Here is a 132216-nt window from a genome sequence, read left to right as displayed (position 1 = left end):
GCGGGAGGAGAACAGCCGGCGGCCTGGCCGAGCAGCGGCAGCAGCCAGCGCGGGGCACCTGCTTCCTTCCAAGGGGGCGGCGCGCGAGGGAAGTGGGGCGCGGCGGGAGGGCTGCGCTCCTGCGCCGCGCTGGACAGGCCACGGGGAGGACGGAGCTCGCCCCAGCAAGGCGAGGAGGAGGACACTTGCCGCCGCCGCCGCCGCGGAAGCAGACGGCTCCCTCCCGAGTCACTCCTGCTCAGCGGCGGCAGCCAAAGGCGGCAAGCGCCGTCGGGGCCGCCTGCTGCGCAGCGGGAGCGAGCGGGGCACTCCTGGAGCATCTGGCCGGGGCGGAGGGAGGGAGCAGAGCAGAGAGCCCCCCAGGACGGCCGCCGAGCTCCTGCCCTCCCTCCAAGGCAGCCGGCAGCAGGAGAGGGCGCGCGCGGGGCGGGGTCCATTTGGCAAGCAGCGCCTTCCAGTGGGCCGGGCAGGGGGTCAGCTCCCAGGGAGTAGGGCCCCCCCTGCTGTGCCAGCTGAGCCGGCCAGCCCTGGCCCAGGACCCCTTGCTGCCCAAGCTGAGCAGGAGTCACAGACAGTGCTCTGAAAGCGCCTGGGCTCCTCCTCCTTGGCTCCTGCCCTGGCCTGGCCCTCCTCCCTGGACCGACCCCTTTGGCTGTCGGAACCAGCTGACTCTCCGCCTGCCGGGCTCTCCCGAGGCTGCTTCGGCCTCCAGCACCCGCACAACTTCTGCTGCTGGGACCAGGTGCCGCAGGAGGCAGCCATTCCCCTCCTCGCCGCCTTCAGTGCCTCCTCTGTCTCCTGCCTCTAGCCTTGAAACCAGCCAGTGTCGGAGGCTTTGACATGTAAAGCCCTAAACTGTTTGGGACCACCTGAATATCTTCCAGGCCATCTTCTTCTGGATGTGCCCCCAGGGGCATAGCTATAACTGAGTGAAAGGGTTCAAAGAACACTGGCCCCCAGCTCCTGAGGGCCCTGCAGCTCCATCCCTCCCTATTTTCTTCATTGTCTCCCTCACTCTGGGGGGCCGCCTGAGAGAGGGATGAACATGGGCCCCCTCTCCCCTAGCTACACCCCTGTGTGCCCCCCTATGCTTCGATTGTCCTCAGAGTCCCTGCCCTTGCCCTCTGAGGCGCCACAGGCATCTCTCGGGAGCAGGGCCTTCTCAGTAGTGGCCCTGGCAAGGTGGAAAGCCCTTCTGCTAGTGGCAGATGCTTGGCCTCCACCATGGGGGTCCTTCAGGCAGCAGCTTCAGAGGCAGCTTTTTCCGCTGGCTAGGAAGGTGGTGCTGGTGGGAGGCGGCTCTGAGCAGTGTCCTCTGTGAAGTTGTTGACTACGACTCCCAGCATCCCCAGCTGCAGTGGCCTGTGGGATTCTGGGCATTGTAGATTATGGGAGCTGTAGTCAACAACATCGGGGAATCCCGCTCACAGGGAACACACTGCTCTTGACTGCCTCGTCCTTTGTTCCGATGACCTTCTCTTGGTTTGATGGTTGTCTGTAAAGACATTGTCACAGCAGAGTTCTAGTGCTGTTTTTATTCTTGCTTTTTGCCCTGCAGGCCTCCCCTCACTTCTGTCTTTACTGTAGATTTCTGCTGCCTGGGATGAGTGAGGAGATGCCAAGCAGTGGAGCAGAATCAGCCCAGCTGGGGCAGAGTCCTCCAGGCCTTGCAGGGGGAGGTGCTGCCGGGAGCCCTTTCTCCAGCCTGGCAGTGGGCCTGGACCCAGGGCCTGCTCAGTGGGCAGCGAGCAAGGGGTCGCCCTCGTTCGCCTCTTCCTTGCTCTGCGTTGCCTCCTGCTGCCCACTGAGGTGGTTACCCCAGGCACCCGCCAGGGAGCAAGAGCCCCCCCCCCCGCTACAGACTTTTACAAGGGGGAGGGGGCCCCTGCAAGGAGGCAGCCTTTGGCACCCGGCTTGGGGGGCAGAGTGGTCTTGAGCCAAGCCTGGGCCAGAGGAGCCTGGGAGGGGGCTCAGGGCTCCTCAGGCAGCAGAGGAGGGGTCACAGGGCCTCCTCGGTGAAGGGGCTTGCCCAGCCTGCCTGCAGTGGCGGGTGGCTCCTCTCCTCCTCCACATTCTCTCCCAGTTGCACGTTGGGACGAGGCCTGGGAGGCTCCAGTTTCCCTGAGTGGCATTTCCAGTCCCACCTCCCACATGCTGGTTGGCAGGCTCCCCTGTGCAACGCCACCACTTAAACAAGCAGGACCCCTTTTCCTCCCGGTGAAAGTGCTTCTGCCCACCGGCTCCCACGTATCCTCTCGACGGGGCTCCTCCTGAGTCCTGAGCCTTTCACAACTCAGTGAAATGCAGGAACTCTGCGCGTGGAGGAGCTCTCCCCGACATGGTATCATTTGCGTGCCAGGAAGAGTGAAGCCACTAGCCTGGGTGGCTTGAAGAGGGGTTTAGACACATTCATGGAGGAGAGGTCTAGCCAGGGCTACTAGTCCGATGCCAAGAGGCTGCCTCCGGCCTCAGAGGCAAGAGGCCTCTTCAAAAAAACCAGAAAGATGTATGAACAATGAAGAGCAAAGTAAGTGCTAGAGGACAAGCACTATTCAACAAGCCTGGGAGCTAGAGGGGGGGGTGGGAAGCAGGGGGAATGGGAGGGGGTGCGCATCGATACAAGCATCCAACAGTTGCAGGGGAGCAGCAGCAGGAGGAGAGAGAGAGAGGACTGCCCTCACCTCTTGCCTGGGGGCTTCCCAGAGGCATCTGGTTGGCCACAGTAGGAAAGAGGATGCTGGACTCGAGAGGCCTCCTTGGGCCTGATCCAGTGGGGCTGTTCTTATCTTCTTATGTTCCCTATTGAAATGTTGGCTGCCAAATAAAAGCGCAGGACCACCTTTGGAAGGAAGCCAATGGTGTCAGCTCTGCCACTCAACTCATTGCAGGAACAAGTGCCTTGACATTTGCAGTTGACTCCAGTTGCCTTTTTCCCATTCTGCCCCATCCAAATGGGAGGAGAGCTGGGCTTGTGCTAGCAAGCATGACTTGTCCCCTTTGCTAAGCAGGGTCCAGCCTGGTTTGCATTTGGATGGGAGACTTGATGTTTGAGTGGCCCCTTAGGAGATGTGGCCACTCTGGGAAGAGCACCTGCGTGCTTACATGCAGAAGACTCCACGTTCCCTCCCTGGCATCTCCAGATAGGGCTGAGAGAGGCTCCTGCCTGAAACTCTGTAGAAGCCACTGCCAGTCTGTGTAGACAGTACTGAACTAGATGGACCAAGGGTCTGACTCAGTATATGGCAGCTTCCTATGTTCCAAATGGGAAGACCTGCACATCTCATCCTTCTCCACTTCCTCATTGCAAACCACCACTTCTGAAGGACGCCCATGATTCCCCCTGCCCTGGACACATGTGATTCCTCCCACACATGGCACAGCACGTACCCATGGCCTCTGGCTCTGCTTCCCTGCCCACCCTGGTCCAGCCCAGCTGCTGCCTCTACTCACTTTGGGGTGGTGCAGCCAACAGCTCAGTCCAGAGAAGAAAAGACCCCAGGATGAGCAGGAGGCCTCCTCCTGGCTTCATGATGGTGCTGAAAGACAGCTCCAAGTGGCCGGGATTGAGGCTCTCCAGGATATAAACCCTCACCAGGGTGGAGCCATTGTAGGAGTGGAGGAAATAGCTGCTAAGCTGACTTGACTGAGAAGTACCTCTCATTAGACAGCCTCATTCCATTCCCCAAGACACCTCCTTGGACTGCCTCTGCTAACCATCGTGCATCTAGAGTGCAATCCTATTAGCCAATATCCTTCTTGAATGTAAACTTACATATCTATACATACATACATACAAACCCACACACCCCATATTTATACACTATGGTTAAAAGTGTGTGTGTGTGTGTGTGTGTGTGTGTGTGTGTGTGTTGTGTGTACACACACTCACACACACACCATATTTACCTGAATCCAAGACTAGGTTTTTTCCAAGTACTTTGATGTTAGAAATTGGTGGGTCATCTTAAATTCAGAGTCTTCTTCCTTTCAGGTAATTACAGGTACAGCCAGTATTAAACCTGTTTGTTTTATTTTAAGGGGGTTGTCTTAAATTCAGAGTCATCTTCTATTTGGGTAAACGTGGTATTAGCCAAAAAGGCTGGATTTAGTTATGGGTAAAGTTATACACAGAGACCAAAACAGATTTCTCAGTGGTTGCCTAATACCTCCTCAGTGAGAATATTAGGAAAGTAGCCCATATAATTAATTTTGACAGGATAGTAAGACAGAAACTCTAATAATTTGTAGAGGTGGAGAAGACATTTGATTGGATAGAATGGCCATTAATGAAGTAAATTTTTAAAGGCTTCCATCTGAGATCAAGCCTGCGATCAAGTGTTTTAATTTGGGAAAAAAATTGTTATATAGATCAATTCCTACTTACAAGGTTTGTACTAAAGAGATAGCTTTCAAGAGGTGTTGTATATAAGAAAGGAAAAGGACAAGGGATTTCTCTTGAAATATTAACCATTATAGTAAGGTTGGACGTGATCGTGTACAGCATATTCATAGCAGACAATAAGGTTATTCCCACGACCAGCTCTACCAGGTAGAACCAGTTATGAGAAGCACTGGGATCGACCCCAATCCCAGCACTCCTTGACCAGGTAGCCTGGGATTTGTACCCGGGCTAAAAGTGAAGTAGGGGGGCACATGTGGTCCTCTTCCGTGGTCATATGGATGACTGGACTACTAGCAGCTTCTCCTGGGCTGCTGGTAGCCATTTTGTTCCTAGAGGCCATGGGAAGGAGCGCCCCAGCCTCAGGGTTTTCTACATGGCATGGTCGAATTCCTGGAGGCTGGGCATCCTTCCCCGGTGCCTCTGCTGCTGTGCTGCTTGCCACAGTGGCAATCATCTGGGCGTGGGACATGGCAAGCAAGGCGGCAGCAGCACTTATGTAGGGGAAGGGAGGGCTGATCCTGCCTTATTGATTGATTGATTGATTGATCGATCGATCGTTAAATTTATATACCGCCTTTCATTAAAACAATCCCAAGGTGGTTTGCAGCAAAATTTAAAAACAAGGTGGTAAAAAAGACACAATTAAAATATTAAACTAAAAATATAAAACAAATCTGATTAAAAATTTTAAAAGCATAAAAGTAATACAGAGTTTAAAGAGGAGCAGAAGAGACAATCAAATAAAAGCCTGGGTAAAAAGCCACAATTTAACATGCTTTCTAAAAGCTGTGATGGAGACCGAGGAGCAAATAGCCACCGGGAGAGCATTCCAGAGTCTGGGGGCAGCAACAGAGAAGGCCCTGTCCTGCGTGCACGACAGCCAAGCCTCCCTCATTGTCAGCACCCAGAGCAGAGCCTCCTCAGATGACTTCGTCAAGGTGATGATGTCCTTCCCCCGGCCCTCCCTGGCCCCAGGAAATGAGGTCAAGGGAACGACCTCAATGAATATGTCATACTATATGCAGACACTGGCCACATATTTCTCCTAAGCAACCTGAAATCATTTTTTCTATTAGGATCTCAGAAGATTCCACTTAATTATCATGATTAGTAAGTCAATCTTTTTTAAAACAAATTTTAACAGCGCTCACCATCCTCAAACCAGGCCAGAACTGGACTAAGAGTTTCAGTCGAACCTCAGTTGAGCCCTCGAACTGAACCGGTTCGAGTTCAAACCAGCTCGATTTCAAGCTGGTTTGCACATCCTTACAGACTGGCAGCAGCTTCTCTAGAGTTTCAGGCAGAAGCTCCATCTCCTCACTTCCAGTGTTCACACGTAGTCTCCCATTCAAATTCAAACCAGAGTGGTCCCTGCTTTGCACAGGGGACAATTCATGCTTGCTGCCACAAGGCTTAAGTCCCCATATACAATTGATAGATTGATTTAGTGCCATCAAGTCGGTGTCAACTCTTAGTGACCACACAGATAGCTTCTCTCCAGGATCACATGTCTTTCACAAGCCGTGAACAATACATAGCTCCATTTCCGCTTAAGTCACGTGAGACTGAACAGCAGCTGAAGTGTTGGCAAGATATTGGACTTAAAGTGACTGTGCAGGTTGTATGCACCAAAAAGGAAACAAGCATTATTATGAACTGAGCTTTATTGTATTAACCCACATTTCCTCCATAATGCATGAATTGAAAGTCATGTTCTTTTACAGAGATGGATGGATTACCTCAGAAGTATCATTCATTAGGGTTCTGTGTTTCTGTGCTTTCATATAATCTGCAAATTGCTCTTAGAAATTCTGTGTTGAGAAACAGTTAATCTTTTCTGCTTTCATTTCATGGATGCAATAATCATGCAATAAATCTTCCATGGTTGAGTAAGGTCATTGAACAGGTGGTGGCCTCTCAGCTCCAAGCAGTTTTGGATGATGCAGATTATCTAGACCCATTTCAAACTGGATTTTGTGTGGGCTATGGGGTTGAGACTGCCTTGATCAGCCTGATGGATGATCTCCAATCGGCTATCAACAGAGGGAGTGTGACTCTACTGATCCTTTTGGATCTCTCTGTGGCTTTCTATAACACTGACCATGGTATCCTTCTGGACCGCCTGAGGGAGGTGGGATTGGGTGGCACTGTTTTACAGTGGTTCTGCTTCTACCTCTCTGGCAGATTCCAGATGGTCTTGCTTGGAGACTGTTGTTCCGCTAAGTGAGAACTGAAGTGTGGAGTTCCACAAGGATCCATACTGTCTCCAATGCTCTTTAACATCTACGTGAAACCGCTGGGAGAGATCATGCTGATGACACCCAGATCTATTTCTCCATGTCGACCACATCAGGAAATGGCATTTCTTCCCTTAATGCCTGCTTGGAGGTGGTGATGGGCTGGATGAGGGATAACAGACTGAAGTTGAATTCAAATAAGACGGACATACTGATAGTGGGGGGACAGAACCTGAGAGATGGTTTAGATCTGCCCGTTCTGGATGGGGTTGCACTCCCCCTGAAAGAGCAGGTACATAGCTTGGGAGTGATCCTGGCAGGGGCGTAACTACTATTGGGCAAGGGGAGACATTTGTCTCCGGGCCTGCTGCCTCGAGGGCGCCCCCAGAGGCAAGTCGTATGATCATCATCCCGGCTACCCAGCACCCGCACTTCCTTCGGTGTTCCAGCCGAGGGTATTCCTTTGCTCTCTGTCTCTCTCAAGTCCCCTCCCTCCTTTCCCCATCTCCCTTTGGCTCCTCCTTCCTGGCCCCGTCCGGCCTGCCTTCTCTGGCAGTGGACAGGGCTCTCATTGGCTGGTGAGTGGATGCGTGATGCGTCGAAGCCCTCCACACATGGATGCAGAAAAGCGCAGCTTTATCAGCTGGCCGGCGGGTGAGCAACAAGAGAGATTGCTGTGTGTGAGGGATGCCCACGCCCCATTTATCGAGGCCGCTGTTCCCGGCTTCCCAGCTTGCTGCTGGTTTAAACATCTGGCTGGCCGCTGCTTCATTCATAGGCAGGCAGGGCAGCTGCTGTGTGTTTGTGTGCTGAGGAGGAGGAGGAGGAGGAGGAGGAGGAGGAAAGACATGGAGCCTGACTCCTCAGGTGAGCGCTGGCTCTGACGGGCTCCTTCCTCCTTTTTCTCGGGGCAGAGGGAGAGTTAAGGGGGCTTGTGCCACTGCCTCAGCCAAAAGAGACACCCGGAACTGTGCTTTAACAAATGCCATGACTGCATTCAAGAGAGCCTCCAGTTTATTTGCATTTCGCCCTAATAAGGAAGCAGATAATTTGTAGGGAGGTGGGCGGGGAGAGGCAACAACATGGTCTGTGTACAGCTGTTCTCGGCGTTTTTACAGAGTAGGCGGCGCATGGACTTTTAAAGGTAATAGAGGGCATATTCTTTTGTCTCCTGACAGAACTTCTGGCTTATTTTTGATGTTACATTTCCCCCTCCCACCGCCCTCGAGTTAGGTTAGTAAAAAGTAATGGCCTTTCATGCAAAACAGTTAGGAAAACCAGGATATTATAGCTGTTACTGGGGCATTAGCAACTTCCTCCCTGCCCTCGCCAAGGTAGAAGTGAAGACTTCATTACATTTCTAACTCAGGTCAATGGTTTAGTTGGCATTTATTGTATCTTCCCGTTCCCTTTTCTCCCACCTTAATGAGTACGTATTTAATTTCCAATAATATTTATAACTAGCTGAACCTGCACAGAGCATCTGTGCGGTAGTTCACTTCCTTTTGGGGGTTATTTGGGAGAATTTGTTTGGCTGGTCCTCCCACAGCTCTCTCTCGCTCTGTCCCCCCCCCCCCAACAGCTCTCTTGCTCACTCTGCCCCCCAGACCGCCTCTCTCGCTCGCTCTGTCTCTCCCCCCACCGGGCCTCTCTCGCTCTGTCTCTCGCTCCTGCCTCTCTCACTCTGTCTCTCCCCCGCACGCCTCTCTCGCTCGCTCTGTCTCTCCCCCCACCGGGCCTCTCTCGCTCTGTCTCTCGCTCCTGCCTCTCTCACTTTGTCTCTCCCCCGCACGCCTCTCTCACTCGCTCTGTCTCTCCCCCGCGTGCCTCTCTCGCTCGCTCTGTCTCTCCCCACGCGCCTCTCTCACTCACTCTGTCTCTTCTCCCCGCGCCTCTCTCACTCGCGCTGTCTCTATCCCCCCCACGCCTCTCTTGCTCGCTCTGACTCCCCTCCCCGCGCGCCTCTCTTGCTCGATCTGTCTCTCTCCCCCCTGCGCCTCTCTCGCTCTATCTCTCTCTCTCCCCCTGCGCCTCTCTTGCTCGCTCACTCTGTCTCCCCCTCCCCGTGTGCCTCTCTCGCTTGCTCTGTCTCTCCCCCCCTGCGCACCTCTATCGCTCACTCTGTCTCTCCCCCCCTGCGCACCTCTATCGCTCGCTCTGTCTCCCCCTCCCCGCGCGCCTCTCTCGCTTGCTCTGTCTCTCCCCCCACGCCTCTCTCACTCGCTCTGTCTCTCCCCCCCCGCGCGCCTCTCTTGCTCACTCTGTCTCCCCCCCCCCCACCTGCCTCTCTCACTCGCTAGAGCCTGCGGCCACCACCGGTAACCAGGCCAGGCTCGCCAGCGTGGGCCGGCCAATTCTCTTCCTCCTGGGTGTGCCAGTCAATCAGGTGCCTCCGCAGCCCAGCCAGCTCCAAATTGCCATTTATGGAGCATCTGTGCGCTCTTTGGAGCTGGCTTCCCCCCTCCCTCCTGCCCCACTCTCTCTTGCCCTCCCCCTCCCCGCACTGAGTTCTTTACCTCTGTTGCCACAGGCCTTACCGGGTGGCAGTTGGCCGCAAAGGGCCCCGCTGCCGCTGCTCCTCCTTCCAGGCGGCAAACAGGGAAGTTTCGCTGCCCAGTTCCCTCCTGCCCTGGCCTCCCACAGGCGCCTTGCCTCCATGGGCAAGCTGGGCCCGCCCCCGCCTTGCCTCTGTGGCCCACCGCCTGACCTCCGTGGCCCACCGCCCAGCCTCCGTTGCCCGCCGCCTGACCTCTGTGGCCCACCGCCCGGCCTCCGTGGCCCACCGCCCGGCCTCCGTGGCCCGCCGCCTGGCTTCCACAGGCAAGCCGGGCCCACTGCCGCCTGGCCTCCGCGGGCAGGCCAGGCCAGGCCGGGCCCGCCACCTGGCAGGCCCGCCGCTGGGCCAAGTACCGGCTCCGCAGCCCACCGCTTTTCTCCGCAGTACACTCCCCCCTGCCTTCTGCCCCAGTCCGTTCTTCCCCCCAGCCTTCTGCCCCAGTCCCCTCCCCCCCAGCCTTCTGCCCCAGTCCCCTCCCCCCCCAGCCTTCTGCCCCAGCTTGCTCCCTCCTCCATTTCCCCCTCTTTCTCTCTCATTTTCTCTCTCTCATTCGTGCTTCTGCCCCACCCCTCCGCTTTCTAGGCTGCTTGTGTTTTCCCCCCTGGCTGTTGCCGCCACCTCCTTGGGCAGCCAAGCGTTCAGCCGGCTCCTTCCTGCATGGCCCTCCCTCTAGTGAGCGTCTTCCAAAGCAGCCAGCCAGCCGTTTCGGTGTCTCTGCCCAGCCAGGCCCCATAGCCTTCTCTCCCCATAGCTTCCCCCCTCCCCCACCCCAGTCCGTTCAGTTCCTTTCCTTCTTTTCCTTTCCTCCCTAAGTGGCCACCCGTTGCCCAGACAATCCGCACATCCCCACAGAGGCACATCTAGGAGAATTAATCTAATAGATTCTAAAAGGGACAGGCTTTATCTGAAATATTACAGAGGGCTAACATGTTTCTTTTTCTGTGGGAATCTCTGCTTTCTATACATTTATGGAATACGTATACTGTACTGACTATAGAAATCATCCTTTTAAAGAATACTTCATTTACACAAAATGCCAATTCAAATCTAACAGGGATAAATACTTTCTCTTAATGTCATAAAGTGGGACTCTCTTGCTCAAATATCAGTTCAGAAGTACTGATACACAATATTTTTTTAATACCAGAACAGCTTGTCTTTCTATAGTAGTTTCTCAAGTTGGGATATGTGCAGTGATTAAAGTTCTTCATTGATTCTGTTGTATTAGTTGGTTCTGCTGTTATTTACACCTTGTAACTAGTTGGGATAGTTAGCAGAGACATTGGGCCAGGAGAAGGAGAGGAAAGCAGTGAGGTGGGGGCATTTTAAAATCTCGTCTCTGGGTCCACTCCAACCTTGCTACGCCTCTGGCTCCTGGACCCAAAGCTCTCCCTGGTTTCTCAGCTTGAGGCGGTGGCCAGGAGTGCTTTGTATCCGCTTCGGCTGATACGTTGGCTACTTCCATTTCTGGAGGTAAGTGACCTTGAAACAGTGGTACATATGCTGGTAACCTCCAGACTTGACTACTGTAATGCACTCTACATAGGGCTGCTTGTGTACATAGTCCGGAAACTACCATTGGTACAGAGTGTGGCAGCCTCTGAGTCAACACAAAGGGACTACATGAGACCAATTTTAAAAGAACTGCACTGGCTGCCACCATGTTTCTGGGCAAAATGCAAAGTGTGGCTCCTTACCTATAAAGCCCTTAATGGCTTGGGCCCAGGGTGATTAAGAGCGAGCCTCCTTTGCCATGAACCCTGCTGCCTGTTACGATCTTCTGGAAGGTTTGGGGGCGACCCAGGACTGGGCTGTCTCTGTGGCTGCCCCGGGGCTTTGGCATATGCTCCCCACTGAAATAAAAGCATCCCCTCCTCTGTTTGTTTTCAGGAAGACCCTCAAGACTACCGGTTCTCACAGGCTTTCCATTAGAATTAATTTTAATAATTTGTTGTAATTACTGTTTTATGCTATTGTTTTTATTGTGTTTTGTGGATTTTAATCTATGACCTTTATATTTTTAAAAATGTTGTACATCACCTAGAAATGTATATATCAGGCAGTATAAAAATATGATAAATAAACAAATTAATAAATAATAGAAATTAGGAAGCCTAATGAAGATTATGTTAATTAAGAATCAATTATATACACTTTTAAAGAATCCCTATACCGTGTCCTCGAGGGGCTCTCCGTCTTGGGCCCGCAGCTGCCGTTGGCCAGCAACACCCCCCCCCGCCCCAACGGCCCCAGGTCTGACGCGCTCAGCAAGGACGGACGCCTCGGACCAGTGTGGAGGGCCCGGCCCAGCTGCCCCCAGTCTGGCCGGGCCAAACAGACCCGCTCTCTCTTCCCAAGCCCTCACCCCCACCCCCAGGCCCAACTAGCTTTTCCCTTTAGAGACTCCAGGCTGTGCGGATTCACGGCTGCGCCTGCCTGGGATTCACATCTGGCGAACGGCTGCCAAGGAGGAAGTTGAGAGCCATGCAGATGGGAGAACTCTGGCCCAGGTGGGATGATCCTGTCCAAGGGGGGCCCTGGAGCCTCTCTGGCCATCCCTGCTTCTCGCACGCACGGGAGGAACCTCCCAGGCCTGGAAAGCAGATCCGATCAACTGTTGTAGGCAGCTACTGGCCTGGACCCGGAGTGGGAGGGGCAGCTGGGACCAGAGCAGCGTGTGCACACACACACAAACACACACACACTTCCCCCTTCCAGACGGTGGGTACAGGAGGCTGCCGCCTCTCCATCCTTGCAGCTCCCCCTCAGCTAGGGCGGGACTCGAGGCCTCCTTCCTGATAGGGATGAGCTCAGGGAGAGGCCATGATCCGCTGGAACCGAGACTGACTCACTGACTCACTTCCTCTTGGAGGACAAAGAGCAGCAGCCTCCAGGCTTCTTACGTGCCCAACTCTCGTGGCAACCCTGAGAAACCAGCCTCCTGATCAGGTGGCAGGCCAGAATGCATCCGGCTTTTTCAGACTAATCCCCCACCCCATTTTCACACTGAAGCCCCATTGCCTGCAATCTTTGTTCCTTTTCTGCAAACGGGCATTTTATGAGGAGCTAGATGATGGTGGGTTTTACGCTTCTCAGCAGCTTTGGCCACACCCTGCTTAAAGAGTCCTTTCTTTTGGAGTCTTCCTTTGGCGCCAGGAGATTTCCATCCAAGTGGCTGGATGGCCCATATCTCCTTTGGAGGTTCTGGCAGTGTCTGTCTTTAATGGCAGCTGGTGGCAGCAACAATGGCTTTAAGGAGGCCTTAGATCAGACCTGGTGGTGTGTGAGACCTGGGTCCAGGTTAGGCACTCACTCACAGCAGTGTAAGCAGAGGTGGCTCCACGGAGCAGCAAAGAGTGTCAGGTGCTCCTCCCAATAATATTGACCTCTCCCGCTTTTGCTCCCACATGCACCAGGCTGGAACTTGACAGCAAACTGTCAGACAATACAGTCATAGTATATCATGACCCTATAGCTTGAATTAACTACTTTTAAAGGCCTCCCGTGCTTAAGAAGCTGGCACGAGGATGCTAGGATTCTGTCAGGAGCTTCCTCAAAGGTGGCGGCTAAAGCCAGGGCCCTGTGGAAGACATCCCAGGCATGCCGCATGGTCCTGGGTTATTCCAGTGGCTCTCAAAGTGGAAGCCCTCCAGACAGTAAGTGAAAGGCAGCACAAGGAGGACGCTTGCAGCATCCCTCAGGCAGCAGGCTTTCAGGTGAAGAAAGGTGTGGGGCTGTCCTGCCTGGCTGTGGCTCTTCTCAGAAACCACTGGCAGCTGAGATATCCCGTCCAGGGGAAAGCACTGGAGCAGGAGGTCACCCAAGGATCCTTTCCATGATGCCACAAGCTCCAGCCGCCTCCACTGCAGCCTCTCCTGCCTTTCATCCTTAGAGTTGTTTTCCTTGTTGTGCCATTTCTATGCTGTGGTTAATCCCCAGTCCCATTACCATAATTGCCCCCACAGTCAGCCAAGTGCTGCACATTGTTCCTTGACTGCTTCACACCCAGCAACGGTTACATCACGTCTGAATCCCTGCCCAGAAATCCCAATGGCATCTGGAAAATGGCCACATCCCACGGCAAAGAATTCCATTGACTAATTATGTACTGTGTGAAAAAGGACTTCCGCTTGTCGGTCCTACATTTCCCAACCTTCAGTTTCGTAGGGTGACCCCTGGTTCTAGTGGGGTGTGTGTGTGTGTGTGTGTGTGTGTGTGTGTGAGAGAGAGAGAGAGAGAGAGAGAGAACAAATGAACAATTTCTTTCTGTCTACCCTCTTCTGTGAGTCCGTGGGGTGGGGGGTTGCCCCTCCCCACAATCAACTTCACAATGCCTGGACCAATATGAACCTAATTTGGTACAGTTGTAGGGAGTGACACATAGAAACACCTCAGTGGTGTAGTTTGTGATATTATCCACCCTAATTCGAGATGGCGGATGCTGGAAAGTTTAAGGCACAAGTGGGCTAACTTGTGAACCTCATAACTCAGGAGATGATTTTGATCTGCCAGTTCTGGATGGGGTCACACACTTCCCCAGAAGGAACAGGTACGCAGTCTGGAGGTATTTCTGGACACAAAACTCTCCCTGGTGTCCCAGGTTGAGGCAGTGGCCAGAGGTGCCTTTTATCTGTTAGAAATTCTCTGTGGTGAGAGAATCCCTTTCTCATTCTAGCAGAGTGCACAGAGGCACAACACAGCGGATTTAGTTAGGCATGCGTGTATGCTGAGAGTAAAGTGACTTGGGGCCAGTTCATAGTTTCAAGTCAATATAAAAGGCATTTATTAAGGAACTCCATTCTAGATAGGAAAGTGAGGAGTTGGGATCTCTAATCTATCTAGCTCAGGCCTGCACAACATGCGGCCCAGGGGCTGGATGCGGCCCACGAGGCCTTTTTTCCTGGCCCCCGGGGCTATTTCCCCTTCCTCCCCCTGCTGCTTAACACCCCCCCCCAAATTCCAGCTGCTGTGCGGCCGAGGAGATGGCTGCGGGGGCGCAGGTGTTCTTCCTTACCCTCCCTCATGGCAGCAGCGGCGCGCAGCAGCAGAAACCAGAGCGACACTCGGGCCTGCCATTTGGCCCGGCGTTGCTTCCCAACGGCAAGGTGTGCCTGCAGTGTTAAATCTCTTAAGTCTCTCTCTCTCCTCTCCAAGACTGCTCCATTCTCTCTCTCTCTCTCTCTCTCTCTCTCTCTCTCTCTCTCTCTCTCTCAAGCCAAGCCTCCTGCTGCATCCTTTCCATCTTTCTTTCCCCTTCTCCCTTCTTTTCCAAAATTATGAGAAGTTCTCTTCCATGTTTTGTGTGATGATTTGGCAGAGGTGGAAAGGAAGAACAATGCATTTTATTATGTATTTTGTACAGATTGTATAATATTTATATTTATTAGAATGAATTTTAATTCAACTTATTTCATATTAATTTAAATCAATCTTGGTCTGCCAGAACATCAAAAGTTAAATATTGATTAAATTCATTTTTAATTCATTTTTAATTCATTTCTCTTTAATTTGGTTGATTGGTTGATATTAAGTGTTACTCTAATAATCAGCACCCTAGGAATTGACCTCGGCCCCCATGAACCAAGTCACGGTTGGTTTCGGCCCGCCAGGTCATTTGAGTTGTGCAGGCCTGATCTAGCTGGATGCAGATGCATTCTGCATCTTCTCTGCACACATGGTGCAGGGAGAGAGGCTTGCCATGTTGCAAGGTAGAAGGACAGGTAGGGGAGAGAGAGAGAGAGAGAGAGAGAGAGAGAGAGAGAGAGAGAGAGAGAGAGGAAGTTAGTCCCTGAGATTAGCAATCTACATATCAAAGGGATAGCATCAGAGCAGTGGAGAAGTGATGACCAATGTCTTGACCCTCTAGCCCTCTGATTTACTAGTCTGTCCTCCACCGTCTGACACAAAGAGACAGCGCAAAGTCCTTTACCTTCCAACATTATCAGCCTCGGCTGATATGTCAATATCTTTTCTTGAGATAAATGACCTCAGAACAGTAGGACATCTGCTGGTCACCTCCAGACTTGATTACTACAATGCGCTCTATGTGGAGCTGCCTTTGTACATAGTCCGGAAACTGCAGTTGGTCCAGAATGCAGCAGCCAGGTTGGTCTCTGGGTCATCTTGGAGAGACTATATCACTCCTATCTTAAAAGATCTACACTGGTTGCCGATAAGTTTCCGGGCAAAATACAAGGTCTTGGTTATAACTTATAAAGCCCTAAACAGCTTGGGCCCTGGGTATTTAAGAGAACGCCTTCATCGCTATGAACCACACCACCCATTGAGATCTTCTTCAGAGGTTCGTCTGCAGTTGCCACAGGTTTGTCTGGTGGCTTACTCAGGGATGGGCCATCTCCATTGCTGCCCCAAGGCTTGGGACACACTTCCAGGTGAAATAAGAGCCTCCCCATCTCTTACAACTTCTAAAAAGGCAGTCAAGACACATTTGTTCACCCAGGCTTTTAATTAGATATTGTTTTGTGTTTTAAATAGTTTTAACATTTTAAATTTTAATTGTAATGTTTTAACCTTTTTATTTTTTGTTGGTATTGTTTTGTTGTAAACCGCCCAGAGACTTGTGTTTTGTGGGGTATACAAATATGTTAAATGAATGAATGAATGAATGAATGAATGAATGAATGAATAGGTATAGCTGTAGGGACTTTTAGGGACACCTCAGTGGCGAAAAACCCAAACTTCAAGTATATGCTGATGGGATCTGAGCTGCCGGTGACTGACTAGGAGAGGGATCTTGGGGTGGTGGTGGACAGCTCGTTGAAAGTGTCGACTCAATGTGCGGCAGCTGTGAAAAGGGCAAATTCCATGCTAGGGATCATTAGGAAGGGGATTGAAAATAAAACGGCTAATATTATAAGGCCCTTATACAAAACTACAGTGCGACCACACTTGGAGTACTGCGTACCATTCTGGTCACCACATCTAAAAAAGGACATTGTAGAACTGGAAAAGGTGCAGAAAATGGCAACCAAGATGATCAGGGGCCAGGAGCACCTTTCTTATGAGGCAAGACTACAACACTTGGGGCTTTTTAGCTTAGAAAAAAGACAACTGCAGGGAGACATGATAGAGGTCTATAAAATCATGCATGGTGTGGAGAAAGTGGAGAGAGAGAAATTCTTCTCCCTCTCCCATCACACTAGAACCAAGGGTCATCCCATGAAATTGATTGCCGGGAAATCTAGGCCCAACAAACAGAAGTGCCTTTTCACACAATGCATAATCTACTTGTGGAATTCTCTGCCACAAGATGTGGTGACAGCCAACAACCTGGATGGCTTTAAGAGGGGTTTGGACAACTTCATGGAGGAGAGGTCTATCATCGGCTACTAGTTGGAGGGCCGTGGGCCACCTCCAGCCTCAAAGGCAGGATGCCTCTGAGTACCAGTTACAGGGGAGTAACAGCAGGAGAGAGAGCTTGCCCTCAACTCTTGCCTGTAGCTTCCAGCCACATCTGGTGGGCCACTGTGTGAAACAGGATGCTAGACTAGATGGGCCTTGGGCCTGATCCAGCAGGTCTATTCTTATGTGTAGTTTGTAATGATGTCATCCACCCTGATTCCAGATGGTGGACACGTGAACATTTGAGGTGCAAGTGGGCTAACTTGTGGACCGTCTAACCGATTTGAACCAAATTTGGTACAGTTGTAGTGAGTGGCACACAGTTTCATGGGATGTGGATGAATCATGTTCAGCATTTCACATGGACCAAACCAGCCACCAGGTACATCTAAATGGGAAAGCAAGACCAAGAGATGTTTTTCAAAAGTGTTTTATTAAATGGTAAGCAAACGCAGCAAGATACTGCCATGAACTTTAATCATTGTAATTGTTTAATTGTTGTTTTAAAATGTTTTTAAATTGTTAATTGTTGTTATATTGTTTTTAATTTGTTTTTAGCTCTTTATTGTTTTAGTGGTTTGTTTTAATTGTAAACTGCCCTGAGCCATTTTGGAAGGGTGGTATATAAATCAAACAGATAGACAGATAGATAGATAGATAGATAGATAGATAGATAGATAGATAGATAGATAACATGGCTCTGCCACTTGCTAAAACCAGCCCATGCCTACTGCCATGCTGGCTATATTCACATGCCAGAAAGGGAACCTGGGCAGAAGGAATGCGTGACTGAAGTCATCCAAAGAAGACAGTAGTTCATGAAGACTGTTGTCCACCTGCAGAGTAACAAGGTTGTTGATCAGTGGCGGCTGCACAAGGCAGCATTGGAAGATGCAGAAGCTGCTATCAGGACTAAGGCAAACTTTGGGAGGCAGGTGCTTGGTTATCAATGTTACATTGACCTTGGCTAGGTCTAATCTGGCATTCAGATGTGGCAAGGCACATGCAGACTCAAGGGGACACTAGGGCAATGTTCTCCACATTATCACACTACCATATTGCAGCAGTCGCTGAGTATTCCAGAAGGAAAACTAATGTGCCTCAGTTCTGATGTGCAGAATGAACTGCATAATATACTCTCAAAGATCGGGAGAGCCTAGCCCGATTTTTGCTAATCGAAAGAACCACGGAGCTCGCAGCCAAGCCCAGTGGTTCTTGTGCGGCTAACCCACTCAAGTAGCCCGCCCCTTAGTCTGGGTTTGTGGAGCGAGTGCTCCGCAAACCTGGGCTATTGCATCGTGAGTAGCCGCAGTGCGGCTCCGCACTGAGGCTCCTCACGAGGAGACTCCTGGAGGGGAGGCGAAAAGCTGCCTCCTGGCTCCGGGGGTCTCGCCAGCATGCCCTGCACGCTCGTCACGGAACTGGCAATTGTGTGGGCGGCCGATCCAGCTGCCCAGGGCTCCCTGCCCGATCGTCTGCGGGGAGACCAGGCTTAGCCCGCTCTTCCCACAGTTTTGGGGAAAGCGGGTCTCACAGATCGTGAGACCCGCCTCAAGGGGTGTGTGTGTGTGTGTGTGTGTGTGTGTGTTTCACTATGTACTTAAGAGTTCTTCTGCAGCAAAGTCGGGGTGGGGGGCAAGGGAAGGTGAGGGAGGGGATTCTCCTTTAGAATCAAGCACTCCAACTCTCCCATTTTGGCTCGAAGACTTCTGGCATTTGCTTTTAAGATGTATGTGGATTGTCTCTGTCCGTCTCTGGGATGTACTTTTTTTCTTTGCGGAGAGCAACAATGTGGTCTGTGTATGGCTGTTCTCGGCGTTTTTACAGAGTAGGCGGCGCATGGACTTTTAAAAGTAATAGAGGGCATATTCTTTTGTCTCCTGACAGAACTTCTGGCTTATTTTTGATGTTACATTTCCCCCTCCCACCGCCCTCGAGTTAGGTTAGTAAAAAGTAATGGCCTTTCATGCAAAACAGTTAGGAAAACCAGGATATTATAGCTGTTACTGGGGCATTAGCAACTTCCTCCCTGCCCTCGCCAAGGTAGAAGTGAAGACTTCATTACATTTCTAACTCAGGTCAATGGTTTAGTTGGCATTTATTTATTTATTTATTTTTATTTTATTTTATTTCATATCTCACTCTTCCTCCAAGGAGCCCGGAGCAGTGTACTACATACTTGAGTTTCTCCTCACAACAACCCTGTGAAGTAGGCTAGGCTGAGAGAGAAGTGAGTGGCCCAGTGTCACCCAGCAAGTATCATGGCTGAATGGGGATTTGAACTCGGGTCTCCCCGGTCCTAGTCCAGCACTCTAACCACTACACCATACTGGCTCTTCATTGTATCTTCCTGTTCTCTTCTCAATCCAAAGATTCTTCTTTAGCAAAGCTTGCACCTTGTATTGTCCAAAATGAGCCACCCAAATCTGTCCAGGATCTGTATTTGGGCAGGAAATGCCAAATGTGGGTATAAAGCACTTCACAAGGCAGAGAAGTGTGCTTGCACTAGCTAAGAGAACAAACACATGTCTGGAAAACTAGAGACGGAGCTGCCGGAGGGGATTTCAGAAGGGCTGATGCAAGCCAGCTGCTTCTTGCCCGTCTTGTCCCTCTCAGGCCTTGTGTCATTTGGATGCCAGATGTCAAATCAAATGCATTTAACATCCACCCTCTAGGACAGAAGGTCTTCCTGACTGCCTAAATGCTGAACACTGTCATCTAAGCGAGTCACATGAGATGCAGGGCAGAGATCGCCTGTAGCCCAATTACTAGCATTTCTGCAGTAATAGAAACATTCATCAATCTTCCATTTCTAATGAATTCTGTTCCAATACTAATAGATACTTTATTGGCATCCATCCTTTGTTTTGAAGGGGAAACATAAAAGTATATAGGAAGAGCTGATTCTAAGGACACAGATAAATGGAATCAGGTTCAGAGGAGAGGCACAAGGAGGGTGAGGGGTCTGCAAACCCACTCCAGTGAAGAACAGTTGAAGCAGTTAGCCGGGGGGGGGCATGAGAGCCACCTCCAGATATCTGAAGAGCTGCCGCCTACAAGAGGAAGCAGACTTGTTCTCTGTTGCTCCTGAGGGCAGCAAGACGAGGGCAAATGGGTGGAAGTTACAAAGGAAACAGACTAAGCGAGACACTGGGAGGCAATTCCGAACGATCAGAGCAGTGCGACCACGGAAGAGTCTCCCTCCCTCAAGTGATGAGCTCTTCTTCAAACAGGTTTCCAAACAACAGCTGAAGAGCCCTCTGTCAGGGATTCTGGCTGTTGTTTCCTGCACTGAACGGGGCCCAGGGGCTGGCCTAGAAGACCTCCCACGCTCCAGTTTTATTGTACATGCCAAGTAATCGGGGTAAGGATAGCAGCATCCTATCCAGAAGATTCTCTGGCACCAAGGTTGGGTCTCAATCTTGCATAAATCTTATTTGGTCCCCACTTACAGACATGGTCCCCATGCTCATTTAAACCATTTCATTTTACTGGGCTTCCAACAGATTGGAAGAGGTCAGTCTACATATCCATAACAAAGAAAGGAGACTTAACAGATTGCGCAAACCATCATGATATGGATGGGGCTCGTTCCTGGGTCCGCTTAGCCAATCAGTCAGACACAAGGATTGGGAATTATTAATTGAGGTTTATTGCTCTGCAGTCAGCAAGAGGTAATCAATAGGCTCACGCTCTCAAACCGACTACAGTTTGGATACAGGTGCATCTTGCATTTATAGAGACAATCGAAATGGCGCTGACACCCTAGACACAGTATACATGACAATAAAATGGTAGTCTAAGTGTCTAGTATGCATGCGAAGGATTCATTGTTCATCAAGTGATTACTCCTTATTTGGTCATATCCTGTTTTCTGGCAGTGGGAACCTTAGCTGTCCTAACAAGTTTCATAGATACAATTTAGCTGGAGAGAGATAATGACGTTGATCATGAGAAGCAGTGATGTCCCTGAGCTGGGCTGGGGTTACTACTTTAAGTTAGAATGAGGTCTTCTGGGCAAACATGGAGTTTCTTGGGTTTTCTAAACACATCAATCACACAATATCCTTAATTTCACATGCTAGCAAAATAATACTCAGGATCATCCAAAGCAGATTAGAGCCCTACGGTCACATCTAAAAAAGGACATTGTAGAACTGGAAAAGGTGCAGAAGAGGGCGAACAAGATGCCTAGAGCATCTTTCTTATGAGGCAAGGCTACAGCACATGGGGCTATTTAGTTTAGAAAAAAGAGGACTGCGGGGAGACATGAATCATGCATGTTGTGGAGAAAATGGATAGATAAATTCTTCTCCCTCTCACATAACATTAGAACCAGGGGCCATCCCATGATATTGATTATTATTTCTTGTTTACACAGTCAGACAGGAGTTATGGACTCCTACATGGCCTCCGGACCGGTTCCGTGCACATCCCTAGTTCCCACCAGTGAGTTTGGACTTTAGAATTTTTCTAACTCTCCTGATGTATTCACTCCCAATTTTTCTTTTAACTTCAGTGTGTGTAATGTTATCAGCCTGGAGAATGCCCAAGTATCTGTAATGTTCTTTCTCTTCCAGGTTCTCGATGTTGCTTCCATTGAGCAGTTCTATTACTTCTGTTTTTGTTCTTTTCCGTCCATTCATTATTAATGCAGCACACTTGTTTAGTCCAAACTCCATTGCTATATCGCTACTGAATATACAGACAGTGTTTAGCAGTGAGTCGATTTCTGATTAGGACTTTCCATACAACTTCAAATCATGCATGTGGAGCAGATGGTTTATTTTACTTGATGTTTTAGATGTTTGGTATCCGAGGCCTGTTTTATTTAGTATTTGTGAAAGTGGAATCATGGCGATTACAAACAACAGAGGGGATAGTGAGTCCCCTTGGAAAATACCTCTTCTAATGCTAACCTGTCCAAGTGTCTCGCCATTGATTGTTAACTGTGTACTCCACATGCCCATTGCTTTTTTTAATAAATATCTGAATGTTTTTGCTGACACCTGTTGTTTCTAAACATTTTAGTATCCATGTAGGAGGCAATGAGTCAAAGGCCTTCTTGTAGTCAATCCCTGCAACACTTAGATTTGTTTTTCTTCTCTTGCAATTTTCTAAAATCATTTTGTCAGTCAGCAGCTGGTCTTTTGAGGCTCTAGTGTTCGGGCAATTTCCGATGGCCCTTTTGTCGGTCCCCGATTTCCGAACTAGAAAAATCAGGGGTACTAGAACCCATGAAAGGGCCTTCTCGGTTGCCGCCCCATTTCTCTGGAATTCCCTTCCCCTGCAGATTCATTTAGCTCCTTCTTTTGTCGATTTTTAAATCCTTATTGAAGATTTTTCTTTTTCGCCAGGCTTTTTACCCTGTAGTTTATCTATCCCACACCCCCCACCCCGTTAGTTACTTTAGTTTTATTTAGAATGTAATTTTAATGCTGTCTTGTATTGCATGTTTTTGTACATCGCCCAGAGTCTTCGGAGTAGGCGGTAAATCAAATGTTTCAAATAAATAAATAAATAAATTTCCTTTTTGTTCAACTGGAAGCTGCTTATTAGTTAATAAGTGTTGCATTAATAATATGAACATGGTTGGCAGGCAGGTTATTGGTCCATAATTACTTGGAACTGCACCTTTTGCTGGGTCTTTCATTATGAGATGAGTTTTGCCAGTTGTTAACAGTTATTCAATATCACCTCCTTACATAATGTGATTGAACTCTTTTGATAGTTGTTTATGAAGGCTTATTAGGTGTTTAAGCCAAAAGCCATGCAGCTCATCATTGCCTGGTGCAGTCCATTGTTTAATTTTCTTTACTCTTTCACTTCTTCTTATTTCTTTACACTTTCACTGATGCATGCTGGATAATTGAGAAAGTCAAAGAATACCAAAAAGAAGTCAATATGTGCTTTATTGACTACAGAAAAGCCTTCGGTTGTGTCAACCATGTCAAGTTGTGGAATATCCTTAGGAAAATGGGCGTCCCAGAACATTTCATTGTTCTCATGCGAAACCTATACACAGGACAGGAAGTCACAGTCCAGACGGAACATGGTGAAACAGACTGGTTCCAGATCGGCAAAGGAATAAGACAAGGCTGTATACTTTCTCCTTCTTTATTCAACTTATATGCTGAACATATACTGAGAGAAGACAGATCGGGAAAAGATGAGGGTGGTTTTAAAGCTGGAGGAAGAAACATCAGTAATTTGCGCTACGCTGATGACACCACTCTGATAGCTGAGAATGAGGATGATCTGCAAGCTCTAGTAATGAAAGTCAAGGAGCACAGTGAAAAAATGGGACTACAATTAAATGTCAAGAAGACTAAACTAATGACAACGGGTACAGCCACCAGCCTCAGAATTGATAATGAAGACATGGAAGTGGTGGATAGCTTCTGCCTTTTAGGATCGACCATCAACAGTAAAGGATCCAGCAGTCAAGAAATATGCCACAGACTAGCACTTGGTAGGGTTGCAATGAAAGCCTTGGAAAGGATATTTAGATGCTACGACGTATCTATACCTACAAAGATTAGAATTGTTTGGACAATGGTTTTTCCCATGACACTCTATGAATGTGAAAGCTGGGCTTTGAAGAAGCAAGATAGAAAAAGCATTGACGCTTCTGAACTTTGGTGCCAGAGAAGACTTTTGGGGATACCATGGACAGCCAGGAAAACAAACCAATGGATCATAGAACAAATCAGTGTAGAATTCTCACCCGAGGCACAACTGACCAGGCTCAAACTATCCTACTTTGGACACATTATGCGAAGATCCAGCTCCCTTGAGAAGTCCATAATGCTGGGGAAAGTTGAAGGAAAGAGAAGAGGAGGACGACCAGCAGCAAGGTGGATGGACTCAATGACGACAGCAATGAATGCACCACGGAGAGACCTTAAAGGCCAAGTTGAAGACAGATCACCCTAGAGAGAATCTATCTATGTGGTTGCTAAGAGTTGACACCGACTTGACAGCACTTAATCAATCAATCAATCAATTCAATCTGGAATCATTCCCTTTCCAGGCCACCACCCGGTTTGCTATTTTGCTGCTGTTCTGGTTTTTGCAACTTTTTTCTTGTCAATTGATGGCTGTGTTTGGTTTTAATGTGCATAGGTATTATTTTATTGTGACACTTTTATTTTGCACCATTCTTGGTGGGAAATCATCAGCCAGGAGAGGGCCGGGGAGCCTTTCTCGCCCTCAAACCCCTGCTCCTCCAATGCTGCAGAGGCAAGGAGGGCGTGGGAGATGCCCAGGAGTCTGGAGGGCAGAGAAGGAGATTCTAGGAGCATCCAGCAGCGAGCCGGGGGAGGCACTCTGTCCATGCCCAGAGGCACTGCGGCACCAACGCACACCAGCCGCCCCGTCCCCTTCCGTCGCCAAGGCAACGCGGGAGGGGCTGCGGCTGGTTCCGGGTGGCCGCGCCTGGCGCACGCCGATGACGTCGAGGGGGCGTGGCAGGCGGCAGCGGCGGCTCAGTCTGGAGTGGCGGTGCTGCCGGCGGCGGCGAGGATGGGGGCGGCCCGGGAGGTCGAGCAGCAGCAGCAGCAGCAGGACGAGGAGGCCGGCGCCGAGCAGGAGGAGCTGGCGGGGGGCGCCGCTGGGGCCGCCGCCGCGGTGAGGAGGAAGGGGCCGCTGCGGGCCCAGGCTTGGCCCCGTCCGGGATGAGGAAGAACCTGCCTGGGGGGGGGGGCTGGGAGGCGCCAAGGGCTGCGCTCTACCTGACGAAGGGCCGGCCGGCTGCCCTCCGGGGCCCCCTTGGCTGCAGGGGGGAGGAGGCAGCCCTCCCCCCACTAAGCTCCCCCCCCCGGCCCGCTTCCCCCCGCAGAGCCCCTGGAACATCATGATCAAGCACCGGCTGGTGCAGCGGCGAGGGCGGCGCTCGCAGATGATGACCAGGTAGGTCGCCCCTCCAGGCCCCTCGCCAGCCCGGCCGCACAGAGCAAGCTCCTCCTCATGCGGGGGGGGGGGGCTGTGGAGGCCAGCCCTCCTCTGCCGGCCGGGGCTGGGGGGAGCTGCAACAAGGGCTGCAGAGGGGCTCCCAGCCTGGCGTCCCTCGAGGATGGTGGCCCCCAATCCCCGCCTTCCCCAAGGAGGACCTGCCGCTTCCCGGCCGCAGAGCCCTCCCTTGAGCCAGAAAGAGCGAGCCTGGCCTGAGCCTGACCGCCGCCACGGACCGTGCTGCACCTGCCTTCGCTCCGCACTGTGGGGCTGGTGCCTCTGTCGGAATCGGAGATTCTGCCGCACCGGCCTCATACAAAAGATGCCACCTCACCGAAAGCTTTGGCTTTCTTTATGTCTAACATGTCAACAACATCAAGGCTTCCTAGTGATTCCGCCTGCTCCCCACCCCATCAAAGATTTCAATTCAGCTACTTGGCCATTTGAAAAACTTTCCCGATACAGTGAGGGCAGTTAATACAGTGAGGGTTGTTCTTGTTTTTGTAGCGGAATGAATAGGTCAAATAACATGCCAGAACAGATCACAGTCTATTTAGGGCATCACAAAGATTTGCATAGTAACATTTTTTGAGGTGGGGGGGAATTAGTGCAAATTTTAAGCAAGCAAGAGCAAAATTTGCATGGGAAAACCTCCTGGGAAACCCACATCTCTGATCTCCAGTAGACTCTGTTCAGGCCAATCCTTTGCATGGCTACCTGGCTCTTCACTTATAGGCCCAGACCAGTATCTGACTGTGGCTCCTTCCACCACACTATGTCTTTTTTCCAGATACTCCCAGATCAGTGAAAACATCACTGTTGGGTGCAGGATTTTTAAAAAAATATGTTGAATAAAATGAGGTACAGTTCAGATCTGCAAACACCAAAGTATTTGCAGTTTCAGCCAATTTTGTGTCCTGCAGAATTCTTTACTCAGGGTTATTAATGACTGAAATAACATGAAGTCCTTTGAATGTCCCAAAGCACTAGAAAAACGCTAAGGTCAACAACAAGTGGCAAACAGCATCCATCTGAGACAGACCCTTGCAGAGTCCTGTGCAATAACCAGTTCACGTTCTCAAAGTAACATCTTCCTGGCCACTGCCAAACTCTTGTCAGAAGCCCCATTCACACATTGTGTTCAACACTCGTACTAATGCAGAGTGTACCTAGGTACAGATATTCACATGTGTTGAACACATATTTGGGTGGTGCATTTGAGGGAACATAGGAAACTGCCTTACACTGAATCAGACCTTTGGTCCATCTAGCTGAGAATTGTCTACACAGACTAGCAACAGCTTCTCCAAGGCTCTCAGCCCAGTGTTGGAGATGCTGCCAGGGAGGGACTTGGAACCTTCTGCATGCAAGTGTGTGGATGCTATTCCCAGAGTGGCCTCATCCTATAGGAACATGGGTAGCTGCTGTCTACCGAGTCAGACCCTTGGTCCATCTAGCTCAGTATTGTCTACCCAGACTGGCAGCGGCTTCTCCAAGGTTGCAGGCAGGAGTCTCTCTCAGCCTTGTTTTGGAGGTGCCAGGAAAGGAACTTGGAACCTTCTGCATGCAAACCCGAAGATGCTCTTCCCAGAGTAGCCCCATTGCCTAAGGGGAATATCTGACAATGCTGCTCACACATGTAGTATCTCATTCAAACACAAACCAAGGTGGACCCAGCTTAGCAAAGGGGATAGTTCATGCTTGCTACCACAAGACCAGCTCTCCTCTGTACCCAGTTTCATTTTTAACATGAATGTAGGTACAGTCATTCACACAAGCACATTTGTACAGCATAGTGTCTGAATCGGGCAGCAGTCAGAAGGCAACCAAGGGTGGGTGGCAGTGTTCCCCCCAAGGTGTGCGCATGTGCGGTCACTGATGTCCACTCAGTTAATTTTAGATCCCGCTCAGGAATCAGGAAGGCCCCACTCTGAATGCAGTTGCATATACACTGCCTTGATACTGCCACCCAGAATAAAACTCATTCCACACACAGATGAAAGAAATCAGAACACTGGTGGGTGGAGTTGAATTCATTCCAGGCTCCTGGTCTGTCAAAGAGGGCCAAGTTGGTTTTGGTACAAACTCTCTCTTGGCCATTGGCGATCCTTCCATTTCTTCCCCTGCTTTTACATAGCTTCGCTTCATCCTAGTGGGGCTTGCACAGGAGATCCTCCTTGGTCTTTCCAAGGGGATTGCTCTACAACTTCCTTCTCATTGTTTTGTAGTAACTGTACCTGCAGGTGAGGGGCTGTAGTCCAGGAGTGGAGAACATGCTTTGAGCGCAGAAGGCGTCCCAAGTTGTTGCTGGCAGCATCTCCAGACAGGGCCAGAAAAGGGCCCGGCCTGGAACTGCCCTGGAGAGCTGCTGCCAGTTCTCAGGGGCACAGAGACAGAGCCAAGTTAGAGGAACCACCACTCGGCAGAGGGCAGCTTCTGTGTCTGCTTCCAGAATATGTATTGTTGCTGCCTGAAAGAGGTTCAGACAGGCCAAACTACTTGATTGGCTCTGGAGGAGCTTCTTCCCTGAAGGGTCTTGACACTTCCGTTTGCAGCATAAGCCTCTTTTGAGCAAGGGTGACGTTGTCCTCAAGCCATTTGCCTGCGTCTTCTCTTCCATGACTACTGACTCTCAGGACTGAGCAGGTCCTCCGTCTCCAGTCTCTACACCTCTCCTCCTCCTCCCAACCTTCCTGGCTTATGGCTGCCACTTGGCTTCCGGCTGCTTCTGAGCTCCTCTGACCAATTCCATCCGTCTTTAAGAGCCAAGGTCTCTTGCAGAGCAGTCCTCAGAGGAGGAGGGAGTAGAGCAGTCTTCTGCATTGCAAGGCCCGGGGAGGGGGGTGGGAAGCAGTGGCAGCTCCCAGCAACCCTAAGTGCAGCTCCCTGACTGATTGATTGTGAGGCCTGCATGAAGCTTGGACCAAAGCTTAATGCTCTGCATGTTCCCTTTGGCACCAGCTCCAGGGGGTTCCCTGAAGGGAAACGGAGCCCTCGTGAGCCGAGTGCTGGGAAGTGCGGCTGTCCCCGGTGCTTTTGTCCTGGAGCTCTTAAGAGAGGGCTCCGTATCTCTTAAAGGGCCTTTCCAGTACCGAGAAAAGCGCAGTATTGAACGGAGGTCAGCACTGTGGGAAATGGCTCTCACATTGAAGGGTCTGGTGGTGGTGTTTTGCCAAAGTGCCCCCCTTGAAAAATAGTGAAGGTCACTGATTTAGTGGCTTCCCTCTGCAGACTCCCTCTTAGGGGAGTGACTTGGGGGAAGTGTCCGATCTCCCGACTTGTGCTTGGCTCCCATGAGGGAGATCCAGCATTCTGGTGACTCCTCTTCTGCCAGGAAAGTGGGCCGTAGGGCTGAGCAGCCTTGGATTAGATCAGGCTCCAGAGGGCCTGAGTGGGTGAGGCTGCAGGGCCTGGGAGGAACATGGGATGGGTAGTGCAGCTGGCGCGGGAGAGCAGGTGTCAGCACAGCTGGTGATATTCCATCTCCTCCTGGGTCCAGCTTCACAGACCCCGTGGTTTCGATGGACCTGCTACGAGCCGTTCTGCAGCCCAGCATCAACGAGGAGATCCAGACTGTCTTCAGCAAATACATGAAGGTATGAGCCGAAGCCAGAGAGGCCTCTGAAACTGGGGCCACCCAAGGCTGTGCCCTGACGCTGCTGGCATTCAGCCTGAGGCGGAGCACAGCAAGGCCTGCCTGCCTGCTGATGGAAGAGCTCTGTGGGCCTGGAGAGATGCCACTGCAGATGCTCATCCCTCTGACAAAGTGCTGCGTTAGGTAAAGGCCACTTGGGATGAGAGGGAGGCATCGGACTCTGTGTGGCATTCGGGGGGGGGGGGGAGGCTGCTACGGCCTCTTCTGTTCCTGCTTCAAGTGCATCGTTTCTGTCCCCCAAGTTTTTCCAGAAGGCCGCAGGAAATGTGCGGGAGAATGTCGGGGAGGATGTAGATACAGAGCAGCTCATCCAAGAGACGTGTCGCAGCTGCCTGGAGCAGGTGGGTGTGCGGAGGACGAGGCCCACCCCAAGGCAGAGAGCAGCACCCATGGATCTGGGGCTCTGCCATGGTGAAGCTGCCGCCTCCTAGCATAGCAGGGGACAGGGGAGTGCAGCTCCTGCAAAGGAAAGGCCTGAGCTAGAGGGAGAAGGCGCTTTGCAGACACACGGGCTCTGGACTAGTGCCTAGTGCGGGATTATCCCTAGCCTGTTGTTTCCTAGAGGGAGTGGGGAAAGAAGCCCACCTGCAGTTCTTGGGGACACTGAGGTGTGCAAGACCAACCAGCAGAGGGCAGTGCAGAGGTCACACCCTGAGCCACTTGCTGCTTTTCAGATGGCCCAAAGGGCTACAAGCACTGTAGCTGGGCAAGTCCTTCTCGGAACCTCCAGCCCGGAAGTGCAGGGATTCCCGAGGGTGCCAGGCAGGCATTGGGGTCCTGCAGCTGCCCCTTCGGCTGTGTTCCTGGCTTCCTTCTGATCCTTTCCTCTCCCTGCAGGCCAAACTCCTCTTCTGTGATGGCAAGAAGTCTGCTGTGAGGCTGCCCCATGAAGTGCCCGTGATGAAGGTAGAGCCCGGGCTCTCTCCTGGCGGGAGCTCGTGTCTGGGTGGGCTAGTGGTCTCCCCCTGCTTTTGCCGTGGTGGGGCTTGGGATTGGGAAGCCCTGAGCTTTGTCACGGGTGCTTGGCCAGTTCCTGCTCCGGAGGCAGCGCTGGGGTGTGGATAGCCCCCAGGGACCCCGCTTCCCAATGGCCACGGCTGGGCCGGGATGTCCTTGGGGTTTGGGATGCCAAGACGGAGCCATGCAGCTAGGCGAGCAGAGCGCTTCTGGTGGTCTAACGCTCTCTCCCCACCCGCCAACCAGCGTGCCCGGCCAATGGAGGAGGAGCTGAGCCAACAAGGGAGCCCCATCCCCAGAAAGGTAGGGAGCCCTTCGCAGAGCGACGGAGGAGGGCTGTGCTGCCTGCTGCAGAGCCTCCGAGCAGGGGAGCCTCTCCAAGGTGGCCCAACAGCCCTTCCCTTTGCCAGGAGGCCTGGGGGAGATCTGCTTCCAGGGGGGCTGTCCTGCACACCCCCTCCCGGGAGGAGGGGAGGCATTAACCAGAGCTCTCGCCCCTTTGCAGAGGAAGGGGCGGCCTCCAGGCCAGAGCCAGACGAATGAGCGAGGGGCTTTGGGTGCCAGTGCGTAAGTATGGGGGGGGGGTTGCCCTGGGGTGCGGGGGGAGAGAGACGTGGTCCCCATTGGCTCACCATCAGGGCTCCCTGGGAGAGTTGCTCCGAGCCAGGAAGGACCGGAGGGAGGGTGGCTGAAGAGGAGGCCTGAGATGAGGCGACCTCACAGGCTGGAGGGGCAGGGCCAAGCTCTGGAGGAGCGGCCAAGCCCGGTCGCTGGCCCGGATTGTGTGGGGCTCAGTTGGTGCCGGGAGCACCTGTGTGGGGTGGGCGGTTGGGGGGAGCAGCAGGGAGCAGACAGGCCTCTTGCCCAGCCCTTCTTCCCCCAGAGCGGGCCACCCTTGACTGCTCCCGGTCTGGGAGCCGCCACTTCGCTCAGGCACTTTCTCTCCTCTCAGGGGGAAGAGCAAGTCCTGTGAGCCCGTGCAGAGGGACGGTCCCAAGGTAGGCTGCCCAGTGCCTTGGGGGGGGGGTGGAGCAGCTGGAAGTCAGGCCTTGGGGGGGGGGGACCAGTGGTGTTGCAGGAAGCCTCAGCGCAGGTCCATCAGCCGGCCACTGGCTGCCCGTTGCCCAGCAGGTGGAGGGACAAACAGCAGGAAAGCCCTCTGGCCTCCGAGCTCTCCTTGGGGGCTTCCTGGAGGTGACCGGATGCTGGGCTAGACAGACCCATCTTGGTCTGATCCTGCAGCACCAGCACCACAGAGTTGGCTTATCTCAGTAAAAGTCAAGTCAGTTTTGACTCCTGGCACCCACAGAGCCCTGTGGTGGTCTTTAGTAGAATACAGGAGGGGTTGACCGTTGCTTCCTCCCTCATAGTATGAGATGAAGCCTTTCAGCATCTTCCTATATCACTGTTGCCCGATATAGTAGCAGCGGGGATTCGAACCAGCAACCTTCTGCTTGTTAGTCAAGCTGTTTCAGGTGGCTGTGATTTGGCTGGGGCGGGTGAAATCAGTCTGCTGCTGCAATGGGCAGAAAAGCAGCGTGCATGTTGTGGTGGGATGTCGTCTTCCTCACCCCTCTGCTCTTCCTTTGCCCTGCAGTGGGACCCTTTGCGGATCACGGAATCCAGTGCCTTTGTCCTTGGCTCCAGAGCAAACAAGTGAGTTCCTGCCAGGCCGGGGAGGGGGGGGCAGGATTGTTGCTCTCTGGGGCTAAGCAGGGTGCTGGTGCCCGCCCCTGGGGGCCCACAGCTCAGCAGAAGAGCCCCCGCTTGGCATAGCACAGGTTCCTCCCTGGCAGCCTCTCTGGCTCTGGGAGCTCATGCAGGCAGTGTTGGGCTGGATGGGCCCAAGGCCGCTTCCTGGGTTCCAGAGTGCAAGGAGTGGGTTCTCGAGCAATGGCTGCCAAGAGGAGGAAGTGAGGGAGGGAAACACCCGTTGCAAAAGTGTCATTTCTCTCTCGGTGCTCGTGATTCAGAGCCCTTGGGATGGGAGGAACCAGAGGCAGACTCTACATCAAGCACCCCCACCTCTTCAAGGTCAGTGAGTTCAGACTCTTCCGGGGTGGAAATGGGCCTTCCCCTCTCCCACCCACCCCTCGAGCCCACACAAACTGGCCGCACCTTGGCCTTGCTCTCTGGGCAGCCTTTGCTCACAAGGCGGCAGCAGCAGCAGCAGGCTTCCTCCCAGGGTGCATCACACTCTGCTGCCTGTGGAGGGAGTGTGCCCCTGCAGACCAGAGCTGGCCGGCTGCCTTCCGCTCCGGCTGGTGGGCCACTCTGGGAAACCAGCATGGCGGAGCACTGAGGCCTTGGCCGGATCCAGCTGAGCTCTTCTGGCTGCTGCTCTGGGCCCCAGAACCTCACGGGGGAATCCCAGCAGTCTTCTCTCCGTTCCCTCTGGGCTCATTGTCATTGCAGCTGCTGCCGCCTCCGTGGCTAGCCTGGGGGTGGGGGCCAGCCATCTAGGGCCATATGCACCCCCAGCTCCTCCCCCCCCCCGGAGGTGAAGAGCCTGGGGCCCAGGGAGGGGAGGGTGCAGCTCAGTGCTCCTTCTCTCAGGGATTCCCAGATGCTGTTGACTACCACTCCCAGAATCCCCAGCTGCAATGGTTTTTGCTTGGGGATTCTGGGAGTTGTAGTCACCCACATCTGGAACTCTCTGTCGGCGGGAACACCGGTGCAGCTGCCCTCTGTCCTTGCTCAGGCGGCCTGTTGCAGCCTTTCCGGGGCCAAAGGACCTGCCAGGCAAGCTGCTCTCCTCTGCTCCTCTCTTCCAGTATGCTGCTGATCCTCAAGACAAGCATTGGCTGGCTGAGCAGCAGCACATGAGGGCCACTGGGGGCAAGATGGTGAGTGGCAGAGCAGGGCCCCGCTGCTGGTTTCCAAGCAGGAGTCGTGGCAGCGGCTGGGGGTGCATGCAGAGGGTGGGCAGCCTGGCCTTGCTGGCGCCCCTGACCCCTTGTTCCTCCTGACCCTGCCCCCCCGCAGGCCTACCTCCTCCTGGAAGAGGATATCCAGGACCTGGCTGCCAGTGACGAGTACAGGTGAGGCCCGGCCCGGCCCAGGGGGTGGAGGGAGGCCAGTGTGGGAGCCCCTGGGGGGCTGCCTTGCACCCGCGGGGGCTGCTGCCTTCTCTGGCTCCCTCCTCGCCCACTCCCCTCCTTGCCTTCCAGGGGATCCCTGGACCTGAAGCTGGATGAGTTGAAGCCCTTTGTTCCTCCCCCCTGGATGACCAGCAAGATGCGGAAGTACATGGAGGTCCTCCGGGGGGAAAGGGAGCAGCCGCCGCCACCGCAGCCGCCAGAGGGGGCTCACGACACCTAGGGCCCTGCAGCCGGACCCTGGGCAGGGTGGGTGGCAGCACGCCGGTCGCGAGGGCAGCAGGAGAGAGAAACCCTGTGGCCGGGGGGCAGAGCCCCCTTCCCCGAGTGCCCCTGCTTGCAGCTTGCTCTTCCTTTCGGAAAAGGCTAGAAATAAATGCCTCTGCTTGAACCGGCTCGTGTCTCTTGAAGGGGGTGGGGGGACGATTGAGCTGCTGTTGCTTAGGGAGGGGGCCCGGCCCCTGCCCCACTGCAGCCTCCCCAGAAGTGCCCTCTTCCCCAGGATGGGCCTCTGCGCCTTCCCCAGCAGGAGTTTCCCAGGGCCCAGGAGGGGGCCTGTGCGCCGCCATTTCCCCCTTGCTGTGGTGGGCTTCTCCCACCTCTTCGCTCCTGCTGGCACCTCCCCACTGCCTGGAGAGCCTGGCAATTCTCTCCCCCCCCCTCCCCCCCCCTCCTCCTCCCTGGGGAGGCTGCCGGCGCCCAGAGTAGACAGGAGAGAAGCCGGCCCGCTGGCCTGGGACGGGCCCTAGAGAAGCCCACCTGCCGCCACTGGTGAATGGGGGGGGCGTTGCTTTGGCACTGGGGCGCGCGGGAAGCCCTCCCACCAACACGAGCGGTGGCAAAGGGGGCAGCCAGAGCGGGGCTGCGCCTGGAGGGGGGGGAGGGCAGACCGCGGCGGTGGGGCAAGGAGGGGGCTGCCAATGGGAAGCAGCAGGCGGCAGGGTTCTGCAGGCGTTGGGCTCGTCCTCCAGGCAGGCGGGAGAGGCGGGCTTGGCCCCTGCAGGCCTCCTCGCCCGCTTCTCCTGGTCTCGAGGAGGAAGTCGGTGGCGGCCTCTTCTCCTGCCAGCCCTGCCGCTCCCCCGCCCCGGGGCCGCCCACCAGCCTCTTCCCTCTTGGGCTGCTGCTGCTGCTGCGCCCAGGCGCGGGGGGCTGGGGGCATCCTTGGCCCCCCTTCCTCCCTCCCCCCCCCCCGGCTGCTGCTTGGAGAGCCCTTTGCTGCCAGCGGGAGGGGGGCGCCTATTGGCTGCCTGCCCTGCAGCGGGGTCTTCGGAGGCGACTCGTCCTGACCTGACGAGCGAGGGCTGCCTGGCCTGCAGCCTGGCCATTCGTCAGGCAGAGCTGCGCGGTGACCTGACAAACGGCCAGGCTGCGCGGCTCTGGGGCGGGGTGGTGGGGAGTGGAGCTGCCGCCGCCGCCGCCGCGAGGCAGAGGAAGCGCCCTCGTTGGGCGGCCCAGCCCCGGAGCTCTCGAGACACCCAAAGGAAAGACCAGCAGCGGGACGGAGGCCTCCGGGAGGCGAACTGGCGATTGCTTCCTTCCGTGAGCTTCACAACAGCCCCGCAGGGTCGGCCAAGGCCAACTGCGCCCCCGCATGGCCACGGCAGCTCGGCTCCCTTCTTCCGCCCGCGGCCGCCCCTTTGGGCCAGCGGGCGTTCCCGGCGCTGCCCTGGTGGCCAATGGCAGCGCGCCCCAGGTCCGTTTCCAGGACGCCGCGCCCCCTGCGCGCCCCCATTGGGCGGATCGAACGCGAGCGCGGCGCCGATTGGCTGAGCCGCCCTCGCTTTGCAACATTCAAACTTCGGCCGCTGCGGAGAAGGAGCCGGGCGAGCCGCCGCAGGAAGCAGCCGCCGCAGCCCCCGCCCCGCCCCCCGAGTGGCCCACCATGGCTTCGCAGAACACCGACCCCGCCGCCGGCGCCTCGGCGGCCACCGCCCCACGGAAGGCGGCCGAGCCTGGCAGCGGCCCCGCCCGCGGCTCGGTCCGCAGCAGGTAGGAGCGGGGCTGCTCTGAGCATGTGCAGAGTTTCAGCCTCCTTTCTTTTTCCTCGCTTGGCCCCCAGGGAGGCAGGCCCCTCTCCCGTCTCTTATTCGGCTCTTTCTCCTGTCTCTGGGCTAACTGCTCTCCTGGTCTCTGCCCCGCAGGCTGCAGCAGGAGCTGATGACCCTCATGGTGAGTGACTCTGGTCCAACTGCTCTCCCTTCTCGGGGACCCTGGGGGCCCTTCGCGGGGGGGGGGCGCTCTCGGTGCTGTGAGTGGCTCTGTGTGCACCCCTTTGCCTGCTATGATGCCCCCTTGTGGCAGGTGTGAAGGAAGGGGCTGCTGGGGCTACAGCCTAAACCTTCTCCCCGCCCGGGGAGGGAGCTACGGCTAGTCTTGGTGCTCTTCTCCCAAGCAACGCCTAAGAGAAGAAGGAGAGGAGAGCTGGTCTTGTGGCAGCAAGCATGACTTGTCCCCTTAAGCTAAGCAGGGTCTGCCCTGGTTGCATCTGAATGGAAGACTAGGAGTGTGAGCACTGTAAGATACTCCCGCATCAGGGGATGGAGCCGCTCTGGGAAGAGCATCTAGGTTCCAAGTCCCCTCCCTGGCAGCATCTCCAAGATAGGGCTGAGAGAGATTCCTTCCTGCCTGCAACCTTGGAGAAGCTGCTGCTGCCAGTCTGTGTAGACAATACTGAGCGGGATGGACCAAGGGTCTGACTCAGTCTATGGCAGCTTCCTAAGTTTCCTGAGAAGCCTGAGCCAGAGTCCAGCCAGCAGCCTACCACCTGCACTGGCTGGCAGCAGCTCTCCAGGGCCTTTTCCTGCCCTCCTAGAGAAACTCCCCCGTGGGCCTTTGGGCCCCGCCCTGTCCCAACAGAGTGCCCGTTGCCTTGGGGCTTGGTTTCTGGTTGGCCCCCCTTCTGGCTGCATCATGTGTGAGGCAGCAGGGCCTCTTGCTGAAGAGCCGGCCCAGCCTTGCGAAGGAAGGGGGACCCACACGGGACTGGAGCGCGTTGCCAAGGAGCTCCTCCTCCTCAGGCCCCACTTGGGCCTGCCTGGGCTTGGGGCTTGCAGCCACAGCCCTCCCCGCCCCCACCCTGACTCATGGCCTGCAACCCGGATGGTTGGCCTGTAAGGACTCTGGGCCAGCAAGCTGGCCGCCCGCCGGATGTCTGGAGCTGCTCCTTGCTCTCCTCTCCTCTGTGGCTGGGCGCACTCTGGGCTGTGGTGGTTGACACTGCCGGACTCTCAGCTGGCCGTCTTGCTGCCAGGAGTGGCTTGTCCTGATGAGCTGGAGGTTGCCAAAGGCCAAAGCTGCCCCCCCCACACACACACGCACACAGAGCTGCTCCTGCGCACTGCATCTGCCCCACCTCCCAACATGATCTTTCCTCCCCAAACTCGAATCCACACCACACCCACTCTAGTTTGCTTCTTCTGTTTAGATGTCTGGAGATAAAGGGATCTCTGCCTTTCCTGAGTCAGACAATCTGTTCAAGTGGATTGGGACCATTGATGGAGCAACTGGAACGGTGAGCTGTGCCAGAAGTGCTAAATTGGCCCTGAGGGTGTCGTGCAAAGTCTGCCAGTGAAGCCAGTGCAGGAAGGGCCCAGTGGGTGGGAGCCGTCCGGGGGGGGGAGGAGGAGGAGGAGGGACCCCCGCAGGGTACAGGGCCAGCTAAGGGATGCTCCTGAGAAGGACTGACTGGGATATGCAGAATGGCCTCTGCACACGTCCAGAGGCTGCTCTCTTCTGCTCAGAGAACGGCTCTCTCTCGCCCAGTCTCAGCCTCTGTCAAGTGGATCTTGCAGAGGGCTGGAAGTGGCTCAGAGAAGGCTGCAGCAGGGGTCAAAGCTGAAGAAACGGCAGGCCCAGGAGGGAGGCTTTGGAAAAACCAGTCCCCCTTGAAAGAAGAGGTACGTCAGAATATCTGGGAGCGTATCTGTAGAGCGGGAATTCTGCTAGCCCAACCACTGGGCCCCGGCTCGGTGAAGACTCTGCTCGGACAGATGCCTGTCCAGTCTCTGTTTGAAAACCTCCGAGGGAGGGAGGGAGAGCCCCCCCCCCCGCTGCAAGAGGCAGACCCTTCCGCTGCTGACCAGTTCGGAGAGGTTCAGCCTGGTCTCCTCCTGACGACAAAAGCCATTGCAGCAGCAGCAAGCCTGAATTAGACAAGTGGTGGTCCGCATATATGTTCCATGTCAGTGGGCCTCCTGGCAGTGAAGGTCGTTCCGCTCAGGACACACTGCCTGATAGGTTCCTGGGAGCTGGAGGGGCAGGATACGTTCTCTTGCCTCGGGGCAGGTGGCAAAAGGAATGCCAAGGTGCGCCTGCCTGACGCTTGTCTCCTTCCTCAGGTGTATGAGGACCTCAGGTACAAGTTGTCTTTGGAGTTTCCCAGTGGCTACCCCTACAATGCCCCCACTGTCAAATTCCTCACCCCCTGCTACCACCCCAACGTGGACCTGCAGGGGAACATCTGTCTAGATATCCTCAAGGACAAGTGGTCGGCCCTCTATGATGTCCGGACCATCCTGCTCTCCATCCAGAGCCTGTTGGGAGGTGAGTTGGACGCTCTCGGGAACTTCAGGGGGTGCTTTTTCGTTCCCAGCAGCTGCAGCCAGATCTCCCCACCCGCAGGAATGGTTGCTTCTGGGTGACATACCTGGGGGGTGGGGTGAATATGAAAGACCCCCAAGTGGGCCCATCTCGTCTGGCCTCCCAGAGCCCAAAAGCCAGACAGGTGAGCGGCCTTTTGCCAGCAGCTGGACTGCTGAGCCGAGATTCATGGCCGTGGGGCGTCCCTCCTCCCGCCCCATGGACTGCCGCTCTCTTCCGAAAGCCATCTAGGCTAGCGGCCGTCTTTGCACCTGAGTTCCACGAGTGAGTCTGGCGCGGTCTGAAGGGGATTCCGTCTGTCTGCCCTGAGCCTCCTGCCGATCAGACTCCAGGTCCGAGTATGCCGAGGGAGGGAGCGATTCTTCTCCATGCCACGCATGACGTTGCGAGCGGAGCCAGGCCACAGGCCGTCTGCGCCAGCACCCTCGACTCGCACTGGCAGCATCTTGCCCAGCCCTACCTGGAGATGCTGCAGGGGAAGCGGGGCCCTGCCCCTGAACTGGGTGGGGGCTCCTGAGAAGCCTGCTTCTGCTGTCCCTTCTGCCCCTTCTAATTCCGTGCGCAGCCCACACTCCCCCTGCTCTTAGAATCGTCAGAGTTGGAGGGGGCCTTGCAGGGCCAGCTGGCCTTGTGGTCGCAAGCATGACTTCTCCCCTTAGCTAAGCAGGGCCCACCCTGGTTTGATTTTGAATGGGAGACTAGAAGTGTGAGCACTGGAAGATCTTCCCCTCAGGGGATGGAGCCGCTCAGGGAAGAGCAGAAGGTTCCAGGTTCCCTCCCTGGCAGCATCTCTGAGAGAGGGCTGAGAGAGAGACTCCTGCTTGCAACCTTGGAGAAGACGCTGCCAGTCTGTGTAGAGACAATACTGAACTAGATGGACCAAGGGTCTGACTCAGTATGTGGCAGCTTCCTCGGTTCCGATGACTTCTCGCAATGGGGCCGGCACCCCCTCCTTTCTTGTGCTACAAGCCCCAAGTTAAGGCTGGGTGCAGGATCCTTCTCCTCTCCCTCACCTCCTGGTATCTCTTAGCACACCCCCAAGGGGGAAGAGGCTGAGAGAAGCCCATCCGTGCTGTCCTTGGAGGTCTCCTCAGTGCAGCAGCGGCAGCTTGGAGGTCTGGTGGGGACGTGGCTGAAGGAGGCCGTTGCCACGAAGGCCTGGGTGGGTTTTTTCCTCCAGCGGAGGGAGCTTCCTCTCTCACATTGTGAGGCCCGGACAGTCGCAGGGAGGAATCAAATGGCCTCATGGTAGCCTTTGGCCTCCTTTGAGCAAGAGGCCTGACCTGATGCCCCCCACCCTTCAACCCCCAGAGCCCAACATCGAGAGCCCCCTCAACATGGATGCTGCAGAGCTCTGGAAGAACCAGCCAGGTGAGTGCCCCGATGCAGATCTAGGAAGGGGGTGGCAAGACCGACACCGTCTGCAGGTGGTGGGGCAGAGAAACGCCGTGGGTTGCTCAGGGGGCCGTGGTGAGGCTGCCCGGCTCGGGACAGTCAGCTGGAAGCGCCCCCCTCCCATGGTGCTTCTCCCCGCAGCCTACAAGAAGCGCCTCCATGAGTGCTACGCAAAGCAAGTGAAGAGCCAGGACACCTGATCCCGCCTGCTGTGCCCACCCTGGGGGTGCGAGTTCTTCCCCTCCCTCTCCCGAGTCTTTGTCTGCTCTGTATATGAATGTCACGCTGTATTATAGGCCCCTTTTTAAATTTTATTTGGCATTTCGCCCTGCTGGTTAATGTATAAATAAACCGTGGATTTGTGTTTTTTCTAAAGCGCTGCCCAGTCAGTCTTCAGTTGCCTCAGGGCAGGGTCTGCCCCCTTCTGCTCTCGCGTGGGGGTCGCCCAGACATGTGGGGCAGGAACTCCCCAGGCCACGGGGCCTTTGCCCATCTAGTTCACGGATGGTTCTGTTCCCTCCAGGGACCCTCAGCCCACCCTGTCCAATCCCCCCCCCCCCGCATCCTTGAGAGACCCAGGTGGGGTCAGACTTTGGGGTCATTCCCACAACCCTCCTCGGGGCAGGCTGTGCTCCTCATGGTAGAACACCCAGGATGGCCAGCCAAGGTACCAGCGGGGGGGGGGGGCCATTCTTGTCTGCCAGCTGGGCTGGGAGGTGGGCAGCACCAGCAGTGAGCCCTCGAGGGAGGGTGGAGGGGAAGCCTGCCCTGTGCCCCCCCTCCCCATGGGCAAGCAGGCACTGCAGGGCCCCCCAGCCCAGCCGGAAAAGGGTCACAAGGACCACCAGCCCTCTGGACCTCTGGGCAACAGAAGAGCCCCGGGCGAGTGGGGCGAGTGGAGCAGGAGCCTCTCCGCCTGCTGGAGGCCTCAGCAAGGGCTGCCTTTGTGCTCAGCACAAGCTTGGCTGCGGAAGTGTGAGGGCGGGAAGCAAGAAACTGGCTGGGGAGGATTCTGCGGGTCTCACTCGGCGCCTTCACTCTGCCCTCCGGGCCCGCGGCTTGCTGCTGCTGCTGCTGCTGCAGGCTCCTCCTCTGAGTTCTGTGTCCTGCTCTGACGCACAAGCCCATCGTGGTTGCTGCAGCGGGGGGGGGGGGGGGCTGATGGCATCCATCAGGAGGGGCCTCTGGGGGCAAGGAGCCCCAGGCCATGGGGGAGGGGTGCGGTGGGGCTACATTGCTTGGCGGGACCCGCTGCTTCCCCGCTCTGGCCTTGAGTGGGATTCCTCCTGGGGGAGACTCGGTCCTGTTCCTAGGAGTGGGGCTGCCAGGGGGCTAGTTCCATGGCTGCTGCTGCTGCTGTGGTGGGCAGAGAATGAGGGAGGGAGGCAGGCCTAGTCTCGCGCCTGCAAATGCTTTGGGAGTTGTCCCGCGGTGGCTGTCTTCCATTGCCCCGCCCAGCCCCACTGCTCCCCATGGTGGGGTTCCTCAAATGACTTGGCTGTGGCCATGTCCGCCTCTGCTCAGCCCAGGCTGGAGAAGAGACGGGGAGGGAGGGCACCACCGGCCCCCCAGCCCAGTGCTCCTTCGGGATGGGAAGAGCAGAGGGGCCTTCCCTCTTGCTAGTCTGCTGGGGGGGGAGTGTCTAGATTGCAGGTCTGTGTTCCCTCCCACACACACACACACCCCTGACCCTGCGGCTGCAACTCTCCGGTCTGCTCCAGTCCTTGCTCTTTATTGAAGTGCCAGCGCTAAACAGGGTTTCACAGGCCGGTGGGGGGCAGGAGGAGGAGGAAGGAGGGTCCACGGAGTTGAGCTGGAACAAGAGTCTCTGAGCTGTGCAGAGCGAGCGGCAGCCAGGAAGCGCTTGGGCGGTGCAAGGCCCGGTGGCGGGAGCAGAGGCACGAGCGGGCGGGGGGCATGGCCCGGCCGCCTGGCAGGAATGTCCACTGGCTGCTTACTGCACGCCCTCCATCATCTTCAGGAACTCTGTGGGGAGACGAGCCGGGTCAGCCACAGGCCCTTGCCCAGGGACCCCCCACCCCCCCCCCCCGGCCCTGCAATCCCGGGCTGCTGCATCTCCACCAGGGCCCAGTCCAGAGCTGCGGGGGAAGCGGGTCCCTTGGGCTGGGCCCCGGCCTGCTCGGGCTGAGGAAGGGGAGCCCCGGCTAGCCTCGCCAAGGAGCAAGAGGGTCTCACCCACACCCCAACGCCGCCGTGTGACGTTTGTGAAGCATGGGGTGGGCTCCCGTGTGAACTGAGAGCCGAGGCTGCACGGCCAGAGGGCCCCACCCAAGAAGAGCCCCGGGGGCTGCCTGCTGAGTCTCGAGTGGGAGGTGGGGGAGTCGATGTTGGGGGTCTCGTTGCTTGAAGCTTCTTGATGCAAACCCCCCCCCCCCGGCAAGAAGATTGCACAGGGAAGGGCCTGGAGGAGCCCCCGGGGCTGAGCCTGGCTCCCTCTGCCCCCAGCGCAGGGGCTCTGCCCTTCCCTCTGGCCCATCCTGGCCAGGAGTGGTTCCTCCCCAGGGCCAGGGACCCCACCCCAGGTTGCTCCTCTCCCACACGGCCGGCCGGCCAGCTGGCCAATGCTCCTCTCTCCTGCCCCGCCTGAGAGCTGTGCTGCCTGCAGGCTGGCCATTGGCCAAGCAGACGAACTGTGCCACTACCTGCAGCCCCGCCTGACCACTCTGGGCTAGCCAGGACAACGTGTTCTCTCCAGGCAGCTCAGCCCTTGAGGAAGGCGGGGCTGGATCAGGCCCACACCCTGTTTTGCCTCTGAGAAGCCCCCCCCCCCGGGGTGAGAGGGCATGCCCCCCCCCTTGCGGATGCTCCCCTGCAGCTGGCATTTCAGGGCATCTTGCCTCCTCTGAGGCTGGAGAGAAGCAACCTTTGCTGCCCGCCACCACCCTGCTCCCGAGGAGGAGCGGCTCACCGTCAAAGTCAATCCGGCCGTCATTGTTTTTGTCGCCGTCCTTCATGAGCTCCTCGATCTCCTCTTCAGTGACGCTCTCGCCAGATGCCCGGAAGATCTCAACCAGCTCCTCGGCGTCCAGGTAGCCATCCGCGTTCCTGGGGCGGGAGGAGGAAGAACATGTGAGCAGGAAGAGTGTCTGGGCTAAGGGATGCAATCACCCTTCTTTCCTTTCTTTGGCTTGCTGTGACTTGGGCCTGGAAAAATAACCTGTTTAGCAATAACCTTTTCACCTGAACTTGGTTTGTGGGGAAAGTGGTATATAAATGTTCGTCGCTCATATTTGTGAATTTGAAACTGACTCTGAGAAAGAGCTGCTTTTCTTAGGCATTATGTCATTTTGGAACAATTGATTGAACACTTTGAGTGTTAGAAATATCTTGAGAACAACAACAGTTAAAATAGGGTGAGTAATTCAAAATTTCTCCTAAAAAGTACCACCAAAAAGTTTCATCAAGCATATTCCAGTGTAAGTTGTACTACATTCAGCTAATTTCAGTGGCAGGATTGTTCATGCAAAATCCGATGTCTATAGATAATGACTTTATTTCACACAAACATACAAACAATTCTTCAAAATGCAAAATACATTTCTGTGCAGTTTTCTATTACAGGAGGACTGTGGTGTTGACATATTTCCATGAGGATTTTCTGCTTGCTCGTGGGAAGTTTTAAGAGAGAAAGGAAATCTGGATGGAGATCAGGTTGCTTGCTTAGTCCCTCCCTGACTCTCTGAGCCAGAGGTAACTTTGCATTAAGAACTCTGCTCCGTGGTATCAGTTTCCATGTCAAGCTCTTTAATCAGTTATAATTTATTAATGTCTTATGCTTTGTCTATGTTTTATGGTCTCTCTGTACTGTACTAGACGCCATATAAGTAAATTACTATTTTTGTAGAAGCTTTTCTCTCGAGTTCCTTTCACACATTTGATATTAAGAGGATACCCTTGGGAGGAGGAACATGAGCCCGGGCTGGGCGTGCGCTTTCTCTCTCACGCGCTCGCTCTCCTGCAGGCTTGCACACTCATGTTTCCTGATCCAGCACAAGCCGAAACTAAATCCTGGGGTGTGAGCAGTCCTCTGACTAGAGGCAGTCGACCACAGGAGCTTATCCAGATGTCATCTGCTCAGCTCAGGATCTGGCCCTGGGCTTGTTGTGCCCCTCCCCCACCCCTTACACTGCAGGGCAACTGAGTCAGCGGCCAGGGCTACTGCTCCCCGATTCCAGGTGGGGGGGGGGCCTTGATCTCCAGGCTCTGAAGAGACAGCCTTCTGCATTGCTGCCAAGTTGACGGTGGTCCCCATGCCCGTCCCTTCCTGGTGGCGCAGTGGTAAAACTGCCGCCCTGTAACCAGAAGGTTGCAAGTTCAATCCTGACCAGGGGCTCAAGGTTGACTCAGCCTTCCATCCTTCCGAGGTCGGTCAAATGAGTACCCAGAATGTTGGGGGCAATATGCTAAAAAATCATTGTAAACCGCTTAGAGAGCTTCGGCTATAGAGCGGTATATAAATGTAAGTGCTATTGCTATTGCTATTGCTATTGCTTCCCCTCCCCCCACAGCCAGAGGGAGGAGCACAAGGAGGTGGGATCTGGCCAAGCAGGGGGGCCCCAGGGATTCCTTGAGCCTGTGTCCGAGGAGAATGGACCCCCCAGGCTGAAAGGCAGTGCACCTCCAGGTGTCAGGGGCCGGTGGGGAGGGGGCACTGCGTGGGCTTCCAGAGCCCCTTGGCCACAGCCCAGCTCTTCTGTCCTGGCCCCTGGGGAGGTGGGGGCAGGCAGGCAGAGCTGGGGGCAGGGTGAGGGGGCTGTGCAAACCTGACAGGCACTGTGGCTCTAAGGAGACCCTGCTGGGGGAAAGAGGCGCCTGGGGGGCCGGCGTGATAGAGGCCGATGAAATTATGCATGGTGGAGAGACAGAGAGAGAGAGAGAAAGACACACATTTCTCTCCCTCTCTCGTCACACTAGAACCAGGGGTCATCCCATGAAACTGGTTGCCAAGAAATTTAGGACCAACCAACGGAAGTACTTTTTCACACAACGCGTGAGCCACCTGTGGAATTCTCTGCCACAAGATGTGGTGACGGCCAACAACCTGGATGGCTTGAAGAGGGGTTTGGGTCACTTCATGGAGGAGCGGTCTATAGGCCACCTCCAGCCTCCAAGGCAGGATGCCTCTGGGTACCAGTTGCAGGGGAGTCACAGCAGGAGAGAGGGCCTGCCCACCCCTCTTGCCTGTGGGCTTCTCAGAGGGTTTGATCCAGCAGGGCGGCTGTTACGAGCACCACAGCATTCCTCGGAGGACACCTGCGACGCATCACGGTGGGCTGGACATGAAGAGCGCCCCCTTGGCCCCTGCCTGCTTTGCAAGGCTGCTGGTGAGTTCCCACAGGCCAGGGGTGGCCCTTACTGCCTCTTAGCAGGCTGTGTGCCCAGCCCCAGCCTTGCTCTTCTGTCTTCAAGCACGGGCTAGTCGCAGGGGAGAGCAGCAAGCCCAGGACGGGCAGGGCCGCCGAGCCGCAGCTCACCTGTCGAAGATGCGGAAGCACTCGGCCAGCTCCTCTTCGCTCTTGCCCTTGGCATCCTCTTTCATCTGGCGCACCATCATGACCAAGAACTCTTCGAAGTCGATGGTTCCGCTGCCTGCAGGGAGGGCCAGGCCAAGGGTCAGGCAGGGCCCCCTCCAGCCCCCCCGCCCCCGCCCCCCCGTTGCCACGGCCCCTCACCATCCTCGTCGACCTCCTCGATGATGGCGTCCAGCTCCTCCTTGGTGGGCGTCTGGCCCAGCATCCTCATGACGGTGCCCAACTCCTTGGTGCTGATGTCCCCACCTCCATCAGCATCAAACATGTCAAAGGCGGCTTTGAACTCTGCAGGAGAAGCAGCACCACAGAGTGAGAGGGGACCCAGGCCGGGGGGGGGGGGCTTCAGCCCCTGCCAGCGCTCAGGGCTTGCCTTTTCTGTGGGCACTCCCTGCACCCCGGGGGGGCATCTCCACTCCCCCCCTCGAGGTGCCTCTTAAAATCCCCAGTGGACTCGCTCGGAGGGAGGGGTGGAAAAGGCCAGCCCTGTTGTGACCCTGTGCTGCTGCTGGGCCTTCCCGGCTGCTAACCTGACCCCCACCCCCACCCCCCTCCCTGACTCTGCTCAGGCCCCCTTGAGCCAAACAAGGGGCGAAAGGCCTCTTAGGACGAGGGAGACGCTGCCCTGCACCAAGAGGGGCCTGGGAGGGAGCAAGGGGTCCACCCAGCAGCCGGGAGCAGAGGACACGCTCCACCACCTTCCCAGGGCTCTTTCGCACAGACCCACAGCGTGCCAGCAGGCCGGGGAGGGGGCACAGCTGAAAGGGGGGGCTGGTTGCACCATTTGGCTCCTTCGCAACCTTTTGGTGGCAAGCAGAAGAGCGGCCCCGGCCAGTTCCAAGTGGGGCTCCCCACAAGGATGTCCTTCCAACTCACCCGCAATCATTTCCTCGCTGAGGTAGGACCGGGCTTCCGCCTGCTGGTCCGTCGCCTGCAAGGCAAGCAAAGGAAGTTACCAGGGAGGGGCCCAGGGAGAGGCCCAGCTGGGGCCTTGTCCAGAAGCAGCCCCCCCCCCCCCGCTCCGGGGTCCCATTTGCCACCCCTCCTTGCTGGAGGCGCCTCAAGGGCCACCTTCTCCAGCCTAAACAAGGCCCTCCTTGGCCTCAGGCCGCCTCCTCCTCCTTCTCCAGGCTCTGGCCACAGCTGGAAGGGTGGCTGCTTGAGCCCCAACTCTCTGGAGCCCCTTTGGCCATCAGGCACCGAGGTCCAGCGAAAGCAGGCTTGCGGGTTCCTGGGTCTGGGAGGCCAGCTGGGCGCCAGGAGCCCATTTGCCTGGCTGGACTCCAAACTGGGAGGCTTCAGGGGCCACATAGCCGCCACCCCCCCCCCCCCCGGCAATGGGCTCCGGCTGCTCCCTGTTGGGGCCGGGCAGGTCTCTCCTGCAGGGTGCCCTGGCTTGCTTGCATTGCGGGGTCCACAGTTCCCTCGAAGGCATGCACATGTGCGCGCATTTGCAGGTGTGTGTTTGTCCGCTCCGTTCAATTTAGATCCCGCTCAGGTTGAATCAGGATGGCCCCACTCGGAATGCACATGGTGCACACACACTGCCTGGATACTCCCACCCAGAGCAAAAGTCATTTCGCACAGAGATGAAAAAAATTAGCAGGCCCACTGTGGGGGGGGGGGGGTCCTGTGTGGTGGCCCTCTGGATGCTTTGGCCGCCGGCCCAATGGAAGCAGCTCCTTGAGCCCCGGCTATTCTTAGCAGCGCCTGCCCGGGCCCTCCTTCTAGGGCGCATGATGGGCCATTGGCCAGCAGCAGCACCAGCAGCAGCACCTGTCGGCGGCGGTCGGATTGAGTTACGCCTTCAAGCCTGGTCTCGGAGCAGGGGGGGCGGCAGGCTGGCTGCCTTCCGGGCTGATCCTTGTGCCCAGCGGCTCAGCTTTCGCAGGCCAGCTCCTCCAGGTCTCTGGCCGGGCTCGCATCCTGCGCCAGAGGAACCTTCCTCCCTGGAGGCTGGCCCCAGCAGCCGGGTCCTGCTCGGTGACTTGCAACCCACCCACCCCAGGCAGATCCTCCACCAGGACAGGGGCTCCCCTCCTGCCCCCCTCCTGCCCCCCCAGGCTCCCAGCAACCCCGCCAAGCTCACCCTTGTCCCAGGGAGTCAGGAGGGGAGGGTGCCACCTCGACCGCCTCCAGCCCCAGCAGCCCCCTCCATCCCAGCCATCCGACCAGCAGCCTCGGCCAAGGGGTCAGCCTGCCCCTCGGCCCCACACCGAGCAGCTCCCCGGGAGCAGTGCGTGTCTCCTGGCAGCTCCCTCGCCACAGCTGTGCTGCTCCTGGGCCCCGGTGCCGGCCGAGCCCTTCAGACACTCAGCCAGCCCGCCCAGCTGGCCACCTGTGCACATCCCGTGGCCTGGTCCGGGCGGCATCCCAGGAGGAGGCCCGGCTCCAGCCTCCAAAACAGGCCTTCCCGCCCCCGTATCCGTACCATGCTTACCATGTTGGCAGGAAAGACCCCACAGCAACCCACAGAGAGAGAACCACCACCACGGCCCACTCCGCTCCCAGCAGACGGCAAGAGCTGCTCCTCCAGCCCTGGCCCCACTACTTGTACTCTGCCTGCTCAGCTGGTTCCCGCCCAGGCAGAGGCAGCTCTCCCGCGGGCCAATGGCCTTCCTCCTTGCCTGCTGATTGGCCGGTAGAGCGTTTTACCAAATTTAGCCCGGCCACTCCTGGCAGTGTCTTGCAGCCCCAGAGAGGAGGAGGAGGAGGAGGAGGAGGATCTGGGAGGCAAAGGGAGGATTCGGACCCCTCCAGAGGGGGTGGCAGCAGCCAGGAACGGCTGAGGGCAGGCTGCACAAAGACAGGTCCAGTCCAGAAGGCGGGAAACAGATCCTGTAGAGCCCCCCCCCCCCACGGTGCCCCCCCCATACACACACACATACGGGGAATGGACGGGGAGGGTGGCCAGGCCAGTCTTGGCTCATAACAGACCGTGAGAGGTTTATTTGTTTGTTTGTTTGTTGGATGGGGGTGGCGGCTGAAGGGTAAAGGACCTTCCCTGCCGGGCAAGAGGACCCAGGGGGCCCAATGGGGCCAGAGCTGCTCAGCCCCCAGCCCCCCTGGCAGGCTCAGTTCTGGCTAGGCTGGCGGGAGGCGGGCTTGGCTTTCTCTCGTGGTGGAGTCCCTCTCCTAGCCGACCCCTTGGCCCTCCTCCAAGCCAGTTCTGCGCTCACTTGTTGACCCGGGGATCCAGTTTCCTCTGCCTCTGGGACGTGGGAAGAGGAGGACAAGGGGGAGGCCAGAGTGCAGAGCAACCGCCCCCCCCCACCCCCCGAGGAGCCGGGCCAAAGCCATGGCGACTCGCCTCAGAGAGGCACGATGATGCCTCCCCGTCCCAGGGGCAGGGGGGCAGCAGCAGCAGCAGCAGAGAGGGCATGCCCCGCTCTTGCCTGTGGGCTCCTCCCCAGAGGCATCTGGTGGGCCACTGTGGGGCTGCTCTCAGGTTGGGATGCCCCGAAGGAAGGAAGGAAGGCAGTGTGGGGCCCAGAGCTCAGGGGACGGAGGGCAGCCGCACAAAGGCCGAGCCCCACTCCACCAAGCGGCTTGGGGGCCCAGACTGGTCTGAAAACGAGGGGCCCAGCAGGCAGAAGGGAGAGCTGGGGGGTGGGGGGAGTGGCGGCCCCCCCACTCTGGGCCGAAGAGGGCGGCAGGCGGGCCCTGAGTGAGGGGAGCAGGTGGGCCGCCTGGCCCTGCCCTCCCCCTATTAATAGACATTCCAAAGGGAAGCTGCTGAGGAGGCCGACAGGGCAGCAGCTTGCTAAATAAGGCAGAGACCTGGCTGGCTCGGGGGGGGCTGGCATTCCCCCCCCCCCGCTTGGAGCATCCCCAGATTGTGGGGTGCTAAAGCAGCCTCACGGGGGGGGGCTGCAGCCAGTGGTGGGAGGGCCCCTCCCTCGGGGCCTGGAGAGGAGAGCAGCAGGCCTGGCAGGTGGGCATCTGCTTCTCCTCTCGGGGCCCCCGTCTTCAGAGCTGTCGCAGGGCAAAGGCGCTCAGGAGCACCACCTCTCTGGCCAGAGGCTGTGGCACAGGAGAGGCAGAGGCTTCAGCAACGACACCGGAAAGGATGCCTCCCCACCCCCCTACGCTCAAGTTGTGTTGAGAGGAAGGCACTCTGTACGTGCCCAGAGGCCAGTGTTTCAATTTGGACTCCAGACACGCTAGGGCAAGCCCCGCCTTTCCAACCACCTGACTCCCAGGAAGTCGGTTCTTTGCCTGGAAGAAGCTCCCTGCGCCTCCCCACTCAGCTGCTCAGGGAGATGCTTCTCAGTGGGGTGGGGGCGTTATTGGCAAAGAGCTGCTCAGGGGGCCTGCCTGCCTCTGCCAGTCGGTCTGATGGTGGGGGGTGGGGGTGCCTGGGCAGCCGGCCCCTCCAGAGCTGTGGAGTGGAGGCGTCTTTGGGGACAGCAGCACTCTTCCGGAGGGGGGTGGGCTGGGTGCCCTCCCCCCCCCGAACTCCATCCGTAGGGTGACGTGCTCCCCCGGAGTGAAGAGAGGCCGATCCGGAAGGTCCTGTTTGCTTGGGTGCGCTGGAGGCTGACTGACACACAAGCAGAGCCTAAGTGGAGACAAAGGCCACCATCTCCATGGCTGCTGCTCCTCCTGCTCCTATGCCAGGTCCCCAAGCCACCCACTGCTGCTGCTGGGGTCCATTGGCAGCCCTCTTTCTCCTCTGCGTCTCTCCAGCTAGCTGCCTCTCAGAGTCTGGGTCCCAAGACAAGCCCTGCAGACAGATTACCAGCCGGGAGAAACATCCATGGAGCCCTTCTCCTCACTGTGCCAGCCCCGTGGGCAGCACCTGGACCCCTGCACAGTCACTGAGGCAGCCTGGGCCAGCAGAAGAGCCTCCCAGCCGGAGCAGTTGACCACCCTGTGATTGGTGCCACAGAGCTGGGCTTGGGGAGTTTTCTCTCCTCTCCTCCAGCTCAAACAAATTGCTTTCCAAAACAGGACTTGCTAAATCAAGGTTATAGCAAGGCCATCCTGGGGTGATTTCCACTTCCTCCTCCTCCTCCTCCTCCAGGATGGGGGGACCCCCTGAGGTTATGGCAAATGGCCATCTCTGCAATCTCCTCCTCCTCCTCCTCGGGCCCTGAGACCATCCACTCCTTATACGGAATCACAAATTCTATAGAGTCCATATATTAAGGCTCAGAAGTTGTGGGGCACAAATAAGATTCTCTAGGAGTCTTTAAGCAAACCGTATATTTCATTAAGAAAACAGGGCTTTTTTTTAAATGTGCAGCCACCCAGATTCAAACAGGCTATTCCATCCATACACACACATACACAGTGGTGCACTTCGAAAAGAGCCTGTGTGTATGTGTTCAAAAACTGAAGCCCTGCAAAAGTTGTGGAATGCTATGATGGCTCATGTGACTGATGACAATGAGAAAAGCCAAGTGAGCAGCCAGCCCCCCCCCCCGAGACCCCAGATCCTGATCAAGGGTGCCTTTCCATCCCGCAGACTCCACTGCTCCTCCTCCCACCCCCCCGGGAACACCGCACTCTCCTGCAACAGGGCCATCAAATCCCCAGTTCGGAGGACTTTCTCCCACGACGCCTCCGTGTCAGCTGCGCTTCTATGCATACAACAGCCAATATTTATAGACTGCTTTTCCACCAAAGTCCTCAAAGCGGTTGACACAGATATCCATCCATCAGATTTGACTTCTCAATGTCATGGAGCGTGACCCGAGAGAGCAGAGCACGAGTGCACAGACAAGAAAAAGGCACATGTGCGTGTGGCGGAAGTGCATGCGATGTGCCTGAATTACACTCCCATGCCTTTCTGAAGCCCTGAATCCAAACAGGCCCAGAGAATGCCCATGCAACCTTGCTCCCAGAGGAGGCCTTTCTCTCAGCAAGGTGGCGAGGCCTTCCCGAGGCAACGGGTTGGGCTCCTCTGGACAAGGGCTCCGTGGCCAGAGGGCAGCTGCATGCAGTGCTGACCTCCAGCAAAGCCAAAGTCAAGACAAAAACAGACTCTAGAGTGCCCACAACCAGAAAAGCCCCATCTGGAAAGAACTGGGGCGGGGCGGGGGGGGGCAGTTCTTTGGCAAGCAAAACTTCGGCAGCAAGTTCCATGGATCTTAATGAGTCAAGAACGTCTGCTATGGCTGACGCTTCCTCTCTCCTTCCATGAGGTTTGGCTAATGCTCTAAGATGGTTTCACGATCAGGAGGACAGGAAATCACAGAACGTGAGAGCTGGGAGGGGTCTCGGAGCTCTTCTAGTGCAGCGCCCTGCTCAGAGCAGGAATCTGCACTGCGGCATCTCTGTCAAGAAAGGGTGCGGTACTCCCGGGAAGATGGATCCATGCACAGAGGGGCCTCTGTCTCTCCCAGCGGTTTCATGTAGATGTTAAATAACATCAGAGACAATACGGAGCCCCGAAGGACACCATAGGAAAGGTTAGATTTGGAAGAACAGTCTGCAAAGCAGTGCCTCCCACTCCCAACTCCCTCAGATGTTCCAGAAGGATACTATGGTCAACAGCATCGAAAGCCACTGAGAGATCCAAAAGGACCAGCAGAGTCACACTCCATCTGTCAATTACCAATTGGAGATCATCTGTCAGGCCGACCAAAGCAGCCTCCACCCCATCGCCCACCCGAAAGCCGGTCTGAAATGGATCTAAATATAATAAATATGTTTAGCCTAGACCTTTTAAAAGGAAAAATGCTTAATATTTAGATGCTTTTAGATAATCTGATCCCTCCTGCCCCTGCACAAGATGCTCCAAGAACCCACCATCCACATCCCCCCATGCGGGAAGAGGGTAGGTATAAATGGAGAGTTTTCACAAGGGAGGGAAGTAAGAAGTGGGGTCCCCCAGGGATCTGTACTGGGGCCGGTGCTTTTTAATTTATTCATAAATGATCTAGAAGTGGGGTAAGCAGGGCGGTGGGGGGGCAAATTTGCAGATGATACCAAACTCTTTGGGGTAGTGAAATCCAAAGCTTATTGTGAGGAGCTCCAAAAGTATCTCTCCGAACTGGGGAAGTGGGCGACAAAGTGGCAAATGCAATTCAGTGTTGGCAAATGTAATGTGATGCACATTGGGACAAAAAACCACAACTTCAGGTATACACTGATGGAATCTGAGCTGTCGGTGACTGCCCAGGAAAGGGATCTGGGGGTCGTGGTGGACAGCTTGTTGAAAGTGTCGACTCAATGTGAAAAAGGCCAATTCCATGCTAGGGATCATTAGGAAGGGGACTGAAAATAAAACTGCTAACATTATAATGCCCTTATACAAAACTATGGTGTGGCCACACCTGGAGTACGGCGTACAATTCTGGTCCCCACATCTAAAAAAGGACATTGCAGAACTGGAAAAGGTGCAGAAGAGGGCAACCAAGATGATCAGGGGCCTAGAGCACCTTTCTTATGAGGCTAGGCTACAACACCTGGGGCTGTTTCGTTCAGAAAATGAGGCCTGAGGCCTGACATGATAGAGGTCTATAAAATCATGCATGGTGTGGAGAAAGTGGAGAGAGAGAAATTCTTCTCCCTCTCACATAACACTAGAACCAGGGGTCATCCCATGAAACTGATTGCCAGGAAATCTAGGACCAGCAAACGGAAGTACTTTTTCACACAATGCATCATCAGCTTGTGGAATTCTCTGCCACAAGATGTGGTGACAGCCAACAAACAACCTGGATGGCTTAAGCCTTTCAGAGGGGTTTGGATAACTTCGTGGAGAAGAGGTCTATCATCGGCTACTAGTCGGAGGGCTGTGGGCCACCTCCAGCCTTGGGGGCGGGTGCCTCTGGGTACCAGTTGCAGGGGAGTAACAGCAGGAAAGAAGGCATGCCCTCAACTCCTTCCTGTGGCTTCCAGCGGCATCCGGTGGGCCACTGTGTGAAACAGGATGCTGGACTCGATGGGCCTCCTTGGGCCTGATCCAGCAGGGCTGTTCTTATGCCTGGCCAAAGACTTTAGCTACCAGCCTGTGTGTACCGAAAGTGCAGACAGGCGAACACCTGTTGAGGTGAGGGGCTAGCTTGCACTTAATAGCCCTGGGCCCATGAGAGGCCTGTGGGGGCCGGGACAAAGCGGCACCCAGACAAAAGAGCACCTCAGGAGCAATCTCAAGGAGAGGGGGTGGGCAGACAATTCAGATTCCGGAGATCTCTAGAGCCTTCAGAGGATGCAGCAGCCAGTGGACATCAGCAGCAAAGTGCGAGTCCCCTGCCCGCAAGGAGCTTACAGTCTAGGTGGAGGAAGTCAAGGAGGCTGGATCAGCTTCTGCAGCTCCGCGTCTTTTGGCAGCCCTCGGCCCGACCGCAGCCTTGTCATGGGAAGCGGCCTTCTGCCGAGTCAGACCCTTGGTCCATCTAGCTCAGGATGGTCTACGCAAACTGGCAGCAGCGGCTTCTCCAAGGCTGCCGGCAGGAGTCTCCGCCGAAGCTGCCAGCAGGGAGGGCACTGGCCGGGAGCCTTCTGCAGGCAAGCAGGCAGCTGCTCTTGCCAGAGCGGCCCCTGCTGCCCGCTGTGTCGGAGAAGAGCTGACGCCCAGCAGGGCTCCCAGGGGGTCTCCCATCCCAATGCAACCAGGGCAGACCCTGCTCAGCAAAGGCGACGGTTCTGCCGGGAAAGGGGGGAGGAGGAGGAGGAGGAGGAGGGAGAGCCGCTAGCCGGAGGCAACTGCGGGGGGGGGGGCTGGCCGTCAGTCTCCTCCCACGGAGGCACCCGACTGGCCGGCTGGGGCGGGGGGTTGGAGGCAGGTGGGAGGGGCCGGCTCAGCTGCAGCTGCGCCGCTTCGGGCCACGGCAAGGGAGGGGAGCCGCCGCCCCGCATTGGGCGCCCGGCCGGAGTGACTCCGGATTGGCAGCGCCGCCGGCGGGATCCCGGCCAGGCTCTGGGCAGCGGCGCTTCGCGGCCGGAGCGGCCCTCGCAGACCGAGGAGGCGGCGGCGGAGGCGCACAACCGCCCGGCGGCTCGGAGCACCTCGCTGGCAGGTGACGAAGCGGCCCCGCCCCGCGCGGGAGGACCCCGGGGCGCCCCCCTCCCGGGCCCCGCCTGGCAGGCCCCAGCCCCTCCCTCGGGGCGCGGCGAGCAGAAGCACAACCCTGCGCCGCGGCCTCTGAGGACGTGCAGAGTCCGGCCGAGTCCCTCGCCTCCCCCCCCCCCTGCAGCCAGCGGCCCCCCAGGGCGCCTGCAGGGCCCCCGCCCGCTGAAGCTGGTCGGCAAGCCCTGGCGGCCCCGCGGGACGGATTGGGCCCTGCTTAAGGCGCAGGAAGCGGAGGGGAGGCGGCCGCGGACTCCGAAGTAGCCCGGCGGGCGCAGCCCGAAAGGGGCTCCCCGAACTGGGCGGGAGGGCGAGCATGAAAGGGCCACTTCCCGGCGAGGGGTCCTCCTCCTCCGGCCGGGGTGCTGCGGATGGAGCTGCGGAGCCCTCCGGCCCCTCTGCCGGTCTGGGACCTGCGGCCACACTTGGGCTGCCGTGTGCGGGGCTGACTGGACTGGCCCGAAGGAGCCTGGCGGGGCGGGGCGGGGCGGGGCGGGGGGCACCAAAGAGGAAACAGCAGCTCTACCTGACGAAGCGCCGGCCTGTGGGCGGCAGCGCTGCTCTGGGCTGCGGGGCGGGGGGTGCTGCTTTGGCGCCGGCCTGGCTCCCGAGGGGCAGCTGCTGCTGGGAAATGTACAGGGGGCCACGACCGAGGCCTAGAAAGCCCACCCCGGTGCGAAGGGGGCAGAGAGAGAGAAACGTTTCTCTTCTCCTTGCTCAGCATGGGAGCCGGGAGTCCTCTAGTGAAAGTGACTGGGAGGCAACTTGGGAGGGACAGTGGAACCCGTGGAATTCTCCGCCACAAGATCTGCTGACGGCCACTTGCTTAGATCATTTTGAACATATTTCTGGAGGGGGTGGGGTATGTCAGTGCCCGGCGCTGTTGCCATGGCCGCGTGCTTTGCCCAGGTTCAGAGCATGCCTCTGGGGAGCAGCAGCGGCAGAAGAGGGGCCCGGCCGGCCGGCCTGCAGCTCCTGCTTGTAGGCTTCCCCGGGACATCTGGCGGGCCACTCTGGGGAGCAGGAGGCCTCCTTGGGCCTGAGCCAGCAGCCAGGCCCTTCTCCTCCAACGGCTTCCTCACCTTGAAGAGGAGTGTGGCGAAAGGGGCTCAGGCCTGAAAGATGGCAAGTCGGAAGGGTGGCTCCGAGCCCTCTGCGCTGACTAGCCATCATCACTAGTTTCCATGCATCTGGGATTGAGGGTTTCCAGGAGAAGGGTCCAACTTGGGGGCAGTCCTGTGCCCAGCACCTCTTCACAACTTGCGCACCAAGAATCCGGACGGCCTTTCTCGCCGCTTGGCTAGCTCCTGGGTGACATGGGCTATTCAAAGCACCCCACCTAAAGGGCAGCGGCGGGGGGTGGGGGGGGGCTTTCTTCCATCTGCAAAAGTGGTGGCGATAGAAAGCAGCCCTCCTGCATCCCGCGAAAGGGGTGACAGTCCCTGGCAGAGCTCTCTTTCCGGTGGAGGGCTGGGCCCCTGGCTGGGCGTGCACAGTTCTAGCCGCCACCGGCTGCTGCTGCTGCTGCTCTCTGGACCTCTGCCTCCCCCACAGTGGCACACCAGCCCTGGGGACAGGAGCCAGGCAGGGTGAATCTGAGCTGGCAGCTGCTGGCCTGCTAACTGAGCAAAGGGGCACCTTTTAAAAAGCGGAGGTTCTCTGGATTGCGCAGGGAGAGAGCAGCTGGCCCTCTCCAGCCCCGGCAGCACAGCATCCCTCCAGTGGCTGTTGGTCTCTCTTACATTTCCCTTTTGAGAGTGTGAGCCCTTTGGGGACAGGCAGCCACTTTATTTATTGATTTATAGGTAACCCGCTTTGGGAACTTCTGTTGAAAATCAGTCTATAAATATTTGTCAGCGTTGTGAGTCTTGTGGCTGCCCTTTTGTTCCGCTGTGTGGCAGGGAAGTCCTCAGACGGATGGTCACCATCCTGAGCACTTCCAAAACCGTGCGTCACACCTTTAAAATGGGGAGCATCGAATGTTTTTTAAAGAAACGGCAGCGACGACGCAGCACTCTGTGGAGAGTGGGAGGAACACAGGGCCTGGGGGTCCGCAGGGTCTCTTCCGCTAGCCAAGGGGTGTCCCTTCTTCTAAGGTGGCTTCTTGTGTGTCCTTGGCCAAGGCTTGGTACCCTCCCAGGAGGAGGCCCAGCCGCCCCAGGCCAGGTGCTGCATTTGGCAAGCTCGAGGCTGAATTCTGGACAGGGTTTACTCAGAAGCCAGCCCCACAAAGTTCAGTGGGACTTGCTCCCTCGCCAGCAGCAAGTCCAAGATGGTAAAAAGGACATTCCAGACCTCGGTCAGCCAGTGCCTAATGGGCATCCAGTTTTGAATCACGAACGTCTTCATATTCAACTCATCCATCCATCCATCTTCATTACGGTCACAGACCAGCCTCTTGAACTCCTTTGCTACAGTTTCACCCCTCTTCCCGAGCCTGTGCAGTGGGACTTAATTCTGAAATGTGGGTTCTTTCCCCATTTTCATGCGGATGCCCGCCAGCCGCCCGGCCCCTCACTTGGAGTCTGCTGGCACCACAGAGAGGGAGGCCTCCAGCAACCCCAGCGCGTGCAGATCGAAGCGGGGAGGAAGGCACCGTCCTCGGGGGCCCTTGAGCTGGCCTCAGCCAGGGACCCTCGGTCTTGACAGTCGCGCTCTCCCCCTGCAGGTGCCCAGCAGCCGCCTGCCATGGCCTCCCACATCTTGCACCGCCTGCGGCATGCACTGAGCGGAGAGGGGGCCCGGGAGGGACCGGCAGGCGGCAGCCCCGAAGCCGAGGAGTTTCCCGAAAGCTCGGAGCTGGAGGATGACACCGAGGGCCTCTCCACCCGGCTCAGTGGGACTCTGAGCTTCACCAGCGAGGAGGAGGAGGAGGAAGAGGAAGATAATGCCAGCGCGGCCAGGCGGGAGCTGGAGGAACCCCTGGATTCAGGCCTGCCTGGGGAGGCGGCGGCGAACGGAGGAGGTAGGTGCCTGAAGACAGGGAGGCTGGTGAGAAGGTGGCAGGCGCTGCACGGGGTTGTGGGGGGCGGGGGGGAGAAGTGTCCAGCTGTGGAGCGGGGGGGGGGGGACAAGTCCCTGGAGGTCTTCTCCGGCTTCTTGCTCAGTACAGGAAATTGGTTCGGCATTCCCGACAGATGGCCGTCCAGGGGTAGACTGTTCCACTCTGAACAGCTCTTGCCCCCAGGACATCCCCCTCATTTCTAGCCTGGACCTGCCTCCCTGCCCTTCCATCCGCTTGGGTTCTAGTCCTCCCTGCCTTCCCTGTGACAGCCCTTCCGATAGTGGAGGCCAGCCATCGTGTCTGACCCCATCATTGAGGGTGGCAAAACCAAAACAGGACTCCTGGAATGCTCCAGCTGGATCTCTCCTCCCTCGGGGAGTGGGCTTTAAAATGGCAACTGCAGTAAACCTACAGCGATGCACCCTGGGGCAACCCTGCCCCCTTCACATATTCACTGATAGGGTCTGAGCAGGCAGAGACCAACCAGGAAAAGGGGGGGGCGGGGTCATGGTGGACAGCCCCTTGAAAATGTCGCTCAGACGGTGGCAGCCGTGAAGAAGGCCAATTCCATGGTAGAGATCACTGAAAAGAAAACTCCCAGTATAGTAATACCTTTATACAAATCTGTGATGTGACCACACTTGGAATATTGTATGCAATTCTGGTCACAGCACCTTAAGAGCTAGAAAAGGTGCAGGAAAATGGCGACCCAAATAATTGGGGTTGGAGCAGCTCCCCTGTGAGGAAGGACTGCAACAGCTGGGCCTTTCCCATCAATTCCGTCAAATCAATTCTAGTATTTTGGGAGGGAGAAAAACTTCTGTGCACCTCCATCACATCATGCATAATTGTTTAAATTTCTATTGTGTCATATCCCCCCCCCACCACAGCTTAGTGACCTCCCCACCCCACAAATGACGTTCCAGATGCTTTAGTCGTTCCTTGTAGGGAAGATACTCTCGCCCCCGATCATTTTCATTCTGGCACAACCTTATCCTTGCTGAGATGCGGTGACCAGTGGTGTTCGTGCGATTGTAAATGTGGCTGCACTACAGACTTGCATGCAGGCATCAATCAGGGTTTTCTTCTCCGCTGCGTACCTAATAAGCCCTGGCACAGCGTTGGCCTCTTTCACAGCTGCCACACCCTAAGGTGACACTTTCCGGGCTAGTCGAGGACTCCCCCACCCACCGCTCGCCATGTAGGTAGAGGGGATTTGTTAATGGAGCACCATCAGGCCTAACAGAATTGCATGCGCGAGGAATAGATCTCTTCCCCTGAAGACCAGGCAGTCTGAAACCTGACACTTCGGGAAATGAGGAGAGAGCATTGGCTCCCTCAGCGCCAGAAATGTGCGAAATCTCGTCTACGGCCCCCACAAATGGGCTAGGATGAAGGGCAGTTAAGGGGCCTACCTGAGTCTGATGCTCCAAGTTTAAGGCCCGCATCTCCTGACTACAGTACACTGAACCTGAAGTCTCGGCTGCTGCCTGTGACTCCCAGGGACGTGGCCTCATCCGGCGCGTGACAGTTGGGCAGGCCGGAAGGTGGAGCGGCTAGGGCGGCAGCAGGAGGCAGGTAGCCCCGCCCCTTTGGCCACTGACGTCTGCTCTCGCTCTCTCCCCCGCCCCCCAGCCACCGTTGGTGCAGAGCACAGCCCCCCCTTGGGGGAGCGCCGGGGCAGTAACATGCTCACGCGGCAGCTGCAGGAGCTCTGGCGGAAGTCACGTGGCAGCCTGGTGCCCCAGCGCCTCCTCTTCGAGGTCACCAACGCCAACGTGGTCAACGAGCGCAACTCCAAGTACGTGGTGAGTTTGGGGAGGGCAAGAGAGACAGCCCCCCAGCCCCCAAGATCTCGGGCATGGGGTGGCAAGAGCTGCTGGCGGGGTGAGCTGGCATCCTTTGGGGGACCGCAGGGGAAAGTCTGCAGGAGGCCCTGCGGGGGAGAAGGGTTAGGGTGGCTTGGGCTGTCTGCTGTCTCCCGCCCCCCTCCCCTTGCCTCCCTGGTGGTGGGAGGGGGGGGAGTGCTTGCGGGGCCCGAGCCTGATTCTTCTCTCTCTTCCCTTGTGCTGCGGTTTGGGAACTGCTGGCTCAGAAGAGCCTCAGGTAACGTCGCCTGGCTGTCTTGCCTGTGCTTGCCCTGAAGGGCTCAGCCGGGGAGGGGGAGGGCCTGCTCACGGGACTGGGTCTGGGGGCTGCTCCCCTCACCCCTTCTCTTCTGCTGGCAGCTCTACACCATCTACCTGATCCGGGCGGGCCAGTTTGACCAGGCCCCTGCCACGATTGCCCGCCGCTACTCGGATTTTGAGCGGCTGAACCGGCACTTGCGCCGCCACTTCAGCAGCGACATGGCCGGAGTCTCCTTCCCGCGGAAGCGGATGCGGCGCAACTTCGCGGCCGAGACCATCGCCAAGCGCAGCCGGGCCTTCGAGCAGTTCCTGGCCCACCTGCACGCCTTGCCGGAAATCCGCCGCTCGAGCGGCTACCTGGAGTTCTTCTTCTTGAACGACCTGCAGGGGGCGCAGCGGCTGACGGGCAGCGGCATGTACCGGGAGGCCCTGGCGGCCTGGACCAACGCTCACCGGCTGCAGGGCAAGCTGGGCGCCTGCCGCTCCGGCCACTTCCTGCTCACCCTGGCGGGCCTGGCCGTCTGCCACCAGGAGCTGGACCAGTTGTGTGAGGCCCGTGGCTACTTGGAGCAGGGCCTGCAGCTGCTGGAGGCTAGCGACAGCCACCCGCTGCTGGCCCCCTTCCTGCAGGCCCACATCCAGCTGGCCTTGGTGCGGGGCCAGGACGCACGGCAGGCCCAGGCCCGGCTGCAAGGCCTCCAGGAAGCTGGCCTGGCTGGGCTGCAGCCGCCCACCCTGAAGGAGCTGCTCATCAAGCAGACTTTGCCCTGAGCCCTGCGGAAGAGCCGGAGGGCCAGCAGCCGCCCTGGCGGGGCTTGCATGGCAGGGGGCAGGAGCTGCCGGCCCTGGAAGCGAGAGGTGCGCCGGAGGAGTGGAGGCTGCCGTGCTGATCCTGTCGCTTGGGGCAGCTTTCGTGCCAGCTGGCTTCCATGGGAGGAACTGAGGAGGCACAGCCCCTGCAGCTTCCGGAGGGGCTTGTCTCTTGCGTGGGGGAATTAGCTGCTAACAGGGGATGCTAACACTACTGGGGAAAGGGGTGGTAGCAGCTACCATGTTGGTTCAATCAGCTGAGGAGGAGCAAAAAAGGGAAGCTTGTGGGAGGTGCTGCTGCGGGACGGGGGCTCTCCAGACTCTCTCCCCATAACGTGGTGTGGAAGACAGAGGGAGCCTGGCCCCTCTGCATTGCAGCCCCAGAAAAACAAGAGCCTCGTGGGAAGCCTCGGTCACTTTATTAGCAGTAGGGAGAGCCGAAGCCCGGCGGCCTGCGTCTAACCAATAAATAAAGCCACCCTGGCCAGTGCTTCTGCGTGGGGCTCTTTGCATGCATCTTCCAGCTCGGCTCCGGGCCGGGCAGAAGCAACGCTCGGGCTACAGCTTGCTCTTGGCGGGCTGTTCCTCCACGCGGATGACTCCTTCCTGAGCACAGCTGGCGGCCAGAACGCCATCCCTGCGCCAGAGCCGCCCGTGCACCAGCCCCCGGCACCCACCTGTGGGGGAGAGAGGGGTGCGGAGGGGGCCTTCAGCTTCACATGCCTCCGGGGCTGCCCCCTGCCCGCCCCCACCCTCGCCCAGCCCAGCACGTACCAGCCCAGGGGCTCTCGCATTCGTACAGCATCCAGTGGTCGGCGCGGAAGGGAGTGTGGAACCACATGGAGTGGTCCAGGGAGGCCATGAAGGTGACCTTGTGGTACTGGTGAGGCAGCAGCGCTGTGTTCAGGAAAGCATAGTCCGAAATGTAGGCCGCCACGCAGCAGTGCAGCTTCATGTCGCTTTCCCCTGCAAACAGAAGGGCTCCTGCTAAGAGCTCAGCCCAGGGAGAGGGGCTCCCGGGGGTGGCCGCTGGGGCCTGCACCAGCCTGTACAAACAATGCTCGGCCATGCCGGGGGCACCAGGTGTGCCCACAGCCCAGGCAGATGCCGCTGATAAGCCTCTGTGCTCCACCCCACGCAAGGAGCCTATCAAACAAAGCTCTAGGCTGCAGGGAGGGGAAGCGATGCTTGAAAACACAGCAGCACAAGCGAAACATTTTGGGGCTCGAGCCTACATGTCCCCCAGCACCCCTCCTCCCCACCAACCCCCCCAGCCTCCACTTTGCCAAAACAGGTTTAAACAAAAAAAGCACATCCAGTTCAAACCAAAGCATGGAAGTTCACATCAACACTTGATTTAAGTGATGTTTCCCGCCATGGCCCAAACATGGGGTCTGTTATGGGGCAGAGTGTAGCCAATCTCAGCTGCCCCGGTGGAGGGAATGTATGAGCAGCCGTCCAGGATTTTACCAATGTGGCCTCGAGCCCGCACCCAGAGGAGCTGCTTGGGTTCCTGTGGGTTCCAGTGGAAGACGTCAGGTGGGTTCACCGGCTTGATCTCGATGGGCACCTCCTGTGCCAGCATCTTCTTCAGCCTCTGTCTGTACCTCTCCAGGAGGTTTGGGTCCCTTTGAAAAGGAAGAGGCAGGCATGAAGTTGCTGGGAGCAACAGGACACCCCCAAACAGCCGTGCTTTGAGCCGGGGGCGAGGTGTTGGGAAGGGATGTGAATCTCCAGCACTGAGGGAGATGGATGCTGAGATGCCTGGGGTTGGATCTCACTAACAGCTGCTCCCTTCTTGACCAGCTGAAGCTCAGATGGGTCAGAGGCCTGCACTGCAGGACGGCATGGCTGTGTGTGCGTGTGGCAGCCAGGAGCCTATCTTGGCTGGAGATCCAGGGAAGCCCCAACTTAGTTCTGAATGGGTGCAGTCCTGTTCTTGTTCTCCTCTTCTCCAAAAAGGCCCCATTCCCCCTTCGCACCTGAATGACGACAGCTCTGCAGCACTTCCAGCTCCCACGCTGGAGTCGCCCTGGACTGGCCATCAAACTTCTGAGCCTGTCATCCCCTGCAGTGACTGCAAAGGTGGGGACCCGTGCCCCTCCCCCCACTCACTGTAGGTACTTCTGGATGAGCTCCTCCTGAGTCAGCAGCTCCTCGGGGAGTGGCACGTCAGGCATGTGGAACTGGTGCTGCAGGGGGCTGGCCTGGGCCTGCTGGAAGGAGGCCTGGCAGATGAGGATGGGCTGCCCATGCTGGATGGCCTTGACTGACCGGACTGAGAAGCTCTTCCCTGTGCGGGTGCGCTCCACCTGGTAGAGAACCGGCACGGTGGGATCCCCTAAGAGCAGGAAGAGCCTGCTGTCAATTCGCCAACTCTCAGCCGAGGCAACACGGGTGGGGGGGAGGCACACAATTGCTGTGCATGTGCCACGCTACTCTCCCCCCTTCTCAAAGCCAGAGCAGCATTTACATGACTTGGGGCAGGCGTGGAAGAAATGGCACATGGCAGTGGAACAGGTAGGACTGATTTGATTATTTAAACAGATGTGCCACTTGGGAGCAACAAAGCCATTCAAAGCAGTGTACAGTTAAAAGGTCAAGCCAATCATATTAAAAAACAAAAAGACCGGCAAGCAGATCTACTGATCCCCAGCTAGCAAGTGACGGACTGGGAAGCTGAGTTAGTTGGAGCAGCAACTTCTAATCAGCTGTGACTCTTGGTGGGAAAAGCCCACCCTTTGCCCATGTTCCTTTGGGTCCTGCCAAGCTGCAGGCTTTATCTGAAGACTGGGTGGAGCCTGATACCTCCATTTCGTCCTTATAGCTACCACCTAAATTGGGTCAGACTGATGGAAGAGAGACCAGTGCCCCTGCTGGCCACAGGCACAACATGCAGAAATTCACCCTCACTACTTAATAAAAAGTGGCAGAAAGTTTAAGGTAAGCAGGAGGTGCCACAATGCAGAGATATTACTGAAAGAATGCTACAGGCGTAATGGCTGCAAGAAGCTGTGCTAGGCACTAATGTGGTTGGTTTCTGTAAAAAGATTAAACAAATGCATGGCATTATTGTAGATCATCTAGGAACAGCTGTTGGTCCCTGCAGTGGAAAAGGTCTTCTCCACGATCAAAAGCAGTGGGGCAGACGCAACTCCTAGCTGCCCACAATTGGCACTGCTGATCAGTCCCTTTTACCAACTCAGCAGCCTCCCAGGACCCTCCTGCAAGTCTGGGCAGGGACCCTGGTCCAAGATTCCCGCTCCCCTCCTCAAGAGACTGCTATTACCTGCTCTGACAAAGTAGCAATGCAACGAATGGATGTGGACCTCCTCAGTCACAGACTTTGCAGCAGCCACCAAGGCCTGGCCCACTATCTGCCCACCAAAGAGCCGCTGGGTTACTGGTACCCAGTAGTGCATCCCTCTAAGAATGGGGTGGGGGAGAGAGAGAGGGAAATATTAGTCCCATAGAAAAGATGTGATTTGCAAGCTCTTTGCTCTTTGGGTCATGCTGTTCTAGAAGTGGATCAAAGGCGGGAACAGCCGCCCCCACCTGGCACTCTGGGGGCAGGACAGGTGATGCAGTGGGGTCAGGTGGCACTTGCAACAACCCTCTCTCATGCTTCCCAGAATCAAGGCACATGAAATGGAATGAAAAAAGCCCACTTGCAAGGGGGCTGATGCAGGCCACAAGAAGCAGCACTGCGCCAGACGCCTTCCTCCAGCCCTCATTCCAGCTGCTAAGGCCGTTCCATAACCCCAGGGACTGCAGGGTATGCTCAGACTTACCGTTTACGTGGTTTTGGGGGGTGGGGAAGGGCATACCTTTGCACGACTGAAGTCAGCCGTTTTAAAGTATGTTTAATTTAATCTTAAGGTGGTCACAGCATTAAAAAAAAAAGATATAATATATATAATATAAAACCATGAAAGCTCTAGAGAGAGAGGCAACCGCTAGCACCTAAGAGCTCCCGGGCCGAGAGGACACCCGCGCAGACCCCGCCAGCACCTCCCCGGCTCCGGTGCCTTTAACAAAAGCACTGCAGCAACGGGGGCGTCTCCTTTGCTGCTGGGGAGCTGTACCTGCCGGATGCCTGCCTGTCAGCAGGCCGGCCCTGCAACAACACAAGGAGTAAGCGCCCCGCCGGGATCTGGAACGGCAGCGGGGCCGAGGCAGGAACCAGCTGGGCCACTGGCAGTGGAGCCCCTGCTGCCCCAGGGCGCCCGCCCTTCTCCCTCGGCTCTGGGCACCCCCCGGCCGGACCCCGCACTGACCGGAAAAGGTCCAAGTCCAGCGCCTCCAAGTCCAGGACGCTCGTGATCAGGGCGCTGCGGAGGTCCCCGGGTGGAGCCGCAGCCGCAGCCGCCTCCTGCCCACAGGCACCGTCGCTGGGGGTCGCCATCTTGCGCGATCACGTGACGGAGAGTTGCCGGTCCGGAAGCAGCTAGCTCCGCCTCAGCTGCCAATCTCCCTCCACTTCCGGCCGCGGCTGGTAGAAACCGGAAGTTCCCTCTCCGAGGGGGGAGGCGGGGCTTTCCGCGCGACTGGCGGGTCGGCGCGTTGATCTTGCATCACGTGGCGGTCAACCCTGCCTTCTCACTGGTCGAGCGGCTGCAAATCTGGCGACATGGCCGCGGGTTGGTCGGTTCCCCGTGAGGGGCGGCCCTTCCCTCTGGGTTATAGGAGAGCGAAGTGGGACATCTGGGCCTTTCTCGCCAGCGCGGTCGAGGGGCGAGGAAGGGAAGGAGTCTGCAGCTGCCGGCGGGCTGGGCGGCCTCACTCCAGCCTCCCCCCAGGGAGAGGCAGGCCGGGCAGCCTCGTGGGCGGGAAGAGCCGGGCAGGAGAAAGGGCTGGAAGCCCCTGCCGTGCCCTGCCCTTGGAGTCCCCCCCCCCAGTGGGCAGGAGGGGGGAAGCTCCCCCCACGCAAGAGGGGGGCCCTGTAGAGGCCCGGCCTCGCCTCCCTCCTTCTCCTTCGCCTGCCGCCCCTTGTTCCTTAGAAGCCACTAAGAGTGCCTGCCCAGGCCCCGCTGCCTCCCCCACCCCACCCATCAGCTAGAGCGGGGGGGGGGGCTTTGTGGGGAGATGCCCTGGCAGGCCTGCAGTGGGTAGGCAGAGGGCAGCCTCTGGGCGGGGTGCCCTGCCATGGAGCTGGGCTCTTGCTTCAAGAACTACGAGGACTTCCGCGAGTGCTTCAGCGCCTACAAGAAGGAGAACCAGCTGCAGTACGGCTTGAAGAACTGTGTCTCGGTCCGCTGCCACAACCACAGGAACGGGACCCGCGTTCGGGAGGATGTCACGTAAGAATGCCGGAAGGTTTAGGCGGGGCTGGGGGCCGGAGGTGTCCCGCTCCAGCTTGCTTCTTGCCGAGCTGAGTGCTTCCTACTTGCCTGTCGTGCTTTTAGCATTTGAAACCAACCACTTGCACTCTGCTTTCCAGTAACTTGTCTCCCTGTTTGTTCCGGCTTCTTTTCCCTTTCCTGTGCCACAAGGTCTTCCACTTCAAGTGCAGAACAGATTCCCATGAGCAAGGCCCAGGGAGCAGGGAACTGCAGCCAGGCCTGCAGGGCTCCTGGATCAAGCCCTGTTGCACTCCCCCCCCCCCACCCCCCAGCAGAAAGGTTTGAGGTAGGAATATGGAACACTTAACCATTAAGATCTGTCTGAACAGTAAGAAAGTGTCCTAAACAAACACTTAGGCAAGGAAACAAAGCAGCAGGACTTGGGAGATGCCTGCCAGCAAGAAGCTGAAGCACTGCCACCCAGAAGTGTTTTGCTGCCTGCCTCCACTTTCACAGTGACAGGGTGGTAGCCAGGAAGTGGGAATTCCCCCATCGGAGCTCCTGCTGGTTAAACAATTGGCCGATATAACTCCAACAACTTTGAAGAATTGAACTTCATTTGTATCTCTCCAGTGGGCTAAGAGCAGCTTGCTCAGCAGAGCCATGAATTTCTCATCTTCACTCTCTGCACTGTGTTGTGACCTCGGGTACCCCCACTCCCATTCCTGTGACCAAGCTCTGTCCAATAATAGAGCCGGCCAGGTACAGTAGTAATTCTACCAGACTGCAGAATCCCAGAGCATGGTTACTCTGGGATGGTGGAGTGATCAAGTACTTGCTCTGTATGCAAAAGGTTCCATGTTCAATCCCTGGTAGCTGGGCAAAGGCTTCCTAAAAGTCTAGAGAGCCACTACCAGTCATTGTAGATAATAATGAACTAAGTTGGCCAATGGTCTGACTCGGTCTAAGGCAACTTCATATGTTCCTATGTGGTGCCTGGTTCAATCAACTTCTCCTTTTCTCTCCAATTCACTAGGTTCATGCAGGTGAAGTTTGGCTGTGTGCAGTCCAGAAAATACTGCAAGAAGAGAAAACAGCAGCCAAACTTATGCCCAGCATATTTTGTCCTACGGTATAATGAGGACTTGGACCGCCTGGTGATCAGTGAGCTGAACAGCAACCATGTCCATGCAGAGTCCAAGGCTTCCTCTATCAGCTCTGATCCTCCTCCCATGACCAGAGCAGCAGCTAAAATGGCTGGCTATAAAGTCAGCAGCAGCCCTCCAGCAAAGCTGCGCAGGGAAAAGTCTGAAGAAGAAGACAGCTCCTGGGAAGTGGACAACAGCGTGATGGTTGAAGTGGACTGTAATGAAAGTGTGAAGATGGAAATGAATTCAGATGACTCTCTACCTCCCCCTTCTCCTGATCTCCCCCACAAGGAATCCCAAAGCCCTCAGGTAGGGAAAGAGGACCCCTCCAACTCAGCTCTGGTTCGAGTTGCTGAAGCGATGAAAAACTTCCTGCGCGTGGACATGGGTTCTTTGGCCTCCATTAGTGTAGGCAGCGACCAGGACCTAGAGAGGCTGAACTTCCAGACCAGCAAGATGAAGAGCTTATTTGTCAAGTTCCCTGAAAGCCTTTTGCTCCACCGGGTGCAGAGTGAGAGGGGCCACATACTGTATGCTTTTCTTGTGGAAAGCAAGGACCGTGTGGGGAAGTTGGTTCACTTTGCCATCCTGAAGGAGGACACACAGGAGAATGCAAGGAAAATGCTCTCTGTCTTCAAAGAGTTCAACCCTGAGTGGCAGAAGGTCAAGGTGGTCTTTGTGGACATGTCCTTCCTCCACCGGGCTATTCTGCAGGAGCTTTTCCCTTCAGGACAGGTGCTCCTTTCTGTCTACCATACTGTGCGGCTCCTGGAAAAGAAGCTGAAGGAGTCCCATGCTTCTTTCTCCTTCAAGCATAACTTAAAGTTGGCATTGAAGGAAGCAGTTTTCTCCACCTCTAGTGCTAATCTGGATGTACTGTCTCAACAGGTGAAGCGCTTGGTAGACCAAGAGTTGTATGAGTATCTTCGGACTCACTGGTTCTCCTGTGAGATGCTGTGGTACATGCATGCCAAGAAAGGTCTCCATTCCTGCAGCACCTACATTGACAGCTTGGATCTCATCACTCAGAAACTTTCTAACCTCTTTAGCACTCCACTGTCCCTGGAGATGAGCATCCTTCGCTTTGTGGAATACGCAGACTGCTTCAACACCAAAGGCCTTGAGAACTTGAATCAGGGTTTCTCCCGTTGGGAGGAGGACTGTCGCAGCAGCCTCATGGAGGAGCTGAAAACACAGGCCCGTCTCCCCGTGAAGCGCAGTTCCAGTATCGCCTCACAGCAGCTTCCGGCCAGAAAGGCCACAGAGGCTCCCAAGCAGTTTCCCCAACATACGCCAGCCAAGCCTGTTGCCACCATGCTGGCAGCCCTGCAAGCGACCTGCACTGACCTAGCTTACCAACTATGCCTGAATGAGTGGGACGTGGTGCAAAAGTCCACTCAGCTGATGCGTTCCAGCAAGAACAAGACCGTGGTCCAGCTGCTGGAGGACACTCACCCGGTCAGCAAAGATGGCAAGAGCTGCAGCTGTTACTTCCACGGCCGCTACCAGTTGCCTTGCCGGCACATCCTGTCTGTGCTTCAGGCTACCCAGCAGGTAGTGGAAGAGTCCATGGTTGGCAAACGGTGGCAGAAGAAGTACCAGCATTTCTCAGGCTTGGGGGAGAAAGTTCCCGAGTACTTTGATCATGCCACAGAAACCCAGGGGGTGCTGGTGGCAGCGGCAGCGGCAACAGCATCGGAAGAACAACGGGACAAAATCCAGTCTCTCAGCAAGGAGCTTGGCAACCTCCTGCTGCAGAGTGAGGGGGAGGAACTGGAGGAGCGCACCTCTACCCTCAAGATGATTGTGAGCATCTGGACTAAATGTTGTGAGCTGCAGGAGGCGGAGGAGGAGGAAGTAGGGAAGCCCCTTCACGTCCGGAATGTGGGGGATCTCCCCTTCCTCTGGGTGAAGAAGGAAGAGGTGGAGGTGGCAGAACGAACTCCTGAGTCATCTGTAGAAGACACCCAAACACCTTTGGTCTGACCTTGCCATCTCCCATAAGAGCATAAGACATTTTAGGTTTGGAGTCGTGATGCCTATGGCCATGCTCCAGGCTTTCAATAGTTCTTTTCTACTAAAGAAACTCAGGGTTGCTGCTAGCTTCTCAGCAATAAAATGGACTCTTCTGTTCTCCCATCGATCGCTGCTCTTTAAGAAGATGAGCAGGCAAATGGAGCCATCGTGGCTTCCTCCTGTCCAGTATGCAACAGAGCTCTCTCTTTCTCACATGCACACATGCTTGGTGCAGGCCAACAACAGGTGGGATATGATGACCTTCAATTTGGCAGTGTCCGGCTGCTAGCTTGACAATCAAAGTTCTGTGTCATACTGAGAGGCTTTATTGACAAGATTGTCTGTGTGAGGAGTTTAGTTGTGTATTTCTTGCCAAAACTTGTCTGTTGCGCGTCATGCATATGTGGATTTCCTCTCTGCTCTCTTTCTTTGCCCCATTAAGGATCGGTCACTTGAGCAAACCTGTCTGGAATGCGTGTTTGGTTGCTTCAGGTGGGGAGAATCAGAGAGAGATGCATGCATGCAAGGTTGTCTTCAGATCTTGTTCAATTGTGTTTCTACTACAGTGGTCCTGGGGCGGAGGCTGGGCCCCCACTTCACTAGAGCTGGCTGGGCTCCCACTTCACTTCATCTGGTGGGGCGGGGGTGGAAATGCAATCTGGAGTTGGTGCTCTCTTGTTGGCTCTGAAGCCTCTGCTAGCAGTGGCTAGTTTTGCTGCTATGTACTTAGTCCAAATTCATTGTCAGAAATACAGATTTGACTCTGCTTCTCTGTTGCTGAACTTATTTTACATATGGCCTTGCAATGGACTTTATCACCTTTCAAGATTGTCATAATACTTCAGTCCATCAGAATATTCTCGTGTTCAAGACCTGTAGCTGCAGTCTGAAAGTAGATAGGGATGAACAGCTGCCACGCTAATTAGGGGTGTCTTTTATTTGAAAGTATCACTAGTTTAGAGGTCCATGGAATCGAGGTGGGTTTTGTCTTTTCCCCCACTCCCCATGCCACCCCACACTGTCTGAACTGGCAGCAACCCACAAACCAATGGTTTGTGGCACTGTTCCCTCTAAGGCATGAGCATGTGCGAGCGCTCACAAGTTTTTGGATGTCTGCTCTGTTTGTTTGTTTGTTTGTTTGTTTGTTTAATTAACATATTTTTATACTGCCCAAAACTTACATCTCTGTGCAGTTTACAACAAAATAAAAACAGAAAAAGTAAGACATTAGTTAAGACAAAAAACAAAAAGTTTAAAACATTACAATTTATTTTTAAAACAATATTCTAAGACAACATTAAAAACAAAACAGCATCAGTTACAAGCCTGGGTGAACAGGTGTGTCTTTAAATACTTTTTAGAAATTGTCAGAGGTGGGGAGGCTCTTATTTCACTAGGGAGCGCATTCCAAAGCCTCGGGGCAGCAGCGGAGAAGGCCCGTCCCTGAGTAGCCACCAGACGAGCCAGTGGCAACTGCAGAGACGGACCTCTCCAGATGATCTCAGTGGGCAGTGGGGTTCATGACGAAGAAGACGTTCTCTTAAATACCCTGGGCCCAAGCTGTTTAGGGCCTTATAGGTTGAATCAGTAAGGCCCCATTCTGAATGTACATGTGCCCGCACTGCCTTGATTCTGCTGCCCAGAACAAAACTCATTCCGCACAGAGATGGAAAAAAAATTAGAGGGACCCCACTGGGTTGTGGTAACTGAACAAAAAGAGGTACCTGCTCTTAGTTAGCACCCTGCTAACTGATTCTTTTTATTTAGAAGGGGGAGAGCAACTGACCCTATCCATCCTCAGCACACCATCCCTCCAGTGGCTTTTGCTTATGTTTCTCTTTTACATTGTGAGCCTTTTGGGGACAGGGAGGCATTTTATATATATATATATATATATATATATATATATATATATATATATATATATAAATCTATGTAAACCACTTTGGGATCTTTTGTTGAAAAGCGGTATATAAATTTTTGTCGTATTCGTTATATGAAAAAGCAGCTGTGGGGCAGTGAGAAATCATGGTGGGGAGGAGGTGTGCATGGATGAAGCTGACTTATGCTGGCAGAGGATTGGTTCATCTAGTTCTGTACTGCCTGCTCTGACTAGCAGTGACTCCAGGGTTTCCACTGGGGTCTTTCCCAGCCTGCCTCAAGGGGCCAAGGACTGGACTTGTGGCCTGCAGGCCAAGTGTGCGCACAACTGTTGAGCTCCCACACTTGCCCACCTGCAGCTGCTCTGCTCCAAACTGCCCTCCACAGATCACGTGGGCTTCCACGGGGGGAACGAGTTGTGAAGAGGCTTGTGTGCAAGAATTGAACATGGGCCCCATCAGGTAACTTCCCCATAGGGATCAATGGGAAACACAAAAAGATAATAACTCCTGAATGGCTAAGCATGGTGTTCCTACATGATGATAGCATGAAGTGTACGGACTTTCAAGGATATTGGTTCATTCATTGATTTTTAATGCATGTTTTAAAAAACATTTAAAAACTATTTAAAAGTGTCATCATTGTTTTGTTTCATGGCAGAAAATTACAAAAAGTTCTGGAATTGAATCCCCCACTCTGTCTATCACTCAAGCCTCATTTGGAGGCAACTGCCCCTTGCATTCATGGAAAAGGAGTCGGAACCCCCCCCCCTTTTTTTTGCACTTCATTTTATAAATCCAGAATGGGTGGGAAGAAAGTTCTCAAAATTCATATGGTGGTAGCACATGATGGCCATTAAGTATATGGATGTTCAAGGAGATCAGTCTGCCTGCTGAATTTTATGAATTTTTAAAAAGTGTTTTAAATAATTAAAATTCAACAAGTGGACTGATCTGCTTGAACATTCACACATTTAATACTATCATCATGTAGGAACTCCATGTGAAATGTCAGAGCTTTCTGCCCTGCCATTTGGGAGTTACTAATATTTTTTAGTTTCCCATTGATCCCTATGGGGAAATTATTTAAGTTGGAAATCCAGGCATGGCTCCCCTTACTGGTGATCCATGTGCCTTGCACACATTTGCTCAATTGTAGTTTCACCCCTTTGGGGTTCCAAATGTGATTGCTATAGGCAAAATGGTTTATGTGGGGAAATGCAGCTTGGAGCAGAGAGGCAATGGCTGAAGAAAGGAATCAGAACCCTGAAGCTTTGAGGTAGAGGGGTGTGTGTATATATATACACATGTGTACAATATGTACCTCAGCCTGAAGAGAGCCTCAGGAATTGGATATTAAGCATAGAAGGTAACTTTGCCAAGCTAGCACTCTCCTTGATGAGAAGACTGTTGGTGGTACTCCCTTCCAACCTGCACAGCAACAGTAATGCCTTCGTTGGGAGTTCAGTTATGGACAGCCCAATTCAGGAATGAAAGGTCCTAGGTTTGCCTCTTAAATATTTGAAAATGTTTTTCTAGGACCAATATTTGTCTCAGAAAAGACAAACAGCTATTCACTATATACCACTGAAGATGAACTAGGAAACAGGATGTTTCCATATTTTTTATTTTATGTATTTATTAATCAAACTTGTACACTGCCCCAAACTTTCATCTCTGGGCAGTTAACAATAGCATAAAACAAGTTAAAATATTTACAAAAACCTAAAACAATGTACCACTTTAAAAATCACCAATTTAAAAATCAAATTAAAACCTTATTATTTTAAAAAAAACTGAAAAAGCTTGGGTGAAGAGATGGGTTTTCAACTGCTTTTTAAAAATTGTCAGATGGGGAGGATCATATCTCAGTAGGGAGCGCATTCCACAGTCTCGGGGCAGCAACAGAGAAAGAGTGTCCCCATGTGGCCACCAGCTCTGCTGGCGGCAACTGGAGACGGATCTCTCCGGATGACGTCAATGGGCGGTGGGACTCATAATGAAGAAGACGTTCTCTTAGATACCCAGGGCCTAAGCCATTTAGGGCTTTATAAGTTATAACCAGCACTTTGTATTTTGCCTGGAAGCCTACTGATTTTTAAGATAAAATTTAAGAGTTTATATATTGCTTTTCAACCAGAGTTGATGTCATTTACATAGCAAAAGGTGTGAGGAAATGGTTTCTTGTACCAAAAGTTTACAGTCTTTTTTTAAAAAACCACCTGCAAAAGAGACACCAATAACAGCCACTGAAGAGACGTTATATTGGGCTGAATGCTTGAGACGACAGACTTAGCTAGAACATCTTATTAACAAAGCAAGCCTGCAGAATCTTTCTTTGAAAATCTTAAAAGATTGGGTAAGCATCTAGCAAGGATCTTTAACCTACTTTCCAGTAGGCTTATGAGATCACCTGGCTCTGTGTGTGTCTGTCTGTCCGCCCCCTGAACCTTGCAACGCCTGGCCCAGTATGAACCAAATTGGGTACAGTTATAGGGACACCTCAGCGGCGTAGTTTGTGATGTCGTCCACCTTGATCCAAGATGGCAGGCACACAAACTGAGGTCCAAGCAGCCTAATTTGTGGACTGTCTAACCAATCTGAACCAAATTTGCTGCAACTGTAGGGACACAATGATGCCCTAATGGCATGGTGTGTGATGTCATCCACTCCAATTCAAGATGCTGGCTGTGTGAACATCTGAGGAGCGGGCTAATTTGTGGATTATCTAACCAATTTGAACCAAATTAAGTACAGTTGCAGTGAGTGACACACAGGGACACCTCAATGGTGTAATTTGTGATGATGTCATCCACCCTGATTCAAGATGGTGGACATGGAAACTTTTGAGGTGCAAGTGAGCTAACTTGTAAACTGCTTAACTGATTTGAACCAAATTTGGTACAGCTGTAGGGACCCATAGGGAGACCTCAATGGTGTCATTTGTGATCCACCCCAATCCAAGATGGCGGCCACATGAACACCTGAGGTGCAAGTGGACTAATTTGTGGACTGTAACCCATTTGAACCAAATTGGGTACAGTTGCAGTGAGTGGGACATAGGGACACCACAATGGCATAGTTCATGATAAAGTCATCCACACTGATTCAGGCAGATGTGTGAATGTTTGCGACGCGAGTAGTCTAACTTGTGAACTGCCTAACTGATTTGAACCAAATTTGCTACAGCTGTAGGGACACATGGGATTCCCCTATGGTGTTAGTTTGTGATGATGTCATCCATCCTGATCCAAAAGAGCAGACAGGTGAACATTTGAGGTGCAAGTGCACTAACTTGTAGACTGTCTAACATATTTGAACCAAATGAGGTACAGTTGTAGAGAGTAACACACAGGGACACCTCAGTGGCATAATTTGTGATGATGTCAAACACCCCAATTCAAGATAAGAACATAAGGACAGCCCTGCTGGATCAGGCCCAAGGAGGCCCATCTAGTCCAGCATCCTGTTTCACACAGTGGCCCACCAGATGCCTCTGGGGAGCCCACAGGCAAGAGGTATGAGCATGCCCTCTCTCCTGCTGTTGCTCCCCTGCAACTGGTATTGAGAGACATTGTGTCTCTGAGGCTGGAGGTGGCCCACAGCCACCAGACTAGTAGCCATCGCTAGACCTGTCCACCATGAATCTGTCTAAGCCCCTTTTAAAGCCATCCAAGTTGGTGGCCATCAAGAGAGAACAGACTCTTCCTCCCATAAGTCTAGAATTCAAGGACATCTATTGCAGTTGATGGTAGATTTAGGACATAGCAAAGTAAGTCCTGCTTCATACAGCATACAATCAAATGGAATTTGCTGCTCTTCAATGTGGTGACCACTGACCTGGATGGCTTTAAAAGGGAGGTTAGACGCATGGGATCATAGGAAGCTGCCATATAGCAAGTTAGACCATTGGTCTGTCTCACTCAGAATTGTCTACTCAGACTGGCAGCAGCTTCTCCAAGGCTGCAGGCAGGGGAGTCTCTCTCAGCTCTATCTTGGAGGTGCTGCTGTCAGGGAGGGAACTGGGAACCTTCTGCATGCAAGCAGGTAGGTGCTGCTCTTCCCAGCCGCAAGACCAGCTCTCACCCCGATTTGTCTCCTTTCTATGGAGAGCTGAGTGACTACTGAGTCTCCAGCTCCAGAGGCAATCTGCTGCTAAGTGCTTGGTGGTCAACGATGGCAGGACACAGCCTCCAGCTAATGTGGATGGGGCTCGTTCCTGGGTCTGCTTAGCCAATCAGTCAGACACAAGGATTGGGAATAATTAATTGAGGTTTATTGCTCTGCAGTCAGCAATAGGTAATCAATAGGCTCACACTCTCAAACCGATTACAGTTTGGTCACAGGTGCATCTTGCATTTATACAGACAATCTAAAACCCAAGAAACTCCATGTTTGCCCAGAAGACCTCATTCTAACTTAAAGTAGTAACCCCAGCCCAGCTCAGGGACATCACTGCCTCTCATGATTGCCGTCATCATCTCTCTCCAGCTAAAATGTATCTATGAAATTTGCTAAGACAGCTAAGCTTCTCAGGCCAGAAAACAGGATGTAACCAAATAAGGAGTAATCACCAAATGAACAATGAATCATTCGCATGCGTACTAGATACTTAGACCACCATTTTATTGCCACCTATACTGTGTCTAGGGTGTCAGCATCATTTCGATTGTCTGTATAAATGCAAGATGCACCTGTGACCAAACTGTAATCGGTTTGAGAGCGTGAGCCTATTGATTACCTATTGCTGCCTGCAGTAGCAATAAACCTCTATTAATAATTCCCAATCCTTGTGTCTGACTGATTGGCTAAGTGGACCCAGGAATGAGCCCCATTCACATCACAGCCACTGTTAGAAGCAGGGTGCTCTTCTGACTGGAGGCGAGTGCAGAGCCAGGGCATGGAAGCCAAGGGACACAGACAGCAGCCATGCGGAGCACCAAGGCAAGCGCACTCCACAACTGCATGGTTGGGTCTTGCGTCTTGGCTGCAGCAGCAACTGGTCAGACCCAACCATGGTGATGTTGATGGGGCTCGTTCCTGGGTCCACTTAGCCAATCAGTCAGACACAAGGATTGGGAATTATTAATTGAGGTTTATTGCTCTGCAGTCAGCAAGAGGTAATCAATAGGCTCACGCTCTCAAACCGATTACAGTTTGGTCACAGGTGCATCTTGCATTTATACAGACAATCTAATGATGCTGACACCCTAGACACAGTATAGGTGGCAATAAAATGGTGGTCTAAGTATCTAGTACGCATGCGAAGGATTCATTGTTCATTTGGTGATTACTCCTTATTTGGTCATATCCTGTTTTCTGGCAGTGGGAACCTTAGCTGTCCTAACAAGTTTCATAGATACAATTTAGCTGGAGAGAGATAATGACGTTGATCATGAGAAGCAGTGATGTCCCTGAGCTGGGCTGGGGTTACTACTTTAAGTGAGAATGAGGTCTTCTGGGCACACATGGAGTTTCTTTGGTTTTCTAAACACATCAATGGGATGCCAAAGGAGGCAGCTGAGTTGCTCTTCTCTCTCTTCCCGCCTCGCCCAAGAGCTGTGCTGCCTGCAGGCTGAGCATTCGTCAGGTAGAGCTGTGTGACTGTGCAGCTCCACCGGATGCTTGGCCAGCCTGTAGAAAGCGTAGCCCCCAGGAAGGGCGAGAGAGGGAGAAGAGCCACTCGAGCTGGCTCCTTTGGCGTCCCGCGTAATCTCTATCCAAGCTGCCTGCGCTAGCGCATTCGAGCATGCGCAGTAGCCCAGAAAGGGCGCTTGCATAAGCGACACGCTGCCCCACCACCAGGCCGGAAGATGGGTGGTCACGTGACTCTTCCAACCCGCCTCCTTCACCTTTTGACGTCAGTTTCCGAGCCCTGATTGGCTTAAAGGATCGGATATAGGTCGGAAGCTCCTGAGGCTGTGAATGGCGGGTTCGCCTGTCCTTCAAACAGAAAGGAGCACAATCGTGAAAGACACAAGAATATCGCGCAATTGGAAAGAGGCAAAATGGCGGCGGCAGCCGGTGAGCAGGGTAGGAGTCGGGAGGGAGATGGCGGCTTCATTAGCAGCAGCAGCAGCAACGGCGTCCGGACTGGGCCTGCCGAGAGGGTGGCCGCCCACCCCCTCCCCGGCGGCAAGGCCCCCTGCCCCGCCCCCGCTTCACAGCCGGCCCGGCCTGACGCTGCCCACATCTCTTCTGGGGGCGGGGCTTGGCGCCGAGCGGGAGGAAGCCGGGGGCGGGGCTCTGGACAGACACGCCCTCGGCGCGGGGACTACTGCTGCTGTTCGACTCCTCCCCCCGGCGGCCCTCCGCTGCTGCTGGCAGGCCGGAAGAGGAGGAGCCTCCCTCTCTTGCTCCGCTCGGGGAGGGGGAAGCCCCCCCACACTCCTCCCCGGGGCGGCGGCGGCGGCTGCTGCTGCCCTCGCCGCCGCCTCCTCCTCCTGCCCCCCCCGCCCCCTCTCCATGATCTAAGTGCCGCCTCGCCCGGGACGGCCACCCCGCGCCATCCGGACGGTGGCCCACCTTGGCCCGGCCAGCCGCCCCCCACCCCGCCGGCGCTACGCGCAGCTCGGACGTGGCGAGGCCAGGGCCCGGATCCCTCCGTTGCCTGGGAAGCGGCAGCAGCGGCCGTAGCCGCCAGCCTCGGCCCGCGATGCCCAGGGCCGCCTGTTCGGTCAGCGGCGGGCACCCTCGTTTGAATCCCTGGCGGGCGGGTGGGGGTGGTGTCACAGCTCTACCTGACGAATAGGCAGCCTGGCGGCAACGTGGCTCGAGAAGGAGGGAGCGAGACCCTTGGCAGCCCCCTGGCTCCTCAGAATCAGCTGCTGCTGCTGCTGCTTGAGGCAGGCGCGGCCGCCAGGCGGTGTGAGCCCCAGGCTCGCTCAGAGGCCCCGCGGGGGGGGGGTGGAGGCCCGCCTCCAGCATTTGAGGCCCCGCACCCTGATAAAGAGGGTGTCCAGGGATGTGGGGAGCGCTTCTCCTCCTGGGGAAACCAGCCCTGCGAGACGGTGCGGATTCATCTTCACCCTGCGTCTGGGCCCATAGACTGCAGACCCCCCTGAAGATGCTGGCGACTGCTCAGCCCGCCCACCAGCGCCTCTTCTAGCTGCCCTCTGGAGATAATAATGAGGCATTCTCACACACACATAGTTCCTTAGCCAACGAGACAGAAAACTGTAAAGACACTAAAGTGTAACAATTCTCCCTCCTTCAACAGCACTTGGTCCAGCATCGGCCATTAGCAGTGGTTTGTGTATATTGTCAGGAGAGCCCTAATCTTGTGCCATCAGGACAGATACATATTTTTATCAGTATTCATGAATATTTTTAACTCCTTGATATGACAAAATCTGTACCAGTTACAAAAAAACCAAATAATTCTGAAGATCAGTTGACTATATCACACTGTTTACTTGCTTAAACTTGCATTTCTCAGCTGAGAGAATTTCAAATTTTGGTCCAATAGGGGTGTGCATAAAAGCAAGTTGCAAAACTTATCAAATGCCAAAAAAATGGCATCAAGCCCTTTGAGCTTGAGGCCCAAGCTAGTAATAGTCATAATAATTTTGTATTTTGGTCACTGACCAGCAAAGAGGCCCAAGCTAAATTGCTCTCCTGCCCTCGCCGCAAAAGTGCCAACTTTTCAGCCCATGCAAAAGACAGCAAGGGGTTGTATTTCAGGTGCAAACCCAGGGCAAAACAGTAGCCAAGAGAACATGATAGTAGCTGAGCAGGGAGGACAGCACAAGAGTAGGGGTAAGCTGCAATGTCCTCGCCCATGCTCCGGTTGTATCACTTTAATACTGTTTCCATTAGGGCCACCATTGCTCGTCAGGGACGCCAAGCCTGTTTCCCACAGTGGCCAACCAGACGCCTTTGGAAAACTGCCCTTTGGGCAGGAAGGCAAATCGCTCTCTGCCTCTGTTGCTTCCCAGCGGCTGGTGTCTTTTGCAGACGCTTCCTTCTGTCCTTCCTCTGAACCTGGAAGTAGCATGTAGCAAGGGATAACCTTGTCCTCTGTGAATTTGGCTAATGCCCTTCCAAGCCATCTTAGCTAGTGGCTGCCACCACTACAATCTTGCGGCAGCAAATCCCCTTCATTAATTAAGCACTGTGTGAAGATGTACTGGTACTTGCTTTTGTCCGAAGTGCATAAGAACATAAGCGGTCTATTGACGGCTACTAGTCGGAGGGCTGTAGGCCATCTCCAGCCTCAGGTGCGGGGTGCCTCTGGGTACCAGTTGCGGGGGAGTAACAGCAGGAGAGAGGGCATGCCCCTTTCAACTCCTGCCTGTGGGCTTCCGGCGGCATCTGGTGGGCCACTGTGTGAAACAGGATGCTGGACTAGATGGGCCTCCTTGGGCCTGACCCAGCAGGGCTGTTCTTATGTTCAAAGGCCCATCTAGTCCAGCATCCTGCTTCACACAGTGGCCCACCGGATGCCTCTGAGAAGCCTACAGGCAAGAGCTGAGAGGGGCACACCCCCCTCCCCTGCTGCTACTCCCCAGCAACTGGTATTGAGATAGAGGCTGGAAGTGGCCTCTGTCCCTCATTCTGGTAACCATGGATAGACCTGTCTTCCATGAATTTGCCTAAACCCCACTTAAGTTCCATTTGTTCTTTTGGCAACTTGCCAGTCAATTGAGTCTTGGTTCTAGTGTTGCGAGACAAGGAAAACATGTTGCTAGCCATTTTATCCCCACCAGTTGTAATGTTATAAACCTCAGTCGTGTCCCTGCAGTAATCCACCCCCACCGAGCTAAAGAGCCACAAATGTTCTGTCCTTTCCTTCCATGGAGGATGTTCCAGCCCCCTGACCACTTTGGTTGCCTTCTTCTGCACTTTCCCCAGCTCTAAATATCCTTTTTGAGCTGCCGTGTCCAGGACTGTGCCCATTATTCCAGAGGTGGTCACATCGTAGATGTGTCTTAACCATTTTATTTTATGTCTCTTTCCTAATGAACCCCTAGCATGGGATTGGCCTTCTTCACAACTGCCGCACACTGACTTCTTGTTTTCATGGAGCTGTCCAGCTTGATCCCAAGATTTTTCCAGCGGCTCAGACTTCATTGGCATCCACGTGGACTTTGGATGTTTTGCCTTGGTAGGCATCACTTCATACTTATTTACACTGAACCACATTTGCCATTTTGTTGCCCATTCACCCAGCTTGGGGAGATCCCTTCAGAACTCTTCACAGTCCATTTTGTTCCTTGCCACCCTTAATGGTTTGGTGTTTTCTGCAAATTTGACCACTTTGCTGTTTACACCTACCTCCAGATCCTTTATGAACATGTTTAAAGAGCACCAGTCTCATTCCAGATCTTTGGGGGACCCTGCTTTTTATACGCTGCCTTGTGAAAATTGGCTATTCATTCCTATTCTGCTTCCTGTTCTTTAACCATTTACCAGTCCATAAAAGGTGCTGTTATCGTATCCTGTGATTGCTAAGTTTGCTTTAGAGCCTTTGGTGAGGCACTTTGTCAAAGGCTTTGTGAAAGCCCCAAGTATACCATGGCAGCTGACCTACCTCTGCCCCCTGATCTGTTGACATGTTCTGCTATTCAGGTGGAAGCAGCTTCTTTAGCTAGTACTCTGGTGGGTAGTATATGAAGTATATACCTAAATAAATTGGCTGTGATCTGCTGGTTTTGGTTTTGCATAATGCACAGGGGAGGGAGCATCTATCACCCTGTAGATCTTGTTGGAGAGTATTCTGCCCATCCTTGCACCAGCATGGTGAATTGTTTTTGTTTAATACTTGTTTCTCCCACTAGGCCCTTCAGTCTGAGATAAACCATCAGTCTGGCATCAGCAACAGAATCCAGCTCCTTTCATAGCAGCCAGCATAACTATCTCTCGAGAAAGCGGGCCAAGAAGCACAGTCCAGGAGCAATGGCCCTCGACACTGTGAAGGAGCTGCTGAGCTTTGACTGTGGCTCCCTGGTAGCTTATCAGCTGGACAAGAACTCCCAGCTGGATTCTATCAGTTTTCAGACTATCCTAATGAGAGATGTCTTTTTAAATCACCCAGAGGTGGTGCTTATTCATCGAACCCACAACCAATGGGGCAAGGCCCTCTATATGTTCATGGTGGACAAACCTTTTCTGAAGCTTAAGGGGGAGATGACCAAAGTGATCCACTTCTCCGTCCCAACCAGGGAATCGGCAGAAGGCCTGGTTCACATGTACCACACCTTCAAGGCCTTCAACCCCGAATGGAAGCAGATCAAGACCTTCCTGGTTGATCCACGCTTCCGGCTGCTACCGACACTATCCGAAGCGTTCCCCTCGGCGGATATCCAGCTGTCTGTCTTCCATATCTGCAAACATCTGCAGCACAAGATCCATCAGGTCTCCCTGGAGTTCCATACGGAGAGGCTAATCCTGAGCGCATTGAGGAATGCCATGTGTGCCCCCAGTGTGGACAACCTGAGGAAGATGCACACCATCCTGAATGACTTTGTGAAACCCAGCATCTTGCCCCAGCTCCACAAGGACTGGCTGCTCAATGAGAAGATCTGGGCCTTCCACCGCTGGCGAACCTGGGGACAATGTAGCCAGTACTTCAGGGATCTGGAGATGATCACGCGCAACTTGAGCCAAGTCTTCTCTGTGGGACCCTCCCTGGAGACCTGCATCACCAGCATCGCAAAAAGCTACCGGAAGAGTGTTTTGAAGGACGCCTTGGAAGTCGTGCCGTGCCCAGCTACCGTCCTCAATCGGAACATCTCCTCTCTCCATAACCTGCTGGTTCTCAGCTCATCGGCTGCAAACTCTTGGAGGCCTCTTCTTCCTCGAGATCCCTCCACAGCAGACCCACAGCCGCTCCTGGAGCCAAAATCAGAGGTTGCCCCTGAAGATGCAGCTTGTGAGCAGGAGCTGGAGCTAACTGCCGAAGAGCCCGCGGAGCAGATCAAGCAGTCACTGAGCACCATCTGTACAGAGCCTGCAGCCAGGCTGTGCTTGAATGAATTTGCTGTGGTCCAGAGCTCTGTGCATTTGATGGGAACGAATGAAGACACTGTCAACATACAGATCCTGGAAGATGCCCACGCCGTGAGCCGGAAGGGTCTCAACCCCAGCTGCACCTGCCACTTCAGCCAGACTTTCCAGCTGCCCTGCAGGCACATCATGGCAGTCTTGAACTCTGAAGGGAAGGCTGTGGAGGCAGAGAGGATCCCTGCGCAGTGGCGCAAGGGGCACTGCATCTCCCAGCCAGGGCAGAGCAGCACCAACGGCCTCCTGGAGGTCCTGGGGAGTTCGTGGGATGAGTCTTTGGATAAATACTTGGCGGTGTCCTTCCTCACAGAGCAGATCCGCCGCTTGCTGAGCCAGTGCAGCCCCGAGGAGTTTGACCGCAGGCACAGCACCCTCCGTGAACTGGCCGACAGCTGGATTGGACCTTATGTGCAGGTGAAGTTATGAGCCTGGAGTTGGTGTTCCCTTTCTTCCCCGATCGGAGACCTGTGGGGCTTGTCGTTGGAGTGAGTGGCCTGTGGGCCAAGCACATCCATGCATTCCAAGACTCCTGCTCTTGCCTGGGCCTTTGCAAGCCAGGAGCCGGCACAGAGGAGGAGGCCCACGGGGTGTGCAGTGGAGGAGGGTGGGTTCCGGTCCTTTCCAGCCCACCCTCTCCCTTCCCCAGGCCAGCGACTGCCGCTGCACCAGAGCTGCTCCACGTTGGGCCCCATAAGTGCCTCAGCCCAGGCGCTCTGGATGGAGAAGGCAGCCTGGTGCTCCCTTGCCCCTTCCCTCCTCTCCCGCTGGGTACTGGGTCCTCCAGTACCATGCAAGAGCAGAGCTTGCTTTCCTAGAGCACAAAGAAGTTAATAAATTGATCTCTCCCGTTTGTCATTGCTCAAGATGTCAGCTGTTACGTATCGCTCAGGCTGCTTTTGGGTGGGACTCATGCGCTGAAGTTTGGCGGGTTCTCACCTGCTTTCTTGGGCTGGAGGCTTAGGTTGGGGAGACTAGAAGCAGCCCCTTCGCGTTGTATCAGGCTGAAAGTGAGGTGACAGAGGCATGTACGAAAGCCAGTCCTTTGGGGAGGATTGGGTCTGGCTCCCAAGAAGGGGGTGTGTAGTTTGGGATGCTGGGGGTGCAGAGCTGTGCCCAGGAATTGGGCTGTGTGATGCGCACGCGCACACACACACACACACACACACACACACACACACACACACACACCATGTGTAATGCTGGTATGGCGGGGGGGCACTCTGATGGGGCTGGTGGGGGCCCCTGTCCTCTGGCCCAGACACAAAAGCAGAATAGCAGCCTGGCGAAAGTTGTGCTTGCACCTCCTTTATAGCGGCTTCTCAGCCAAGAGTCTCTTGCCGCTACTTCTCCAGCTGTGCCAGGAACAAAGGCGCGAGGCTCCTGTGGGCTGCCCTCTTCCGCTGCAGCCGGTCCCTCTTGCCCGGAGCCCCCCCCAGGCGCGGCACTGCTGCCCAGCTCCTCCTCGGGGCCCCCTCCCCCTGTGCGCCTCCCGGCTCCAGGTTCTCTGCCATGAAGCACTGGGCAGCCTGGATCATGTCCTCCTCCCGAACGCCCGGCACGGGGACCGTGGGGATGCCCGCGATCATCATGGCCAGGGTCAGGATGCAGATGTTGGGGGGCAGGGGCAGTCCTGGCGGGGCCCCTCTTTCTTGCCCAAGCTTTGCTGACATCAGGAAGACTCCGCTGGGCAAGAAGCCCCACCTGGCCAGGGCAAAGTCTCCCCTGGGGCTGGCAGGGTCCCTGGGGGGCTGGCTGAGGGGGGGCGAGAGGCAGGGCCACCTGTCCTTGGTCTGCTCCAGGGGGTACTCTTGGGCCAGGTTCCTGGGGGGCAGGCTTCTCTGTGGCTCCCACCTGGCGGCTGCCCCCTGGCTGCTGGGCGCGCTCGGTGCGCGGCAGGCTCCCTCGCAAGGCTGCGTGTGGAGCAGCTGGAGCGGAGCTGCTGCCTTCGCCTGCAGGTTCCTCCGGAAGACCCTGGCAGCAGAGGAGAGGCTGGCGGCGGCGGCGGCTGCAGACACCTCTCTGGGCATCCCGGGGTAGAGGCTGGCCAGGCTGCTGGGTGCCCTGTGGCCCTCTCTGCTGATGGCCTCTCCTGCAGGAAGGGGAGGGGAGCAGCGGGTTAGGCGGCGGAGGAGGAGGAGGAGGAGGAGCAGCGGGAGCGCATGGAGGGCGCCTCCCGTCCCTGAGGGGCCAGGCTGGCATGGGGTCGGGGGGGGAGTGGGGCTGGGCCAGGACATGCTGCCTTTTCCGTGGTCTGCTGCGTGTGCATCTTTCCCAAGAGGGAGGCGGGCCCGCTGCCTTCGGATGTGGTCTTCATGCCCTGTTCCCCTCCCCACCCTGGGAGCTCCTCCCAGGCAGCAGAGGCCGGCCGGCCGGGGGTGGGGGCCACTGGGCCCAGCGCATCCGCCGCCAGGCCCCAGCCCCCGTCTGTCTGTCTGTGCTGGGGCCTAGGCAGGGGCTGGCCTGACCCAAGAGGAGGCTGTGCCCAGAAATGCTCACCCTGCCCACCGAGCTTTTGGGCCTTGGCATCGGAGCCCCAGAGGGGTTGCAGGAGGGCAGGCCTGGAGGGCGCCTGCCAGGACTACCAAGGCCCCAGTTGGGGCGGGGAGGCCTCTGGCTGCCATCCGGAGAGGCAGGAGGGCGATTGGGCCGGAGGGGTGGAGGGACTCCTGCAGCCTTGTCCTTGGCGCAGGGCGTGGACAGCTTGGCCCTGCGGCACTGGGGTGGGGCCAGCACAGCCCTCCCTCCTGATCAAGGATGTGCCAGCCGGGGCACCGGAGCGTAGCAGCAGCAGGTGATGAAGGGGGGTGGGGGTTGGAGAGCAGCTCCCCCCCCCGCCCCACAACACATCTGGGGGAGGGAAAGGCAAGCTCTACCTTGACTGGCAGGTGGAAAGAAGCCTGCAGAAGCTTTCCCCATCCCATAATAGGACATGGTGGCAGCTGGGACCTGGCGGCGCTGCTGCTGCTGCTGCTGCTGCTGCTGCTGCTGCTGCTGCTGCTGCTGCTGCTGCTGCTGCTGCTGCTGCTGCTGCTGCTGCTGCTGCTGAGGTGCCCTGAGCTCCCCCCATTCTAGAACCCGCGTCACAGGCCTCAGCCCTTAGGTCACACAGAGCCACTGTGCAGCCACCGGCTTGTTCCTCTGGCCCAGGCACCGTGCTTGCTCCCCTCCCAAGAGCCGGGCTGGCTTGCCCCGGGCAAGTGGGGCGGCTGGACAGGCCTGTCGCCCGGCCTCTGCCAGCTCTGAGGCTGGTACGAGAGCCCCGGCACACCTCCAGCACAGCGTTTCCTCTCACAAGGAGTCCCAGAAGTGGTTGACTACAACTCCCAGAACCCTCAGCCTGCCCCCAGAACTCGGCCCTGGCCCTTCCCGTGTGAAATCAGCACTGCCCCAACACTGGCCTTGCGCTTCCCTGAGGCCCTTTTATTGATAGCCTTTCATGGTGCATCCCAGCTTCTTGCTCAGGTCCCTGAAGTCAACGTCTCGCCTCGCCAGAGGGCTGGCCTCTCGCAAGGCTTGCGTTCTGCGGGCCCACCATGGGCTTCCCTCGCTCTGTCTGGCCCCAGAGATCGTGGGGCTTGGTGGTGCCGTGCGCCTGCAGAGACCTCGCTCACTTCACTCCTCTTTGCAGAAGCTCTTCAGGAGCGGAGGGAGGTGGAGCCCATCGATGGCCAGCCGGTGCACGATGTGTTTCTGGATGGTCAGCCGGCAGAGGGTCTGCAAGGAAGGGACTGGGAGGAGGGAGAGGAGAAGAGGAAGGGGAGCTGAAGGCGGCAGCGGCGGCGGCGGCGGCCTCTGGGTCAGACTTGGGCCCTGCTGCTGACACATGCTGCTCCCTGAGCCCCACCTCAAGGGCCTGGGAGAGAGGCGCTCTCTCCCTGCCGACACCCTAGCTGCTCCTCTTGGGCAGGTTGCTGCCTAACGAAGCAGCAAGGTGGTCTGTGGCACTCTTGGCGGCAAGATCAGCCGGCCATGTCAGCTGGGAGGGGGCACTGGGAACCCAGGGAGCGGCCCTCGACTGAGTCAGCCCCTGGGGCCCCTGAGCTGAGGATTGTCTGCCCAGACTGGCAGTGGCGGCTTCTCCCAGGTTGCAGGCAGGAGCTGGGCCCTGCTGGGCCCCGGGGACAAGTCATGCTGGCTCCTTCCCCTGCAGCTCTCGGTGTCCCTCTGGCTGGGGCTCCCTTGGGTGGGACCGCTCCTCCCTGCAGGTCCTGCAGCTGCCACTGCCTCTCCATCCCGCCCAGCCGCCCGTCCCGTTGGCTCTCCTGGCAAGAGCTGCCCGTCCGGCAGTTCCTCCCTCGGCAAATCCTGCCCCCGAGCATGGGTGTCCCCTCCCCGTGGCCTGCGCTCTCCTCCCAGGGTCTTGCGAGGGAGGGTGGGTGCCTGCCTGCCCACTAGTGAGCTCTTCCCCCCCCCTTTGGGGCGGGGGGGGGTGCTTGTTGCCTGGCCCTTTGCCAAAGTGACTCCTCCCAGCCGGATTTCCCGCCTCACAAATGGGCCGCATTCTGCCCGGAGCAGATTCCCGCCCTGAGCCCGTTCTTTCCTCCGCTCGCGTGCTAGGGCTGCTCCTCCTCCTCCTCCTCCTCCTCCTCCTCCTCCTCCTCCGGCCAGCAGGCCCCGCTTTCTCCTGGGCCTTCCCCTCACCTGTCCCGCCAGGCCCGGGAGCCTCCCTTTTGTGCTCCTGGGGCCGGGCTCCAGGCTGCCCCTGCCCCTTGCTTGGCGGGGCCCGGCCTTGCCAGAGGGAGGAGCCTCTCCTGGGGCTTCTGGGCAGGAGGCAGAGCCAGGCGGGGCTCAGGGCCCAGCGGGAGGAGGACAGCCACCCGTGGGACCTGGGTTCGCAGAGCTGGTGGGCTCGGCACTCGGCTGGCAGCTCTGCAGAGCGGAGCCCATCTGGGCAGAGTGAAGCCTTTGGAGTGGCAGGGTCAGGCCACGGAGGAGGACCTGCAGCTGCCAGCCTCTCTTCCCTCCTGCCCTGCTCTAGGGCAGGCTTTGTGCCCCGGGGCCCTGCCGAAGGGCCATGGGTTTCTTCAGGTCTCTCTCACCCTCACTGCTGGATCGAAGGGCGGGCAGCCTCGGCAGACACCTGGCCAGCCAGCAGTGCCTCTCTTGGCTCCCTCGCTCTGCTCCTCGCCGTCCGGCGGCTGCTCCCGACCCAGCAGCTGCCTTTCCTTTTCCATCTCCGCAGCTAGACCTTGCTCCGGGCGCTCAGTCTCTCCCGCCTCACCTACGGAGCCGCCTCTTTCTTTGCCCCCTCAGACTTGAGAACGCCGGTTGCCAACATCATCATCATGCCTCTCCTCACTGGCCAGTTCCCACTTCTGCCTCTCAGACACGGGCCTCCCTCTCTCCGGGGCTCTGCCTTGCCCTGCCTCCTCCTGCCCCTCCTCCACCCACCCCGAAGGCTCCCACTCTCCGAGGACATTCCCCACGATCAGGGGCGTAGCTATCATTGAGCGAAAGGGTTCAAAGAACACGGCCCCCAGCTCCTGAGGGCCCTCCAGCTCCACCCCTCCCCATTTTCTTCATTGTCTCCGTCACTCTGGGGGGCTGCCCGAGAGAGGGGTGAACACGGGGCCCCTCTCCCCTAGCGACGCCCCTGCCCGCGATGCCTGCACTTTACAGGGGAGCAGCACTTCCCGCACCCTTCTGCTCCCTCCTGCCCTTTCCTCACCCCCCTCCCCACCAGGAGGCAAAGCAGAGTGGCCTCCTTTGGCCGCATTCATCCCATAATAGCCCTTCCTCCCCTATTCCCCCCACCTCTATCTCATGTCCTGTTAACATTTAGATGGTATGTTCCTTGGGACAGAGATCTACCTTTGCTAAACTCAGGAAAGTGCCATGAATGCTGAAGGCGGCGTATCAAGCAATGCAATAATAATTAATAATATGACAAAATACAGAATTATTGGTGGAGACCTTCTGAGCACTTGAGAATAGCACCCAATGTGGTTCCCCTTTACCTAAGTTGAAAAGAGATACAATATTTGAAGTGTGATAGTGGAAGTGGTTTGATAGGACTGTTGTTCTCTCCCCCCCACACCCCAAAAAACCCAGCCCCAAACCAAAGTGCTTTTCTGCCTGGAGGGAGAGAAACCAGTTCTGCAGCCTTCCATCGTACAGTTGTTCGGTTGCAAGTAGGGAAAAAGCAGCTGTGCTGGGTGCCAGTTGGCTGGCTAGGACCTCCATCATTGCCAGCCACCTGCCCAGCCCAGCCCAGCCCAGCCCAGCCCTGGAAGCTCACATACACCAGATGCCAGCATACGAAAGTGGGTGCAAGCAGCTGTCAACACTCCTGCGGCCGAAAAGGCGTTGCCGGAAGAGAGGTGGGGGAGGAACCAGGTGGAGAACCTCTCCCACTAGCAGAGCAACGCCCAGTCTCCAGGATGATCTCCACCGGTGATGCAGCTGGTCCCACACTGCCACCTTTGCAGCAGCGGGCGGGTGTGTGTGGGGGGGGGGGGGCTGCAGCTGCACTGCATGTTGCTTGCAGTAACTCTTTTCTTCGGCTGGCATTGCTGTTTACCAGTGTGGGGCAGTGTCTGTGCAGTCCTGGGAAGTTGATAGAAGCTAGCATGTTCTCCTTCAAAGGGGCCTTTTCTGAAGTGTGCAGCCTGCCTGCCTGCCTGCTGCCTGAGGGTGGGACTGTTGTCGTCCCTCCTTGGCCTGGGCAAGCAGCCATTTTCCTCCCAGGGCAAGGAGCAGTTTTTGGGCCCCATCTGGAGGGTGGGGAGAATGCTGACGACTCCTCCCTCGCACAGCAGGCCTAGTCCAGATTGTGTGCACACCCTCAGAGCTGCTCTCAAAAAGCGGGGGCGGGGTAGGAAGCAGCTCATGCCTTCTGCCTCTGAGACCCTTTGACCTCAGAGGCTTCCAGCGGCATCTGGTGGGCCACTGTGTGGAACAGGAGGCTGGACTAGATGGGCTTCCTTGGGCCTGATCCAGCAGCAAAGCTGTTCTGATGTTCTGATGATGCGAAGACATGCTGCTTGCCTCCCAGGAGAAGACAACCCCTGGCTGAACCCCTAGGATGTTTTCCACCTTTATCTTCCATGTTGGTTTTTCCCTCATTCTCTACCTCTCAGTGCCTGAGGAAGTCTGAGTCTCCTGGCCCTGGTGGAAAGACCAAGCAGTGGCCTTGCTGACGCCACTTGGCTGCTTTAGTGGGATGCAATGGCTCCAAGAAGGCCAGGCTGCCTGCACTGCTCAGCTGCTCCTCTGGAGTGTGCCCCAAGGATCCACAGCTTGCCTGCTCTTTATTCCAGAGAGCAAACACCATCCGCCTGGGATCTCATGGGTCCCAAGCAGGTGCCATCCCCTTCAAAGCGTCTCCCCCTGGCCCTGCACTCCTCTGCTTGGTCAAGGCCTTTGCAGGCTCTGTCTTGCTGGCAGGTCTTTGCAGCTCTGTCTTGCTGGCAGGTCCTGAGCAGCCAGCTGGGCACATTTGTTTCTGTTGGGCAGAAGGGGCAGGTCCTGGATCCCCAGTTACCCATAAACGCTGTCTTCAGTGTCACTGAGAACATTCAGTGACATTCAGTAGCACTGAGGAACGTTTAGCTAAAAGCATCAAGGGGAATAACAAAAACTTCTTTAAGTACATCAGAAGCAGGAAACCTGCCAGGGAGGCCATTGGACCATTAGACAATGAGGGAGTGAAAGGGATCATTAAGGAGGATATGGAGGTAGCAGGAAAGCTAAATGAGTTCTTTGCGTCCATCTTCATGGCAGAGGATACTGAGCATATACCTGTTCCTGAACCAGGCTTTTCGGGGATGGTGGCTAAAGAACTGAGCCAGATAGAAGTGATGAGAGATGCTGTTCTAAACTGTCTGGAAAAACTGAAAACTAACAAATCACCAGGGCCGGATGGCATCCATACAAGAGTCCTCAAAGAACTCAAATGTGAAATTGTTGACCTCCTTGCTAAAATATATAACTTATCCCTGAAATCGGGCTCTGTACCAGAGGACTGGAGAGTAGCAAATGTAACACCGATTTTCAAGAAGGGATCAAGGGGTGATCCGGGCAATTACAGGCCGGTTAGCTTAACATCTGTTCCAGGCAAATTGATGGAAAGCGTCCTCAAGGATAAAATTGTAAAGCACCTAGAAGAACAGGCCCTGCTCGGAGTGAGCCAGCATGGCTTCCGCAAAGGTAAATCTTGCCTCACCAAACTTTTGGACTTCTTTGAGAGTGTCAACGAGTGTGTGGATCAAGGTGATGCAGTTGACATAGTCTACCTGGACTTCCAAAAAGCTTTTGACAAAGTTCCTCATCAAAGGCTCCTGAGGAAACTTAGCTGTCATGGGATAAAGCGACAAGTACATGTGTGGATTGCTAACTGGTTGAAAAACAGGAAACGGGGTAGGTATAAATGGAGAGTTTTCACAATGGAGGGAAGTAAGAAGTGGGGGTCCCCCAGGGGTCTGTACTGGGACCGGTGCTTTTTAATTTATTCATAAATGATCTAGAAGCAGGGGTAAGCAGCGAGGTGGCCAAATTTGCAGATGACACCAAACTCTTTCGGGTAGTGAAATCCATAACTGATTGTGAAGAGCCCCCAAAGGATCTCTCCAAACCAGGTGAGTGGGCTACAAAGTGTCAAATGCGGTTCAGTGTTGGCAAATGTCAAGTGTTGCACACTGGGACGAAAAACCCCAACTTCAAGTATATGCTGATGGGATCTGAGCTGTCAGAGGCTGACTAGGAGAGGGATCTTGGGGTGGTGGTGGACAGCTCGTTGAAAGTGTCGACTCAATGTGCGGCAGCTGTGAAAAAGGCCAATTTCATGCTAGGGATCATTGGGAAGAGGACTGAAGATAAAACTGCTAATATTATAATGCCCCTATACAAAACTATGGTGCGGCCACACCTGGAGTACTGCGTATAATTTTGGTCACCACATCTAAGGAAGGGCATTGTAGAACTGGAAAAGGTGCAGATGAGGGCAACCAAGATGATCAGGGGCCTAGAGCACCTTTCTTATGAGGCAAGGCTACAACACCTGGGGCTGTTTAGTTTAGAAAAAAGACAACTGCTTGGAGACATGATAGAGGTCTATAAAATCATGCATGGTGTGGAGAAAGTGGATGGAGAGAAATTCTTCTCCCTCTCCCATCACACTAGAACCAGGGGTCATCCCATGAAATTGATTGCTAGGAAATCTAGGACCAGCAAACAGAAGTACTTTTTCACACAACGCATAATCCACTTGTGGAATTCTCTGCCACAAGATGTGGTGACAGCCAACAACCTGGATGGCTTTAAGAGGGGTTTGGATGACTTCATGGAGGAGAGGTCCATCAATGGCTACTAGTCGGAGGGCTGTGGGCCACCTCCAGCCTTGGGGCCGGGGTTCCTCTGGGTACCAGTTGCTGGGGAGTAACAGCAGGAGGGAGGGCATGCCCTCAACTCCTTCCTGTGGCTTCCAGCGGCATCTGGTGGGCCACTGTGCAAAACAGGATGCTGGACTAGATGGGCCTCCTTGGGCCTGATCCAGCAGGGCTGTTCTTATGTTCTTATGATGGCTGAGGGCCATTGTGGCAGGGGAGGATGGGAGCTGTAGTCTAACCCCTGCAGAATGATCCCAGGAGCTGACTCCCAGCGCCCACCTACCCTTGTGCCATCTACTGTGGCAGGAGTTTCCCAGGCCTTGTGCTGGGGAAAGGGATGCAGGGAACTCTTTGGAATCCACCAACATTCTGTGGGTGTTCATTGGAGTTCCAAGGAGTCTTGATTTTGTCCTGGAGGAGACCATGGGGCACAGCTCTCCAAGGTCATGCAAGCTCGGCCTGCCATCTGTTCTCCTTTCATGAATGGGAAGGCACCAGTGGGACCTCCTGCATGCAAAGCAGTCCCGCTGCCGCCTTCCGCAGACTCTGGTCATTGGCCCCTCTCTGCCTGAGACCTTTTGCGGAAGATGCCTGCCGCAGTTGAAGCTGGAGCCCTGTGTGCCTGGAGCCTCTGCTCACCCCAGAGACACAACTGCTGTTCTGTCAGAGAAGAGAAATGTCTGGCGCTACCACTGTGGACTTTCAAACAACCCTTCTAAAGCAGTAATCAGAAACAGGTCCTAGAAATAGCACACAGGACGGAAGCGGTCTAGGCCTTGCCAGAGAAAAGGACATGTAAACATAACACCCGTGATGGCAGAGTCTGATCAGATGGGACAAATTCAGCCGAGCGAGTTGCAGTGGGGCCCAAGGGAGGCTGCTGGCTGCTCTGCTCCAGGGTGAACCTCAGATGAACTCCCCCCCCCCCGACTCTGCACTCTCTGACTTCCTGATCATTCCTGCCAAGGGAGCTTTGTGACCTGATGGAATTGCTCCAATGGAGATCTTGGCTCCTGGGGTCATTCCAACAGCCAATAACTCACAGCTGGCCAATATATGGCATTCTGTGGGCATATGTTTAAGCCCAAATCCATGTGTATGCAATAATTTGCAGTCGTGCCTGGGAATCTTCTGTTCTGACCAATCAGCAGTTTAAATATCTGCAAATGTCTGAGTTCACTAACTTTTAATTAGGCAAAATGAATATTTAGGAGAAGGTGTCCTTTTGCCTAGTGAAGAGTTCAGTGCAAGTTGAAAGCCTGCACAAGTCCTGGGGCACCCAGCATAAGATAAGAACATAGGAACTTGCCTTATAGTGAGTCAGACCCTTGGTCCATCTAGCTCAGAACTGTCTTCCCAAACTGGCAGTGGCAGCTTCTCCAAGGTTGCAGGCAGGAGTCTCTCCCAGCCCTGTCTTGGAGCTGCAGCCAGGAAGGGGACTTGGAACCTTCCACAAGAAAGCATGCAGGTGCTCTTCCCAGAGCAGCCCAATTCCCTCAGGGGAATATCTCACAGTGCTCACACATGTCGTCTCCCATCCAAATGCAAACTAGGGCAGACTCTGCTTAGCAAAGGGGACAGGACATGCTTGCTACCACAAGATCAGCTCATGCTGAGTATGTCTCTCATGTGGTGGGGCCAACATGGCACCAGTGTTTGAATCCTTCACTGACACCCTCCCCCCAAGTCTGAATGTCAGGGGGAAGCATCTCCTTCCCTAGTGCACATCTCTTTGAACCTTTGGACATTTGCATACGTGGGGCTTCAGTTGCCTTGGAGACTCTCCCACATTCATGTGACCAGCCGATCATTCTTAATGCTGAGGAGAGGCATTTGTTGTGCAAATTAACATTCTGGCCAACATATACTTTACAGTCTCATTACAAATTCACGGAAGCAAGAACTGCTTTAAGCCTCAAGTGAGCAGCAGCTCTTCGGTCTTGCCTGCTTTTCAGCTTGCTTGCCACAGTTCAAAGGGGCCTGATGCTGGTTTCCCTCACTGTCAGCATTGCTGCTGAATCACGAGCCAATCCTGGCCGACCTACTGCACAAGGGTGTGCCAGCCCCAAAACGTCTCATGCACGTCAGTTGCACAACTGGAAATAATAGGCTTACTCTTATGTGATGTCATCTGCGCCATTTTTGCAGTTGTGTGTGACTTGCATATGCGCAGTGATGCCAGGCTGCGGTACCCTTGCATGGTGTGCCCGCCCCTGTGTTGACAGCCGCTGGGGGCCAGATTAGGGTCCCCAGTTTCCCTGGCCTTGTTTTCTTCTTCTTCCACCTTGTCCCAAGTGGCTTTCCTGCTCTGCTTCCCTTGTTGGTTTGTCTGTTTCCCTTTAAAAGTAATAATAATAATTTTTGAGAAATGCACATTTGGGGAGATTCATGGAGAAATCTCACAGAGAAATGTGCAACTACTCAACTCCTGGGGGATGCCAACAGATGGCCAGCAAAGTCCCCTAAGGGGCGAGAACGTTTCAGATAATCCAGAAGGGGAAAGAGTAACCCCAGGAGTAGAGCAGATGGAAACATGACAGCTGGTCAAAAAGGTTAAGTGACAGTAAAGGAGGTAGCACACGCCAACGCCAGGTAAGAGACTTGGCATACAGGTGTTTATATACCAATGCCAGAAGCCTCCAAGCCAAGATGGGTGAGCTGGAGTGCTTGCTTGCTAATGAAAACAGAGATATAGTGGGCATAATGGAAACCTGGGGGAATGGTGAGAACCAGTGGGATGCTGTTATTCCTGGATACAAACTCGACAGAAAGGACAGGGAGGGGAGGTCTGGGGATGGAAAAACACTGTTTATTATTAAAGAAGGAATAGAATCCGACAAGCAAGAAAACCTAGGAGGCCCAGAGTCCTCCACAGAATTATTATGGGTGACTATACAAGGACTGAAAGAAAACGTGTTACAAGGGATGTGCAATCGCCCTCCAGGCCAAAACACCAAGAGGACCTGGAATTGGAGAAGCAAATCAGAGAAGCGTCAAAGAGAGACAGAGCTATAATAATGGGTGATTTCAATTACCCTTACATAGACTGAGCAAATTCTCATTTGGGTATTGACAGAGAGGCCAGATTTCTAGAGATGCTAAATGACTGTGCCTTGGAACAGTTGGTTGCAGAATCCACCAGATAAAAGGTTACCTTGGACCTAAGCTTGAGTGGTGCCCAGGACCTGGTGCAAGATGTCAGAGTTGTAGAACCGCTGGAGAATAGTATCCATAGTGTGATCCAATTCAGCTTATATGTGAGTGACACACTGCCAAGGAAGTCCAAAACAGATGCACTGGACTTTCGAAGAGAAAACTTCTCAAAAATGAGGAGACTGGGAAATGGAAGGTGAAAGGGAAAGTGAGGAGGCTCAAATCCCTCCAGAAAGCATGGAACTTATTTAAAACCACAGTACTAGAAGCTCAGTTGGAATTCATACCAAGAAGGAGGAAAGGAACCATCAAGTCCAGGAGGACACCAGCGTGGAGCAGAGCCAGGGAAGCTATAAAAAGGGAAGAAGACTTCCTTCACAAAATGGAAGTCCTGTGCAAATGAAGAGAACAGAAAAGAACACAAACTCTAGCAAAGGAAATGCAAGGAGACAATAAGGGATGCAAAAAGAGAGTTTGAGGCGCATATAGCTAGAAATGTCAAGGGGAATAACAAAAGGACAAAACTATATAGAAGAGCAGACCTTGCTGAAGGAGAACCAGCATGGCTTCTGTAAGGGAAAGTCTCGCCTCACTAACCTTTTGGAGTGCTTTGAGACTCAACAGGCATGAGTATAATGGTGATCCGGTCGACATAGTATACTTGGACAACCAACAGGTTTTTGTTTGACAAAGTTCCCCACAACAGGCTCTTGAGTAAACTTAGCAGTCATGGGATAAGAGGACAGGTTCATGTGTGGATGGGTAACTGGTTGCAGGAAATAGAAGGTAGGAATAAATGGAGAGTTTTCACAATGGAGGGAAGTAAGAAGTGGGGTCCCCCAGGGATCTGCACTGGGACTGGTGCTCTTTAACTTGTTCATAAATGATCTAGATGTAGGGGTAACCAGACAAGAGGTCAAATTGCAGATGACACTAAATTATTTAGGGTTGTGAAGTCCACAGCAGATTGTGTGGAGCTCCAAAAGGATCTCTCCAGACTGGGGGAGTGGGCGACAAAATGGCAAATGCGGTTCAATGTAAGCAAACGTAAAGGAATGCATATTGGGGCAAAAAAAACCCCAACTTCACACAGATGGGGTCTGAGTTGTCAGTGATCGACAAGGAGAGAGATCTTAAGGTTGTGGTGCACAGCTCATTCAAAGTATCGCCAGCTGTGAAAAAGGCCAATTCCATGCTTGGGATCATTAGGAAGGGGATTGATAATAAAAAATCTAATATTATAATGCTCTTATACAAAGCTATGGTGTGGCCACATATGCAGTACTGTATGCTGTTCTGGTCACTGTATCTTGAGAAGGTCATTGTAGAACTGGAAAAGGTGCAGAAAAGGGCAACCAAAATGATCAGGGGCCTGGAGCACCTTCCTTATGAGGCTAAGCTGCAGCATCTGGGGCTCTTTAACTTGAAAAGGGGAGACATGATCGAAGTGTATAAAATTATGCATGGAGTGGAGACAGTGGACAGAGAGAAATGCTTCTCCCTCTCTCAACACTAGAACCAGGGGTCATCCCATGATACTGAAGGTCTGGAATTTTAGGACCAATAAAAGGAAGTACTTTTCCACACAGTGCATCATTAATCAATGGAATTCCTTGCCATGGGATGTGTTGATGGCCACCAGCTTGGATGGCTTTAAAAGGGGCTTAGACAAATTAATGGAGGACAGGTCTATCAATGGCTACTAGTCTGGTGACTATAAGGCCACCTCCCGCCTCAGAGGCAGGATGCCTCTCAACACCAGTGGCAGGGGAGGAACAGCAAGAGAGAGGGCAAGGCATCCCCCCTTGCCTGTGGGCTTCTCTGAGGTGGCATCTGGCGGGCAATGGTGTGAAGCAGGAGGCTGGACTGGAGGGGCCTCCTTGGGCCTGATCCAGCAGGGCTGTCCTTATGTTCCCCACCTCCAAACCAGGTGGAAAGTGGGCTTGGCTGATTCATGGCCGAATGGACAGAGGCTCCACGGCGCAAGGACAGACCTCAGGGGCCCTCATGACAGTCCAGGCTGGTGTTCACCAAGCCGGAGAGACCAACCAGTTGCTGATCCTGAGCTTGCAGCAGCAACACAAGTCTTTGAAAGCTCGTGCCCCATAGATCTGCTAGAATCCAAGGCCAGGTTGACATGAAGTTTCATTTCATAGATCCTCCATGTATCTCCACCACTGTTCTTATGGAGGGAGGAGTGCAAAGGAGGAGGGGGACTCTCTAACTGGCACCTCATTATGGAGGCACACAGAAGCCTGATCCCCCACAGGTTGTGGACCACCCTTGGCTTGAAGAGGGGTTTGGATAATTTCATGGAGGAGAGGTCTATTGGCGGCTACTAGTCGGAGGGATGTAGGCCATCTCCAGCCTCGGGGGCGGGGTGCCTCTGGGTACTAGTGGTGGGGAAGTCACAGCGGGGGAGAGGGCCTGCCCCTTTCAGCTCCTGCCTGTGGCTTCCAGTGGCATCTGGTGGGCCACTGTGCGAGACGGGATGCTGGACTCGATGGGCCTCCGTGGTCCTGATCCAGCAGCAGGGCATGTTCTTCTGTTCTTATGGGAACAGCACTGCAAAGCAGCCTGGCTGGCCTCCCCTCCCCTGCCATCGGAATGGCAGGTGCAGAAAGGACAACTCAGAAGAGAGCGGCCCCATGGCAGCAGAAGTGGGCTTTGCCCTCCGCCTCTCTTGAGCTCTTCCTTGGTTGTCTGGAGTTCCAAAAGGCCCGACTGGCAAAAGAAGGGAAGTCGCTGCTGCTGCTGCTGGGCCTAGCCTGGGGCCGGGAGTGGCCGGAGTGAGACCAGCAGACTCTGAGGAAGAGCCCTGAGGAAAAGACCTCTCGGCCTCCTGCCGCAGCCCAGCCCTACAGGGCTCTCTGGAACAGATGGCAGCCAGCAAGGTTGGGCTCTGGCCGCAGCCCCCATGTGCAGCCCAGCGAGCGGCAACTGCTAAGCCACCACAGCCATGCCGTGCTGCTCTCCGATCAAGGTGGCAGCGGCAGCGGCAGCGGCATCCCTTCCCTTCCCTTCCCGCCAGTCGCGATTGTGAGCTGTCACTTTGGTTCTGGAGGGAGGCATCTGGACTGGAAGAAGAATGCCAGCCCCTCTTGCCCAGAAAAGTGGCCTCCACATTCCACCATGACAGAGCCTTGAGGACTAGACAGAGAGGTCAGAGGCAAAGAAGGAATGTGGCGGGGGGGGGCGAGTTTGTGGGGCCAGGTTTCACAGCTGTGCTCCGGGGCAAGAGGCAGAAAGGCTGGTGGGAGTGCTTGAGGAGCGAAGCCTCAAATTGCTTTGGGGACTGAAGATACGGATGATTCGCTTTGGCAGAGATCAGCACAGTGACTTGGAGTTCTAGCCCTAAGCTGCTCCGTGGGGCCCTGCATCCCTGGGAGACTAAGTCAGAGGTGGGTGGCGGGAATGCTGGCGAGGCCGGAGCCCCGGGGAGGGCGGGTGGGGGTGAGAGCACTGCTGGTGTCCGCTCCCCTCTGCAGTGCTCCTTCCCGAAACAGGTGGCCCCTCCTCTGTGCCACTCACTCTCCTCACCCCCCCAGCCTTGCTTCATCCATCCTGCCTGCAGGGCACCGCTGCTCTTGACAGAGCCCAGAGGGTTCTAGGGGTTGCAGGGCTGGGGCGGGGATAGACACCAGAGCCACATCCACTGCCCGGGGCGGGCTCCTTGGAGGAAGAGCAGGACAAACACCCAGGGGCGTAGGCAGGGGAGAGGGGGCCCCGTGTTCATCCCTCTCTCTGGTGGCCCCCCAGATTGAGGGAGATGATGAAGAAAACAGGGAGGGAGGGAGCTGGGGGCCCGGGTTCTTCGAACCCTTTCGCTCAATGATAGCTACGCCCCTGCATATACCGCCAAGACTGAAATGCGCTGGAGTGCCCTCTCCCCTTGCCCAGCCGCCAGGCAGACCTGTTGCCCTTCACCAGGAGGAGGAGGAGCCGGAGGAGGAGGAGGAGGGATGCTTCCTCCCTGCTGATGAACAGGACAGCACCCCCCCCCGCCCCAACACACACACACACACACACACACACTGCCATGCTGCCGTTCCCTTGCCTGCCCTTGTGCCTTCCCGAGCTCTTCTCTTGCCTGGGGTCCCTTTGCTTGCCCAGGGCAAAGCACCCCACTGGGTCTCCCTAGCAATGCCCAGCAGCCAAAGGAACATGGGCAGCTGCCTTCTACCAGGCCAGACCCTTGATCCATCTAGCTGGGCATCGCTGACCCTGACTGGCAGTGGCTCTCCAGGGTTCCAAGCAGGAGGGCTTCCCAGCCCGACCTGGAGATGCTCCCAGGGACGGAACCTTCTGCCACTGAGCTACAGGCCCACCCAGGCTATCGGCCTCGATCCAGGCTGGGCCTGAATTGGGCACCCCTCACCGAACAGCCACAGAGCCCGTGTTTGGGGAGGCTCGGAGCTGAACCGTGCAAGATGCTTCCTCATCCTGTCCGTGCCTGTCACCAGTTCCGACTTAGTCCAGGGCCATGCAAGAGTGGGGTTCTGCAGGCGGGAGCCACGATACCTACAGCCATATTCCACCTGGATGACACGGACGCTCTTGGTGGATGCAAAGATATCGACCACGGCATAGAGGGGGCGGGAGGCGGGGAGACCTCTGGCGCTGGGCCCCATGTCCTCACCGTTGATGACGATGTGCATGTCGGCCGCCCCATCAGGCTGCAGGGTGTAGAGCACCCCGATCCGACTCCTCCGGGCCGTTGCTGGGAGCACATTCGTTTTGTACAAGTCGTCCAGGATGTGGCTGTATCGGCCAGGCCTGCTCCGCCCTACCAGTTTGTCCCGGGGGATCCGGACTTGCTCTATGAGTAAATAGGGGCTGGCCAAGAATCCCCGGACCCTGGCCGACGCCTGGTCCTCAGCACTGTGTGGAGCGACTCGGTTGTGGTTGCGGGTGATGGCAAACACCCAGCTGTCCCCCAGGTTGACCAGGTCCGGCAGCGAGTACTCTGGCACCATGGCCAGGCTGCGAGGGTCGTGGGCTGTCAGCCCCACCCGCAAGTGGCCACACCACCCCAGCTCCTTCTCCTCAATCTCCACCAGGAAGATCTGCCCGGGTTCCAGGGGCTCCTGGCTGAAGCACACCCCATTGGCAAAGCTCTCCACTCGGGTCGCCTGCGTGCCGGTGGGATCCACGCTGACATTCGCCCCATGGATGTGGTGGAACCGGGTCGGGGGGTGGCACACGGCAGCCATCTCTGGGCCTCTGGCAGGAAGGGCTGAGGCTATTTTTAAGTGAGCTCAGAGTCAGCGGCAGCTGCTCCTGCCGGGACACTCCGGGCCCCCAAATGGGGAACCTGGCGCTGCTGGGAGCTGCCAGGTCCTAGTGCCCTGTGAATCCCCTCCGTAGCAGGACTTGCCTGGCCAAGGCGGAAAGGGACCTGCTTCTTGCCTCACAAAGGGGTGGACACCAGCATGGTGTGATGCACATTGACCCTGGGCCTGGCTCGTGCAAGTACAAGCCCTTGCCTCTGGTGCTCACTGCCCATGATGCAAACCCAGAACTTTCCCTTGGGGGGCCAGGTGGCGGCAGCCGGGCAGCCGCAGAGGGTCTTGGATGATGACACAGATGATCTCTAGACCCTTTTCAGCCTAGCTTCCATCCTGGCATTGGAACGGAAACCACCGTGGTCGCCCTTGTGGATGACCTTTGCAGGAGCTGGGCATGGGGAGTGCATCCCTGCTGGTTCTGCTGGACTTCTCAGCGGCCGTGATACTGTCTGCCATGGTAACCTTCTGGACCACTTTGCCAGAATGGGGATTAGAGGAATGATCTGCAGTGCTTCCAGCCCCTTCTTGAGGGGAGGGCCCAGAAAGTGTGCTGGGAGACTACTGCTCAACAGTTTCTGGACTGCTGGCTTTGGGGTCCCATGGGCAGAGGCACACCTAGGTAATTTTGAAGCCTGGACCTAAAGGCCTTAGGAGCCCCCCCCCCCCCGCCCACCCTCTGCTGCACGTTAAGCATCATTTTTTAACACGTAGGTTAAAACACGACAGGAAACAGAGGGTAGGAATAAATGGACATTTCTTTTAAATGGAGGGAAGTAAAAGTGGGGTCCCCTGGGGATTTGTCCTGGGACCAGTGCTCTTTAACTTGTTCATAAATGATCTAGAAGTTGGGGTAAGCTGCAAGGTGGCCAGATTTGCTGATGACACCAAATCCTTTCGGGTAGTGAAATCCAAAACAAGTTTGTGAGAAGCTCCAGAAGGATCTCTCCAGAGCGTGGGAGTGGGCAACAAAATGGCAAATGTGGCTCAGTTTTAACAAGTATAAAGTAATGTGTGTCGTGGGCCCTGCCCAAAGGCTTTGGAACGCCCTCCCAATGGACATTCGCTCTCTGCAGTTTCTCTCGCTGCCTTTAAGAGGCAGGTAAAGACCTGGCTTTTGTCTTTGGGGCTTTTGACTCAGGCTTGAGTCCCTTAAGGAGTACTTCTTTCTTTCACTGCTCTTGTGTGCTGCATTTTAGTTTATTAGTTTTTAATTTGAACAGATGTTATGGTTGCTTTTAATATATGTTGGGAACTGCCTTGGGATTTCTTATGAAAGGCAGTACAGCATATACATTTAATAATAGAAGACATAAATGTACAGAACGCTCTGCCCCAAGGCATGGCGATGGCCATTAGCTGTAACAGTTTTAAAAAGGAATTGGTCAAGTTGACAGAGGAGGAGAGGAACCACCATTACGGCGGATGCTAAATGGAGCCTCCATGTTCAATGGCAGTAGCCCCCCTCCCCACAAAATGTCAGTGTGGCTCCAGCAGGAGGCAGCTATCACCTTCACACCTTGCTAGTGTTGTGGGCTTCCTGGAGGTCCTCTGCTGTCTTCTCTGGCCACACTCCCGTTGTGAGGGACATGGACCCAATGACAGCTGCAAAATGCTCCCTGTGTTGTGCGCCAAAGTCACTTTTACGCTCTGCGTATGCTCATGAGCTACACCAGAGTGAAAAGGAGTTTGACAACACTGCCACCTTGTGGCTCTCGTGTTCTTTGCATGAGACTCACAGATCAAACTGGCAGGAAGGAGAAACAAGACCAGAACAAAGACTGACTGTATGCAGATTTTAAAAAGCTTTATTGAATTACATGATATCACAAGGCAATTTATACTTTAATCCATTTCAGTGTGTTAAATCCTGGCTGCTCATAACTAACCATGTGTTGAATGTGTGTGATATCAGTACTATGGTTGGCCAGAAGCATCCACATTCTTAAAAGTCCTGGAGGGGAGGGAACGGTTGGGAAGGCAAGCGGGAGGAAGGGAGAGGCCATCCAGGCAAGCTGGATCACAGAAGAGGGAGAGCGGCTGAGTGGAGATCGGGAAATGCAGGCAGGCAGCGGCTGGAAACGTCTTCACCAGGTCCCGGTGGGAGGCCAGGTGTGTGGCTGACGTTGCTTGGGACTGGGGGCTTCGAGAGGTGGCTTGCAGGTTGACAGTGGGTCTCAGAGGGGCAGGTGGGAACTCTGGACAAAGTCGAGGTCAGGCGATAGACAACTCCTCCCACGTCTTTGGTGGACTCTGCTTGAGTGGGGTTGCCCAACAGGGTCAGAAAGAGAGCAAACAAGCTGCTGCACATTTCTGGCTCTCGGTGCTGGCAGGTAGCCTTCTCTTAGAGCAGGCTGCTCAGTGTCTGCAGGAGGGCCGAAGCTGAGCATCCCTGTCTTAGAGGCCTTTGGCCCCTTGAGCTGGGCATGGAGATTTCACACACACACACACCCGCCCCACGCAGCTTCCATCCCGGGCTGCCAGGCGTGTCCACAGCTTGAACCATCAACACGGACCTTCATGGCAAAAACAAAATATCCCCAAACTCTCAAGGATGGCACATCCTGAATGTTTAGGTTTAGCAAGTGGTGATCAGTCTGCTTTGCTTACAGAACAAATGTTCTTCGGATGCAAAACATGCCAAGGCAAAGTTGCAGTCTCTGTCCTGTAGCATTTCAAGGGAATTCTTGTGGGGGGAGCTGGGAAAGAGGGAGAAGGGGGGGCTGCGGATCACAGGAGGTGACAAGATGCGTGTCCTCCTAAACCACTGATAGGCAGACGTCAAAGGAAATGGACAGGCAAGATGTCAAGCAGGCATAGTGAAAGCAATTCAACGACATATGCAAATCAAAGGCCATTCTAGTCTGTCACTGGGATGTGTTCCTTGCAGAAGCAGCACCAGAATACAACATGTCAATCAAAGCAGGAGGCACCTTCCTCTAGGAATAAAAGTACCATTTTAGCAAAGGCACCTCAGAGAGTTATTTTCTCTGAGTTTGACAGTTGACGGAGAGTTCATTACATCTTTATCAGAAAGTCCCTGGCAGGCATAGAAGTGGGTCTGCCCTCTGGCTCGGGACTCCATGGTCCTGATCCAGAGAAAATGCTCGGGCGCACAAGACATGTGCAGGCACAAGGCCATGGCCCTGGCCAGCGACAGCGATGCCCACATGGCCTCCCGGCAGCAGCTGCACCCAGCGGGCCCTTCGGCTCCAGCAGGTGAGCAGGGGGGCTGCCTTGGGGGCTGCCTTGGGGGAGGTCCCTCGGCTGTCCAAGGGCCAGAAGGGCCTCGCCTGGCTTTCTTGAAACCAGAGCTGGGACTTCCCACCATTCCACACCATTCCTGCTTGTCAGCACCTAGCAGCCAGCCAGGAGGGCCCTCGTCTGAGCCCAGTCCCACAGGAGCATGGGGGTCCTGCCTCTGGACAACCAGCTCTCCCTGCCCCCCCCCCCCCGGGCCTTCAGCTGCTGCTCTCCATGTGCTCAGGCCGAGGCAGGGCTCCCTGCGGCCTGAAGCAACTCTGGAGGGAGGAGGATTCAAGAGGGCCGGTGGGCCACCCCAGTGACATCACGAGGAACCATAGTGGTTCATCTCATCCAAACCGTTATTAAGTAGTGCCCCCCCCCCGCCCCACCGCTCTGGGCTGGTTTCCCTTTGTGACCAGAGTGGGCCTTGGAAAACGGGCTCCCCCTTGAAGAGGAAGCCCAGAGGGCCTCTAGCTCAGGAGGCAACCCATGCGCCCGCAGAGGTCTCTGCAAGGGGCTGCGCTTGCCAGAAAAGCCCTCCTCGTGGGCCATGGGGGGCCCGCACTGTCTTGGACCTCTCCCCAGGCCGTCCGTGAGAAGAGGCCTGCTGGGTGCTGCTCTCCTGCTCCAGCGGTGCCCAGCTGCTCCAATGGGACAACAGGTCCCCTGGGGGAGGAGACGGGGCCCCAATCCTGCCCAAGCTCCCTGGCATCCAGAGCTTCATGAACCATCCATGTTGAGGTGTGAGTGGTGGACCCATTAAGCACAGTGCAGGGAAGCCCATCTGCCCACCTGGCGGGCCTCTACAAAATGGCTGCCACACATGCTCAAATGGCCTCTGCAAGGCCTGGCATGGGGGCTTCACAGAGACCATTTGAGCATTCACAGTGGCCATTTTGTTTTCAGTGGCCTTTTTTTTTAAAAAAAAGGCTCCCCCCTTCAAGTGGCGCCCGGGGCATGTGCCCTGCCTGCCCTACCCCTAGATATGACCCTGGCCCCCTTCCCTGCTCTGCTGCGGCTGACTCTTCCGGGAGGGTGGACGTCACGGCCAGCTGCGGCTCATCCTAACCAGCCGGGGCGGGGGGGGGGGCAAACTAGGCACAGCTGCCTCTGGTTCCCAGCAGCCCTTTTCTCCCACCCTGTCCCCACATTAACAAGAGTTGTGCAGCTACAGGCTGGCCACTCATCAGGTAGAGCTGTGTGAGGACCAGAGGTGGCTGTGCCCCATTTGGTGCCCCAGGCTCGTGGGGAAGAGACCTTTCTGGCCAGGGCTTCTTCTGGCTGGCTGAGCTGAGCAGTTCCTTTCCAGGAGCTCCAGCACAAAGACCCTCCTGGAGTGTAGGAGGATCTGGGGCCTGGCTGTGGGGAGGCCGCCCAGGCAGGTGAATGGGGTCATTCATCACCTTCCAGTGAGAGGCTGAATAAGCTGCAGGTGATAAGAATCATTGGTAATTATATTGTTTGCTCTTGCAACTGTGATCATCATATAATTAGGAGTGACTCAGTCATACCAGAGCTGTGAGAAAGGTGGTTAATTAATTATCCCATTTCACAAGTGAGACCAAGGCTGAGAGTGGCTTGCCTCAGGCCAACCAGTGGCAAAGCAAAGACTGGAAACTTCTTGGGGCAGGGCAAGAAGGAAGTGAGAATCAATCCTTGCCAGCTCCAGAACAGAACAACAGCCCTGCTGCTGGATCAGGCCCAAGAAAGCCCATCTAGCCCAGCATCCTGTTCCATCCAGGGGCCCACCAGACTCCTCTGGAGGGAAGGGGGGGCGGGGCTCTCTCTCCAGGGGCAAATGCTCAAATGCTTCTGGTGCCTGGCAGCACCCTAGACTCAGGGCAGGGCCTGCATGATGCATCAGACACCAGACAACACAGAGCCTGGCCAAAGCCCTTGGCCACCCCCTGAGGAAGCCCTGCTGATGGGGGGGGGGGCACCCAGAGAAGAAAGGTGAAGAGGAGGAAATGCTTTCCCCGAGGGCCTCGGTGTTTTTTGTGATATGCAACACATTTTCAGTAGACTTCATCAGGGACTGGGAAATCATTGATCTACAGAAAGGATAAGCATGTGCAGTGAACACAAAACCACCATGGACTATCTTAGCACAGGTACAGCACAAGCCACAATAAAATAAATACCTACAAAGGTATCACATTCAATTCTTTTAAAAATGCACACTGGAGCAAGAAGTTCTAAGCACATCATCAGCACCGTCCCAAAGAATCACCTGGACAGCTCAGGAGCTCCACTGGACTTTCTGGCAATGCTCTCCATGCATGTCCTGAAGCACCATTATATCAACGCCCCTCCTGGTTCTGTAACAGGAAGGATGACCTTCCCCTGGGAACAGACAAGCTCAGCAGCAGAGCCAAGATGGGTGCGCGGGGGGCGGGGGGGGGGTGACACTGCCGTGCACTCACATGGCAAGTGCTTTCCAGAGAAGCACCAGGAAATCTTGGGAGTTTATTATCAAGCACCATTATATAGCAAAAGCTAACATGTGATAGATAGAGACTGGGAGATAGATAGATAGATAGATAGATAGATAGATAGATAGATAGATAGAACGTGTTGCCTGCTTTAAAGGAGCATCAACAAACAATCCAACTTCCAAGAAAGAAAACAAAATAAAATAAAAACCATCCCCAGCTGTTCCAGGGGCCATCAACAAAAAACACCCAGTCATTGAGTAAAACAGCAAAGATATTTCTGTAACAAAGGCAAATTTCCATGAAAGATCCTGGACTGATGATGATCATTGTTGCTGATGATGATAAACAATAATGGGTGAAATTCTTGTTAATAATTATTGGGGCTTCCATTAAGACCCTCTAGTGGAGCAAGGCTCTTAAGAGGAGAGCTGGTCTGGTGGTAGCAAGCAGGACTTGTCCCCTTAACTAAGCAGGGTCCACCTTGGTTGCATATGAATAGGAGACTTGATGTGTGAGCCCTGGAAGAGATTCCCCCTTAAGGGATGGAGCCACTCTGGAAAGGTTCCAAGTTCCCTCCCTGACAGCATCTCCAAGATAGGGCTGGGAGAGATTCCTGCCTGATACCTTGGAGAAGCTGCTGCCAGTCTGTGAAGACAACACTGAGCTAGATAGACCAAGGGTCTGATATGGCAGCTTCCTATGTTCCTAAGTTCTGAGATCTGTCTTATTTATTTTCTTAAAACCAGCTTCTCCTCTCACCATTATTACCAGGGCCGCAGAGGCAGAGGTGGTCTTACCCCTGGATTTTGGGGCCAGTCCAGGGCCTGCACACCCCCTGGGGCCCCCCAAACCCTCTTTGGTCTGTCTGGGTGGTGTGGTTTGTGCCCTCAAGAACCTACATGTTAAAAAATGGTGCTTAACTTGCAGTGGGGGACTTCCGACAGCCCTTAGGTCCAGGCTTCCAAACGACCCAGGTGCACTTCTGGCTAGAGGGACCTTGTTTCCTGAAAGGTGTGCTTATCTCTCAGGAATGGCTGCCCAGTGGTGAACCCGCTCTTTTAATTCTGATGTTATTCAAATATTCTCCAGTTGACTTTCTAAGTGATCTAGGAGTTTTGGCCACAGATCATTTTTACACAGACATCATGGTGTAGAGCCAGGGTTCTCAACTGATGGTCTTCCAGATGTTGCTGAACTACAACTGGAGGACCACCTGTTGGGAGCCCCGGGAGCGGACTTCATTTGCATGCCCACACTTACTGCCCTGCTGCCAGTGGCACTCGGTGTCACAGAGGATCTCCTGGGATTACACTGAGAGTTGGGGACGCGTCTACTACCATAGACACCTGGCCCTGCGCTTCTTGGAATCGGCCCCCCAACGAAAGTCTGCGGCGGCAGTGGGACCCACATCTCTTTCGCAGGGGGGGGGTTCTCTTAAAAGGCACCACCGGCACGTGTGTCTGTTGGCACCCCGGAACGTCTCCGAATGAACGGCCAGGGTTTCCTGGCGCTTCTCTGGAAAGCGTTTGCCCTGATGGGACTAGTGCGCGTCCTCGGCCCTCCGCTCGGCATCTGGGGCTTCTCTCTCCCTGGGGGCTTGTTGGAGGCCCCCCCTGCGAGAGAGCCAGCGGGGCTTGTATAGTGGCGCTTCGCTCCAGAGCCGGCGACGGGACACGAACGGAGAAAGAACATCGCCGCCCGGAGGCCTTGGGGGGTTTCCGAGCCATCCCGGCGATTTTGGGGGGCTGCTGAGGACGTGCTTCGAACTTCTTGCTCCGGAAGGTGTTTTGAAAAGAACGGAATGTGAGCCGGCGGCGGCGGCGGCGGCGGCTTTTTTAATTGTGGCTTGTGTGGTGCCTGTCCCGGGATGGGCCCGGCTGGTTTTGTGTCTCTCTTAAACGAGTCTTCTCGTCCTTTAGGAGTCGGCATCTCTGTGCCTGTTGCTGGTCTTTTTCATATTCCGATTCCTGCACGGAGAGCTCGGCCCCCCCGGCGAAGGAGGCCTCCGACCCGCGTGCGGCACAAGGCGCCTCAGGAAAAGGCCGGATCCCCGTAGCGGTTTCTCTTCTGCAATCGGCGCGATGAGCTCTTCTGTGGCCCCATCCCAGGCAAGTCTCCCTGCCTCGCCTGCCCGCAACCCCAACGCTCACAGCCCGGCTGCCTGCCCCCCCCCCCGCCCCCTCAATGGATCCCAGCAGCGCGCCTGGGTGGGGAATCTAAGTGGCAGGCGCCGCCCGCCCAGGACTGCTAGCCAAAGGCCAAGCGCCTTCGCGGGCGGGCACACGGCGGGCCCCTGAGCAGGAGGTGGCACCTGCGGAACGGGCGGACTCGTGGCCGAGGCGCTCTTAGAGCGAGCGGCGGGGGCAACGCCGGGGAATGAGCTCGGCTGCCGGCAGAGGCTGATAGTGGCCGCCGGTCTCGAAAGCGTCCGGCTTGCGGGGCTGCCGGTTCGGCGACAGCGCGCTGCCCCGACCCCCGGCTTCGATCCCGGGGCGGGCAGGGCTGCTCCTGCAGCGGCCACCGCCGGAGCCTCCTCCTCCCCCTCTTCTCCTCCCCCCTCCCCCGTCATCAGCTGACCCAGGCCGGGTCATATGAGCAGGAGTCACGTGCGCCTTCCCCAGTCGCCGGCGCTGGGGAGCCGGAGGAGCGCTGCCAAGTGAGTCGGGAGCGGGCTGCCGGCGGGGGCTGCCGGCGGGGGCAGGCGTCCTGCCTCCCAGTCCCAGAGCTGCCTGCCGGCCCGGGCCGGCTCCCTCCCCTGGCCGCGGCCGCTGCTGCTGCTGCCTGCTGGGCGCTGAGCGGCTGCGGCTTCCCTCTTCTTCTCCCCCGCAGCGGATACCCATCATGAGCCCTTCGCTGCTGGTGCTGCTGCTGGCGGTGGCTGCCGCCGGGGTGGGAGCCGCCCCCAACGGGGACGAGGTCCGCTACCTGCCGGGGCTGGCCAAGCAGCCGGCCTTCCGGCACTACTCGGGCTACCTGCACGTCGACGGGGACAAGCACCTGCACTACTGGTAGGCGGGCGGCGCCTCTCCTGGTCTCTCGAGGGGCAGCTCGCCCCGGGGTGGCGGGGGCCGGCCGGGGGCTGCTGCTGCCGCTGCTCCGCCGGGCCGGGCTCATCCTCCCTCCCTCCTTTCCTCCCTCCCTCCGGCAGGTTTGTGGAGGCCCAGTGCAACCCCTCCGACAACAAGCCGCTGGTGCTGTGGCTGAACGGGGGCCCCGGCTGCAGCTCTGTGACGGGCCTTCTGACGGAGCACGGCCCCTTCACGGTGAGCCCTGCGGGGGCCCCTCGAGCGGGGCGGGGGTCGCCTCTCCCCGCGGCGCTCAGGAAGCCCGGCGGCCGCGGCGGCTCTTCCTCGTTGCGCAAGCTCCGACCTGGATTAGCCACCTCCGCCTCCTCCTGGGCGGATGGCAGCCGGCAGCTGCGGGCGTGGGGTGGTTGCAGCGGGCGGGCGCTGCCGGCCCGGGCATTTGTGAGGTCACACGCAGCTGCAGGGGCTTCCCCTGGTGGCCTCTCTCGAGAGAGAGAGCTGGAGCCTCGAGTCCTCCAGGGCACGACCGGGCATGATGGGCCCCCAGCAGGACGTCCTCCCGCCAGGCGCTGCGCTGGCAACTGGCCGGTGCTTGGAAGGGGCCCGCTGGGGGCCCACTCGGTGGCCGGGCTGGCTGACTCCGCGTGGCTCCCTCTGAGCTGGCCGGGCCGCTGGGCTCCTCTCTCCTGGGGAGAAGAAGTTCCTCCCTGCGCCCCCGTCTCTCTCTCCCGGCTTGGTAACGGCGCCTTCCTCACTTCTCAGATTCAGCCTGACGGCACCACCCTGGAATACAATGACTATGCCTGGAATAAGGTGGGTCTTCCTCCTGCCCCCGCCCCCCCCCCCCACTACTGGCTGGAAACCGCAAGGAGGCTTCTGGCGCTCAGAGGCGGGTCACTTCAAGCCAGCCGGGCTCCAGGCTGCTGCAAGGGCTGAGCCCCAATTGGCCCCCCCACTGCAAGGGGCCCGGGAGGTGCTGGCCCATGGTGACCGGGTGTGTTCTCCACAGCTTGGCCACATCCTCTACCTGGAGTCCCCCGTCGGGGTTGGCTACTCTTATTCTGATAGCGGTGACTACCAGACGAATGACACAGAGGTGCGTGGAAGGTCGAGGGAGGGGAGGGGAGGGGTGGGGGTCCCGGTCCTGCCCCAGCCGGCTTGCCATGCCTCCCTCCCTCCCTCTCTCTCGCCAGGTGGCCCGTGTGAACTACCTGGCCTTGAAGCAGTTCTTGCAGCTCTTCCCCGAGTACAGCAAGAAGGACCTCTACCTCACGGGCGAGAGCTACGGCGGGATCTACATCCCCACGCTGGCCGAGTGGGTCATGCAGGACCCCAGCCTGAAGTTGAAGGTCTGTGCTGGGAGGGAGGGGGGACTTCCTCTGGGAAGTGTCTGCATCGCTGCCAGGGCGGGGCAGGGCTCCCGTCTGCGGGTGGCTGCCTGGCTGGGGTGCACATAGGCGGCTGCGGCGGCTGCAGCTGCTGCAATGCAGATCAGCCTAACCTACCTCACAGGGTTGTTGTGAGTACACATGACCATGTGCACCGCTCTGGGCTTCTTGGAGGAAGGGTGGGCTAGACATGCAAAATAAGCAAACCAATAGTGGCCAATGCCAGGCTCCTGGCACGGAGCCTGCCCTCCTCAGAAGGGCCGTGGGCGGCAGCTGGAGGCAGAGGCGCCGCCCAGCCGGCTCTGCTGCAACATCCACCCGCCCCTCCCCGCCTGAGGCTCAGCAGGACCTGAAAGAGGGGATTCCTCATCTGGTGGCTTCTTCCAGCTGTGAACCCAGAAGCCGCCTTCAGAGCAGGAAGTGAAAGCAGACCGCTCCCCCCTCCCTCCCTCCCTCCCTCCCTCCCTCCCGCTCGAGGGTGTCAGTGAGGCATCTCGGCAGTACATGCAGGACCCACGAGGATTGGGCCTAGCTGATGCCAGACTCCTGGCACGGAGCCTGCCCCCCTCAGAAGGGCTGTGGGCAGCAGCTGGAGGCCCTGGCGTGGGAGAGAGAGGGGCCACCTGAGCGGGGGAGGAGAGCTGGCCTTGTGGTGGAAAGCATGGATTGTTTGCTCTGCTAAGCAGGGCCAACCTTGGTTTGCATTTGGATGGGAGACTACAGCAGAGCACAGTAAGATCTTCCCCTTCGGGGCTGCTCTGGAAAGAGCACCTGCCTGCTTGCATGCAGAAAGTCCCAGGTTCCCTTCCTGGCAGTGTTTCCAGTGTCTGCAACCTTGGAGAAGCCGCTGCCAGTCTGTGTAAACAATGTTGAGCTAGATGGACCAAGGGTCTGACTCTGCATAAGGCAGCTTCCTGTATTCCTCGAAGCTGCTGCCAGGGAGCAGAGGCAATGAATTAGGAACACAGGAAACTGCCATATACTGAGTCAGACCATTGGTCTAGCTAGCTCAGTATTGTCTTCACAGACTGGCAGCGGCTTCTCCAAGGTTGCAGGCAGGAATCTCTCTCTCAGCCTTATCTTGGAGATGCTGCCAGGGAGGGAACTGGGAACCTTCTTCTGCTCTTCCCAGAGCGGCTCCATCCCCTGAGGGGAGTATCTCGCAGTGCTCACACATCAAGTCTCCCATTCAGATGCAACCAGGGCAGAACCTGCTTAGCTATGGGGACAAGTCATGCTTGCTACCACAAGACCAGCTCTCCTCTCCTTTTGTGTGTCCTTTTTGTGCTTCCTTTTGGTGTGTCTGCGTGTGTCCTCCCGCTGCTGGTTGGTGCCCACCTTGGTCTCGGGAAACAGGTTCCGGGCCCCACTCCGCCCCGACACTGGCAGGGTGACCTTGGGCCATGCGCACACCCTCTGCCTAACCAACCTTACAGCTACATTATTGTGAGGATAGGATGTGACGGGGAGCCTGAGTGCCACCCCGAGTTCCTTGAGAGGAGGGCAAGGTGGACCTGCTTTGGCCTGGCCAGCCAGGGCGAGAGCGAGGGGCTCGGGCGCTCAGGGAGCTGGGCGGATCTGGCCACCTACAGCAAATGAGAGGGCAGCAGCCTCTCCGCATCCCGGGGGCCCCACAAGCATCTGGGGAAGCCTCGTGGCCCGGGAAGGCTGCGCCATGCTCTCGCCTCCCCTCCCTCCCTCCCTGCTGCACACGTGCACCCCAGTTGCTTTCCTTGCCTCGCCTCCGCTGAGGAGGGCAGGGTCCCCACTTGCTGACTGTCTTCTTCCAGCTGGGCTGGGAGAGGCACTGTGCCAAAGAAGCGGCCTCCTCCCACAGCTAGCCCTTGGCCCAGCTAGCTCAGAAGAGTCGGCCCTGACTGCCTGCAGCTCTCCAAGGTTTCAGGCAAGAGCCCTACCAGGAATATGGGAAGCTGCTGTATACTGAGTCAAGCACTGCTCCATCTAGTTCAGTATTGTCTGCACAGTCTGGCAGCAGTTTTTCCAAGGTTGCAGGCAGGAGTCTCTCTCTCACTGCTTTGTCTGGGTGATGCCAGAAGGGGAACTTAGAATCTTCTGCATGCAGATGCTCTTCCCAGAGCGGCAGCCCCATCCCCTGAGGGGAATATCTTCCAGTGCTCACACATGTAGTCTCCCACTCAAAAATGGAACCAGGGCAGAGCTGGAGTCTTGTGGTAGCAAGTATGACTTGTCCCCTTGGCTAAGCAGGGTCTGCTCTGCTTGCATATGAAAGGGAGACTTGATGTGTGAGCACTGCAAGATCTTCCCCTCCAGATGGAGCCGCCACTCTGGGGAGAGCGAAGAAGGTTCCAAGTTCCCTCCCTGGCAGCATCTCCAAGCTAGGGCTGAGAGAGATTCCTGCCTGGAACCTTGGAGAAGCCGCTGCCAGTCTGGGTAGGCAATACTGAGCGAGGTGGACCGAGGGTCTGACTCGGTCTATGGCAGCTGAAAGAGGACCATTCACTCTTGCTGCCACAAGCCCAGCTGCCCCCCTCCCCGGAGAGGCTGCCAGGGACTGAGCCTGGGCCCTTCTGCATGCAAAGCAGCTGCCCTCCCCCTGAGCTGTGGCCCCATCCGTGTGGGGCAGGGCCTGCCTGGCTGAGCTCTCTCTCTCTCTTCCAGGGGATTGCGGTGGGCAACGGGCTCTCCTGCTACGAGACCAACGACAACTCTCTGGTCTACTTTGCGTACTACCACGGCCTCCTGGGGAGCAGGTGAGGCGGGGCTTGGGTGGGTCTCGAGGGGGGCAGTGCTGGTCCAGCGCCAGAAAGAAGGGGTGGGTGCACTGGGGTGCCGCCTTACTGGTGGGCGGGGGCGGTGGGGAGTCCCCTCTTCCCGCAGAGGGAAAGGCACTGCCGGGCGGGCTGGCCTCTTCCTCTTCCTCTTCCTCTTTGCAGGCTCTGGGCGAACCTGCAGACCTCCTGCTGTTCTGACGGGACGTGCAACTTCCACAACAACGCCAACCTCAACTGCACGCTTGCTGTGAGTGGGCCCCTCCCTCGTTCTCTCCTCTCCAGAGCGGCCTCTGGGGACCCTGCCTGGGCTGGGCATTCCTTCCGACAGGGCTCCCCACCTCCCCCACCCACTGGGGCCTGCTGCAGGCCGGCAGCTCCCAAGGGCTTTTCTGTGGCTCCCTGCAGATGGAGGAGGTGATCCACATTGTGGACGAGTCGGGTCTGAACATCTACAACCTCTACGCCTCCTGCGCTGGCGGAGTGCCTGGGAAGTTCAGGTAGGTCTGGCCGGCTGCTGCCAGGGTCCCAGGCAGTGGCGCACGGGGGCTCTGCTGCAAGCGCTGCCATTGGGGTGGGGAGCAGCATGTGTCCCGCGGGTTCAGCCCAGGGCTCTGCTTTGACTCCCAGGGATCAGGACGGGATGCTGGTGACCCACGACCTGGGCAACCACTTCATCAGGCAGCCGCGTCGCTATTCCTGGAGGCAGGTGAGAGGCCCCCCACACACACACTTTTTGCCTTCGGAGGAGCCGCATTGCTGCCCCAGGGATGGAGCAGGGGGGGCGCCCTGCAGAGGCGTAACTATGGGGGGGCAGGGGGGGCACGTGCCCCGGGCGCCATCTTTTCTGGTCATGTGGGGGGCGCTGCCATGACAAAAAAATTTTTTAAATTTTTTTTTAATTTTTTGTTAATACAAATGTTTCCTGCGCAGTGCAGCAGCACTGCAGCAGTCAAGGGAGCGCATCGACGCCCCCTCCCCCACGAGCGGTCCCTTCCACGCCACCCGTCCCCCCCCATTGCTTTGCTGGCACCTGGCGGCCAGTCAGTGGCCTGGCTTGGCGGCGGCGGGCGCTTGTGAGGAAAAACCTAAGTATAATGTAGTATGTTGGCGGGGGGCGCCATTTCAGTGCTTGCCCCGGGCGCCATTTTCCCTAGTTACGCCTCTGGCGCCCTGGCCCGGGGCGGAGCTGGGAGATGTGGCCAGGAGTGTGGCCAGGGGGGCTCTCCCTGCTGTCTGGTGAGCAGCCCCTCCCCTCTCTCCCCGGCCCACCACCCTCCTCGCTCAGAGTGGCCTCTTAAAGGTGCCCAGCAGGCCTACGGGGAGCTTCGGCAGCCCCCCTCGACTGGTGGCAGGCCAGCCCTTCTCTTCCTCTGCAGGCCAGGCACGGCCGGCTGGGGGCGACCTGGGCAGGCGGCCGTCCTCTCGGAGATGCCGTCCCGGACAAATCTCCCTGGTGGTGACTCCGTTTCCCCACTTGCCAGAAGAGAGTCCAGAGAAAGGGGAGGGGTCAAGAGTTGGGTTCCGAGTGGCCTGGCTGGCACAACTGTGTGAAGTGGGTTCAATGTGGGTCACTGAAACTAGCCTGATGGTGTGAACCACACCAAGGCGGGGATCTCTGATTCCTCTCCGGCCATAAGCCACATTAAACCTCGATCCAAACGATTGTGAGGAGCAGGCCCGTATTTTCTCGGTCCATGATATTGTCCTTTTGCCGAAACCAAGTGGCCCAAAATCCCACCAAAAAGAAAGCCCCTAAAGAGCAGCCGGAGACCAGCACAGCCCTCGCAGCAGCCCTATTCTGTGTCCTCAGAACCTGCTCAGCCTGCCGGCTGCCAAGAAGAACAGTGTGCGGCTGGACCCCCCTTGCATCAACACCACGGCCCCCTCCGCCTACATGAACAACCTGCAGGTGCGCGAGGCCCTACACATTGTGGAAGATGCCCCCGAGTGGCAGATGTGCAGGTGAGGGGCTGGGCTGGTGGGGCTGGGCTGGGCTGGTGGGGCTGGGCTGGGCGCTCCTTACCCAGCTGACACTGCTCCCCACCCCCTCCAGCTTTGCGGTCAGCCGCGGCTACAAGCGCCTCTACACGAAGATGAATGATCAGTACCTGAAGCTGCTCAGCGCCATGGTGAGTCCAACTCTCTCCACCAGCCAGCATCCTTCTGGAGATGAGGCTTGGATCTCAAGACCCTCCAGCTCTCTGCAGCATGCCTGTCCCCCCCCCCCCGCCCCCCAGAGAGGGAGCTGCCGGTGTGTGTGTGTGGGGGGCTCCTCCTGGGTGCCCTCCTGACCCTGCCTGGTTTTCCTGCAGAAATACCGCATCTTGGTGTACAACGGGGACATCGACATGGCCTGCAACTTCCTGGGGGACGAGTGGTTTGTGGACTCCTTGCGCCAGAAGGTGGGCTCGGGCCCCGAGCTTGGGAGGAGGGATGCCTGGCTGGGTCTCCCCACAGCTCTCCCCCCCCACCCCCACCGCCTGGGTGGCTTCCCAGGTCTGTGGTGCTTAGCGGGACGGCAAACTCCTTGCCTCTGGTACTGCTGAAGATGCCACCAGTGGGCCTGGCGCAGCCATGCGAGGCCGTCTCGCTGCCTCCAGGCTGGGCATCACAACGGGCACCGAGTCACAGCCACAAGCCCCCCTGCTCTGCCCCAAGGCAGGAGCCAGCGCTCGTGTGCCCCACCCGGCCTGGCTGCCTGGCGTAGCATCCCTGGGGGCTGCTCCCGGCCACGCTGCTGCTGGGAGCCCTGCTGGGAGCCCTGCTGCTGGGAGCCGTGCAGCCAGGCAGCAGTGGGGAGGGGCACCCTACATGTGGCCTAGCAGCCGATGCCAGTGGCGGGCAGGGGCAGAGGAAGCCCGGAGGCAGCCGCAGGCGAGGACTGGCTGCCCAAGCCCCCTGCAGCCGGCCCTGCTGGGGCTGTGCGTCATGCTGAAGCCTTGGCCAAGTTCCCGGTGCCTCTGCTAACGGCTCGCTCCTCAGCAAGGAAATGGATCCTCCGGCTACTAGGCTAGCTCTCTGCGGCCTGTGGCCAAGCCCCTGTTGCTCTTCAGCCAGACTTCCCCGGAAGGAGTGCGCCAGTCCCTTGCGGGATGCATCCTGATCTGGGAGAGCCCCACCCCGCTAGGGAGGCTGGAGACCAACCTTCCCTGTGGGGACTTCCGAACTGCCTGCCCTGCGGGACGAACATGTCGCCGGAGGCCCCGGTTGCCCGCCCTGCCCCGGCTCGGCTCCCCGTAAACGGAGCGCAGAAGTGAACTGACTGGGGGGGGGGGGGCAGGCGGAGCTGCCGGCCAAGCCAGGCTCCGTCTGAAGCAGCGGGGCTCTCCGCTCTCTGTCGGCAGGTGGAGGTGACCCGGCGGCCCTGGGTCTATAGTGACGAGGACGGGCAAGACCAGATTGGAGGCTTTGTGAAGGAGTTCACCAATATTGCCTTCCTGACGGTCAAGGTAAAGGTGGGGCAGGGAGGGAGAAGCGGGCCCTGAGCGGGGAGGAGGACGACAACTCCCAGGATGCCCAGCCCCAGTGAGACGCTTCCACCTGCAGCCCTTCCCAGAGAAACAAGGCAACCACCCCACCCACCCCGCGCCCAAATCCTGGAATGAAGTGTGTGTGTGGCGGGGGGAGCTCTTGCCAGGAGTTAAGGACCCGCCTCCTTCCTTGCGTCTGGAGGAGGCTGGGGCGGCTTGCCTGTCTGGGGGTGCGGGGGGGGGGGGAGAGAGCTGCAGGATCCATCCGCTGCTAGGAGCTGGCCGTCTCCCGGGGAAGCCCACAAGCAAGCGGGGCTGGGCCCCAGAGGGCTGGCCTGGAGCCAAACTCCCTTGCTCGCCCCCCCCCCAAGCCAGGCCCACCCGCTGCGCCAGGTGCCAACGGCCTCCTGCTGGCCGCCCCAGAGGGGGAAGCACCCTGACCCCCCCTCCCTCCCTCCCTCCCTCTCCCCCCGCTGCAGGGAGCAGGCCACATGGTGCCCTCGGACCAGCCCCGCGCAGCCTTCAACATGTTTGAGCGCTTCATCACGCAGCAGCCCTACTAGAGCTGGGCCCGCCAGGCTGCCTCCCGCTTCCTCCTGTGCTGGGACCACAGACGGGCTTCCTGCAGCCCTGCACCTCCTGTTGCTGCCACCGCTGCTGCCGCCACCGCCCGCCCTCCTGCCCCCCCCCCAAAGAGTGGGGCAGCTGGAGGGGTGCACTGACTCTTGTCCAACTCCTCCTCCCCCCCCAGCCATCCTGGGCTTCCACGCTGCTCTGATCAGGGGGTGTCACGAAGGGCCCAACGTGCTCCCCTGCACGCCTGCACTGTTCACGGGTGGCGGCAGCCTGTCTCCTGCTCGGCCCTGAGGGGGGGCCCGTTCTCCGCCCTAGTTCTCAGTCGTGATGAAGGAACCTGGGTCGTAAGTGGAAGGGAGGCCCGGCCCGGCCCGGCCCGGGCTTGTGGTCTCTCCAAGCCCCTCCGGGGCCTGCTCATAAACTCTTTTCCTAGAGGAACTGGTGTCCAGGCTCTTCCTTGGCCCGGAGCCGCTCCTGCTGGGCTCTGCTGCTTCTCCTGCCGCCCCAGGTCCAGCTCGGCTGGCTACTGGCCTCCGCTTGCCCTTCTGCCTTCCCAGTGACCCTCCGGTGCTCCCCTCTGTGGTGTTGCTGGCAGGGGAGGCAGCCTGCTGCTGCTGCTGCTGCTGCTGCTGCCGCCAGCCCCACGGGAGAGTTGCCCCTTCCTCCCCCCCCTCCTAATGGCCCCAGCCAGCCCCATTGCAAAAAGGAGGAGATGGTTCCAAGAAGGACCAGGCAAGCCACGGACTGGAACCTCCCTCAAAACCCGACATGTAAGCAAATGCATGGAAAGAAAAGGAGACGGGTTGTTCCGACAAGCAGCAACACCAGCAAGGACCCACACGCAAGGCAGAGCCAAGCCCTGGGAGGAGTTTGCCGGATAGCGACACGTTTGGATACGTTCTCCTCCTACAGATAAATACAACGTAGGGGCTTGCTAGGACAAGCAAGTGGCCCGGCTGAGTCCTACGGTTCCCAAAGAGGAGCTGTGTGGCCCTGAAGAATAAAGAGGGGTCCACTCCCTTGCTCTTGAAAGTCGTCATTGAATCAAGCCTTCAAGAACTCTGTCATGGGGTGAACCCTTTGATTTTGAGACCTTTTTCATTTGGCTGAGGCACGCCATCCCACACACCTTCCCTTCAGAACCGTAGACCCCGGGGGCTCTCCTTTGTCCTGGCATCCACGTATGTTTGTGTTATCTGTTAGAAGTATCGAAATGAGTTGCTATCCAGAAAACAGGTCACACGGGTATCTTATCTGTCACGGTTTGCATTGTCTCTGTGTTGTAACAACTGGTGTCTTTCTTTCCACGGTTTGCTTCCGGCTTGGTTTCTGAGTGAGGTTCCAGTCTGTGTGACTTGCCTGGTTAATTAGGGAGCAGCTTTGAGCACCTAAGATGGGGTGGCGGGGGGCATCAGCCTGGAACGTAAGAAGGGAGGGGACGGGTCTACCCAGGGCTGCTAATCTGGTGACTAGCCTCAGAGGCAGGATGCCTCTTCATACCAGTGGAGAGCTGGGCCATCTCCTCCCAAAGGGGTGGGCTGCATCTGGGATAGTGGTGGAAAGGGAGCCCACCCCGCTCAGTCTGTCTGCAAAGCAGTCCCGGGGCGGGGGGGCGGGGGGAGTTGGGCAGTCACCCCACAGAGAAGCCTGGGCTGCTGAGACGGAAGGTGAGCTCCTCGGTGCCTCCCCCCCCACCACCCCGCCCTCCCGGTGGCAGCCTGAGCCATGGCAGGCCTGTTTTTCTTCCTTGAAGAGCTGCGTCTGGTGCTTTCTGGCGCTGCTCGCTGGTCCCCACCGTGGCACAGGGGCCGTAGTTTCCCATCAGACGTACCCTTAACGAAGTGGTGGATTTCCTGTAGGAGCCGGAGTCGGGCTGAGGTCTCACCCTGTTTATTAGTTGCCGGTGGGGCTGGCTTACGCCAGGCATGAGCTGTGAGGGCAGAGCGGCTGGCAGGCACTGCCCTTCAGCGGGAGGGGGCAGGAAGGGGGGCAGCGCTGGAGCCCCTCAAGCAGCCACAGAGGTTGGCCAAGGGGCAGGGCCTGTGCGGTATTTCTCGATCACCTCTCTCAGGCCTTTGGAGAAGTGGAGATCGGCGCCTATGGTCAGGTAGCCCTGTGGGGGAGAGAGGGGAGAGGGTGGGCTGGGGCCTAAGCCTAAAAGAAAGGGAGGCTGCCCTGCCCCATGGCACCCCTCGCTCTGCTTACCATGTGGTTGGTGACTACTTCCTTCAGGAAGTCCATGCCTTCTGGGAGGGGAATCTGGACACCTTTCTTGGTCCTCTCTGCAGCAAGAGAAAAGGGAAGGGATGCTAGCAATGGCAGCCATTCCCCACCCCACCCCAGGTTTGTGGGACAGCTGGGGAAAGAAGAGGGAAGCAGCCCTGGTGGTTCTGACCCTGCAGAACTGGGCTTCAGGGATCGGGGAGCACTGCCCTCCTGCCCCAGAAGCAGCACTTACCATTGATGAGCGGCATGATGGTCAGCTGGAGCAGCGTCTTCAGAGGGGTCTGCAGTGGAATTAGCTGCAGAAGGGTGGTAGAGAGGGTGAGTTAGCAGAGAGGGTGAGTTGACCCCCACCCCCCCACCTGCAGCACTCACCGCCAGAGATTCCAGCACGGACTGGTTGGAGTAGATCCGGAACCTGCAAGGGACACACAGAGATTGGGGGGGGTGGGGTGAATAGAGGGTGGCAGCAGCAGAATCTTGGTCCTCGCTGGTGCCTGAGTCCACCACCCCCGCCCGCTCTGCCCTGCCTCCTGGGCTGGCTCCACTCAGGGTACCTTCTCAGGTCCAGCTGCATCTGCAGAGCCTTCTTCTGCAGGGCTACCTTTGCACTCAGGCGACTTTCCTGTGAAGAGAAGATCAAGAGCTTCAAAGGGGACTCCTCCAAATCCATGGAGAACCGACCAGCCTTTCAGTGGCGACTAGTCCCAATGGCTACTGCTCCATCCAAGTCCGGGGCCTGGCTTGGGGCCCTGCGGGCCTGATCCAGCAGGGCTCTCCTGTCTTTGCGAGACTCTTCCCTTGAGCACATTACCCCCGCAGCGCCATGGACTCAAGGGCCAGCGCCGCCCCCTGCTGCCCCAAGGGCAGGGAAGTCCTCTCTGTCCCTCTTCTGAGGATGCGCAAGAGGAGAGGGAAGGGGCCGCTGTGCCCAGGGCCCCACTTCAAGCCGCAGGCAGAGGGCAGACATCCCAGGCTCAGGGGCGGGCTTATGGGGCTTTGGGAAACATGGGGTGGCCGGGGAGGAAAGATCCCCCCCCACCCCCCGCTTGGCTCACCACGGTCATGCTGGACAGCTGAACGGGGGGCTCCTCCAGCGGGGCCAAGAAGATGTCGAGGGTGGCACTGACGGCCACCGAGGTGCCCGAGGGCTTGATGGTGCAGCGGGGCGGGGCGGTCACCTGGAACTTCAGCAGCAGAGGCGCATCCGCCACAGCCGGCCTCTGTGGGAGAGCGGAGCGGCTCAGGGCAGGAGGGGCCATTCCGGGCCAGGGGCTCTGCAGCATCGTGGCGGGGCAGGTGCTGGCTGGGGCCACAGAGCCGCCCTGCTCAGAGGAGCCTCCCCGGCCCTTTGCCCTGCTGCAGCCGGCTGTGTCTCCAGTCTGGCGGCAGGCATGGTGGTGGGCAACCAGCTGCGGGCGGGGTCGACGTGGGTGCCGCCGCCGCCGCCAGCCTCCTCCCCGTGGCCCTGGAAGGCTGCTCTCCGGCCCTCGCGCTTGTGCAGGCGGCAAGAAGGGCCGCCGAGCGGCGTTCCTCTCCTTGCCGGGCCGGGCCAGGCCAGGCCAGGCCAGGCGGGGCCTCATCAGCGCCGCCCCCTAGTTCCGAGCCGTGGCGCAACTCCCGCTTTGGTGCGAATGCGGGGCGCCTCCCCGCCAGAGAGCGGCACCACCCACCACTCCCCCGGGCGGCTCCTGCCAAGAACGCAGGACCCTGACCCTGACGCAGCACGGAGAGACCGGCCGCGGGGTGGGCTTGCCGGCGGCGGGATCGTGGCCTTCAGCGCCGCCGCCTGCTCCAAGGGCCGCTGGCTTCGGGGGTCTCCCGGCGGCGGCGGCGGCTCCAGGGGGGCGGGCGGGGGAAGCTGCCCAGCCCTGCTGCTCCCGGCGCTCCCCGCTCACCGTCATGATGATGTTCCCAAATAAGGTGGCTCTCAGTAACACTTCCAAGTCCTTGGGCACCTGCAGCAACAGTCCGGTGTCAGCAGGAGGAGGAGGAGGAAGAGGGGGCGGGCAGCAAGCCCAGCGGGCTGGCCCCTCCGCCCCTGGCAGCGCAGACTGGCCGGGTCCCTCCTCCCCCAGGTCCCCAGCAGCAGGGCCCCACGCACCTTCGCCCCAGCCAGCTCCAAGCTCAGCATGCCGGCCTGGTGGTAGGCGAAGAGGGCCGAGTCGAAGAAGTTCTCCGAGACGGCCAGGTAGACCATGCGCGCCGTCTCGTTGGCGAAGGGCTCCACAGCCGGGCCGCCGGGCAGCAGCGTCTCGTTCCCGCCGCCGCGCAAGGGGAAGAACATGCCCTGAGCAGAGGAGGGAGGTGCGGAAGGCCCCAGTCAAGCCCTCCGGAGCCCCCACTGGGAGAACTGCGCAGCTGCGGGGGGGGGGCGGCAAAGGAGGCTCTTCGCAAGTGCCCCCCGGAAAAGTGGCTCCGCCCCTTTCTGTTTCCGAGAGCTGACATGTGGGGCACAGCTCGCCCACCAGGAAATGCACTTTGCCCCTGCTGTGCCTCCCTCAGTTTCCCCAGGGGCCGCCACTGCTCCCCTGAGCCCCTCTGATGCTCCCGGGGGGGCTGGCCCTAGCGCCCCACAGCTCCTCTTCCTGAGCATCCCGCAAATGCGGACGCAGCCTTGGGGCTAGTCTTGGCGCCCCCCGCCCCTCGCTGAGCGCTGAATGAAGGCTTGCCGGGGCGGGCGGAGGTCCGGACCTGGTTCTCGGAGCCGAGCCCGGCTGCTGCTTCCACAGCACGTGTGCTGGGAGCCAGGCTGCCGGAAGGAGCACGGCTCGTGGGCACTGCCTGTTGCCGTTCGGCTCCCCAGGGCGGGGCGGGAGGGAGGGCCCCCCCCCCGCGTTGCCCGCGGCAAACCCAGGCAGGCAGGCAGGCAGGCAGGCGCGTCTGGCAGGCTGCGTCCCGGGCGCTCCCCGCTGCAGGGAAACGGTGTTCCGGGGAGCGGAGCGCCGCCTTTGGGGCAGGTGGTTGTACCTTGAAGTTCATGTCCAGGGTGTCCGCAGTGACCAGCGGGTCATTCAGCAGGGCGTAGTCGATCCCGATGTGCTCGTCCACCGGGCTGCGCACTGCAAAGGCGGGGAGAGGCGGCGGCGGCGCCAGCGCCCCAGAGTCAGAAGAGAGCGGCGGCCCCCTGGAGAAGCGCCGCCCGCGGGAGAGCGAGGCAGGCAGACGGGCCACGCGGCGGCGGCAACAGTCCCGCCCATCCCTCGATAGGCTCACTCCCAACCTAAGGCCGGGCCGGGCCCTCCTTTGGCTTTAATGCCAATGGCCCGATTTGTCGGCGGGGGGCGGGGGCGCTTGAAGCGGGACAGGCGGGGGGGGGGCAGCCGTCGACGGCGCCGCTCTGCGCGGACTTATTATTCGTGTATTTAGAACATCGATGCCGCCCCTCCAGTACAGTGCTGCTCGGGGCGGCTCACAACAATAAAACAGATACCATACACATATACAATAAAAGGAATAAAATACTTTCCCCCGGTTTACTTAATACTTATTCCCGTTTCACCTCAATCAACGAGCCCCTGCCAAAACCTAAGGGGGGGGGGTATACTTGTGGGTCAAATGGGCCGTAACCCAAAATTTGGCTTTAAAAATGCCAAATCTGGCAGCAGAGCCACCATCTGCTTTCAAGTTCCAAGGCCAGTTCGGCGAGTGGTTGCCCCGACAGCTCGAGGAGGCCTCGAAGGGCAGCTCGCCCAGGAAGGCATCCGGGACAGGGAAGGAGCGAGGGGCGCATATGGCGCCGCGCCTGGCCTCCCGAGCCAACCCCCCCCCCCGCCCAAGCTTTGCAGAGGACACTCTCTGCTGCCACCCCTCTGCCCACTGCCCGCAGCCTGGTTGCCCCGGCCGTGAGCGAACCCCGCCTCCCCTGCCCCTGAAGAAGCCCCCAGCCGAGCGACCCCGGCCCACCGCCCAGCAGCACTCACCCGGCACGGTGTCCAGGACATTGTTCAGTAGCACCAGCCCCGCGTGGTCCAGCACAGGGCAGATCTGCAAGCGGAGCAGAGGGGAGGGGTGGGCGGGGAGCTCGCAGGGGTGGACGGCTGCCCCCCCTCCCCGCACAGTGCATCAGTGAGAGGGAGGGAAGGGACAGAGGGAGGGGTCACTCCTTCCTGGGGGGGCACTCTGCACATGCTCAAGAGCACGAAGTGCTTTGCCATATCTCCATGAATCTCCAGCTGCAGGGGAGAGGGCCTGCCCCCCTCAGCTGTGGGCCTCCTCCCAGGGGCATCTGGCGGGCCACTGTGCGGACCAGGATGCTGGGCTAGAGGGGCTACCTTGGGCCTGATCCAGCAGGGCTGCTCTTAAGGTTGTCTCGGGCAGCCTTCGAGCCCGTGTCTTTCGCAAGGCTCTTTGCCGTGCCTGGAGGTGGCTGGAATCCTGGAGCCCAGCTGCTCACACTCAAGAAGCTGCCTGACCCCACCTGCCTTACCTGGAGATGCTGCCAGAGACGGAACGTGGGCCGCGAGCAAAGCCGATGCTCTTCCGCAGAGCGGCGCGGCCTCCCCCCGCTTCCCTCCCGCTCCACCCGACAGGGCTACCGAGTCCTTCAACTTCTCCCCATAAGCCTCCTCTGGAGACAGGGGGCAAGTCATGCTTGATCGAGGGGTGGGGGTGGGGGGAGAGAGAGAAATGGTCTGAGCGCTCTGGGAGAGACCACCACGGGGAGTGGGGGGGGGGGCTCCGAAAAGGCGGCGAGGGGGAAAGACACACACACACAGCTCTGTGGAGTTGATCTTCTGGGCTCCAACTCCGAACACGTAAGCGGGATGGAGGGGGACGGGGCCCGCTCTGGTCTTACCTGCTGGTTGAGCAGGTAGCGCATCCCTGTGGTGATAAAGGTGGCCAGGAACTGATACACCTTTCTGGAGATAACGCAAGGAGGCGCGTCAGGGCCGAGTCGGGGGGAGCCGGTCGCCCTCTTCTCCCTCGCTCCTTTCCCCAAAGCAGCCCGGCTCCCTTGCAGCCGCAGCTGGCCCCCTTCCAGCTCCGCAGGAGTCCCAGCCTCCGCGGCTCCCTTCCTGAGTTTCGCAGGCCCGGCGCAAATCAGAGGCGGCGGCGGCTGCTGCTGGCCCCCTTTGCCAGAATAGCAAGGAAGGGCTTGCTCGGGGGGGGGGAGAAGAGAGACCCCGGCCCGGCCCCCACGGCAGCTGCTGGGCCACCGAGCCACTCCCCAGCCCAGAGGCAGGCAGTGGCCACACAGAGCCTGGGGCGGCTACCTGAGCGTGCCGCTGAATCCTGCGTGCATGCGAGCGATGGAGGCGTTGCAGCTGATGTTGGAGATCTTGAGGCGCCCCGCGGCGTCCTTCGCCAGCGCCAGCACCGTGTGGATGTGGACGCCCTCCGCGGTAGTGTTGATGGAGCCCACGTCATAGCTAAGAGGAGCCCAGGCAGGGGCAGTGAGTCGAGCGGGGCGCCTGCCCCAGGAGCAGAGGCAGTCCCGGCGGCAGTCCCACAAGGGGGGAGGAGGAGGAGGACTCCAGACTGCAGGGTCCGGACGGATGGAAGGAGGACCCCGCGGGGGCGGGAGGTGTGTCCAGCTCTGCTGCCCTCCAGCCTGGGCGCGACTCCTCCTGGCTCGCCGCGCCTGCAGATTCCCTCCGGCTGCCTCGGCCAGAAGAGGGACCCCTCCAGGCAGCACACGCCGGCTGGGTGGGGCTAGCGCCAGGAGCCGGACGCCCTGGCTCGGCGGCGGCGGCGGTGGCGACCCAGCCGCACGGCGCGACCCGAGGCGCAAGAGGAGGAGGAGGAGGGCGGAGCCGCCGAGCCACTGCGGGGCAGCAGGGGCAGCAGCAGCTGCGCCTCCCTTGGTGCCCCCCCCGCCCCCGCCCCCCAGCCACTTACAAGAACCAGTAGAGGAGCTGGCGGCGGAAGCGCAGGCTGATGGAGGCGTTGTTGATGCTGAAGACCAGATGCCGCCGGGGCTGGAAGTGGAGGTCCGAGAGGGCCAGCTGGAGCTGGGTCACCCTCACGCTGCGGGCGGGCAGGCAGGCAGGCAGTGAGCAAGGGGCCTGGCGAGGGGCCGCCGCTCCCCGCCCGCCCCCCAGTGCGAAGTAGCAGGGGCCCCGCCGCAGGAACAGCTCCCCGGCGCTCTCGCGGTGGTGGGCGCTTCCTCGGCAGCCTCCCTCGGGCTGCCGGCCAGCTGCCCTGTCCCGGTGGCAGTGATGCTGCAGCCACGCCCGCCCCCCCTCCTCCACCTCCGGACTGTGCCGCCCCCTCTGAGCAGCACCCAGGGGCTCCGGGCGCCCGCGCTCCCTCCGCAGCGGGCAAATGCCTTGGGAATCCCTGCGGTGGGAGCGAGGGGAGAATCATCCGCGGCAGCTCCCGGGCTGCTGGCCCGCCGCCGCCTTCTCCTCTCGAGGCCCGGCGGCATCTCAGGCAAAGGGGGCTGCCCCCCTCCCCCCAGGTGTGCTTCACCTGCTTCTCTTTCACGAGGCCACTTGCTGGGAGGCAACTCTCAGCCGGCAGGCAGGGCCAGGGGGCTGGTGCTCGGGGAAGCCCAGACGGCCCTCAGGCATGGCTGCACCACCCCCTCCCACCCCACCAGCACCTTCCCCTCCTTCAAGCAACTGTCCCAAGGAGTTGGGGGGCACCTGACTCTGCTGTGTTGCTGCTGCTGCTGCTGCCTTCCTCAACTGTCTCTGCTTCCTGGCAGCAGTTCAGGTTGCTTCTCTCTCTTCTGTGATGCCTGCAGGCTGAGCATTCATCAGGTCAACCATGCAGCTTTACCTGGTGAATGGCCAGCCTGCAAGCAGTGTGGCTCTCAGGCAGGAGAGAGAGGTCCTTTGGCACCCCCTGACTCATGAGGACCAACCCCTACTTGCTTCAGAGCAGACAAGGAGGCCACAAAGCACACCTCTCCGCCAGGCCGGGGCAGCTCCCTTTCCCAAGCATCTCCCAGGAGCTCCACCTGGTTTTCACAAGTGCTCCAGGACCCCTAAGCTGGCCCTGGAGTTGCTACAGGAAGAAGCGGCTGGCAGCTGAGGCTAGCCAATCAGAACCCAGTGCTGGGCCCAGAAGGAAGGGCCCAGGGTGGGGGCGGGGGGGGGGCAGCCCGGACTCACTTGCTGATGTTGTAGTGGAACTGGCCCTCTTTGCCGTGCAGGTCGCCCAGGGTGAGGTTCTCCAGCTCCTGCTCCACGAAGCGCAGCCCCTCCTGCTTCACTGCAAGACACACACACACACCCGTGACATTATCACCCCTCCCCTGCCCTCCAGACCCTGGCTGGCAAAGCGGGAGGGTCTCCAGCCAGCCAGCCACCAAGCACCCCTCCCACGACTCAGACAACGCCCCAAACAGGCCAAGGAGGCCAAGAGAACCAAGCGACTCGGTCACCAACCCAGAGATGGAGGTTTGGGGCAGTCACAAATTGGGGGAGGGGCAACGCTGGCTGGGATGGGTCAAGGGCAGTGAGGAGGCAATTCTCCCCACCCTGCGCGCGCGCGCACACACACACACAATGGGAACCAATCTGTGTGGCTGCCCCAGGTGTCCTCCGCCCCCCGCCCCCCGCCGCCCCTGAGGGCCTCACCCAGCTCCAAGCCCTTGGCGGTGATCCTGATCTTGCAGCCTGGCACAGCTGTGGCAGCCGCTGGGCCCAGCCAGGAGAGCAGCAGGAGGAGAGGGAGTGGGGGGCTGAGCAGACACATGGCGGAGCTGGCCCTGCGAGGGGGAGGGGGGCAAGAGGCTGGAGGAGAAACAGGCCCAGAGCCCTGTGTGAGCCACACACACACAGGCCTGGAAGCCGATTGGCTGTCATCGTGGTATTGGGGCAGGGGTGGGGTGGGAGGGGACACCTGTGCTGGAGGCAGCTTTGATTGGATGCCCCACTCCACCGACATGAAAGAGAAAGTGGCTGCGGAGGGTGGGCAGAGCCCTGCCTGCCCGTCACATTTCAAGCCAATTGGGAAGTGAAGCAAAGCAAGGGATGCTGGCAGGCAGGCAGGCAGGCAGCAGACATGAGCAAGGGCGGGGGGGGGCTTGCCGTCCCCTGCACCTCTCCCTACACCTGTGCCTGAGGCCGCTGCCTCACCTTGCCCCACGGAAGGACTGCCCCTGTTGCCAGTCCTGTTGAACATTATTTCTATACCACCATCAATGACAGCATGAAACAATAAAACTCCATAAAACAAACATAAAAGCAGAACAAAACTTAGCTACAAATCTAAAATGAGCTGGGACAACTCTTTGACCACAAGCCTGAATAAAAAGAGCACGAACCCTCTGAGGTTTTGCAGGAGGAGATCTCCATATTGTTTTGCTCAGCTTTGAGGCTGCCTCTGCTGCCTGCCTGCCTGCCTGCCCTCTTTGCATCCACAGATAACCTGGCTGGATTTCCTAGATTGCGAACGGGACAGCTACAAGCCCTTGACTGACTTCCAACTGTCCTGGGATAGTGCAGGGAAGGAGCAACCACCTGTACAACTGACCAGGCGGACCCCAGTGTGAAAAAGAAGAGGAAAGCAGGGAGGGGTCTTGGCTCAGGGAAGGCCTCTTGAGGGTGCCATCCTGGGCCCCAGCCATGCCCGCCTGAGGGGCTTTGGGTCTGGCACGGGCCCCCTTACACCCGCAGAAGCTGAAATCCACTCCCACCGTGCCGGAGGAGGAGCATCAGGAGCTGCCATCTACTGAGTCAGTATATAGACCCTGCTTAGCTAAGGGGATGGTCATGCTTGCTGCCGCCAGACCAGCTCTCCTCTCCTTGCAGCAACTGGGAGGCGAAGCCAGTGGAAGTTGAGGCTGGCAGTGCTGTTGCAGGGGGGCTGTAGCGCCTCCTCCTAACGGGCCGCCGGGGGAGGGGGGTGCCTAATAAGGCACCGCGGCTGCCTCAAGTTCCCGGCACCCAGCCATCCCCACTGCCATCCCCACTGCCTGCAGGGTGGCCATTCACCAGGGGGGCAGATGCAACAGGAAGGCACATACCCTCCAGCCAAGGAAACGCAAGGAGACAATCCGGGAGGCCAAGGGAGTTTTTGGGGGCATGCAGCAGAGAGCCAGGAGTGTCCAGGGGAATGACAAAAACTTCTTTAAATTGATCAGAAGCAGTAAACCTGCCAGGGTTAGGGGGTGAGAGGGATTGTTCAGCAGGAGGAGGAGGAGGAGGAGGAGACTGCAGAGGCACCCGGTGGGCCACTATGGGAAACAGGATGCTGGACTAGGTAGACCTTGGGCCTCATCCAGCAGGGCTGTTCTTAGGTCCAGGTAGATCTCCACCTGATGAATGGTCAGCCTGCAGGCAGCATGGGGTGAGACAGGAAAGAAAGAAAGAAAGAAAGAAAGAAAGAAAGAAAGAAAGAAAGAAAGAAAGAAAGAAAGAAGCAACTGGAGCTGCCTGGAAGGGCTTGGGGGCAAGCCTTCTTGTGAGGCTTTGCTTCTTCATGACAAGTGATGAGCTCACAGAACTCCTTGCCACAAGATGCAGTGGCAGGCAGCCACAGGCTTAGACGGCTTGAAAGGAGCTGAGGGCATCCTCCCTGAATAGGTCTCTTCACAGTTACTAGCCAGGTGGGCTCCCTGGAGCCTCTCTCTGAAGAAGGGGCCATCCCCAGAGTGCCAGGCGACAGGAGGACTCCGGTGTGGGCAAGGCCAGTGGCTTTCGGGGGGGACTGGAGGCTGGACTAGCTGGTGCAGATGCTCCAAAGGGGCTGGCCGCTGGGGGAAGCCGGAGGCGGCTGGGCCAGCTGGCTTTCCGCCCGCAAGCAAGGGCGTTCTGGTGCTCCCACTCCCACTCCCGGCAGCCAGGAGGCCACAGTCGGCCCAGCCTCCCCCAACAGTGCCCTTCGCTTGTCTCCTGTGGACAAGCGGTCCAGCAAATAGACACACATCTGGAAGGCCAAAGGCAGCGCTGGGAACATGGCAGCCTCCCAGGAGAGGCCGCGGCCCTGGGCATGCCCCTGTGGCCTTGGGGCTGAGCCGGAGGGCCGTCCTTCCCGCGGCTCCAGATGGCGCCCAGACCCAGCCTCGGGGAAGTGCGGCCCCCCCCCGGCAGCAGCCACAGAGGCCCCCGCTGGGCTGCTCTTGTATCCATGGGAGCTCCCTGGCCAGCTGGCCTCCTGGCTCCCGTCCTGGGTTGGGCTCTGCTCCATCCTGCTCTGGAGAGGATCTTCCCGCCCTGGAGGCTTCTGCTCCCCTGACCTGGGCAGCCTTGAAGGTGCCACAAGACTCTTGGCCCTGGGCTTGCCAGCAGCGTTCCCTCTAGACACTCACAAGACTGTCCCCTCAGTTAATTTGGGACCCCCCTCAGGTCGAATCAGGAAGGGGCCACCCTGAATGCACCCCGGTGTGCACGCGCACTGCCTTGATTGCTGCCGCCCAGAACAAAACTGCCCAGAGATGGAGCAAACGAGAGGGACCACCGGTTGCCAGGAAGGCTCCCCCCCTCTCTGCCTGCTTCTCCCCCGACCTCTGCCCGTGAGCCGCCTTCTCCGAGCCTTTCCTCCAGCAGAGAAAAGCCACCACCAGGCTGAGCAAGCCATGGAAGGCAAGGCCAAGTTAGGGCTCGCACGGCTGGAGGCGCTCCCCGAGGAACAGGCTGACTCAGGAAGCGGCTTCAGAGTCAGACCCGCCTGGCTCCATCTAGCTCCGCATGGTCCACACTGACTGGCAGCAGCAGTTCCGGGTTTCCGACGGGAGCTTTGCCAGCCCGACCCGGAGCTGCTGCCTGGCTGGGACTGAAGCCGGGAGGAGCGTCTACATGCAAAGCAAGAAGAGCCGCGTTGGATCCAGCAGCAGCATCCCCTTCCTTCGCAGCGGGGCCCGCGAAATGCCTCCGAGTCTGGGAAGATCTCCAGCAGCCGGAGATGGAGGCTCCTCCTCGGCTTCGGAACCTGGAGGCGGCGGACACCCATCGAGGCTAGTCGCCGCTTGTCCTTCCCAAGCCCACGTCCATCCCACGGGGGCGGGGGGGCTCCTGCCAGAGCTCGGGCTGCGCTCGCCTCTCCGCCGCCACTGCCCGAAGCCGCCCCCAGCGGGGAGGGGCCCGAATGCAGAGCCCTCCTCCGCAGGGCCAAGGCGGGCTGGTGTGGGCCGCGGAGCTCTCTGCCAGAGGCGGGACTTGTGCGTGGGCAATTCCACCACGCCACTCAGCGGGCAGAAGCCGCGCGGGCCGGGGCGGAGGGGGGGAGACAGAGGCCCCCTCCCCAAATGCCCCTCGGGAAGGAAGCCGGCCCGTGAGTTGGGGGAGAAGCGACGGCCCGCCGGGACCTCCCGGGTGCCACCCCAGCCCAGCCCCACCCGGCGCGGATTTGCCAGGCTGCCCTCGCGCCGCCGAAACCCTCTGCGGGAGGGTCTGAATAGCTCTCTCCCCCCCTCCCGCCGCCGCCCCCCGCTGGACTTGCCAGGCGCGCAGCTTCCCCCGCCCCGGGAGACCCCTGGCAGCTCCGAGGCGACCCTTCCCTGGCTGAAGACGCAGCGGAGCGACCGCGCCGGAGAGGGGCAGGTAGCCCACCCTCCTGCCGCGTCCCAGACTGGCGCGGCGCTGAGGCTGCGGCGCTGTGATGCTTCGAAGCGCCCGCCCGCGCGCCCGGCAGGCAGCGGCAAAGGCAGAGCGGTCTCCCCGCCACGTCCCGCGCGGCGCCGCTTTCCCCCGAGGGGAACCACCGGTGGCGGGGCGGGAGGACCGGTGAGCAAAGCCCGGCTTCCCCCACGCCGCGCCCGCCCGGGGTGTTGCCCGGTGGTCCCGCCAGATGCCCCCGCCTGGCACTCACCGCGCTCCGGCTGCCTGGCGCTGCGCTGCGCCGCGCTCGGGTCCGCCCGTCGGTCCCCAGGTGCCGCTCGCTTGCTGCTGGCCGCTCTCCCTCCTCCCGCCGCCTTTTATGCCGCCGCCGCCGCCGCCGCCGCCGGCCCCTCTCCGCCCCAGCCCGGCCCAGCAGAGGAGGAGACAGCCCGGCGGCGGGTCGGCAGGCGGGGTGGGCTCTGCGCGGGCAGCAACCAGGCAGCGGAGCGCCTCCTCCTCCGCTCCGCAGCCGCTAATCCGGAGCACGCACGCCTGCATTGCCAGGGGCCGTCACTTCGGCGGGGGTCCTGCGCACTCCGCCCCCCCGCCCGCCCGCGCCCCAAGGAGACCCTCCGGCAGTTGCAGCCGTGGGGCGGAGGAGGAGGGGCTCCTCTTGGCCAGCTGGTGGGAGGGGGCCAGGGTGACCCAAGGCCCTGCTGCGCCTGCGGGGGGCCGCCAAGTGGGCCCTGCTGCGGGAGACTGGCCCCCTTCCAGAACCAAGGCTTGCAAGCGCTGAAACTTGCGCGCAGGGCGGGGGGGGCTTCTTCTCTGTTCCCCGAGTTTGAACCAGAGGCCTTTTGTAGGCAAAGCAGGCACTCTGCCGCCCTGTGAAGACACCTCCTACGGAGTCGGACCCCTGGACCCTCCAATCCAGGATGGCCTGCACGGACTGGCAGCAGCAGCAGAGGCTCTCCAGAGAGGGGTCCTTCCCAGCCCTGCTCCCTGGAGATGCTGCCAGCCAGGGACTGACCCAGGGCCTTCTGAAGGCAAAGCAGGGGCTGCTCCCCGCCTGAATCATGCCCCCCCCCATTGCTATATCCCACTCCATCATATCCAAGGGGTCTTGGCCACGCTCCCCCTCCCACTCAACTACAGTCTCCTCTCAAGAGGGCTGCTCCCTCCACTACTCTTGGCCCCCCTGCCTGGGTTTCAGGCCAACTCCTTCTGCTTTGGGGGGAGGGCTGTTGTTTTGCTTGGTTTGGTTTGGTGTTTTGCCATGATTTAACTCTGGTTGTCTGGATTGTTTTTGTTGGCTGCTTTAATGTCTTAACAAAAGACATTATCATCAACAGGAGGAAAGGCAGGACACACCTTTTCAGAACAAGCCAACAGCACCGCCAGGCCTGTTCAGCTGGAAGAGAGAGACTGGCCAGCCAGCCCAGGCACAGAAGCATCCGCGCAGAGGAGCAGGGATCCATCCAGACCCAGGCCTGAGGCCTCCCTAGTCCAAGGGCAGCACAGGGCACCTCACTGGGGCCGGGCGGGGTTGGGGGAGAATCCAGCAGAGAACCCAAAGAGCTGTTCAGGTGCATGGAGGGAGAATTGTATGAAGGGAAGGGGTGGCTGAGATGGAAGAGAGGACACCTTTGGCTGCAAGGAAATGCCAGCTTCGCCATCCTTTGGGTTTCTCGCTCATTCATCCATCAGTTTATATACTGCCCTTCCTGAAGTGTCTCAGGGCGGTTTACATTAAAATAAAAAATTTTAAAAAATCATAATACAGTTAGAATCAGAATTTTTTTTAAAAAAAAAACAGATTAAAATTTAAACTAGATATCATTAAAAGCCAGGCTTAAAAGATGGGTCTTTAAGGCTCCCCTGAAGACCTCCAAGGGCGACAATCCTCTTATTTCCATGGGGAGTGCATTCTGCAACCCAGGGCTGACAACTGAGAAGGCCCTGTCCCAGGTGGACGGAGACCAGATGTGCCAGGGATCCTTTAGAGAAAGGCACTCTTTCAGGTAATTGGGACATCATCGCCGCATTTTATTTTATTTTATTTTATTTTATTTTATTTTATTTTTATACTGCCTGACTCCAAAGGTGGCAGATTTTATTTGTTAGCTGCCCCATAACAAATTGTTCTCAGGTGGCTCACAGCACAGCATTAAAACATAAAATAAAAGCACATAACACATTAAATCATAACAAACCAAAGGGAGGGGGATAAAGAAATACAATACAAAGCCATTTAAAAACTCTTTTAAAATCAATTTAAAAATCAAATTTAAAGATCAAAACCAAAATTTTAAAGAGCTGGGTGAACAAAAAGGGCTTTACCTGGTGCCTAAAAGAACAAAGCGATGGAGCCAGGCGAACCTCACTAGGGAGGCCATTCCATAAATGGGGTGCAGCCACCCAAAAGGCCCTCTCCCTGGTAGCCAACCACCTCACCTCGTTGGGCAGGGGCACCCGGAGGAGGGCCTCCGAAGAAGCTGTCAAGGTCTGAGTTGGGGCATCTGGGGCAGGGCATTCTCTCAGGTAACCTGGTCCCAAGCCATTTAGGGCTTGAAAGCTTAAAACTAGCACTTGGGCCAGAAAGGGACTGGGAGCCAGTGCAGCTGACGAAGCATTGGCGTCTAATATGCTCTGAACGTCCAGTCCCAGTTCGTCATCCCGCAGCCCTATTTTGTACCAGCTGTAGTTTCCGGACCGCCTTCCAAGGCAGCCCCACGTACACCACATTGCAGCAATCCAAGCGAGAGGCTACCAGAGTGTGAGTAACTGTGGCCAAGCTCTCTCTGTCCAGGCAAGGTCACCGCACTCCAAGCCAAGAGGCCGCTTGAGCCTCTAGCGACTGCACTGGATCGCTGAGCACCCCCAGACTGCAAACCTGGTCCTTTGGTGGTGGTGGTGGTGGGGGGAGACGCGCAACCCCATCGAGAACAGGCTGGACACCATCCACCCAGGCAGAGGAACCACCGACCAGCAGGCTGTAGAGGAGCATGGCGCAGGCCCACCCCACAGAAGGGAGGACAGTGTGGGGGCAGCCATTGCCCCCCTCCACGGAGCACAGGGTGGCAGGTGGCCAGAGTGCTCCTCTGCCTCCCGGAGGATGTGGCTCCTCCTTCTGCCCTGCCTGTGCCTCTTCCCTTCTGCTGCTGCTGCTGCTGCTGCTGCTGCCGCCGCCGCCGCCTTGGGCAGAGGAGGCGGGGCTCTTTCAGATGGATCGAAAGAGCCCCGCCAGACTTGCCTGGACTGAGCCTTGCCTGGACTGAGTCTCAGCGTATTCGCCCTCATCCAGTCCATTACCACCTCACCTGGGTCTGATGAGAGAGAGAGAGACAACGGAGCATCATCCCATCCGACGACACCTCAGGCCAAATCTCTGAATGACCAGATGACCTCTCCCCCCAGCGGTTTCATGTGGACGTTAAGCAGCTTCGGGGAAAGAATGGATCCCTGCGGGACCCCCAAGCACAACTGGCAAGGAATTCAGCCGTAGCCCCCCAGCACCACCTTTTGGGAACGGGCCGCCTCGCGGTAGGAACGGAGCCGAAGCCATTCAGGGTTTAGTGGCAAGAAGATGCAGAAGGAGGCCTGCAGCCAAGCAGGGCCTCTAGGATGAGGGACCCCCAAAAGGCCGGCCCCCGTCTGTTGTGGACTCCCTCCACCTGGCTGGCTCCTGCCAGGCGCTTCTCTTGGCACAGGGTCCTGCTGCTCACTGGGGCAGCCCCAGCGGCCCTTGTGCCAATGCCACTTTGCGTGCCCATCCGAAAGAGCCCCGCCGCCTCTGCCCAGGGCAGCAGCAGCAGCAGGGGAGAGGCACAGGCAGGGCAGAAGG

At 57.1% G+C, this 132216-nt stretch overlaps 13 protein-coding genes across 22 annotated transcripts; 8 read left to right on the top strand and 5 right to left on the bottom strand.

The window, feature by feature from the left end:
• Positions 1-23953: 23953 nt before the first annotated feature.
• Positions 23954-32612, top strand: DNTTIP1 (deoxynucleotidyltransferase terminal interacting protein 1). Of its 2 annotated transcripts, XM_053248021.1 has the most exons (13): positions 24001-24187; positions 24399-24469; positions 28011-28107; positions 28409-28507; positions 29004-29072; positions 29370-29426; positions 29629-29690; positions 30076-30121; positions 30721-30779; positions 31097-31157; positions 31898-31969; positions 32109-32164; positions 32294-32612. In XM_053248021.1, the coding sequence occupies exons 1-13, from the start codon at positions 24083-24085 to the stop codon at positions 32442-32444; spliced, it is 1005 nt and encodes a 334-aa protein (XP_053103996.1). In that variant the 5' UTR covers positions 24001-24082; the 3' UTR covers positions 32445-32612. The 2 variants fall into 2 exon arrangements, 1 of the variants encoding a protein (XP_053103996.1); XR_008306559.1 differs by lacking the exon at positions 32294-32612 and having other exon boundaries at positions 23954-24187; positions 31825-31969.
• A 1011-nt stretch (positions 32613-33623) lies between these two features.
• UBE2C (ubiquitin conjugating enzyme E2 C) lies at positions 33624-38590 on the top strand. The gene is made up of 6 exons (XM_053248023.1): positions 33624-34210; positions 34363-34390; positions 35646-35732; positions 36559-36763; positions 38132-38191; positions 38357-38590. Exons 1-6 carry the CDS (start codon positions 33813-33815, stop codon positions 38413-38415), a joined length of 837 nt encoding a protein of 278 aa, XP_053103998.1. The 5' UTR covers positions 33624-33812; the 3' UTR covers positions 38416-38590.
• Positions 38591-39931: 1341 nt separating this feature from the next.
• Positions 39932-46360, bottom strand: TNNC2 (troponin C2, fast skeletal type). The gene is made up of 6 exons (XM_053248024.1): positions 46205-46360; positions 44641-44695; positions 43909-44052; positions 43711-43825; positions 41145-41281; positions 39932-40201 (listed from the first exon to the last, which is right to left on the bottom strand). Exons 1-6 carry the CDS (start codon positions 46205-46207, stop codon positions 40170-40172), a joined length of 486 nt encoding a protein of 161 aa, XP_053103999.1. The 5' UTR covers positions 46208-46360; the 3' UTR covers positions 39932-40169.
• A 2773-nt stretch (positions 46361-49133) lies between these two features.
• Positions 49134-53050, top strand: LOC128322210 (basic salivary proline-rich protein 3-like). Its single transcript, XM_053243037.1, has 2 exons — positions 49134-49336; positions 52282-53050. Exons 1-2 carry the CDS (start codon positions 49134-49136, stop codon positions 53048-53050), a joined length of 972 nt encoding a protein of 323 aa, XP_053099012.1.
• SNX21 (sorting nexin family member 21) lies at positions 52484-59219 on the top strand. The gene is made up of 4 exons (XM_053247393.1): positions 52484-52736; positions 55455-55751; positions 57426-57598; positions 58019-59219. The coding sequence occupies exons 2-4, from the start codon at positions 55475-55477 to the stop codon at positions 58688-58690; spliced, it is 1122 nt and encodes a 373-aa protein (XP_053103368.1). The 5' UTR covers positions 52484-52736; positions 55455-55474; the 3' UTR covers positions 58691-59219.
• ACOT8 (acyl-CoA thioesterase 8) lies at positions 59132-63204 on the bottom strand. The gene is made up of 6 exons (XM_053247394.1): positions 63007-63204; positions 62019-62155; positions 60845-61070; positions 60200-60357; positions 59504-59695; positions 59132-59406 (listed from the first exon to the last, which is right to left on the bottom strand). The coding sequence occupies exons 1-6, from the start codon at positions 63132-63134 to the stop codon at positions 59288-59290; spliced, it is 960 nt and encodes a 319-aa protein (XP_053103369.1). The 5' UTR covers positions 63135-63204; the 3' UTR covers positions 59132-59287.
• A 148-nt stretch (positions 63205-63352) lies between these two features.
• ZSWIM3 (zinc finger SWIM-type containing 3) lies at positions 63353-67941 on the top strand. Its single transcript, XM_053247392.1, has 2 exons — positions 63353-64029; positions 65048-67941. Exons 1-2 carry the CDS (start codon positions 63875-63877, stop codon positions 67143-67145), a joined length of 2253 nt encoding a protein of 750 aa, XP_053103367.1. The 5' UTR covers positions 63353-63874; the 3' UTR covers positions 67146-67941.
• Positions 67942-74933: 6992 nt separating this feature from the next.
• ZSWIM1 (zinc finger SWIM-type containing 1) lies at positions 74934-80909 on the top strand. 4 transcript variants are annotated; one of them, XM_053249945.1, is made up of 3 exons: positions 74934-75079; positions 78028-78161; positions 78835-80909. In XM_053249945.1, the coding sequence occupies exon 3, from the start codon at positions 78953-78955 to the stop codon at positions 80483-80485; it is 1533 nt and encodes a 510-aa protein (XP_053105920.1). In that variant the 5' UTR covers positions 74934-75079; positions 78028-78161; positions 78835-78952; the 3' UTR covers positions 80486-80909. The 4 variants fall into 4 exon arrangements, with proteins under 4 accessions (XP_053105920.1, XP_053105923.1, XP_053105921.1 ...); XM_053249946.1 differs by lacking the exon at positions 74934-75079 and adding an exon at positions 75479-75731; XM_053249947.1 differs by lacking the exon at positions 74934-75079 and adding an exon at positions 75989-76813.
• Positions 80910-81348: 439 nt separating this feature from the next.
• Positions 81349-83071, bottom strand: SPATA25 (spermatogenesis associated 25). Its single transcript, XM_053249949.1, has 2 exons — positions 82933-83071; positions 81349-82148 (listed from the first exon to the last, which is right to left on the bottom strand). Exons 1-2 carry the CDS (start codon positions 82988-82990, stop codon positions 81400-81402), a joined length of 807 nt encoding a protein of 268 aa, XP_053105924.1. The 5' UTR covers positions 82991-83071; the 3' UTR covers positions 81349-81399.
• Positions 83072-83458: 387 nt separating this feature from the next.
• On the bottom strand, positions 83459-97774 carry NEURL2 (neuralized E3 ubiquitin protein ligase 2). 2 transcript variants are annotated; one of them, XM_053248612.1, is made up of 2 exons: positions 97064-97774; positions 83459-83787 (listed from the first exon to the last, which is right to left on the bottom strand). In XM_053248612.1, exons 1-2 carry the CDS (start codon positions 97749-97751, stop codon positions 83672-83674), a joined length of 804 nt encoding a protein of 267 aa, XP_053104587.1. In that variant the 5' UTR covers positions 97752-97774; the 3' UTR covers positions 83459-83671. The 2 variants fall into 2 exon arrangements, with proteins under 2 accessions (XP_053104587.1, XP_053104588.1); XM_053248613.1 differs by having other exon boundaries at positions 97178-97774.
• Positions 97775-99866: 2092 nt separating this feature from the next.
• On the top strand, positions 99867-116024 carry CTSA (cathepsin A). Of its 3 annotated transcripts, none has more exons than XM_053247796.1 (16): positions 99867-99935; positions 105424-105612; positions 106334-106512; positions 106653-106767; positions 107293-107343; positions 107540-107626; positions 107724-107879; positions 110559-110650; positions 110834-110918; positions 111077-111168; positions 111299-111377; positions 112482-112633; positions 112725-112800; positions 112984-113073; positions 114016-114120; positions 114621-116024. In XM_053247796.1, the coding sequence occupies exons 1-16, from the start codon at positions 99882-99884 to the stop codon at positions 114702-114704; spliced, it is 1686 nt and encodes a 561-aa protein (XP_053103771.1). In that variant the 5' UTR covers positions 99867-99881; the 3' UTR covers positions 114705-116024. The 3 variants fall into 3 exon arrangements, with proteins under 3 accessions (XP_053103771.1, XP_053103772.1, XP_053103773.1); XM_053247797.1 differs by lacking the exon at positions 99867-99935 and adding an exon at positions 105175-105307; XM_053247798.1 differs by lacking the exons at positions 99867-99935; positions 105424-105612 and adding an exon at positions 106003-106160.
• A 567-nt stretch (positions 116025-116591) lies between these two features.
• PLTP (phospholipid transfer protein) lies at positions 116592-128795 on the bottom strand. 3 transcript variants are annotated; one of them, XM_053247800.1, is made up of 16 exons: positions 128644-128795; positions 124470-124625; positions 124002-124101; positions 122782-122910; positions 122157-122312; positions 121739-121802; positions 120864-120927; positions 119911-120002; positions 119045-119230; positions 118839-118898; positions 117999-118163; positions 117498-117565; positions 117316-117358; positions 117176-117239; positions 116923-116999; positions 116592-116830 (listed from the first exon to the last, which is right to left on the bottom strand). In XM_053247800.1, exons 2-16 carry the CDS (start codon positions 124585-124587, stop codon positions 116723-116725), a joined length of 1494 nt encoding a protein of 497 aa, XP_053103775.1. In that variant the 5' UTR covers positions 124588-124625; positions 128644-128795; the 3' UTR covers positions 116592-116722. The 3 variants fall into 3 exon arrangements, with proteins under 3 accessions (XP_053103775.1, XP_053103776.1, XP_053103777.1); XM_053247801.1 differs by lacking the exon at positions 128644-128795 and adding an exon at positions 128275-128631; XM_053247802.1 differs by lacking the exon at positions 117999-118163.
• Positions 127524-130133, top strand: LOC128322187 (translation initiation factor IF-2-like). The gene is made up of 2 exons (XM_053242962.1): positions 127524-128558; positions 129725-130133. The coding sequence occupies exons 1-2, from the start codon at positions 127524-127526 to the stop codon at positions 129875-129877; spliced, it is 1188 nt and encodes a 395-aa protein (XP_053098937.1). The 3' UTR covers positions 129878-130133.
• The last annotated feature ends 2083 nt before the right edge of the window (positions 130134-132216 follow it).

This window comes from Hemicordylus capensis, chromosome 4, assembly GCF_027244095.1.
Source record: "Hemicordylus capensis ecotype Gifberg chromosome 4, rHemCap1.1.pri, whole genome shotgun sequence".
NCBI lineage: Eukaryota > Metazoa > Chordata > Lepidosauria > Squamata > Cordylidae > Hemicordylus > Hemicordylus capensis.
Note: the sequence above shows the minus strand (reverse complement) of the source record. Positions and strands in the feature narration are given on the sequence as shown.

Excerpts from the sequence above, each read along its gene's own strand:
- CTSA (XM_053247796.1), top strand. The coding sequence starts at position 99,882 with ATGCAGGCAGGCAGCGGCTGGAAACGTCTTCACCAGGTCCCGGTGGGA. Across the intron at positions 110,651-110,833 it reads CACGGCCTCCTGGGGAGCAG|GCTCTGGGCGAACCTGCAGA; the intron begins GTGAGGCGGGGC and ends TCCTCTTTGCAG. Across the intron at positions 114,121-114,620 it reads TTGCCTTCCTGACGGTCAAG|GGAGCAGGCCACATGGTGCC; the intron begins GTAAAGGTGGGG and ends CCCCCGCTGCAG.
- UBE2C (XM_053248023.1), top strand. The coding sequence starts at position 33,813 with ATGGCCACGGCAGCTCGGCTCCCTTCTTCCGCCCGCGGCCGCCCCTTT. Across the intron at positions 34,391-35,645 it reads AGGAGCTGATGACCCTCATG|ATGTCTGGAGATAAAGGGAT; the intron begins GTGAGTGACTCT and ends TCTTCTGTTTAG. Across the intron at positions 35,733-36,558 it reads TTGATGGAGCAACTGGAACG|GTGTATGAGGACCTCAGGTA; the intron begins GTGAGCTGTGCC and ends CTCCTTCCTCAG.
- ACOT8 (XM_053247394.1), bottom strand. The coding sequence starts at position 63,134 with ATGGCGACCCCCAGCGACGGTGCCTGTGGGCAGGAGGCGGCTGCGGCT. Across the intron at positions 61,071-62,018 it reads TTGCTACTTTGTCAGAGCAG|GGGATCCCACCGTGCCGGTT; the intron begins GTAATAGCAGTC and ends TCCTGCTCTTAG. Across the intron at positions 59,407-59,503 it reads ATGCGAGAGCCCCTGGGCTG|GTGGGTGCCGGGGGCTGGTG; the intron begins GTACGTGCTGGG and ends TCTCCCCCACAG.
- LOC128322187 (XM_053242962.1), top strand. The coding sequence starts at position 127,524 with ATGGTCCACACTGACTGGCAGCAGCAGTTCCGGGTTTCCGACGGGAGC. Across the intron at positions 128,559-129,724 it reads GTGGCGGGGCGGGAGGACCG|GAGGAAAGGCAGGACACACC; the intron begins GTGAGCAAAGCC and ends TATCATCAACAG.
- PLTP (XM_053247800.1), bottom strand. The coding sequence starts at position 124,587 with ATGTGTCTGCTCAGCCCCCCACTCCCTCTCCTCCTGCTGCTCTCCTGG. Across the intron at positions 121,803-122,156 it reads GGATTCAGCGGCACGCTCAG|AAAGGTGTATCAGTTCCTGG; the intron begins GTAGCCGCCCCA and ends CGTTATCTCCAG. Across the intron at positions 117,566-117,998 it reads AGCTGTCCAGCATGACCGTG|GAAAGTCGCCTGAGTGCAAA; the intron begins GTGAGCCAAGCG and ends TTCTCTTCACAG.
- ZSWIM3 (XM_053247392.1), top strand. The coding sequence starts at position 63,875 with ATGGAGCTGGGCTCTTGCTTCAAGAACTACGAGGACTTCCGCGAGTGC. Across the intron at positions 64,030-65,047 it reads CGCGTTCGGGAGGATGTCAC|GTTCATGCAGGTGAAGTTTG; the intron begins GTAAGAATGCCG and ends CCAATTCACTAG.
- SPATA25 (XM_053249949.1), bottom strand. The coding sequence starts at position 82,990 with ATGTCCTATTATGGGATGGGGAAAGCTTCTGCAGGCTTCTTTCCACCT. Across the intron at positions 82,149-82,932 it reads CTTTCCACCTGCCAGTCAAG|GAGAGGCCATCAGCAGAGAG; the intron begins GTAGAGCTTGCC and ends CCCTTCCTGCAG.
- DNTTIP1 (XM_053248021.1), top strand. The coding sequence starts at position 24,083 with ATGGGGGCGGCCCGGGAGGTCGAGCAGCAGCAGCAGCAGCAGGACGAG. Across the intron at positions 29,427-29,628 it reads GGAGCCCCATCCCCAGAAAG|AGGAAGGGGCGGCCTCCAGG; the intron begins GTAGGGAGCCCT and ends GCCCCTTTGCAG. Across the intron at positions 30,122-30,720 it reads TGCAGAGGGACGGTCCCAAG|TGGGACCCTTTGCGGATCAC; the intron begins GTAGGCTGCCCA and ends TTTGCCCTGCAG.
- LOC128322210 (XM_053243037.1), top strand. The coding sequence starts at position 49,134 with ATGGCTCATGTGACTGATGACAATGAGAAAAGCCAAGTGAGCAGCCAG. Across the intron at positions 49,337-52,281 it reads TTCTCCCACGACGCCTCCGT|AGCTGACGCCCAGCAGGGCT; the intron begins GTCAGCTGCGCT and ends GTGTCGGAGAAG.
- TNNC2 (XM_053248024.1), bottom strand. Across the intron at positions 44,053-44,640 it reads CAGCGAGGAAATGATTGCGG|AGTTCAAAGCCGCCTTTGAC; the intron begins GTGAGTTGGAAG and ends CTTCTCCTGCAG. Across the intron at positions 43,826-43,908 it reads CGAGGAGGTCGACGAGGATG|GCAGCGGAACCATCGACTTC; the intron begins GTGAGGGGCCGT and ends CCCTCCCTGCAG.
- ZSWIM1 (XM_053249945.1), top strand. The coding sequence starts at position 78,953 with ATGGCCCTCGACACTGTGAAGGAGCTGCTGAGCTTTGACTGTGGCTCC.
- NEURL2 (XM_053248612.1), bottom strand. The coding sequence starts at position 97,751 with ATGGCTGCCGTGTGCCACCCCCCGACCCGGTTCCACCACATCCATGGG. Across the intron at positions 83,788-97,063 it reads CATCCAGGTGGAATATGGCT|TCCCTTCCTTGCAGACCCTC; the intron begins GTAGGTATCGTG and ends CCCTCCTCCCAG.
- SNX21 (XM_053247393.1), top strand. The coding sequence starts at position 55,475 with ATGGCCTCCCACATCTTGCACCGCCTGCGGCATGCACTGAGCGGAGAG. Across the intron at positions 55,752-57,425 it reads GGCGGCGGCGAACGGAGGAG|CCACCGTTGGTGCAGAGCAC; the intron begins GTAGGTGCCTGA and ends CCCGCCCCCCAG. Across the intron at positions 57,599-58,018 it reads AGCGCAACTCCAAGTACGTG|CTCTACACCATCTACCTGAT; the intron begins GTGAGTTTGGGG and ends TTCTGCTGGCAG.